The sequence below is a fragment of the Astyanax mexicanus genome, chromosome 21 (assembly GCF_023375975.1).
Source record: "Astyanax mexicanus isolate ESR-SI-001 chromosome 21, AstMex3_surface, whole genome shotgun sequence".
Taxonomy (NCBI): domain Eukaryota; kingdom Metazoa; phylum Chordata; class Actinopteri; order Characiformes; family Acestrorhamphidae; genus Astyanax; species Astyanax mexicanus.
Genome location: NC_064428.1, coordinates 33040745 through 33184923, shown reverse-complemented (window position 1 = coordinate 33184923; position 144179 = coordinate 33040745). Strand labels below are relative to the sequence as shown.

Below are 144179 nucleotides of genomic sequence, written 5' to 3'. Positions count from 1 at the left end.
TGCATAAGGTGTACTTTACCTGTCGTTACGATAGCAAAGACACACTGGTTGACAGCTCACCTTAAGATACAGTAACAGGTCCTAAAAGTTCTTCAGACTGCGCCTAAACTTCACAAAATTAGACCAACAAAAAGTTTAAAGTTATAAACTAATAACAGACTAATTTCTTGAGCCTGACTTACTCGACCCTATGCTCTAGTCCAGGTAGCTGCACCTCTAAAATAGTAATCCGCCAAAGTCAGAGCACATCTGGCTCTTAAAGGGAATGTGAGGCGATTTACCCACTGATTGGTTTATTTCACATAAAGCCCAAAATTAACCACACCCATGATTAATTAAGAGAATTAGTACAAGCCTTTTGCATGTTTCAAGCTGTGCAAGGTGTACTTTTCCCGTCGTTATGATAGCAAAGACACGCTGGTTGCTTTAGCTCGCTTAAAGATCGATATACAGTAATTGGTCCTGAGAGTTCTTTAGATTGCGCCTGAACTTCACAAAAATGGACCAAGAAAAAGTTATAATAAAAGTTACAATTGAAATGATAAATCTAGAACAGATTAGGAAAACTTTCTCCGACCCTCAGAATGGTATTTCGGGTCAGAAGGTCAGCAGAGGACACCACTCAGCTCGCTCATGTCTCGTCCTGTTGAGCAACAAGAAGCGCTCGCGTCCCAGTAAACCCATTACAGCCCATTCCTCGAGATCCCTTTGATGTCACAAGATCTGAAATATGAAAAGAAAAATGTAATTCATCACTCGCTCCCACCCTCCCTCCCTCCCCCCGATCTCTCTGTGTACACTTCTTCTCTTCACCCTGATGTTTATAAATTTAATCTTCTCGACCTACGCCTGCTGATTATTCCTTAATTTCATCTTTGGGGTGGCTGTCAGAATCATAGGCGCCAGGCTAATTAACAGATTTGCAGTGTTACACACATGCTACACACACACACACACACACACACACACACGCTTAGCAGAGAACATTAAGCACAGAGACTGCCACGCTTGTCCTTTTTATGACTGCTGGGGACAAAAATAACAATCTTTGATTGCCTCTTTATCGTCCGCAGAAGAAAGCAGCTATTTCTTCTCTATAAATAAGCTGAATTTCTATTTGCTGCTCTTTTTTCTGTGTACTGAAGCTCTGTGATTATTCTGTGTTATTTAGCTTTAATAATATGACTGGTAAAATAAGATAAGATAAAATGAAATAATCTGTTATTAATCCCACAATCTGGAAAAATATATTTATATAAAAACAAATAATTAAAAAAATAGTTATAGTAATAGTTAATATTAGCACATATTATCAAAATTATGTCTGATTAAAAAAAAACTTTTCTAAAGCCCTATCCATAGGGGATTATTTTCTCATGGGATTCTGGGGTCATTTTCTCTTTTATGGGGGTCCTCAGTGATTTTATTCCTGTCCAGAACGATCATGTATGTGTTTTTCTCAGATCTTCTCTGAAAAAAAATTACAGGCTAAATTATCTACTGTTGTTTGTGCTCCTCCAGTAATTTTAGTCCCGTCCAGATGCACATCTCACAAAAAATCACAGAAAATAGCTGTTTGTCCACTGTCATGCACTGTAATTATTGTACACATTGAGTGCGCGTTTCCATGGAGATCCATGTAAAAACACAACAGCGAGTGGAAATGGAGGAGCTACTGAACGCTGGTCCTCCTTTTTTTTTATTGCAGTCCGGTTGCAGGAGTTTTATCACTGAGTAGAAGTGTGAAATATTTTTCACAGATGCCCCCCTGAGAAATTAATCATGTTCGTATAGGGCTAAAGTTACCAGAGTAATCAAACTTATTTTAGAATTTGTATTTGTGTATGTTAGATTGTGATCTAACTGTATCTAATTTACCAGTTAGTTTTTAAAAAAAATTTTATAGTGTCATGGTTACCAATGTTACAAAAGTAACTTTAAATCTTTTTTATTAGTTTTTACTAAACTAATCTAACTTTCCAAAAGTAACTCAAGTAGCTATGAAACTGCACAATGTTACTAAAGCAATTCAAAGTAAAAAAAAAAAAAAAAGCTAAATAATCAAATTTAATCGAAGTTATGAATTTGCACAACATATTATTGTATTCCCGAGTAGGTGTTACCATATAATATAAGGGCACTAAACCCCTGATTTTTGCTGACTCCACCCTCAGCTCAAATTTAAAAAAGGCTAAAAAATGTATGGTAGGGGTAGTCTGGGTGATGTATGGGTTTAGAGGCAGGGCAGGAAGTAGAGCTGATACTATGAGTAGTTTTTATGCAGATAATGTTGGGCTATTTGTAGATGATATGGTCAAAAATCATATAAATACAACTAACTAAAAAACTATTGTAATAGTTATGTAATTACATAGATACATTGTAATAATTAAAATTTATTATTATTGTATTCCTAATTAGGTTTTAATACTTTATTGCAATATTTAAAATGTGCTGAAGAAATCCAACTTTCTAAAAATACTAAAATTTACTTTCCAAAGTTACTGAAATGATAAAATTTAGCTTAGTTACCAAAGTAATACAGATTTCTAAACGGTTACCTCTGGAATATAATCCCACAATAATATAATCACAACCCATTAAACCAAACTGAACTGCTTGAATTTTTGCACCAGGAGTGATTAGCATAAAGTTATCCAAAAGCAGTGTGTAAGACTGGTGGTGGAGAACATGATGACAAGATGCATGAAAACTGTGATTAAAAACCAGGGTTATTCCACCAAATATTGATTTCTGAACTCTTAAAAACTTTATGTATATAAACTTGTTTTCTTTGCATTATTTGAGGTCTGAAAGCTCTGCATCTTTTTTTTGTTATTTCAGCCAATATATGAATATTAATATATAAAATATATTAAATATTTTTGTGTGGAATTTGGGAGAAATGTTGTCTGTAGTTTATAGAATAAAACAACAATGTTCATTTTACTAAAACATAAACCTATAAATAGCACAATCAGAGAAACTGATTCAGAAACTCTGCTTCTTTTGTTTTTTTGATGCTAGAATAAGGCAGTATTTTTTAACTAGCATATCTAAGCATGATTCATGATTATGAATTATGCAACTAATTGCATTATGTAATTGATTATGTTATTACAAATATATAAATTATGAGTTATGAATGGAGTTCGTTTGGATGTTTTTCTTTTTAAAGATATTTAAGATTAAAGATATTTTCTGCACTTCGTCACAGTACTGAGGGTTCGACTCCAGCAGAACCAGCACAGACTCCGCCCCCTTTCTCAGAGCTTCTCTTTGAAGTGCTGAGACATTTGGAAGCAATGAAGGAGACTCTATTAGTGTCAGTAAGGTAAATGGGTTAAAACTGTGTGGAGATGAGGGGGGGGGGGGTCGTTTGAAGGGGCATTTTTTTTCATAAAGGGAGGCCAGTGGTGGTTGTATAGTAATGGTGGTGGTGATGGTAGTGGGCGGGGGGGGGGGGGGGGTGGGGGGGGGTTGTAGTTGAAGTTTAGTTTTCCCCTTTTTCCTTTCACCCATTGCGAGGCATGTTGTGTGGGTACAGATTTTTGCCCCTCCTCCCCCCCGAAAATGTCCCCCCGCCCCCCCCCGTCCCAATCTGTCCAGGGTCGAACTCACTGTTATCAAAACATCATCCATTACGGAGCTGACAGGCTGGCGGGGGGACCCCGGGGCCCTGCGAAAAGCCACAGGGAATTTCCGTCACTGTGCGAGGGGGAAAAAAACGGGTGGATGAAGGTAAAGAAAAATGAAGGAGAGAATGAAAGAGAGGAGAGGTGATCCATCATGACTGCTGGGTCCACCCCCCCCCCCCTCCCTCTCTTTGAGGTGGTGAGGGGAGATCACTGAAGAGAAAAGACACAGAGAGAGAGAGAGAGAGAGACAGAGAGAGAGAGAGAGAGAGAGAGAGAGAGAGAGAGAGAGAGAGAGAGAGAGAGAGAACTGTCCGAAAAAGCAAAACTCACTACAGTACACACTACAGCCATCTAATCACACTAAACAATTAAATTACTCAAACAATTAATCTAAAAAATACTACAGTATTTCTACTTTCAACTAAAGCATTCCAGTTATCTCCTTACAATTAATTACAAACTCACTAACTTAATTATACACGATAAACTATAATCTATAAAAACATTCAAACTAACAATTTTTTACTCAACTGTCGCTTAATTGATGGTTTCCTAGAGTTAAATAAGCTATTCATTCACAATTTAATATAAATAGTATTTTTTGTAAAATACTTTTTGCTTAGTCACATTCCTTAATAGGAAATTACCAAAGGAATTAATTAAGAAAGTAATTCAGCCGACTGAAATTACTAAGGTTTACAAAAGTTACTAAAGTAATCATTTTACCAAAGTTACTAAAGTAATCAGTTTACCAAAGTTACTAAAGTAATCATTTTACCAAAGTTACTAAAGTAATCAGTTTACCAAAGTTACTAAAGTAATCAGTTTACCAAAGTTACTAAAGTAATTAGTTTACCAAAGTTACTAAAGTAATCAGTTTACCAAAGTTACTAAAGTAATCAGTTTACCAAAGTTACTAAAGTAATTAGTTTACCAAAGTTACTAAAGTAATTAGTTTACCAAAGTTACTAAAGTAATCAGTTTACCAAAGTTACTAAAGTAATTAGTTTACCAAAGTTACTAAAGTAATTAGTTTACCAAAGTTACTAAAGTAATCAGTTTACCAAAGTTACTAAAGTAATTAGTTTACCAAAGTTACTAAAGTAATCAGTTTACCAAAGTTACTAAAGTAATTAGTTTACCAAAGTTACTAAAGTAATCAGTTTACCAAAGTTACTAAAGTAATTAGTTTACCAAAGTTACTAAAGTAATCAGTTTACCAAAGTTACTAAAGTAATTAGTTTACCAAAGTTACTAAAGTAATTAGTTTACCAAAGTTACTAAAGTAATTAGTTTACCAAAGTTACTAAAGTAATTAGTTTACCAAAGTTACTAAAGTAATCAGTTTACCAAAGTTACTAAAGTAATCAGTTTACCAAAGTTACTAAAGTAATCAGTTTACCAAAGTTACTAAAGTAATCAGTTTACCAAAGTTACTAAAGTAATCAGTTTACCAAAGTTACTAAAGTAATCAGTTTACCAAAGTTACTAAAGTAATCAGTTTACCAAAGTTACTAAAGTAATCAGTTTACCAAAGTTACTAAAGTAATCAGTTTACCAAAGTTACTAAAGTAATTAGTTTACCAAAGTTACTAAAGTAATCAGTTTACCAAAGTTACTAAAGTAATTAGTTTACCAAAGTTACTAAAGTAATTAGTTTACTAAAGTTACTAAAGTAATCAGTTTACCAAAGTTACTAAAGTAATTAGTTTACCAAAGTTACTAAAGTAATTAGTTTACCAAAGTTACTAAAGTAATCAGTTTACCAAAGTTACTAAAGTAATCAGTTTACCAAAGTTACTAAAGTAATCAGTTTACCAAAGTTACTAAAGTAATCAGTTTACCAAAGTTACTAAAGTAATTAGTTTACCAAAGTTACTAAAGTAATCAGTTTACCAAAGTTACTAAAGTAATCAGTTTACCAAAGTTACTAAAGTAATCAGTTTACCAAAGTTACTAAAGTAATTAGTTTACCAAAGTTACTAAAGTAATCAGTTTACCAAAGTTACTAAAGTAATTAGTTTACCAAAGTTACTAAAGTAATCAGTTTACCAAAGTTACTAAAGTAATCAGTTTACAAAAGTTACTAAAGTAATCAGTTTACCAAAGTTACTAAAGTAATCAGTTTACCAAAGTTACTAAAGTAATCAGTTTACCAAAGTTACTAAAGTAATCAGTTTACCAAAGTTACTAAAGTAATCAGTTTACCAAAGTTACTAAAGTAATTAGTTTACCAAAGTTACTAAAGTAATCAGTTTACCAAAGTTACTAAAGTAATCAGTTTACCAAAGTTACTAAAGTAATTAGTTTACCAAAGTTACTAAAGTAATTAGTTTACCAAAGTTACTAAAGTAATCAGTTTACCAAAGTTACTAAAGTAATCAGTTTACCAAAGTTACTAAAGTAATCAGTTTACCAAAGTTACTAAAGTAATCAGTTTACCAAAGTTACTAAAGTAATCAGTTTACCAAAGTTACTAAAGTAATCAGTTTACCAAAGTTACTAAAGTAATCAGTTTACCAGCTTCTCTTTGAAGTGCTGAGACATTTGGAAGCAATGAAGGAGACTCTATTAGTGTCAGTAAGGTAAATGGGTTAAAACTGTGTGGAGATGAAGGGGGGGGGGGGGGTCGTTTGAAGGGGCATTTTTTTGTAATCAGTTTACCAAAGTTACTAAAGGTTACTGAAGTTACTAAGGTTTACTAAGGTTACTAAGGTTTATAACAGTTACTAAAGTAATTAGTTCAACAAAGTTACTAAAGTAATTAAGCTGACCAAAATTACTAAGGTTTACAAAAGTTACTAAAGTAATCAATTTACCAAAGTTACTAAAGTAATAATTTATGAAAGTTACTAAAGTAATCAGTTTACCAAAGTTACTAAGAGTTACAGAAGTTACCAAAGTAACCAGTTTACCAAAGTTACTAAAATAATCCAATTCCCCAAAGTTACTAAAGTAATCAAATTATATCATTTTTAAATAATTAAAATAATTAAAATAATTTGTAAATAATTACATTTACAAAAAATCTTAAAGTAATCTAATTTACCAAAATTAACACAGTATCCCAATTTTACCAATGGTACTAAAGTTATCCAAGCTAACATTTAGAGGTAAGAAGGTTTATTTGTTTTTAGACAGGATTTATTTGATTTTATTTATATACAGCTCTGAAAAAGAATGAAGAGATCACTTCAGTTTCTGAACCAGTTTCTCTGATTTTGCTATTTATAGGTTTATATTTGAGTAAAATGAACATTGTTGTTTTATTCTATAAACTACAGACAACATTTATTCCAAATTCCAAATAAAAATATTGTTATATAGAGCTTTTATTTGCAGAAAATGAGAAATGGCTGAAATAAGAAAAAAGATGCAGAGCTTTCAGACCTCAAATAATGCAAAGAAAACAAGTTCATATTCATAAAGTTTTAATAGTTAAAAAATCAATATTTGGTGGAATAACCCTGGTTTTTAATCACAGTTTTCATGCATCTTGGCATCATGTTCTCCTCCACCAGTCTTACACACTGCTTTTGGATAAATTTATGCTAATCACTCCTGGTGCAAAAATTCAAGCAGTTCAGTTTGGTTTGATGGCTTGTGATCATCCATCTTCCTCTTGATTATATTCAATTTGGTAAAATCAAAGAAAATCATCATTTTTAAAACACATTATTAAGTGACTCTAATACGAACTCTACGCTCTCAGAGCTCCTGGAAGCAGTCGAGTGCGTTTTAGGGGCGATTTAAGGGTCGTTCCCTCAGAATTACTGATAATTAGGGCACTAACCGTTTTACAACCCCAGAAAACAGGATAATCACCCACACACACACACACACACACACAGCCCTACCTCTTCAACACCCAGGGAGCAAACTCGACTCGTTCAGCTATAAACCACTAAACCTCACCCACCATTTGCTACAAGAGCAATAGCAGCAGGTGTCGGCCTGTCGAGCTGTTCCCTCAGCTGATCTGGAGTCAGATTTAGTGCTGGAGTCTCCTGATCCAGCTGTGGTTCAGGAGCTGATCCAGGATCAGCTACTGTAGTTTATAATCCCAGGTCTATATTTTATTATTTCCCAGAGCTTACACAGTGAGGCCGGTGGTGGCGGGGGGCGTGGCCCTCGGTTACGGTATCGTAACGCTCGTAATGAGTTTCCCCGGTGTAAAAATAATGAAATTAGCACTGAGGTTTTCTGCCTGTTGTCCTGTTTTCTTTCTCTTTTTTACGACACTATCACTGAGCACTAATTTTAGAGAGGGGCCCATTCACACTATATATAGCAGTAGATACCATAAACACAACCCAATACACTACACTGCACTACACCGCATACCACAGCACTCAGCTCAGTACAAATAATAAGAGATTTAGAAATGTGAAGGTTTTTGTTTACAATCATTGCACTGAAAAACATTATGCACAAAATTTACTTTAAAAAAACTCTTACAACTTTCTGCATTTGTTTTTTTTAAGTAAATTTAATTTCAGATAAATTTAAGTAACTTCAACTCGGTTTCAAGACTTAAATGTTACACAGAGTAAATAAGTGAACTGAACTTCAATCAATCCTTTCTTTTATTAAACTTCACTTCATTTATTTTTACTGAATCAATCCTTTCTTTTAGTAAACTTTACTTCATTTATTTTTACTGAATCAATCCTTTCTTTTATTAAACTTTACTTCATTTATTTTTACTGAATCAATCCTTTCTTTTAGTAAACTTTACTTCATTTATTTTTACTGAATCAATCCTTTCTTTTATTAAACTTTACTTCATTTATTTTTACTGAATCAATCCTTTCTTTTAGTAAACTTTACTTCATTTATTTCAGTTCACTTATTTACTCTATGTAACAAGTCTTGAAACCGAGTTGAAGTTACTTAAATTTATCTGAAATTAAATTTACTTAAAAAAAGCAGAAAATGCAGAAAGTTGCGAAACTTTTTTTAAGTAAATTTTACTCATCATTTTTTTCATTGTGTCATGCTTAATATTTGAGATTGATTAAGCAGTAGATTTTATTTTTTTTTATAAAATGAATAAGGAAAATAAAAGACCCTCAAAAAATATATAATGAACATGCTTTAATACAGATGGTGTAGTTCCACAACTGTTTTGCTGGGTGGTGTTGGTTAGCTTAGCTAGCCGGCTGGACTGTGGTTAGGTTAGCATAGCTTGCTTTAGCTTAGCCTAGCCTGGCTGGTTACCGTTCCGAATGTGCCCAACACTGACTGTGATGTTATGTAAGTTTTATGTAAGTTGATATTCTTAGTTTAACTTTTAATGTTTTAAAGTTAATATTATAAAATGTGCTTTTAATATAAGCAATTACACTATGTTTGCCTTTTAATATGAATTTATAATGTAAATGTAATTTGATAAGTGATTTATTTGTAATAAAATTCTTTTTTGGAGCTTTTTTATTGATCTGTTAATCTTCAGAGGTTGATAGGATGTAAAGGACAGCTGGTATTTAAAGTGATGAACTGCAGTGATTCTCAGGTCGGTCCTCAGGGATTCCAGATGGTCCAGGTTTCAGTTTGAGCTCGGCTCACAACAGACTCTGAGGAAATGTAGAATCTCGAGTTTCACCAGGACTATTTTTAAAACCACTGCTGTAGGAAAAAAAAAAGTGAAATACAGGGTTTTAATATAAAAGAGACGTTTTATTTGATTTAATTTGATTTTATTTTTGTGTTTCAGCACCCGTACCCGTCTGAGGAGCAGAAGAAGCAGCTGGCTCAGGATACTGGCCTGACCATCCTACAGGTCAACAACTGGTGAGTAGCCCCCCGGGTGTGTGTTCAGTATCTGAAGCATGAAGACACGCTGCACTGGAATCTAACTTACTGAACTCTGACTGAAAGAGACGGATCTGTGGAGAATGCAGTTCATACAGTACTTTATTTAGATTTACTCTGACAGATCATACAGTTTATATACATAACTTCATTTTTCTACAATGTGGATCAGAATATTACCTGTTTAGTGTAATTTTACTGGTAAAATTAAAACTAAACTCAACTAAACTTAAGCAAACTAGCTTATTTTTTAAAGAAATTAAAATTAAATTTGACCTAAACAAATACTGGAATACTTAAGAATATGAACATTAATCCTATTAAAAATAAAATAAGAGATCACTTAAAACCTTTGTAATATAATCAAGCAGAAGACAGATGATTACAAGACATCATTATCCAAAAGCAGTGTGTAAGACCTGTGGAGGAGAACATGCCAACACTTAAAACTTTATGAATATGAACTTGTTTTCTTTGCATTATTTGAGGACTGAAAGCTCTGCGTCTTTTTTGTTATTCAACCATTTCTCATTTTATGCAAATAAATGCTCTAAATGACTAAAATACTTTTATTTGAAATTCAAGAGAAATGTTGTCCGAAATGTTTATAGAATAAAACAACAATGTTCATTTTACTCAAATATAAACCTATAAATAACAAAATCAGAAAAACGGATTCAGTGTCATGCTTAATGTTTGAATAAGCATGTACTTTCCATTTTATCACTAATTTAATATTAACTTTTTAAGTAAGTTATGTTTTAAGTTTTACTTTAATGTAACTTAACTTTTGGAATAAACTTTTAGTGTAAAGTTACAAGTTGAACATTTTATGTAGGTTAATATTGTAAGTTTAATTTTTAACGTAGAATAATATAATAAAATTTACTTTTAATATTTCATTATACAAAGTTTTACTTTTAATATGAATTAATAATAGAAATTTATTTGTAAAAGGATTTATTTGTAATAAAATTCATTTTGAAGCATTTTTATTGATGCTTTCATGCTTTCACAGAATGAAAAAGTCAGTTTCCTCTGCTGAGAAAACTGCACCTATAAAATAGCAATCCACCAAAGTAAGAGTGCACCTGGCTCTTAAAGAAAATGTCAGTTGACACACTGATTAGTTGAATTAGTACATGCATTTTTCACGCTTCGAGTTGTGCATGGCATACTTTTCCCGTCGTTACGATAGCAAAGACACACCAACACAGTTCCACTGTACGACTACTTCACGGCAACCCTGAGAAAAATGTCTGTCATACTCAGTGGTGCCCTAAAATGCAAATAGGAATCCAATTGGGTCACAGCCCTGGTATTTGACTCTAGTGCCCTAGAAGGTTGCCAGATCCTTCTAAAACGCTCTCTTGCCCTGAACAGGTGAGGGGGTGCAGGGAGGAGTGCAAACGAGCACTTGTCACGTTAAACAGAATTTCCACAGCGAACAGCTGGACTGGTTTATTTAAACACACACACAACCGTTGTGACCGCTGTGTAACCGTTACGGTGGGGCCAGTGGGACATTTTATGGATTGACCAGACCGAGTGTGTTTATTACAGATTCATTATGAATTTAGATTTTTGCAGTATTGTTAATTTGTAATTATGTATTGAATTTGCACAAATGTGTGTGTATTTAATGCACATTTAATAAATTAGTATTAATGAGTAATTATTAATAACTGTTCATTTAAAAAATCTGCAACTTCAATTACAAAGTATTTCCATAAATATTTGTCAGCACTGGAGAGAAGTCAGATACCTACAGATTAAAACGGAAAAAGACTTTATTACAGGATATAGAACAGTTGTCCAAAACTGTATTTTGTAAGTAACAGCAAGCAGTAAATGCTAAAGAGGTATACACCAATAAACAAATAGAAAAGTAGAAAAATAGATGAAGATACTAAACTGAAAAACAAACAATAAGGGCAAGGCCAAAGTCAGAGACAACAAGAGAAGCTAAATGAAAAAAACAACATGAAAAAACAACAAAAATAAATAACAAGAATTGCATAGTAATTCACTAGTAGGCTAAACCTGAACTGAACAAAAGAGAGCATATATATGGGCAAGGAAACAGGTGAAAACAATCAATAATCAGGTGACTGAGACTGAAATTGATTTTATGTTACTTACATTTTACTATTATTAGGGTCAATTAACTCAAACAATTAAAGCAATGGCTTTTTAAACACTATTCTGATTGCAGATGCTCAAATTATTAGAAAAGTATCAGGTTAAAACAAACAGCTGTTTAAAAAGAAAAAAGCATTTTGTAGCCTAACATATCTCTGCCGATAAGTAGAGACGGCACAATGGGGTTGGGTCAATCAGTTCAGTACCCCCTGTAGTAAGATTTAGGGCTCTATTTTAGTGATCTTTTGACAATCTATAGACAATTTAGGGCCTGTCAATGTGTCTTTGCTATCGTAATGATGAGAAAAGTACACCTTGTCCAGCTCAAAATGGGGGTGTTTTGTGCATAATGTGAAATAAACCAATCAGAGTATCACTTGCTATTCCCTTTAAGAACCAGGTGAGCTCTGACTTTGGCAGATTGCTATTTAAGGGGTGCAGCTACCTTGATGTATCCAAAGCTTACGCTCGGTCATTCTGTTTCCTGACCACCACACCCATTAGCGTAGATATATTAACTTAAGGGATTTATATAAATTAATAATTAATTATTTTGGATCTTAATTTCTTATCATAATACTGGTATAAAACACAAACACTGGTCTGGAGTCTGTCAGTGTGTGTCAGTGTGTGTGACGGTGGGCCTCCAACTGCTATACATACCATTTCTGTGCATTTGTGCTACATGCTTGGTGTATGTGTGTGTGTGTGTGTTGGAGGTGAGAAGGCAGGGCCTGGAGCTCGTAAAGTCAGCCTCATGGTGTGAAGTGAGGGGTCAGCCAGGGGTCGGCTTTTTACCCCCTAAAAGAGGGGCAGGCTTTACGCCGTCGGGGCTTCTGTTCTCGTCTCTGATTGGCCACCGGACAGGCGACTCTGAGGGGGGTTGCTCGGCAACTGAGAAGAATGATTTGTAAAAGTGGCGATCAGTTTTTTATGATCAGAGCCCTATAAACCGTCATAGCAACAGCGTGTGCATTAAAACGTGCATTAGCTGAGTCGTATATTATGTTAAGAGTAATATTATAACTTTTCCGTTGCGTTATTTATGTTGCTTCATCTAACGTTTACAACTTCTAATATGTTTAATATATATTTTTAGTCTCTAAGTCATTTGTAAAGAAAACTAAAGACAAAATAAACTGTGACACTTTGTCATTCTGGACACTCTGGTCACTCAATGGACACACCCTCTGAGTTGCCCTATTATAATATTTTTTATAATATTTTTTATTATAATATTTTATCTATCTATCTCATTTTTGCTTGCTTGGTTTTCTGTATATTATTATACTATATACTAATTTATGAATTAATTAATGAATTAAATGTATAAATAATCAAATATATATGTAGGTATGAAAATACATAAATAAGTAGATTTGAGAGAAAACGTTATGCAAATATAACTCAAATTATATGTTTAATTAATGTCTCAATTAATTGACGGAGTTGCACTGATTTTTAATAGCATGGTCAAAGTTGATATAACTATTGGTGTCCTTTGCACCATTTATTTGCATATTAGGTGTCCCGCCCCACCACTATCTCACCATCTGACCATCAGTGTGTAGTCCTGCCAACAAGGGCTACCTTCTCTTGGGTATTTAGTTAAATAGAGGATTGCGATTTTGCTTGTTAGCCCCTAAATATATATATAACTATAATTTGTATAAACTGTGTTTATTCAAGTAAGGTTAGCTTGTATGCTTCTTTCTATCATGATATATAATCATATATAATCCAGCTCAGAGTTCCTTCTTTCATTGCAACAGTAAAGAAAATGCATTAAAAAACACTTGCTCTTATGGCCTAAAACACTGTGGCCAGACATGCAGTCAACCATTATATAACACGTAACTGGATACCAGAGGAAAGGTAGCAATGGTGGGAAAGACTACACATTAATGGTGAGTTAGTTATCTAGTTGGTTGCACGAACATTATGCAAATAAATGATTAATTCAATAATTTTATGTTAATGTTATTTAAAAAAGATGTGATATTGTGTTACAGTGTAGTTGTGCTGCAAGCTTTATGTTCCTCGTTAGCTTCTCCACTCCATTGTGACCCCCCACCCCACCCAAACCCCACCTTTCTGAGGGGAGATAAAATGGACCCGCCCGCCTGGGGTGAGGCCAGGGTGACATAAATCATGAGGCGAGCAGGGTGCTGGCACCTGGGGGTCAGAGGTCAGGCAGGGGGTGTGGGGGGGTGGTACACTCTGAGAAAGACCAGAGCTGCAGCTCCGCTCAGCGTGTGAGGTCACAGGGTCGCGGGGTCAGGAGGTGAAAGGTGAGGCAGAGCAGAGAGCTGATGCTAAAAGCTGTTTCTGTCCTGCGTCTGAATACTGACATCACTCACCATTACTCTGACCGTACTACTGACCAACCTACTGACTGTCTCTCTGAGCATCCTACTGACCAACTACTGACTGTCTCCCTGAGCATCCTACTGACCAACTACTGACTGTCTCTCTGACCATCCTACTGACTGTCCTACTGACTATCCAACTAACTGTCTCCCTGACCATTCTACTGACCATCCTACTGACTGTCTCCCTGACCATCCTACTGACTGTCTATCTGACAATCCTACTGACTGTCTATCTGACAATCCTACTGACCAACTACTGACTGTCCTACTGACTGTCTCTCTGAGCATCCTACTGACTGTCTCCCTGAGCATCCTACTGAACAACTACTGACTGTCTCTCTGACCATCCTACTGACTGTCCTACTGACTATCCAACTAACTGCCTCCCTGACCATTCTACTGACCATCCTACTGACTGTCTATCTGACAATCCTACTGACTGTCTATCTGACAATCCTACTGACCAACTACTGACTGTCCTACTGACTGTCTCCCTGAGCATCCTACTGACCAACTACTAACTGTCTCTCTGACCATCCTACTGACTGTCCTACTGACTGTCTCCCTGAGCATCCTACTGACCAACTACTGACTGTCTCTCTGACCATCCTACTGACCATTCTACTGACCATCCTACTGATTGTCTCCCTGACCATCCTACTGACTGTCTCTCTGACCATCCTATTGACCATCCTACTGACTGTCTCTCTGACCATCCTACTGACTGTCTCTCTGAGCATCCTACTGACCATCCTACTGAATGTCCTACTGACCATCTTGCTGACCATCATTGACTCTATGAATTGTATACAAAGCTTTAGTCATTTTGGTACAATCGAGAATATTATTTTGTAATTTTCACCATAGTTAATACATTTTTGAGACCTTTTCAGTTTTTCAGTATAACTGGATTAGTTATTAGTATTTTAGAATGTTCACATGTTTTGTTAATGCTTAAAATATGTAAATGTTTCCTCCATTTTAGATTTTTCAGTACAGTCATAATTCTATTTTAACACATTGAAGTGGCATTTTACAAATTCCAACTAGACAATTCTAATATATTTTAACAATTATATTGTAATAAAAATTCTACTTACTAATTAAATTAGTAAATCATTAATAAAAAAAATAAAAATACTAATTAACTAGTAAATTACTTATAATTTATATCTTATTGCTGTGATGGAAAAAAAGACTCCAAAACGTCTTAACTTTCAAAGGGAGGTCAATGTAAAGAGCATTTAATGGCAACATTTAATTCTAAGTGATGTTGGAGCATTTCTATTGATCCATTGTTTAGTAATTTTTGAGAAAATGTAAAGAACAACTAACAGATTCACCTCATATGAAAAAGCGAAAATTACAAAAATTAACATACAAGAATATATAATAGAATTAATATCCTTTTTCTTCCTTCGTTCCCAAATAAATCACAGTATTTGGCTGTATAAAATAAAGGGATTTCTCTCTCTCTCTCTCTCTCTCTGTCTGTCTGCAGGTTTATCAATGCGAGGAGGAGGATAGTGCAGCCGATGATAGATCAGTCTAATCGAGCGGGTGAGTAGATGATGAGCAGAGTGTGTGTGTGTGTGAGTCCTGTGTTTCCTCTGTTTATCTCTCCTGCACTCTCACACACTTACACTGAGTGAGTGTAATACAAACAGGGGGCTTAATTTAACCGCTCTGAGGGTCCCTGCTTTAGAGCCTGGAGAATGAATCACTGAGAGTGATACCTCTCACCCTGCTGTTCTTTACTTCTTCAGCCCTCTCTCTCTCTCTCTCTCTCTCTCTCTCTCTCTCTCTTCCTCTCCCCTCACCCCCCTCTGTTACGGAGCTGTCAGAGAGGGCTGGTCTTTTTTCTGTTCAGCTATAGTGAAGTTTATGGGCTGTGAGGGGGGCGGAGGAGGTGAGGGAGGTGGGGGGTTCATCTGCTCTAGAGGGATAGAGAGAGGAGGGATGGAGGGAGGGAGGGAGGGAGGGATGGAGGGAGGGATGGAGGGGGTGTAGAAGGAAAGAAGTTCAAAGACTTTTCTGAACGTCTGCCCTTCACTAGTTAAGCAGACACACAGACTTACAAACCCCATATTGACTGTACTGTACTGTACTATACTATACTGTACTGAACTGTGCTGTACTATACTATACTATACTATACTGTACTGAACTGTGCTGTACTGTACTATACTATACTATAATGTACTGAACTGTGCTGTACTATACTATACTGAACTGTGCTGTGCTGTACTATACTGTACTATACTATAATATACTATACTGAGCTGTACTATACTGTACTATACCCTACTGTGCTATACCGTCCTGTACTATACTATACCCTACTATACTATACCCTACTGTACTATACCCTACTGTGCTATAACGTCCTGAACTATACTATACCCTACTATACCCTACTGTACTATACTGTCCTGTACTATACTATACCCTACTAAACTATACCCTACTGTGCTATAACGTCCTGAACTATACTATACCCTACTATACTATACCCTGCTATACTATACCCTACTGTACTATACCCTACTGTACTATACCCTACTGTGCTATAACGTCCTGAACTATACTATACCCTACTATACCCTACTGTACTATACTGTCCTGTACTATACTATACCCTACTATACTATACCCTACTGTACTATACCCTACTGTACAATACCCTACTGTGCTATAACGTCCTGAACTATACTATACCCTACTATACTATACCCTACTATACTATACCCTACTGTACTATACCCTACTGTGCTATAACGTCCTGAACTATACTATACCCTACTATACTATACCCTACTGTACTATACCCTACTGTGCTATAACGTCCTGAACTATACCATACCCTACTATACCCTACTATACTATACCCTACTGTACTATACCCTACTGTACTATACCCTACTGTGCTATAATGTCCTGAACTATACTATACCCTACTATACTATACCCTACTGTACTATACTATACCCTACTATACTATACCCTACTGTGCTATAACGTCTTGAACTATACTATACCCTACTATACTATACCCTACTGTACTATACCCTACTATACTATACCCTACTGTGCTATAACGTCCTGAACTATACTATACCCTACTATACTATACCCTACTGTACAATACCCTACTGTGCTATAACGTCCTGAACTATACTATACCCTACTATACTATACCCTACTGTACTATACCCTACTGTGCTATAACATCCTGAACTATACTATACCCTACTATACCCTACTGTACTATACTGTCCTGTACTATACTATACCCTACTGTACTATACCCTACTGTGCTATAACGTCCTGAACTATACTATATCCTACTATACTATACCCTACTATTACTATACCCTACTGTGCTATAACATCCTGAACTATACTATACCCTACTATACCCTACTGTGCTATACCATCCTGTACTATACCATACCCTACTATACTATACCCTACTGTGCTATACCGTCCTGTACTATACCATACCCTACTATACTATACCCTACTGTACTATACCCTACTATACTATACCCTACTGTGCTATAACGTCCTGAACTATACTATACCCTACTATACTATACCCTACTGTACTATACCCTACTGTACAATACCCTACTGTGCTATAACGTCCTGAACTATACTATACCCTACTATACTATACCCTACTGTACTATACCCTACTGTGCTATAACGTCCTGAACTATACTATACCCTACTAAACCCTACTGTACTATACTGTCCTGTACTATACTATACCCTGCTGTACTATACCCTACTGTGCTATAACGTCCTGAACTATACTATATCCTACTATACTATACCCTACTATTACTATACCCTACTGTGCTATAACATCCTGAACTATACTATACCCTACTGTACTATACCCTACTGTGCTATACCATCCTGTACTATACCATACCCTACTATACTATACCCTACTGTACTATACCCTACTGTGCTATAACGTCCTGAACTATACTATACCCTACTATACTATACCCTACTATTACTATACCCTACTGTGCTATAATGTCCTGAACTATACTATACCCTACTATACTATACCCTACTATTACTATACCCTACTGTGCTATAACGTCCTGAACTATACTATACCCTACTATACCCTACTGTGCTATACTGTCCTGTACTATACCATACCCTACTATACTATACCCTACTGTGCTATACCGTCCTGTACTTAACTATACCCTACTATACTATACCCTACTGTACTATACTGTCCTGTACTATACTATACCCTACTATACTATATCCTACTGTACTTTACTGTGATGCACTATACTATACTGCTCTGTACTATCCTTTGTATAGTACTGTATCTGTACTGTATTATATCGTACTGTACTATACCGCACTGTACTGTACAATTCTATACTTACCTCTAGTATACCGTACTGCACTATACTATACTGTACTGTATGTTGAGAAGAAAGATAAAAGTTACCAAAGAAAACAAGTTCATATTCATACGGTTTTAAGAGTTTAAAAATCAATATTTGATGGAATAATCCTGGTTGGTTTTTAATCACAGTTTTAATGCATCTTGGCGTCATATTTGAATAACTTTATGCTTTACACTCCTGGTGCAAAAAATTAAGCAGTTCAGTTTGGTTTGATGGCTTGTGATCATCCATCTTCCTCTTGATTATATTCCAGAGGTTTTTTAATTTGGTAAAATCAAAGACACTCATCATTTTTAAGTGCTCTCCTATGTTTTATATACCCACACATCATGCCCCTTAGCATTGAATACTTTTGGGATGACTTGGAAGTTGAGGAGTTGAGAATACCTCACTAACTCTCTTCTTTTATCACTGAATACAATCAAATCTATCTTACAGAAAGTCGAATGCTCCAAATCTATTTAATAGAACGTCTTCTCTGGACCTACTGCAGGATAAACTTCAACAAAATCTGGATAAACTCTTTTTTTTAATACTCTTGATTTCAGAATAAATCATGAATTAGTCCATATAGTGAATAGTGTTCTCTAATGTGGTTCCTCTTCCTCTGCAGTAGGTCATGGTGGGCTGTATCCTCCTGATGGTCAGACGATGGGAGGATATATGTTGGAAGGATCAGCTCACATGGGCCCCAGACCCCCAGGTGACCTTTTTAAACATTTATAACACATAATTGATCTTTATTATCCATTAAAAGTGTTTATTTGCACTTCACTCAAAATGCAAAATGGTGTATAAAATGTGCTTTTTATATTAATCTCTAATAGACTTATTACATATCTTGTAAGGTCAAAGTGCTTTCATTACATGTTACATTACTTTGGCTTACTGACTACATTTTTAATTTGGCGTCACTTTAAGTTCTGCATTTTTAACTGTCTTAGGATCCAGCGGTCTAAAGTGCTGCCAGTATAATCAGGAGATCACTGGTCGCTCTTTCTCCTCATCACTACTAGGGTGATGTTGATCAGCACAAGGCTGCGTCTGTGAGCTGATGTATCAGAACCGAGTCGCTGCGCTTTCCTCTGAGCGTTAGGGTTGTGATGCTACTCTGCAATGCTGCATCCAGCAACAGTTTAAAAAGTGGCGGAGTCTGACTTCACATGTATCGGAGGAGGCATGTGCTAGTCTTTACCTTCCTGGCGTTGGGGCATCACTAGTGATATTAGTTCATCTTTCTTTCTCTCTCTCTTTCTTTGTTTCAGGATCTCTGGCTGGGATGGGGATGGACCCTCAGTGGCACTACATGTAAACAGTGTGTTAGGTAATGCTACCACACCTGAACTTGAAACGGTGAGTTATATCTTACACCTTTCCCATTGGCTTCTGCAACCATTCATTTGCATACTAGGTGCATCTCCCTCTCCCCTTCACACACTGTCAGTGTGTAGTTATTCCCCCCAGTATGTGTATTCTTAATGTTATGCTTTATTTGAGATCCTTTATTGACTGGCCAGCTTCAGTGTTGGTGGCTATAAGAGCAAGTTACTGTTTTCTGCATGGATGAGTTTGTCTAAACGTGTAAAAACTCATTAAAAGTCATATGTTTTCAACATTTATCTAACAAACTGTGCAAGAATCCATCCCCACAGAAACTTAAATAACTAAGTTAAACTAAATTACTGGAAGAAGTGAATACATAACCCATGTTAAGAAGTTATCAGTGTTTTAAACTCGAATTGCTACATTAAAACTACATGTATTATGTAGTCAAATCAACTTATAGAGAGAAAATTCTAATTTAATCTAATTCAACTGAAACCTTTAAGAAAGCTTTTGAATTTAAGTTAAGTTGTGGCTGCTACTATTGTTTAATGTGTGTAAGGAAAGCATTAATAGGAAAGAAAACAAAAATAGAAAAGAAATTATATTTGAAAGAAAAAGAAAAAAATTAAGAAAAGTGAATAAAAGAAGGTAAAAACAAGAAAAAAATACAAAAAAGAAAGAACTGAAGAACAACATAGAATGACAGAGAGAAAGGTAGAAAATAAAAAAGACAAAGAAAAAAGAGGGAAGTTAAAGAGAGAAAAGGAAGAAGAATAAAACAATATAGAAAAGAAACAAATAGAAAGGATAAAAGGTTCGAGAGAGAGGAGAGAGAGAGGGGAGAAGAAAAGAAAGGAGAGAGAGCTTGTTAGTGTCTCAGCAGGGATCTCTCTCTCTCTCTCTTTCTTTCTTTCTCTCTTTCTTCCTTTATGTGATTGGTCAGTCTCTTGGTCAGGGCTGTTCAAACAATACATCTGTCATATCCCATAACTCCTGGTTGCTCTTACAGCTGACCTCATGACCTCTGACTCCTTCAATCTTCCTCTCTTACTCTGTATTTTCACTCTACTTTTCATGTATAATCATGATTTTATGCTGTAAAATTTAGTCATAAATTAGTGTATTTGCATAAGGGTTATTTACTGATGCTGTAAGTGGTTTTAATGATGTGGCTACTAGGGTAGACCCTGCCTACCTTTGTCAGACACCATTGCAAACAATGTTTTTTTGAGTCTAAAGCCAAATAAGACATAGAGTTGTGAGTCAAAGTAAAGAATACATTCTATTAAATTGAACTTAGAACTTTATGGCAGCTTTGGTCTTAAGTTTTTGAGCTGAAGCTGCTAAAGGAAGAATGAACAGTAAAGAAAACCAAAAAAGAAGGAAAGAAAGAAAGAAAATTAAAAAGAACAAAAGAGTAACAATGACTGATATGAAAGAACAACTGTAAAAATGGGGAAAGAAATAATAAGAAATAATAGGTAAGACATAATATCATTGGAAACAGATAATCCGTGATTTTCACTGATGCTGTCAGTGGTTTTAATGATATGGCTACTATGTAAATTCTACCAACCCATGTTAGATACCATTAGAACATTGTAAAACATGTATTACATAGTTAAATCAACTTACAGAGAGAAGTCTAAAGCCAAATCAGATATAGATATAGTTGAAGCTGCTAATGGACAAAAAGAACAAAAGAAAAACAATGATTGAAAGAAAGAATAATAGAAAGAATGGTGGAAAATAAATAATAATGAGAAAAATTAGATATAAGAGAAAATAAATACCATTGGAACCACTGATATTCATTGATGCTATGAGTGGTTTTAATGATATGGCTACTTTAATGATATGGTAGACCCTACCAACATTTTTCAGTTTTTAAGTTGAAGCTGCTAAAGGAAGAATAAACAGTACAGAAAATAAAAAAGAAAGAAAGGAGTGGTTTTAATGTTATGGCTGTTATTGATGTACAGCACATGACCAGCTGTATTCTTCAACCTGCACATTTTCAGAGCCCAATTAGTTCAAAAGAGTCATGAAACCATAAAATTGACCGATTCCTGTCTTGTTCATTTGCAGAATCGTAGAAGGCCTTTCGTCAACACTAGAAATCTCGGAAACTCCATCGAATAAATGACCTCTCTGTGGCTAATGGAGCGCCGTGGCCTCACCACTGCCCAAACACACAGCCTGCTGTTCTCCAGAACACCACCAGAGCCTTCAGGATCAACATGTGGACTGGGAGATCAAATGGTGCGTCCATATCTGGAGATACCACACATGAACCCTAAGGCCACCATGACTGACCAGGTGGTAGAAGGACCTCCAGCATTGAGCTGTGGAGTGACGGCATCATGAGAGCAATCAAATCCTCACAGCAGCGTCCAGAAATCTAGTGTAAAGCCATCCAAGAACAGCAGAGGAAGTGAAAAGGCTCAAAAACAAACTCACTATTAGTACCCTTGATTTCTGAAGGAACTTGTTGAACTTGGACTTTACTGGTTTCTTTATACTGGTTTATAGATTTAATGAGACAGTGCTGGAGTTCCTGTGGGGTCTGGAGACCAAAACTCTCCTCCAGAATCAGGTGACTCTCCTTCAGCTGCCTTAAAGAGTCCGAAACAATCTTCATTTCACCAGCAACACGAGGACTACCATATCTACTAAAATAGACTGAAGACTGCAATGCAAAGAACAAATAGCCTGTTCAGGCTCCGCCCACAAATGTGTTCTTTTATAGAAACTGTTGGTCAGCTTATGAATGTTGCATTTATTGCATTATTTGTAGTCTTATATTGATAAAAATTGATAAAAAGTTGTTTCACCTCTAGTCAAACGCAGCTTCTCTTAATTTTCAAGGCCGTACCGATGCTAATGCAAGATAACAGGGCTAAATAGTGTTAAAATATGAGGTTTAATTCAGGCTAAACCTACTTAATTCAGGTTTAATTCTGATTAAGAGAGGCTAACGCTAAGAGATAATGCTAATTCTAATTCAGGTAAACCAAAGCCAACAGGTGTACTGTAATTTCGGCTGTCCCTAAAGGCTAATTCTGACTAAGAGAGGCTAACGCTAGCTAATGCTAGGTTTAATTTAGGCTAAGAGGTTCAATTCAGAGATGACTAAGAGATGCTAATGCCGGGATAAATTTTTAGGCTACGCTAGTAATTAGGTTTAATTTAGGCTGTCTCTAGTCAACAGGTTGTTCTTATTATTCAGGCTAAGTCACACTCTGACTAAGACAGGTTAACCCAGGCTAACAGGTGTATTCAGGTGTAAATCCAGCTAATACAGGCTAACACTAGTAAGGAACAAGGGTGTAGCCATGTTTTCCTTCTAGTCTTCTAATTCAGCAATTGGAAAGCTAAGTTAAGTATACACATTTATTTACAGTAAGCTTAGATTTCCAGATTTTCCACTAAGGCTGGGTGCAGCAGCATTAGCATTAGAAGGTAACTGCTAACGGTTCGTCCCACATAGCTTGTTTTAACACGGTAAAACACGCAGAATATAATCCGATAATACACACTTCTGAATGGTGAAAGATCTAGCGCTTAGCACGGTTAGTGGTAATGCTAATACTGCTCCAGCAGTGATAGCCAGGGCTAGCAGCAGACTACAGGCCGATAATACTCACCTCTGAACAGCAAAAGAGCTAGCGCTTAGTGCAGATAGCGGCTAATGCTAGTAGCAACAGTTACTGTGAAAGGACACATTTTTGTGGACAGAGCATGATCATGTTATATAATCCCAGCTGGCCAAGACCCAATCCTGATAGATGTTGTTATTTGGTTGCAAAATTCGACATCAGGACAATGTCTAATGTCATTTAGGTCAATTTGACATAGAAAAAGATACATATATTTATACATATATTTGTGTAATACAGTGTTTAAAACCCAATATTTGATCATATTCATGTTAACATCTACACAATAAGAAATTCTATAGTTGTTAGATGTTGATATGTTGTTGGTTTTGATATGTCATGGGTTTGACACCAGGCTACAACTGAAATTCAACATCTGTAAAATGTTGGGTTTTGAAGTAAATCCAATATTTATTTAAAGCCAAAATTCAACATCTATCTAATGTTGGAGCTTTATGTCCACTCAGTGTTGTATTTTTATGCATATGTCACACTGATTTACAACCAACATTCAGTATTGGTGCAGCGTTTTGTAACGTCTGTCTAATGTTGGAGCTTGATGTCAACCCAACGTTGGTTTTTGACAGGAATGTGTTTTTGATTTCCAAACTAAATTCAACATTTCTACAACATTTGGGTTTGACAGTAATCTACAATTAAAATGCAACATTTGTTGGATGTTGGAGCTTGATGTCAACCCAATGTTGTTTTTTTTGATGGATGCCACTTTGATTTCAAACTAAAATTCAACATCTGCAAAATGTTGGGTTTTGTTGTCAATCCAACATTTATTAACAGCTAAAATTCAATGTCTGTTGAATGTCAACCCAATGTTGTTTTTTGACCGATATTTGACTTTGATTTCCAGTTAACATTTAACATCTGTCTGATGTTTTGACGTAAACCCAAAATGTGTTTATAGATAAAATTCAACATTTGTATAACATTTGGGTTTGACAGCAAGCTATAACTTAAATGCAACATTTTTTGGATGTTGGAACTTGAAGTCAACTCAATGTTTTTTTTTGTTTTTTTTTTACGAATGTCACTTTGATTTCATACTAAAATTTAACATCTGGTGAATGTTGGAGCTTTATGTCAACCCATCTTTGTTTTTTGATGGATGTCACTTTAATTTTAAACTAAAATTCAACATCTGTAAAATGTTAGGTTTTGTTATCAATCAATAACATTTATTTACAGCTGAAATTCAATGTATTTTGAATGTCAACCCAATGTTGTGTTTTGACCGATATGTGACTTTCCAGTTAAAATTTAACATCTTATCTGATGTTTTGACGTCAACCCAAATTTGTTTATATCTAAAATTCAACTTTTGTTTAACAACCAGTTGTTGTTTTGGCTTTAAGAGTCAACTTTCCTGTACAACTAAAATTTAACCTCTGTACAACATTTGGGTTTGACAGCAAGCTATAACTTAAATGCAACATTTTTTGGATGTTGTAACTTGAAGTCAACTCAATGTTTTTTTTTTTTGACGGATGTCACTTTGATTTCAAGCTAAAATTCAACATCTGGTGAATGTTGGAGCTTTATGTCAACCCATTGATGTTTTGTGACAGATGTCAATTTGATTTCAAACTAAAATTTAACATCTGTAAAATGTCAGGTGTTGACGTCAATCCAACATTTATTTAGTGACTTTCCAGTTAATTTCCAGTTAAAATGTAACATCTTATCTGATGTTTTGACTTTAACCCAAAGTTTGTTCAGTTAAAACATTCAACATTTGTTTAACAACCCATTGTTGTTTTGGCTTTTAGAGTCTTTTAGAACTTTCCTAAATACAACTAAATTTCAACATCTCTCAGATGTTGGAGTCCAACGTCTTTCTGACGTCAAACTGACATCAGGCTGTGGGCTGCTGGGAAGAGTGTTATAATGGTACAGTTTGGGTTTAGAGGAAATGTAGGCACTGACTATATGCTTTCAATTTACACACGAATTCTTTAATCATTTTCTAGTGTTTCAGAAAACAAGAGCAAAAAAACATAAAAACAAATGTTTACCTTTATAAAGAAGTAGTATTTACTGATGAGTTTAACGTTACTGTTTGAGTGAATGTTTGAGTTTCTTACGGTTCTTATGAAACAGTAACGGTGCTCAGAAACACACGAAACACGACGACGTTTGTAAATGTTCTGGTTTTTGATTTGATTGATATACCGTGTTCTGTATTTTCTGCATTTACGTGTGTTTCTGTGTGTGTATGTTTGGTATGTGTGTGTGAGTGTCTGAAGTGTGTGTGTGTGTGTGTGTGTGTTGTTTTCATAAAAGTTTTTACCTCAGCAGCTGCTTCAGGACCTGGTTCTTTTTTACAGTCTTTATGGTTCAGAGTCAGAAGAGTCTCCATATTGGAGTTAATCCAGGGCGCCCCCTGGAGGTCACTTCAGTTCATATTCATAAAGTTTTAAGAGTTCAGAAATCAATATTTGGTGGAATAACCCTGTTTTTTAATCAGTTTTCATCATATACATCTCAGCATCATGTTCTCCTCCACCAGTCTTACACACTGCTTTTGGATAACTTTATGCTAATCACTCCTGGTGCAAGAATTCAAGCAGTTGAGTTTGGTTTGATGGTTTGTGATCATCCATCTTCCTCTTGATTATATTCCAGAGGTTTTCAATTTGGTAAAATCAAAGAAACTTGTCATTTTTAAGTGCTCTCTTATTTTTTTCCACAGCTGTAAGATAACTAGGATAGAAAACAGAACATTAGAAACAGAAATGAACGGATGGAAAAAAAGATAAAAAAGACAAAGAAATTACAACCTCCAAGTCAGACAACATTTTAAATAATTGGGACAATGAGGAAAAAGCATATAAAATGTGTTTTTCTACAATTCCGTACATTCCTTTTACTTTTATTTGATTGCAGACAGTATGAAACCAATATTTATTCATGCACATTTCATGTTTGCATCACATTCTAAATTTTAGGCCTAGAAATGCATATAATGCCTATTAACTAATAAGTATGTACTGAATAACTATTTAGTTATTGCACAAATTGCTATGTACTAAATACTTAGTAGGTACTGAATAATTAGTACTTATTAAGTAATAAATAGGTACTGAATTACTAGTTATAAAACAAATTGCTAGGTATTAAATACTTGATATGTACTTAATAATTAGTGCTTATTAAGTAATAAGTATGTACTGAATAACTATTTAGTTATTGAACAAATTGCTATGTACTAAATACGTAGTAGGTACTAAATAATAAGTACTTATTAAGCAATAAGTAGATACTAAATAACTGCTTATTGAATAAATTGGTAGGCACTAAATACTTACTAAGTACTTAATAATTAGTAATTATTAAGTAATAAATAGGTACTGAATTACTAGTTATTAAACAAATTTCTAGGTACTAAATACTTGATATTTACCCTATAATTAGTGCTTATTAAGTAATAAATAGGTACTGAATAACTATTTATTAAATAAATTGGTAGGTACTAAATACTTGGTAGGTACTGAACAAATAGTACAGATTAAGTAGTAAGTAGATACAAAAATAATATTTATTTATTGAACAAATTGGTTAGTACTAAATACTTGATAAATACTAAATAATTAGTACTTATTAAGTAATAAGTAGGTACTGAATAACTATTTATTAAATAAATTGGTAGGTACTGAATAAATAGTACCTATTAGGTAGTAAGTAGATAGTAAAAATTATTTATTTATTGAACAAATTGGTTAGTACTAAATACTTGATAAATACTAAATAATTAGTACTTATTTAGTAATATATAGATACTAAGTAAATAGAACTTATTGAAATTGGTGGTTACTAAATAATTAGTAGGTACTGAATAATTAGTACTTATGTAAATGAATAGTATGTAGATTCTAAGTGTTTAAAAACTAATGAAAAATTGGTAGATTCTAAATAATGAGTTTATACTGACTAATAAGTAAGTAATTCATAATTAATATTTAATGATTTTTTAATAAATGAATAGACTGAATAAACTGTATGTACTGAGTAACTACTTAAAAATGCTTATAAGTGATTGAGTACTGAATAATCAGGTGGTAAAGGTCGTGAATGGGGTTGGGGGGGTTGAAGGGGTTAATAATAATTGCAGCAGATCAGGTTAGATGTGATTAAGCTGTGTGTAGTGGAGCGTTTGTGATGTATAACATGTTCATGATGTAAACTAAGGGCAGTACACCATATAGGAAACTGTGGGTTCGGATATCCTCCTGGATCAGTTACAGTGTGTGTACCGGCCGGTGTGTGTGTGTGTGTGTGTGTGTGTGTGTGTGTGTATAAAGTGTGTACTGTATATAGATTAGCCCCAGTAGACGCCTGTATAAGGGCAGGAAGCTGCCCTCATTTAAACGACTCATTAACATCATTTCAGCGAGAATCAGGAACATGTCAGGACCATCGCTTACGATCAACCATTCAGGAGACCCTCATTCACTCAGAGACTGAACCCGGCCCCTATGGGAGCCCACTGATCTGACATAATGAGAGAAATCAGATTTAAATGGGCTTTATTTCCTCTCACTCAATAAGGGCTGTGTGCTTTCTATTACAAGATAAAAGAGGCAAAAAATAAATAAAATACAAGGATCATATATATTTCTCCCTGAGGTGCATTAGTACGCAGAGGAACCAACACTTTGTCCAGACTCACTACATCACTACACACCTCTAAACTTTATGTAGCTTCAGAGAACAGTAGAGCATAAAGAGACTCATGGAATGGAGAGTTTATATGGCTAAGCAGCTCAAATCCATCCAAACCTCACATCACCAAACACAGCAACGCAGGACAGTGCAGGATATTTTTGGCAATATAGTGCATATTACCTGAATTTAAGCTGCTTAACAGGTAAGTAATGTTAAAAATTACCTGACCTGCAAAAATATGTCTAGCAAGACCAATCCAATCAACTAGCAAGACCAATCTGATAAAAAAATTGACTCGCAAGACCAATCTAATCAACTAGCAAGACCAATCTGATCGACAAATATGATTAGCAAGATCAATCTAATCAATTAGCAAGACCAGTCCAATCAAGTAGCAAGATCAATCTGATAAAAAATGACTAGCAAGACCAATCTAATCAACAAACATGACTAGCAAGACCAATCTAATCAACTAGCAAGCCAATCCAATCAATTAGCAACCCCAATCTGATCATCAAACATGACTAGCAAGACCACTCCAATCAACTAGCAAGACCACTCCAATTAACAAACATGACTAACAAGACCACTCCAATCAACTAGCAAGACCACTCCAATTAACAAACATGACTAACAAGACCAATCCAATCAACGAGCAAGACCAATCTGATAAAAAAGGACTAACAAGACCAATCTAATAAACAAACATGACTAGCAAGACCAATTCAATCAACTAGCAAGACCAATCTGATAAAAAAAAATGACTAGCAAGACCAATCTGATCAACAAACATGACTAGCAAGACCAATTCAATCAACTAGCAAGACCAATCTGATAAAAAAAATGACTAGCAAGACCAATCTGATCAACAAACATGACTAGCAAGACCAATTTAATCAAAAAACATGACTAGCAAGACCAGAGTGTAAAGAGCTTCATGGAATGGGATTTCCATGGCCGAGCAGCTGCATCCAAGCCTTACATCACCAAGTGCACTGCAGGTCAGCACAGGATACTTTCAGCTATATGGTGCACTACTGTATATTTCCTGAATTTAAGATGCTTTCACCTGGAGATATCACTTTCTGCTACGAGAGACGGTTAGCTACCACTTTCCTGATGACATCATCAGGAGCTGAGCTAACTGAACGGTGGCCATTCAGTAAATCACTGACCTCAATAACCCGCTGGTTCAGAGAGGGGCCATCCATCACGTCAAATACTAGAGCTGTGTGTGTGTGTGTGTGTGTGTGTATCTTAGCGGGGCACACCCGGCGTAGACAGACACATAAAGAACCGTTAACCGCTGAGCTAGCCTAGCCATGGTAGCGAAGAGCGAGACAAGTTTACCGTGGCCATTAAACTGCTGAGGAGATTTACTGGCCGTGGATCAATGCTAACTCATGAATCTGGCCTTGTTCACAATGAGCTAACACCACGGCGAGGAACAGCGGGAGCGGCGCTGATATACTACTACACTGAGACTGGCCTTCCCTCTCAATGCGGAGAAGCTAACAGCCTGGGCTCTGTTTCTCCAGCCTATAATATGTGTCCAAATGTTTATGGACACCCCTTTTAACGAATTCATTCTGTTACTTTAAGTTGCACCCATTGCTAAGACAGTTTGAATAAATCTGAATAAATAAAGGGGGTTATAACCCCCAGTATTGAGCGGTGGAGGGACTGTGAACGTTTTAACAATGTTTAGCCTTGTTTTACAAAAGGTTCCAGGAAGGTTAGCCTGTAACGTTACAAGTTAATCGACAAACATGACTACCAAAACCAAGCTAGTCCACCACATGACTAGCCAAACCAAGTTTATCCACCAGCATGACTACCAAAACCAATCTAATCCACCAGCATGACTACCAAAACCAATCTAATCCACCAGCATGACTACTAAAACCAATCTAATCCACCAGCATGACTAGCCAAACCAAACTAATTGACAAATATGAGTAGCAAAACCAAGTAAATCGACATATGTGACCAGCAAAACCAAGCTAATCCACCAGTATGACTACCAAAACCAATCTTATCGAACAGGATGACTAGAAAACCAATCTAATTGACAAAAATGACTACCAAAACCAAGTAAATTGACAAATATGACCAGCAAAACCAAGCTAATCCACCTGGATGACTAGAAAACCAAGCTTATCAAAAAACATGACTTGCAAAACTAAGCTAATCCACCTGGATGACTAACAAAACCAAGCTTATCAAAAAACATGACTTGCAAAACTAAGCTAATCCACCTGGATGACTAACAATACCAAGCTAATCAACCAGAATGACTAGCAAAACCAAGCTAATCAACAAATATGATGAGCAAAACCAAGCTAATCCACCTGGATGACTAGCAAAACCAAGCTAATCCACCTGGATGACTAGCAAAACCAAGCTAATCAACAAATATGACTAGCAAAACAAATTTAATCGACAAACATAACTAGCAAAGCCAATCTAATAGACAAACATGATTAGCAAAACCAAGTTAATCAACAAGGATAACTGACAAGGCCAAATTAATCGACAAACATAACTAGCAAAACTAAGCTAATCCACCAGAATGACTAGTAAAACCGAGTTTATCAACAAACATGACTAGAAAAAACAATTTAATTAGAATATAGTGAATACAAATCATAATATTGGTGCTTTCCTGAACTTTATTTTAAAATCAATCAATTTTCCTGAATACAAATATAACATTTCAAAATCCAAAACTTTTATTTTGTCATTGGTTTTCTACATGCAGAATTTGGGGTTGGGGTTTGTATCATTTACACTTGTGGCCTGTTGCAAGATATTCTGTCAAACTGTAGCCTGAAGCTAGTTAGCATTTTGAACAGTACAAACAAATGGACCCCTGCTACATGCTAAGCTAATATTGCTTCCCTAAATCTAAATATCTTGTTTGAACTCCTACAATCTTCATACACAAAACATTACAAACACAACACCATACGTCTGTGAGAGTGAATCCAGCTCTGTAGAATTTACAGGACTATAATGTGAAGCCACAAGTACACGGGCCTGTGGTGGAGTTAGCTTACACACATGACAGCACCCACTTATCTTATGATGTATGAGCTGGCATTAGTGAGGCACCGGGGATATTGGAGAACACAGAAAGATGAAAGTGCTGGAATGTGAAGATTAATGGCCTTTAATTAATAATTATTAAGCATAACATTGTCTTAGTAATACAATGAATATCATACTAAAGTAAAATAATATAGAAATAGTATTTGCACATATGATTTCATACCTGTCAAGTTTTAGATTTAAAAATAAGGGACATTTTCCTCTGTCCACTCCCACCAGCCCACCAGCCCAACGAAGGTTCAGTATCCCTTACATTTTAAGACAGGTTTAAAAAAATCTAAAATAACCACATGTGAAACACTTACAGACTACAATTAGATTATCAGAATCTGAAATGTTGTGGACATTCCTACATATGTCATTCTTTTAATACAGCCAAATTAAAACCCCTTTTCTAGATATTTAAAAAAAGGTTAAGATTTCATGTCTTTTTTGGCATAATGCACTCTTTTATATGATATATATTTTTTTTATTTAATGGATTTAAAATTGAACAAAAGGTGCACAAATACTGCAAAATGACAGTTGGTGACCTAAAAAATAGTATCATGAGCTTTTACTAAAAGGACAAGGACCAGATCTATTCCATCAGTAAAAATTAGTCCTAATGGGCCTACTAAATTAATAATTTTTAATTAATACTTCTTTCTTTTGATCACCCCTGATCAGTTCAGTTCATTTCGGTCCTCTACACATTTCTAGTTAAACTGAGTCACAAACTTTATTTTTTTTATTTTAAGAGGTTTAATCTGTGTGTTTTATTTTGGAGACGAGTATTTTTAAGCAGCTATCAGAAAAATCTCATCATAGTTTCCATTAACCTACCGTTACCTTTCTTACAGAAAAATCGCTGTATATCCAGATAGGTTTTAACATCAGCTGCTCCGACGAGCTGCCTGAACTCACAGCGGCTTACCTACACTGACCCTCCTTTGCAAGCTGATTGGCTGTTTCTCCTGAAAGGCGGGACTTTCTCCTTGAACCGGCTCCACGATTGGTAAAGAGACACAGAGCGGTCAGTGCCCTGTCTCCTGAATAATATATGTTTTTTTATTTTAATATAATACGGGACATTTACCATACCTGTCAAGTCTCCCGTTTTGGCCGGGAAACTACCGTATTTTACTCCTCTTTCCTGCCGGCCTCCCGTATTAGTATTTTCCCGTAAATTTCCCGTATTCTATTAAGATAAAAAAATATATATTATTGAGGAGACAGGGCATTGACCGCTCTGTGTCTCTTAACCAATCGTGGAGCCGATTCAAGGAGAAAGTCCCGCCTTTCAGGAGAAACAGCCAATCAGCTTGCAAAGGAGAGTCCCCCCCCCCCCCAACCCCCCCCCCCCCGTCGCTGTGAGTTCAGGCAGCTAGTCGGAGCAGCTGATGTTAAAACAGATCTGGATATTCAGCGATTTTTCTAAAAGAAAGGTAACGGTAGGCTAATCATGTAAACTGTGATGATATTTTTCTGATAGCTGCTTAAAAATACTCGTCTCCAAAATAAAACACACAGATTAAACCTTTTAAAATAAAAAAATACAGCTTGTGACTCAGTTTAAGCAGAAATGTGGAAAGGACCGAAATTAACTGAACTAATCAGGGGTGGAGTGATCAAAATGAAGAAGTATTAATTAAAATTTATTGTGTAGGCCCCTTAGGACTAATTTTTACTGATGAAACATATCTGGTCCATGTCCTTTTAGTAAAAGCTCATGATACTATTTTAGGTCACCAACAGTAATTTTGCAGAATTTGTGCACCCTTTGTTCAATTTTAAATCCATTAAATAAATAAAAAATATATCATATAAAAGAGTGCATTTATTACAAAAAAGACATGAAATCTTAATTTTTTAAAAAATATATAGAAAAGGGTTTTTAATTTGGCTGTATTAAAAGAATGACATATGTAGGAATGTCCAAAACATTTCAGATTCTGATAATCTAATTGTAGTGTGTAAGTGGTTCACTTGTGGTTATTTTAGATTTTTTGTAAACCTGTCTTAAAATGTAAGGGATACTGAACCTTCGTTGGGCTGGTGGGACGGCTTTAAGCGTACAGAGGAAAATATCCCTTATTTTTAAATCTAAAACTTGACAGGTATGCATTTACGGGAAAATAATAATACGGGAGGACGGCGGGAAAAAGGAGTAAAATACGGTAGTTTCCCGGCCAAAACGGGAGACTTGACAGGTATGTGATTTTAACTGCACACAAACAATGAACATTGTTGTTTTATTTTCTATAAACTACAGACAACATTTCTCCCAAATTCTCCCAATAATAATATTCTCATTTAGAGCATTTATTTGCAAAAAAATGATAAATGGCTGAAATAAAAAAAAAGATGCAGAGCTTTCAGACCTCAAATAATGCAAAGAAAACAAGTTCATATTCATAACGTTTTAAGAGTTCCGAAATCAATATTTGGTGGAATAACCCTGTTTATTATAACTGGTTTCATGCATCCTGGCATGTTCCCCTCCACCAGTCTTACACACTGCTTTTGGATAACTTTATGCCACTCCTGGTGCAAAACTTCAAGCAGTTCAGCTTGGTTTGATGGTTTTCAATGTGGTAGAAACTTATCATTTTTAAGTCTTTGGGTCTATTATTTTTTGTATATATTTTATACATGGCCACAACTAAACAAGGCGTGGGAATGAGATCCTAAGGCATGACCACGACTTATTTAGGAATAATAAAGCTTGCTTTTCTGTAAATTAATGCCCAACCCAACAATAATCTTTTGTTAGAAAATAGAGAGTGAATTGGTTTCTTTTTATTTTCATCTTGGAATGAATTATGGTGATATTTTGGAGTCTCTTGCAGTGAGACATGGTGTAATTCTAGGTAAAAGACACTTAATTCTCAGACCAAAATATCTAGTACCCATGCTTAAATTATCTTGTTCCCTCACCTTAATAATTTGTGGCCACGTCCATATGTTTTCTTCATAGTGTGGATGAGTTTAGTATTAATCTACATTGCAGAACATTTTAAAATAACAATAAGAAAAAAAACACTGAATTAATGGTGTGTACAAACTTTGAATCGAACTTCGAATTCCTCTCTGCGCATTTCGAGCGCAGAGTGTGTGTCCTCTAACGCAGACACGCGTTGGTTGATGGGAACGGGGCGCTGCTTGGCGGTTAGATTGAATTCGTAAACAGAACGGCAGCGCTGTGAATTTAGAGCTGAAAATACCCGATAAACCGCAAAAACCCGCAAATTAACCGCGTAGAAAATGAGTAGCGGGCTGTAGCACTTTTTGTAGGTATGCGGGGCGGCTGTGGGGATCGGTAAACAGGATGAACGGCAGAAAGAAAGCGGGGGATGTGAGTTTGAGTCCCGAGCATAGAGATTTCAGCAGAGCCGCCCAGAGCAAACCTAAAATAAACAGACTGAGGAGAAGCCCGAGACCCAGCCAGCCTCAGCCGCGCTCCCAGGAGCTCCTAAACACTGTACCTGTACCAGGTAAACCTGAGGATTATAATACATTAACCGCCCCTGGATCAGTTAGATCTGGATGATGCTGGAACATTACATAACTAGCTAGTGTTAACCTGTATCGGGTGCATCCCAAAAAACTACAATATCATAAATCAGATGTATTACATACAGAGTGATCTATTTAAGTGAAAATTAGAATATTATTTAAGACCATTGGTGGTTTTAGCAGTGTGGGCAGTGTGCCAAGTCCTGCTGGAAAATGAAATCCGCATCTCCATTAAAGTTGTCAGCACAGGGAAGCATAAAGTGCTGTAAGATTTTGTGGGAAAACTAAACTGCACTGACTTTAGACTTGATAATAAAACACAGTGGATCAACACCAGCAGATGACATGTCTCTCCAAACCATCACTGATCATCAGTAAATTTTACATTTCATTTGTAAATCAAGGGAGCAGAGTCTGGAGGAAGAGTGGAGAGACACACAGTCCAAACTGCTTGAGGTCTAGTATGAAGTTTCCACCAATCAGTGATGGTTTGGAGAGACATGTCATCTGCTGGTGTTGATCCACTGTGTTTTATTATCAAGTCTAAAGTGAGTGCAGTTTTGTTTTCCCACAAAATCTTACAGCACTTCATGCTTCTTCCCTCTGCTGCTGACAACTTTTATGGAGATGTGGATTTCATTTTCCAGCAGGACTTGGCACACTGCCCACACTGCCAAAAGTACCAATTGGTCTTATATAATATTCTAATTTTCTGAGACACTGACTTTTGGGTTTTCATTGGCTGTAAGCCATAATCATCATCAACCAAAGAAATAGACGCTTAAAATAGATCACTCTTTAACTTTTCAATGATATTATTTTTTTGGAGGTGCACTAGTGTATATATATATATATATATATATATATATATATATATATATAGTTCTAAATATATACTGTATACACTTACTATACACACATACAAAAACATATATAAATATAGGTTTGGGTGTGTAGTTATATCTACAAATATGCTCAGAAACGCATTTTGTATGTCACATACAAAAATGTATCGTGATTTATTTTATTTTTATTTTTTCTCTCCCCAGTTCACTTCACTATATAATTGGTACACACAAACTATCCTAATTTCTTGATGAATAGACCAATACAAATTCTCCTAATTGCCAGGAATAAACGCTTTTTACAAATGAGAGATCCTGGTTTGGAGGAAATCCCTTTCTGTAGCAGTGTTGTATTAATTCTGTGTATAAATAAATGCCTCTGTTTGTGTTTGTTTCTTATCAGATTTTAAAACCCCCACCCGTCTGCCGAAGGGCCGATTCAGGAGCGTGAAAACTGAGGAGTCTCCAAACAATGATGCAGAATTTCAGCATGACATCATCTGGGATCCGAACTCTCCAGCCACGCCCAGTAGAAACGGTTTGTGGAGTTCATTATAAAATATATATATTTTTTTATATTAGAGTAGGGCTGCAACTAATGATTATTTTAATAGTCGACTAATCTGATGATTATTTTTTCGATTAGTTGATTATTTCTGCCATGTTCTCCATCTCTAAAAACAATAAAAACAGCTGAACATGAAATTTAAATGTCTGAAATGTTGTTTAAATGTGGAAATGACTGATATTTAGTAAGTAAGTAAGTAATCTGTTGTGTTTGGGCACTTTTGAAGACACAACCTGTGTGAATGAGCCATTTACCCATCTCCCATTGCGCTTCTGTCCACAGAACGTTGTGTAATGCGGTACTGTTACAAATTAATGATTAGTCGATAATAAAATTTGTAGTCGACGAATTCAAATAATCGACATTGTGGATTATATCGACTAATTGTTGCAGCGCTAAAATAGTGGCCAAATTGTTTAAGATCACACTTTTAGTAGTTTATTTCTTGTTTTGTTTTTGTTCTTTGTTTTTTCTTATTACTTGTATATTCTTTTAATTATAATGTCTTGTAACCTACTTTTAAAATTGGTCTGTTCTATGCCTTAGTCCTTATAGTTCTTAGCCCATATAACTTTCTTTTAAATTTGTTTTGCATTAAGGCCTAAATCTGTCTATAAAGCACTTTGAATTGTCTCTGTGAATAAAAGGTGCTATACAAATAAACTTGCCTTGCCTTAATTGGTGCTGATGGTCATGTCATGACATGTTATCTTTTTTTTTCTTCTCTTCAGGACGTGGGAGGAGGAAAGCTGCAAATATTAAATTGGCGGACATTTCAGAAATCGTCAACCGGATAGCCCCCAAGGTAGTTAGCAAAACTTCTGTCAAATACAATAATAATAATATATTTATTTGTTTTTATTGTATGAATTTTATATTGTTAATCTGTGTATTTTAGAGCAGGAGACCTGAAGAGGCTGAAGCGTCTTTGCTGCAGTGGATTGGAGACAGCGCCATTCCTTGTACGCCAGAAATTCGAGAACCCAAACCCAAGCCCAAATCAACCAGGTTAGTTTCTTATAGCAGCATTAAGTGGTGCATATTTGCCTATTTGACACATCCATTTTTATATTGATGGGGTAGAGAGTAGCTGATCTATTGTGCAGAAACAGATGAGCTACAAAACTTATGTAATTTCTCTTTCTCACTACATTGTCAAGTAGGGGTAAATACAAAGTATGGCTGCATTAAATAATGGGCATTTAAATGTAAGACTGGCAGAGTTAAAATTATGTTTATATTAGTGGTGTAAATCATTTAATATTTATTTTTATTAATCAGAATAATATTTTGTGATTTATTCATAAGTTCATTTATAATTATTGATTCATTTTCATTTTATTTTGGTATTTCCCTGTACGTTGGAGAGGGAGACAGTAATAATAGGGTGTTGTGGTTTAGGCCGGGCAAATTAGGGCGAGTCTTTTATTTATTTATTTATTTATTTTTTGTACTGTTCTACTATCTCAGGGTAGTTTTAATGCTTTTTAACAAAGCAAATATTGTAATGTTCTGAGTTACTGAGTTTAACTGAGAGCTTTAATGGAGGAAATAGGCACTAGTTTAGCTCCATATTCCACACTTAGCAACCTGGAAAGAAAAAAACGAGTCATTAGTTAATAGTTAAGAATGAATACTCCAAGCTCAGTAAACATTGATGGCTCTAATATTAATATTGTATGATATTATAATGATACATGATACAGATGTAATCATTGGTATGTCATGGAAGATGAGAATATTGCAATTTTCCTCTTGAATCAAGCAGCCAAAAAATAAATAAAATAATTAATTTGATGTTTCACAAGATATTGCACATTTGAATACATTTTAATTACATTGCTGAAATGATAAGCTGAAAACTATTGTCTCCCTTTTTTCACTATTCTATGTTAAATCACACAGAAATCCCTCTATAATTCTCTTGTTCGCTGCATCATCTGTCAGAAGCCTCCAAATGTGTCTCAAATTGTGCATTTTGTGCCCAAACAGGCCGAACGTGGTGGACGACCTGCTGAAGCTGGCGCAGCAGTTCGACTTTAACATGATCCGGCAGGACGAGGCCAAACAGCAGAGCTCTGAGCAAGCGATGGACGAGGACCAGGATCTGTTTTACGATGAGGGACACCCACCAAGTCCACCACAGAACGAACCTGAGGCTGAGAGAGCGTTGCAGGGGGCAGAGCAGGAGGAGATACCAGGTGAAGAAGGTGAAGAAGATCCTATGGATGATGATGATGCTCTTGTGCGGGCTATGGATGATGACCTGGACTTGCTGTTCGATGGCTCTACACAGAAGATCAGTGGACGTTTGAGTCAGGGTTTGAGCGGTTGGACGCAGGACGTGGCTAAAAGCACTCAAAGTGCGGCTGTGAATGGAAACGGCAGGGTTGGGATGGGTGATGCCATTGTTGGAGGTCCTACTAATGCAACATTTTCCAGCAGTAACAGCAGGCGACACTCTGGGCTTTCTACTGCTGGAGTTGCTGATGCTCCCAAGCCAGATATTTCGAGTTTGGGCAATGCCAATGATTTTCAGGACGATGACTGGAGCAACGATGATCTTCTCGAAGATTCTTTGGTGTTCGAGATGACCCAAAATCCACAACTTTTCTCCGCACCTCAACACAGCTCCACGCAAAAACTGGGGTGGACGACAAACAAGACTGAAGTCGTCGTTTCCACCAATCGCGCCAAGGACACTGGTAGTACCAACAGTGAAACACTGGTTTCCCATCAGAAACCAATCTCTGAAGTTACAAATGGTGCATCGCAAGGACCAAACCAGAAGATCAAAGGCAGACAGACCTTTCAGATGGACTCGAATCCAGTTGGTCACCATTGGGACCATCAAGCTCAAGGAACTTTGCCTAGTAACAGGAACGTACCTTCAAAGAACAATCAACAAAGGCAGCAGCAGCAGCAAGTTCTTGGCTCCAGTAAAGCTCCATCATTGGTTCCACTTCTAAACAATGTGAATTCAGATCAGTGGCCCAAACCACAAGTACCTGACAAAGTGCAGAAACCATCAGTAAGTTCATCAATGGTTTCAAACACTAGCTTGAGGACTTATAGCTACACCAAGGTGACTGAGGTCACTTCTAAAGTCGTTGAGCCGAATCAAAACCAACCAACCGCAGATGATCATGGCTTGAGCGACATCGCCGTCGAAGACCTGGATTCCATATTTGCGTCAGACGACATCTGGGACGATGGCGCGGACGATGACGACCTGTTTTGCGAGGCGTGCGAAGACGTGGACGAATTCACATCCACATCCAAACCAGTTCCAACAGATCCAACATCTGTTGCAAAGCCACCAGCGACAAAGAACAGTAGCATTCAGAGTAGGACATTTGGTTTTGGTTCGTCCTTGGACAAGGTTCAAAACACTACTGCTAATATGTCGCCGAAGCTGGATAACGTGTTTGTACAGCCAGGTCCACTTAATAAGTGGGTTAACAGCAGTAGCAATAGCATTAGCATTAGCAACAGCAGTAGAAATGCTGCTATTTTTAGCACACAAGCCCCACTTCCTACGCAGAACAGCCAGAACTCATCTGGTTCTTCCAGTAAAGGACAGTATAAGTTCACCCACATTAAAAGCAGCACTTCAGGATCTGGGAGAGGCGTCAGTAATGGTGGACCACAGCAGCAGGCTGAAGCGAGAGCTCCTCCAGCTTCTTCCAATCAGCTGGCAGAAAGGATTACAGATAACCACCGGTTTAAGAAGCCGAACAGCACCTTCAGCAGCAGTACACCGGCTGTCCCTAAAGGTAATTCATTGTAAAAAATGTATGGTAAAAATTCGCTTGGTCTATACAAAATTAATTTAAGCTTCTCAAAGATTTTCTGGCACTTAGACTGGCTGCACTCATTTGTCCCAGGATATGAAGTAGTTTGGTGTGTGTTCACTGTGTACATCTACCTCACTCTGCTTTAGACTACCTTACTCTGCCTCATTTTGACTTACTGTACCTCGCTTTGCCTTGATCTACCGTCCTCTGTCTCGATCTTAATTCCTCTGCCTCGATCTTCATTCCTCTGCCTTGCTCTAACTCACTCTGCCTCCCTTTGTCTCACTCTACCTCCCTTTGCTTTGCTCTACCTCACTCTACCTCGCTTTGTCACTCTACCTCCTTCTTAACCTTGCCTAAATATGCCTTCCTCTACCTCACTCTACATCTTTTTGCCTCGCTCTGTCTTTCTGTACCTCCCTCTGTCTCACTTTACCCCTCTTGGCCTCGCTCTGTCTCACTCTACCTCCCTTTTCCTTGCTCTACCTCACTTTGCCTAAATATTCCTTCCTCTACCTCCCTTTTCCTTGCTCTACCTCACTTTGCCTAAATATTCCTTCCTCTACCTCCCTTTTCCTTGCTCTACCTAAATATGCCTCCCTCTACCTCCTTTTGCTTCGCTCTGTCTCATTCTACCTCCCTTTGCCTTACTGTATATCACTCTCCCTCACTCTCTCACTCTACCTCCTTCTATCTTGCTGTCACTCTACCTCATTTGGTTATTTACACTATTGCAGTTATTTTCTAACTGCACTCAACCTTTTTTTTTTTTTGCCTCACTTTCCTCACTGTCACTCTTTCACATTTTGCCATAATCTACATCACTTTGTCTTGCTCTGCCTCGCTCTGCCTCCAGTCTTGCCATGTCAAGTGAGGGTGATGCAGTTTGATAATGCTGTTATTTACACTATTGCTCTTATTTTCTATGTGTTTAATGTAAAAACTTAAAACTTCGCATTAACAATTCAAATATGATTTATCTTAAAGACCTAGTCCATCCTGAAATCACTAATAGTGCTGAATGCTATCAAATCCTCACAGCAATGTTGTTCTTTGGACAGTAGAAAGTAGAGACTTCAACAAAAGCAGGATAAACTCTTTTTAATACCTTTGATTTCAGAGGAAAAAATGGACGAGCGGGAGTCTCAGTACTTTTGTCCACATATTGTATTTATGTACAGGTTCTTCTTCTTCTTCAAAAAAAAAATAATATCATTGGAAAGTTGCTTTATTTAAGTAATTCAGTTAAAATGGGAAACTCGTATATTATATAGATGTATTATACACACAACAGATGACATGTCTCTCCAAATCATCACTGATTGGAAACTTGGAAAGTGGAAACTTCACACTAGACCTCAAGCAGTTTGGATTGTGTCTCTCCACTCTTCCTCCAGACTCTGCTCCCTTGTTTATTAAAAAATGAAATGTAAAATTTACTGATGATCAGTGATGTTTTGGAGAGTCATGTCTGTCATCTGCTGGTGTTGATCCACTGTGTTTTATTATCAAGTCTAAAGTCAGTGCAGTTTTGATTTCCCACTAAATCTTACAGCACTTCATGTTTCCTTCTGCTGCTGACAACTTTTATAGAGATGTGGATTTCATTTTCCAGCAGGACTTGGCACACTGCCCACACTGCCAAAAGTACCAATTGGTTTTATATAATATTCTAATTTTCTGAGATACTGATTTTTGGGTTTTCATTGGCTGTAAGCCATAATAATCATCAACAATAAAATAAATAAAAGCTCATAATAGATCACACATCTATATAATATTATCATTTATATTCACATTTTGAACTGAATTACTGAAATAAATAACTTTCTTCAGTGAAATTCAAATTTTTTGAGTTAACAAATATGAATGAAGGCCTGTAACTTGTTTCATGTATTTTATAGGTCCAGATGTCAGCATGTCTGTGGTGAGTAAGTGCAGTGATGCTGAGATCGAGAGGAAGAGGCAGCAGGCCATGGAGAGGCGGCGGCTTCGCATCACGGCCAGTCAGAACCTCCGAGCTCCCGTATGACATCACATCACATCACCTGGGAAACGCACAACAAACTGGTGATTTACGGCTCGTGAAGCGTGGAGCTGACCTGAAGCTTGAGTTCTGCTGAATACAGAGATTAAAAGGTTACATCTGGACCTGAGCAGCTGCTTATCACCAACATCTGACAAGTCTTCACCTGAATCCTCAGCCTCACACTGAGGAGAATCAAGCAATATCTGAACATCTGTCCGTGCTGGAGCCTCGCTCTGTAGTTCTGCGTTATGGTTTCTTTTTTTTAATGTTTATGTGAAATTCTCTGAATTTTGCTTGTTTTTTTCTGTTTTTATTTAATTTTGTTAAATAATTGTCGTCCAGAATTCAGTTTTTGTTCGTCTACATGTATTTTCTTGTCTGTAAATATGCTGAAATAATAAATCAATGTTTTCATTGCACTCATAAAGGCAATTCGCAAATGTTATATATTTAGGTTTAAAATTCTGCAGTTTTAATCCTGTCTTTAATTTTTTAAATAATAAAATATTTCCTGTTTTTTTTTTTTTTTTTTCTTTTCTTTATAAGAGCTACGTTCTAATAGCTTTTTGTGAAATAGTTAATCCTCTTTTAAAAGCTTGGGTTGGTAAAATTAGGGTTGTTTCTTTTTAAATCAGCTGTATTAAAAAGAGTTCAAACCTTTTGGAGTAACTGTCTCTAACTGTCTCTACTATCTAGAGAAGCCTTTCTACTAGAATTCAGAGCATTGCTGTGAGGATTTGATTGCATTCAGCAACAAGACTACCTGGCCACAGGTGTATAATAATAAAAGCAGCAGCTCGGCATGCTGGGATTGCTCAGTGAACTCCAGCACTGTGGTACCGTGATAGCACCTGTGCAACAAGTCCAGTCCTGAAGTTTCCTCACTAATCACAACTAAATATTCCACAGCCAACTGTCAGTGATATTATAACACAGTAGAAGTAGACCTGTCACAATAATTACAATATTTATTTAAAGTTAAATAAATAACACATTTAATGACCATTTAATTCATGTCGAAATCCATACACATACTTTTTTTTGCAACTTTATTTAGTAGTGAGTAGTGAAATTTCACGCTTGGACTTGTTGCACAGGTGCTGCATCCTATCACAGTTCTGGAGTTCACCTGTAGAATCACATGGAAGTGTTTAGAAGAACCTGAGATCATTTATTTGAATGGATTTGCTACAGTATTCCTTTAAAATCAGTAGTACTTGGACAGACATCAAGTCTGCTGCTCTAGACAGCGTGAGGTGGATCCGGGTGAAGGTGTACTGCGGTCGGTGTGTGTGTGTGTGTGTTCTCAGCAATGCGCTAACACCTGTGTGACGTCGCAGACTGCGGCACACCTGAAAGCTGAGTCCTGTTATCAGGCCGCCAGCATGTAACCGTAGCCAGTGCACAACACTGGAGAAAAAATAAGATACAAAACCCCCCCACCAGACTCCTCCTCACCAGACTCCCTCTGCCTGCATGGCCTGGCCGCTGTGTTCGGTGGCGTACGGCCCTGTGGGTGATGTTTGTTCGGGGTGATGCTGAACTGAAGTGTGGTGTTATTTGGTGTTATTAATGTTTAATGTGCTACAAGTACAAGTGGAGTTGATGGTGGCTTTATCTGAGGTGATACTGAGGTCAGACTCGCAGGGATGTTCCATGTTTTATCATTTCATTCATTAATATACATCAATTCCTGCATTTCAGACCATGTAATACATTCAAACCAGTTGGGATGGTAAAGTAGCATTTATCAATTTATAATTTTTCCATTTCTTTTAATCTTAAAGAGGCACTAAACCCCCTGATTTTGGCTGACCCCACCCTCAGCTCCAAGTTCAAATAGGTGACAAAAGGGCGCCAAGTGGTCCAGTGGTCTAAAGCTGCCACTATGTGCGGGAGGTCGCATCAAGCTGCCGGCGCTCAGAGGGAGCAAAATTGTCCCTGCTCCCTCCGGGTAGGTAGATGGCGCTCTCTCTCTCCCCACACCACTCCTAGGGTGATGTTCACAGCACAGGGCATCTGTGAGCTGATGTATAGGAACCGAGTCGCTTCATCAGCAGCAGTTAGAAAAGAAGCGGTGGCTGGCTTCACATGTATCGGAGGAAGCATGTGTTAGTCTTCACCCTCCTGGTGTGTTGGTGCATCACTAGTGATAGGGGGAGTCCTAATGAGTGGGTTGAGTAATTGGCGTGTAAATTGGGGAGAAAATGAGAAAAATTAGAAAAAAAAATAGGTGACAAAAAAAGGGAGGTGTACTTTGGACCTTAGTCACAGTTATTTGCCTTACAACCACAAATTTAAATGTATTTTACTGAGATTTTATGTGACAGACCAACAGAAAGTAGCACATAATTTTGAAACAAAAATGTTTTTTTCAAGTTTTAATCAAAAGTTAGATCAAATAAAAACTCTACTAAGTATTGATACAGGGGGCTGAATACTCAATACTTTTGCACATCACAATTTTCACATTTTTATTGGATTAAAACTGGGAAAACTGTGCAGCATCTTCATTCCACTTCTCAATTGTGTTGTGCTATTTTGTGTACATGTGCTACTTTTTGTAAGAAATAAAAGGAAGATCAAAGTATATATAATCTTGTACGTGCACGCGAAGGGGATTGGGATTCTGACAGAGAGCGAGAATTCAGCACAACACCTGGCAAAGCAACTCGCCGAACTCTCAACATAACTAACATTCTACAAACCGATAAATATATAAATGTAAAAGTATAGCTGACGATAACAGAAGTAAAGTTCTTTAGTCCAATCACTAAAACCAAATAAAGTATATATATATATATATATATATATATATATATACACACACACTTGTGATGGAGCTTCTGATCATGGTGAACATAAGGCTTATGTTGTATACACTAATGTTTTCAGGGGTATTAATCCCTATGTGGATGGGATTAGTTTCTCTCAGGAGTTTCTGGGGTAATTTTCTCTTTTATTGGGATCCTCTGTAATTTTATTCTCGTCAGGAACAACCATGTACGTGTTTTTTGCAGACATCCTCTGAGATAAAAAATTACAGGCTGATTATTATCTACTATATTATCTACTGTTTTTCGCTAATTTTAGTCCCGTCCGGATCCACATCTCTGAGTTTCGTCTCCTCACGTTTAATAAAATAGCTATTTGTCCACTGCTGCGCACCGTAATTACACTTTGGGTGCGCGATTCCATGGAGATCCATGTTAAAAACACAACAGGGAGTGGAAATGGAGGAGCTACTGAACTCCGCAATGTCACGTGACCGAGAAATTATAAAAACTCAGAGTTTTTTTTTTTTTTTTAAACAATTGCAGTCCGGATACAAGAGTTTTATAACCGAGTAGAAGTGATATATATTTTTCACAGACGTCCCCTGAGGAACGAATCCTGTACGGATAGAGTTTTGATTAGTGAATATAGTAACTCTGTATTGTAGAGCTTGTTGGTGATAAAGGTGTAGAGTAAAGCAATCTCTTGTTTATGTGGTTTAATCAGCTGGCTGAATATAAAGAGTCCTTCACAACTTTTAGAACAATCTTTTTTGGCATAACGACGAGAATTGCAGTCCGTCTTAATTTCAGCCTAAGCACTATAAAAGGCCAATTTTATGTCAAAAAGGTTAAAATCAGTAAAAATGGACATTTGAAGGTGTTTGAATGACAGTGATGATATTCAGTATCGGGTTCTGAAGCGTTTCTGCACGCTCTCCTCTCAACACTCCAGTTTCCCAGCATAAGCAGAAACCTGAGGCCGGTCTGAGCGGATCTGAGCAGAATCTGAAAGAGGCTGAAAATAGCCGTGTTGTGTCCTGAGTCTCCGCTTCCCCGCCGATGATAAAACGCTGTTATCAGAGGAATAAAGTCACCTGAGAAAAGGCCTGAACTCAGAGTGAACCCTCTCCGAGATCCTCTCACTTTCATCAATGATCTCCGCAGATACCGACACTGAATCCCCACACAGAGAGAACCATGACGGCCTGCTGGAGGACGTGAGTGGACGCGGGTGGAGAGGCAGCGGAGTGTGAGGCCTGGTTTTTACCTCACTGTGGGGACCAGACGTCTCTACTGTCCAGAGAAAAAAATAGAAAATATATTTAAATATGTATATATACAGCTCTGGAAAAAAATAAATAACCACTTAATGATAATTTTCCTTGATTTGACCAAATTGAAAACCTCTGGAATATAATCAAGAGGAAGATGGATGATCACAAGCCATCAAACCAAACTGAACTGCTTGAATTTTTGCACCAGGAGTGAGTAGCATAAAGTTATCCAAAAGCAGTGTGTAAGACTGGTGGAGGAGAACATGATGCCAAGATGCATGAAAACTGATTAAAAACCAGGGTTATTCCACCAAATATTGATTCCTGAACTCTTAAAACTTTATGAATATAAACTTGAATATGAATATGCACTACATGACACATGACAATATTTTTATTTGGGATTTCTGAGAAATGTTGTCTGTAGTCTATGAATTAAAACAACTATATAATGATTAAAATCCTTCAGATATATAATTTTTTTGCATTGTTGTGTGACTCTAAATCCCGTCTATGCTTTAAAAATGTTTTTTCATAATAAACCCATAATATTTGAGTTAAAATACACATTTTAGTTGTGTCCCTGAGTTTCACTCAGTCCTCTTACCGTAACACATTAACCCATCTGAAATGTCTGGAACATTCTACAACAGGAAAACACATCTACAACAGGAAGTGACATCAGCTGGATCTTCTGAAGATCAAAATTAAGTCCCCGCATTAGTTTTTCTGTGTGTTTGATCTTATTGTAATGATCAATCTCAGCACTCTGTCCGGTTACCTAAGTTCATTCTTACATCTTATTTGTTTATTTTTAAAATACAAATTTTGGGAAAATCACTATAATGTGCTCAGTGTCCTCATGCAATAGCCACCATTTTACTCTTAACATACAAGAGTGAGTGCCAGTAACAGGAGTAAGTGCCAGTAACAGGAGTAAGTGCCAGTAACAGGAGTGAGTGCCAGTAACAGGAGTGAGTGCCAGTAACAGGAGTGAGTGCCAGTAACAGGAGTAAGTGCCATTAACAGGATTGAGTGGCAGTAACAGGAGTGAGTGCCAGTAACAGGAGTGAGTGCCAGTAACAGGAGTAAGTGCCATTAACAGGATTGAGTACCAGTAACAGGAATGAGTGCCAGTAACAGGACTGAGTGCAAGTAACAGGAGTGAGTGCAAGTGAGTGCAGTAACAGAAGTGAGTACCATTAACAGGAGTGAGTGCCAGCAACCGGAGTGAGTACCATTAACAGGAGTGAGTGCCAGTAACCGGAGTGAGGGCCAGTAACATGAATGAGTATTGTCTGCTGGTTTATTGATTTATTAATGTGAATATTAGTTAGTGTAAACCTCTTTTTTCAATTATGTTTGGTTCATCATTTATCCGTTTGTTTAATAAATTGTATGATAGTAAATTTGATCAATTTCAGAATTGGGTCTTAACGAAAAGATAAAAATAGCTTTGCATATTTGAGAAAAATATATGTTTTAGTCATAAATCTTATTAATTTCAATGATTTCTTTAAAATAAAGACTTTCTTGAGAGAAAATACTCTTCTATACTTCTATACTTTTTAAATTTCACGAGTTTTGTTAGTTTGGTAAAACCTCAATCTTAAAATTAAGCTTAAAAACCTTCTAAACAATTAAGGAATGCTGCCTGAGATTAACCAGTACATGTTTTAAATAGTTAAACATGTGTTTTTAGATTCCTTTTGGAAGGTTACAAAAAGCAAACGGCTCCCAGTAGTACAGTAGATGTACAGTAGATGTACAGTAGGCACTTAGTGAAACACCCCACTAGGGCAGGAATACAGAGTGTGGAGTGTGTTAGTGTGTGTGTGTAGAGGATAGCTGTAATTGATAGAGGTAATTTGTCTGTTGTCCCTATAACCCGATGATGACTGATAGGACAGGTATCACGTCTCGGAGAACTGATCCACATGATCAGCTCCACGCTGTCCGTGTCTCCGTGTTCAGAGCTGGGATATGACTGAGCCGTAAAAACTGACCCCGGATAGATCTGAACCCGATAAAACACCGCAGACAACCTAATGTTTTGCCAGCTAACCCAGAGAACATCAAAACACTGAGCTGGAAAATGTTATCCTGTGATACTGAACCCACTACACACACCTCACACTGATAAACCAGCGGCTACAGCCGCTCCACCAAACCGCCGACTTCACATGGAGTTTAAAGCTACGTTCACATTACAATTCACATTGCTCAAATCCGATTTTTTTTGCTTAGATTGGATTGACAGTTTACATTCACAAATGTACGTGATCTGTATCTGTGTGTAAAACAACAAAAAAAAAAACTTATTTGAGAGAATACGTTCACATTCATGTCGCATGTCAGTGGATCGGATACATATCTGATTTAGGACCACATATGGAAGTGGCTCAGATCTGAGTTGAAAAAAAATCGGATTTGGCACGTTCACACAGCCATGAAAAAATCAGATCTGAGCCACATTGAACAAAAAAAATCAGATTGGTAATGTGAACGTAGCCTAAGCTTTAGTTAGTTTAGCTTATCCCAGAGTCAAAGGTTGGAAAATGCATAGAAAATGCTTATAAATATAAAAACGCTGTGTTTCTTAGGTTGGTTTTGTTCATTAATAAAAACTGCTTAGAACACTGAAAAAATAGCATTTGTTACCTGTTACACTCTCTAACTCTAAACTTTTAGGTATTAAGCTGCCATTTAGCTAATTTTCATGTTTTTTTTAAAGACGAAAGACTCGTAGTTTTATAAAGGGAAATGGATGAGTTAGCAGCTCATATGTGGAGCATCTTTTGCTGGAGTGGAGAAACAGTAAACAGCTGCTCTGAAGTTCATGCTCAGGTCCAGGAGGTGAAAAAAGGCCAGGCGGTTTGCTTTTGCTGTTTTTTTTGCAGCTACAGCTACACAGCTGCACCAAGAGACTGAGTGTGGGTACGAGAGAGAAGCACGTAGCGCTAATGCTAATGCTAATGGATAAAAGCAAAAAAATGCATGAATCCCGATTCCAATTTGACCGTTCACATTCATGTCACATGTCCATGGATTGGATACATTTCTGATTTAGGACCACATATGGATGTGGCTCAGATCTGAGTTGAAAAAATCGGATTTGTCACGTTCATACAGCCATGAAAAAATCGGATCTGAGCCACATTGAGCGAAAAAATCAGATTGGTAATGTGAACATAGCCTAAGTTTTAGCTTGTCCCAGAGTCAAAGATTGGAAAATGCACGCAAAATGCTTATAAAAATAAAAATGCTGTGTTTCTTCGTTTTGTTCATTAAAAAAAAACTACTTAGAACACTAAAAAAATAGCATTTGTTACCTGTTACACTCTCTAACCCTAAACTTGAAATATAATAGTTTTTCTGTGTATTTGACTGAGGAGTTCAATCTCAACACTCTGTCCTGTTACCTCAATTAATTCTTAGATCTAATTTGTTTAATTTTAAAATACAACTTGTGGGAAAATCACTAGAATGTGCTCAGTGTCCTTGAGCCGCCATTTACCTAATATTCATGTTTTTTTGAGAGACGAGAGACTCGTAGCTTTATAAAGGGTTATAAATGGATGAGTTAGCAGCTCATATGTGGAGCATCTTTAGCTGGAGTGGAGAAACAGTAAACAGCTGCTCTGAAGTTCATGCTCAGGTCCAGGAGGTGAAAAAAGGCCAGGCGGTTTGCTTTTGCTGTTTTTTTTTACAGCTATAGCTGCACAGCTGAACCAAGAGATGCAGTGTGGGTACAAGAGAGAAGCACGTAGCCCTAATGCTAATGCATGAATTCTGATTCAGATTTGACCGTTCACATTCATGTCACATGTCCATGGATCGGATACATATCCGATTTAGGACCACATATGAAAGTCTGATCTGATTTGAAAAAGGATTTGGCACGTTCACACATCTGATAAAAAAAAATAAAATCAGATTTGAGTCACTGTGAGTAATGTGAACTTAGCCTATAAGCTTTAGCTCAGGTTCTAGCTTATTCCAGATTTAAAGGTTGGAACAGTATTGAAAAAATGCTTATAAAATAAAAATGCAGTGTTTCCTATGTTTAGTTCAACTTTTATTTAATTGCAGACAGTAAAAACTCAAGACCGTGTGAAAGAAACAGTCGGCACAATATTTTATGTATTGTGGTCAGATGAATTAGTATTCCAGATCTTTTTCCTTACAGTATATGAATGTTTTTCCCAAATGCCATCCATGCATCCAACTCAGTATTCACTATATATGCAATAATAGCCCATTTATCTTAAATAGATAGATTAAATAGGTCAGTTTATGTCTATATGTCGTACTGTTTGGCTTAATGCTGCTGGTTTATGCTATTCACAGTTAGTCTAAATAAAAATTAAAAATGTCTAAAGCACTACAGTAAGATTTCATTCAGAAAGATTAATTTTTAGCTTTGTGTGAAGGCCTAACTCGTCAGGGTCAACGCATTCTTCATCATTTATTAAGGCTGTATTCTGGTTATTGGAGTAGAATCTGTTGTGATGAAGCCGATAAGGAACTGAACTGCAGATTAAGCTTCACTACAGGAGAAACCGGCTCTAGAAAAGTTGAAAAAAAAATCAGCAAATTGATCCAAAGCTCCTGCAGCGGGAAACTAATAAGTTGTTTAATTGTCAGTGACGGTTCCAAAGAGCCCACAGTCTGCAGGAGTACAATTAGGAGAAGTCCGGAAACGCTGACTAATGATGTGAGTAATCGAAGAGGCCTCAGTACAGCAGGTTTAAAGCAATGGGGATTCTCAGGCGTCTTGGTGAAGGTCTCTATAGAAGCTCAGTGTAACAGTTTTTCCAGAACTGTATCACGTACCACTTTAATGGATCCTGATTTTAGGATTTAATATAACTTACATTCAGCTTCTATAAATAAAACAGTCATTTTATATTCTCAGCAAAAGGAAAATTCATCAGTTTTTTCCAGCACTTTAAATGAAGTTACAGGCCAAACTGATTGGGAGTAAAAACCAATTCTTTAAAGGTCTCCTTCCATCGTTTTTTCATTCATTTTAAACAGTCTACTTGTAGTCTCTAGTATGAATTAATGCAACAAAGAAAAAGCGCTCAGGTGTTTCTGTATAGCCCTGCTTTACTTCACTGAATTAGAGGTCTCTGAAGAAAGACAGGTTTTTGCTCTTGCTCATGAATATTTATACATGCAAATATAGTGCCTCTAATTGGCTAAGAGCTCTGCAGCAGAGAACGCCTACCTTTGACCGGTGTTCTGTCGAGTTAAGATGCTTTGTCAAACCATGCTTTCCTAGTGTATATTAAAGGTCTATGTAAAGCGCAGAATCAACCGGAGATCCGATTTAAACCTACAGTTACTAACACAAGATAGCTAATGCTAACTAGCTCTGTAAACAGAAGCTGTAAACAGAGCTGTTAGCTCCTCCTTAGCTATAGCTGCTGTAGCCCAGCTTCAGTGCTGCCTGTGGGCGGTCCTGAGCCGAGGTGGGCGAGGCTATGAACTCACGGGTTGACGACACCCTAACTCCTCTCTGATCAACTCGTATTTCTGAGGATTTTATTTTACTAGCTACTATAGACTGAGGAATGAGACCTATAAATATTAATATAGCAGCAAAAGTCATTTCTATGTAAAGATGTAGTGGAGTAAAGGCATTTTGTGCAGATAATGAAACCCCGCTCATTCTGGTCTTTGTGTAACATTTCCACACTGCACTGCACACGCAAGGGGGTAGAGTGCAGGGTTAAATATTTAGGTAAAAATGTGCAAATATTCCTCCACCAAAAAACTCCCCTCTTTCATGCACCAAGTAGTCAAGTACTGAATAAGCCATATTCTGATTGGGTGCCCTGTGTATGCCTCAAAGCAAACTCTAAAAGCATTTTTCCCCATTGAATCACATTTATGCTTTACAGAAATGCCCCAAAATCCTACCCCCACCATGCTGCACAGTTCAACTCCCCTCATACTGAGGCTTAGAGAAAACTGTGGGTTGTGTACTGCTGCCACCTAGTGGTGGATTTGCGTTACAGCATCATCTACAACTCACTGCTCTGCTCACTAATACTACTAGTACTAGTGCATCTCAAAAAATATATTATCATATATATATGTATTAAACACAGAGTGATCTATTTTAAGCATTTATTTCTTTTATTGTTGATGATTATAGTTTACAGGCAATAAAACCCCAAAAATCAGTGTCTCGGAAAATTTGAATATTATATAAGACCAATTGGTACTTTTGGTATCAGTGTGGGCAGTGCACCAAGTCCTGCTGGAAAATGAAATCCACATCTCCAAAAAAGTTGTCAGCAGAGGGAAGCATGAAGTGCTGTAAGATTATGGTCCCTTAAACAACACCAGCAGATGACAGACATGTCTCTCCAAACCATCACTGATTGGTGGAAACTTCACACTAGACCTCGAGCAGTTTGGACTGTGTGTCTCTCCACTCTTCCTCCAGACTCTGATCCCTTGATTTACAAATGAAATGTAAAATTTACTGATGATCAGTGATGGTTTGTAGAGACATGTCATCTGCTGGTGTTGATCCACTGTGTTTTATTATCAAGTCTAAAGTCAGTGCAGTTTTGTTTTCCCACTAAATCTTACAGCACTTCCTGCTGAACCTCTGCTACTGACAACTTTTATGGAGATGTGGATTTCATTTTCCAGCAGGACTTGGCACACTGCCCACACTGATACCAAAAGTGGTCTTATGTAATATTTACATTTTCTGAGACACCGATTTTTGTTTTTTCATTGACTGTAAGCCATAATCATTGCTGCAAATCAAAGTTTTCACTTTTGTGAACACACACATTTTTGGACAATAAAGGAACCCCACATCTTTTACAAGTTTCAAATGTTTTATTTCTCATTGTTATGAGTGACATTTCAATGGATCCCACAGCATAATGACGCAGCATGCAGAAATGAAGAATAGGCCTAAACAAAAACAGAAATCCTAAGACTGAAATGTTTTTTTTTTTTTTTTTTTTAATTTCGAAACCTCCCTTTTTTACCCCCCCCAGAAAAACCGCCACCATCTCACCGATATCACAGAGATATAAACAAACCGTCCAAACCCCTAACTTAAGTTATACAAAGCACTGAAAATCCAAAGCGAGGAGCACTATCCCAACTACATGTTAATAAAGTCTGTACAAAACAATTCGACCAATTTATGAACGAAACAAAAGAAAAAAAAACGAAACAAAAAGAAAAAAAAAAACAAAAAAAAACAAGAACAGAAAAAGTGACCCCCCTGTTTTAACAGCATGCTGCCTCTAGGGGGGGCCGAAGGTGAAGCCTTGCTTAATGTGACACTGATTCAGATTATTATATTCATCTCATTATAATAAAGAATTATGGATACATGTAGTGGAGTACGTAATTTTTTTTTTTCAATATCATTTCCATATTTAAAACATTTACCAAAAGTTTGGCAACATCCATATATTTATATGTAACTGTCATTCATAGCCTATAATATATCAATTGTACGATTCATATGTAAACAAGAGGATCGTTTTTCCCAAAAAAGTAGGACCTACATGCACAACCGAAAGAAACGAAATGATCATATTAAGAAGAACAGAGGAAGAAAAAGAAAGAGAAAAAAAAAAGAAAATAAAAAACAGACACCCTCCCGTTTTCATGCAAAGCACATCACAAGACCTCCGAGGGTCTTACTCGTAAAAGACATTTATAAGAGCCATCGGTCGTGCAGCAGAAAAAGAGAGAGAGAGAGATAAAGAGAATGAGAGAACAGTCTTATAGAGAAAAAATGAGATTGAGAGAGAGAGAGTAAGAGTGAGAGTAAGAGAATGAGTGGAGGTGCCATTCTGCACACACTGAGCTCTTTGCGACGAGGGCGCGAGACCGAGAAAGCGCCTAATTTTCATTAAAAAATACAAAAGAACAATTCAATTATGCAAAAACCTCAATTTCTAGATGTGCTGAATCAGATTGGCTAGCAGAACCTTGCCGCCTAATAGTAGACTTGAGCTTCTTATTATATTATGGGTTGAGAATCTTGCTGCTAAGCGGCAAGAAACCTTTGCTATGGAAGCAACTGTTGGTTTATGTCACTGTTCATGCTTAGAAACTGCTCATTAGAAATCCCTGACCTCACGCTGACCTACAAACACTGTCCTGAAACAGAGGAATAACAATAGATTAGATACTACTAGCCAATCCCAGCACAGGAGGTGGGGCTTATTTTTAATATGGGTTGAGAATACTGCTGCTATGCGGCAAGAAACCTTTTCAAAGCAGCTGTTTTTAAGCCAAAAAGCAGCAGACAAAACATTTAAAATATAAGTAATTTTACTAAGTTAAACTTTATTTATTTTACGCTGAAATACAACAGAAAAAAAATTATTTTGCAAAAATGTTGATTTAAAAAATTTCCCCTCAACCTTAAAGCTAGATGTGCTGGCTGGGATTGGCTAGCAGAACCTTGCTTCTTTCACTATGCTTGCCTAATAGTACAGCAATGGAACTATTTTAACTTGCGAAGCGCTAATAGAGTTTATAGATACCAAACAGATCGCATTTCCTCGTCTTCTTTAACGCAAAATCTTTTGATAAACAGCGATAATGGAACTGTGGTATAATCGCAAAAATACACTCAAGATTCGTGCTATAAATAACGGCCTCTTGCCTATAACCACAGCACAGCAGTGCCAATATTACACAGTATAGCGCTCCCTCTCGTGTACTATTGCTTAATTATATTACAGGTTGAGAATCTTGCTGCTAAGCGGCAAGAAACCTTTGCAATGCTCATTTAGCAATCCCTGAAACAGAAGGATAACAATTGATTAGGTACTACTAGCCAATCCCAGCACAGGAGGTGGGGCTTATTTCTAACATGGGTTGAGAATACTGCTGCTACGTGGCAAGAAACCTTTTTAAAGCAGCCGTTTCAAAGCGAAAAAGCTTAGAGCAGCAGACGTAACGTTAAAAGTTTAAGTTAAACTTTATTTATAAATGTATTTTTTGCTGAGCTTTTGTTTATGCCACTGTTCACGTTGCTGTTTTATTTTTTTGACGTCTTTCATTGGTCAGAAATCCCTGACCTCCCTGACCACTTCAAATTAGCTCATTAAGCTCAAAAACGAGAACAAGAGATCGGATGCGATACGAGGGAAATTGACATGTGTTGTGTTGGCCTATCCTACCACTGCTGTTCAACGCCATGATGATATTTAGCAACTTAGCCACTTAGCCTATAAATAAAAGCTAACCTCTGAAGTTTTCCAGGAGTTTCTAATATACAAATATGAATGAAATCATATCATATAACATCTTTACAACGCTGCCTGCAGTCAAAAAGTTGGAAAATAAAGGAAAAAGCAACAAAAAAACTAAATCAAACCAAGAACCATGTGTGTCTACGGTGTATCTGTGTGAACGTAGCTTCATGTGTGCTTACGTGATCCTCCATGTACGTACTTTTCTTTAAGAATGAGTGGAAAAACAGTATCGTTATTCTTAATCATTATTATTTTTTAAGATTATAATAAATGTTGCAAAAGTTGATAAATGCAAAATCTACACACACTAGAAGAACAAAAACAAAACCAAAAAATAAAATAAAATAAATTCTGATAGGGATGCAGATGGCACTATTCCATCCAGTAGCAAAGTTACGCGTGATTCGCTATCTGACGGCTGGTGAGAAAATGAAAATTCTTGCAGAAAAAAAAACAAAAAAAGCAACAAAAAACATCATGATGTCATAAAAGTAAACCATAAAGTTTGTGTATGTGCACAACTTCAAATGTTTTTGCACTTAAATCTACTCCACTGGATATCAGAAAGCAAGGACTGCATTTTTAACACCCTGACAGTATAAACAGAGCACACACACACACACTCACACACACACTCTCACACTTTCACACACACACACACACCCTGTATTACAAAACACAATCAACCCATTTCATCATGTGATATCTGAAGCAGAATCTGCGTAATCTGCCTGCATTAGAAACCTGTTTGAACCAGTGAGCGAACGACTCGTGTAGTATTTTTAACATTAAACTGCTATAACCCTGTGTTCACAGTAGGAGGCGATCAGGAGCGACCAGGCATTTCCTATTATACCGTATTTTTCACACTATAAGGTGCACTTATAATCCTTTAATTTTCGCAAAAAACATCAGTGCACCTTATAATCCAACGTTCCTTCTGTATGAATTTTACTAGTCAGGTATTAAGGAGCAGTAAAGCCCAACACAGGAGCTGGAGTAGCATTAGCATTAGCCGCTAACCTCTATTTCCCCGTCCAGAGGTAAGTAGATCAGACTGTAGCCTGTTACTAACCCTGGCTAGCACTTCTGGAGCAGCATTAGCATTACCTGCTAACCGAACTAAGCTCTTTAGTCGTTTAGAGGCGAGTATATCAGACTGTAGTCTGCTCCTAACCCCGGCTAGCACTGCTGGAGCAGCATTAGCATTACCTGCTAACCACGCTAAGCGTTCATAGCTGAGTATATCAGAGTGTAGTCTGTGTGTTTACTGTGTTAAAACAAGCTATACAGGACGAACAGCTATCTAATATCCCCCTGGCTTATAGGAACACTCAGGGTTCCTCAGTGTAATGCTGTTGGGCGGTATTAGCTAGCGGTTAGCCGCTAATGCTAATGCTCCAGCCTTAGTGATGGAAAATTTTAAATTTGGGAATCTAAGCTTACTGTAAATAAACGGAAGCACTTTATCCAGCGCTTGTTTGACTTTAAAAGTCTTTTTTATAATTAGTTTATTTTACTTAGATTAGCTTTACTTTACTTAGAATTAGAAGTTTCTCATAGTCTCTTAAAACGTGCCTCCTAATCTAAAAATATGGTACCCCATGTTAAACCTATGTTTCTCTCTTAATCTCTTTCCTATCAACTCCTCATATTAATAGAATTGCCCCCAACACTACAAAAGTCTGGACAAGTGCATGCCTCCTCCGATACATGTGATATCTGACTCCGCCCCCTTTTTTTCCAGCTGCCACCAATCAAGGTAGCAACACTATGCAGCATCACAGTGCATTTAGAGGAAAGCGCCAGATCCCCAGATCTGATACATCAGAGCCAACTGTGCTCTCTCTCTCTTTCTCGGACTCCGGCTGTTGATGCAAAAGGTTCCAATCAAATTCCATTCCTATCCTTAACAGTGTAGCTCTGAAGGAGGGAAATTGAAATACGATAGTAACAGAAAGTTCTATACTGTAGCTCGTCATGTTAGCCAGCATGCTAACTGCTAACTAGCCACACCCACAAGAGAAAAACCTGTGTCGATGTGAGTCGCTGCCAGTGTGAACGCAGGGTTACTGCGGGAGTGACTCTCATTTATATATATTTTAATATTTTAAGTTATATATATATTTATCTTATAAATCAAATATATGTATGTATATATGTATATATATATTTACGTTTGCTTGATTGGCACTTGATGCTCTACCCACATGTCACCATGAAATCAAGTACGTCATGTTGCGCCTCCACCACTGCTTAGATAGACATTTCCCTGTACACACACCGAACCGAACATCCTCACCTTTAAAAAAAGACGAGACCAAAATAAATATAAAAAAACTAAAGAGAAAAAGAAACAATAACTAACTAACACACACACACTCATACGCACACACTTAAACATACACACAGGTATACACACTCTCTCTTTCCCCTCCTCCACCAAACTGAAATGCTTGCTCAGTGTCAAAAACAAACAAACAAACAAACAAAACAAAAAAAAGCCATTTTTTATATGTTCATCTGTCCTTTCAAACGCCGGAACATCGCCAGTAGAAGATGCTCAATAACACTTAGAATGATTGGCGTCTTTTGTGTTTTTTTTTTTTTTTTTTTTTTCGGGAGGAGGAGGGAGGCGGGTGGTGTTGGTGGGACAGGTGGAGTGATCACACGAAACTAAACGAAACAAAACAAAACACAACAAAAAAAAAAAAACTAAATAAAAGAAAATACTTCTGTTCAAAGAGAAAGAAAGAGAGAGAGAAAAGGAGTGAAAGAAAGAGAGAAATGGAGGGAAGGAGATAAATAAGGGCAGAGCGTTAGCCGGACACTGTGAGCTGATTCTCAGACGTGTGGAAGAAAAAGCAAGGAGAGAGAAAAGAAAGCTGGAGAGGAAAAGAGGGAGAAAGAGAGAGAGCAGAGAGAAAGTAGGGAAGATAGATAAAGAGAGAGAGAAAAAGAAAGAAAGAGAGAGAGGCGTTTGGTGAAGGGGCCATCTGTCCGTTCACACGTCCACGACCATCTTTTTGTGAATGTCTAAACCGCCGACCACCTGGAACAAAAACACACAACAGACAATATTAGTTTAAAAGATAGAGATAAAAAGATTAATCATCTAGATATTGGTATTGCCCAATTTGCAGGCCAAATACAGCACTGGGAAAAAATAAGAGATATGAAATGATAATGATGAGTTTCTTTGATTTTACCAAATTGAAAACCTCTAGAATATAATCAAGAGGAAGATGGATAATCACAAGCCACCAGGAGTGAGTAGCATGAAGTTATCCAAAAGCAGTGTGTAAGACTGGTGGAGGAGAATATGCCAATGAAATATCCCATGAAAACTGTGATTAAAAACCAGGGTTATTCCACCAAGTATTGATTTCTGAACTCTTAAAACTTTATGAATATGAACTTGTTTTCTTTGCATTATTTGAGGTCTGAAAGCTCTGCATCTTTTTTTGTTATTTCAGCCATTTCTCATTTTCTGCAAATAAATGCTTTAAATTACTATTTTTATTTGGAATTTGGGAGAAATTTTGTCTGTAGTTTAAGGTATAAAACAGCCACGTTCATTTTACTCAAACATAAACCTATAAATAGCAAAATCAGAGAAACTGATTCAGAAACTGAAGTGCTCTCTTATTTTTTTTAGAGCTGTATGATGGATTTGGTTGGAAAAAAAAAATCACTCGGCTGTGGCTAAGATAGAAACAAAACACTTAATATTTTACAATATGAATTTTGTATATTATATGTGGATTATAGCATGTTATATTGTGCAGTTCATCCGGCCAATTAAAGGTCTGACTGCACGTTAAACACAACCACCTCCAGGGCTGGAACCCAGAGCTTCCTCACTCACCGCACAGAACTCCTCAAACGATATCCTGCCGTCTCCGTCCTTGTCGGCGTTGATGATGGTTTTGTCGACGATCTGCTGCAGCTGCGTGTCCTTCAGGTTGTTGCCCACCATCATCTTCAGCACCTGGAAGAGCTCGCCGTTCGATATGTAGCCGTCCTTATCCATGTCGTAAATCCGGAAGGCGACTGTAAACACAGAGCAGGAGAGAGTGTGAAGGAATGATGGCATTAGGCATCATAAACTGGTCATGTTTATCTGCTGTAGAAAGTATCATCGTATTTGCAGTACGTCTCGACAAAGTGTTGAGTTCAAAAACAGTTAGAACATTTTATGGACGTATGTACAGTACCAGTACAAAGTTTGGATACAACTTCTTATTTAATGTATTTATCATGTTTTTTTCCTACATAGTAAATGAATAATAAAATGATCCAGACTATGAAGGAAGCTGTTAACTTTTTCTGAAGCTCTGATGAACTTATCTTGTACAATAGAGGGGACTCTTGCTCTTCCTTTCCTGGGGCGCTCCTGATAAGCGCCAGTTTCATCATAACATTTTTGGTGACTGCAATTGAGGATACTTTTAAACTTCTTGAAACTCTTTTTGTCAGACTGATCTTCACTTTTTCTTAGTCACTTTTTTATCTTTAATTAGTTCAGAAGTTCTTCTGATAATCTGGATTAGAACATTAATCTAATAGAGCTATTCACTGTATACCTGTAACTCTACCTCTTTCACTACTTTACTAATACCACTTTTTAGAATTTGAACTCACAGCGCAATTTCTGCTCCTTGTCGCCTTTGACACTGAACTGAGAGACGCCTTCAATGAACTCTGAGAGTGTGAGAGAGAGAGAGAGAGATAAATCAGGTAAGATTCACATCTTATCAGCAATATATGACTGTATAAATCTCTTAACATTCGCAAGAAGTACAATACACTAATCATCAAAACCTCATTGCACCCAGAAGGAATCATCTAACAGGGATAAATCTGGTGGGTAGTTGTTAGGGCTGCACGATATTAGAAAAAAATTACATTGTAAATGTTCTTTTTTCGATTATATACAGGTGTTGGACAATGAAACTGTAACACCTGGTTTTAGAGCACAATAATTTATTGTGGTGATGGACAGTTCTGGTGGAAACAGGAGAGTTGAGGTGCACATTGAATTCTGCCGTGATTTGATCAGCCGTGGTTTTATGTTTTTTGGATACAATCCGGGTTAGCACCCGAACATCCCTTTCAGACAGCTTCCTCTTACAGTATACACAGTTAATCCTGTTGGATGTGGTTGGTCCTTCTTGGTGGTATGCTGACGTTACCCTGGATACCGTGGATCTTGATGCATCACAAAGACTTGCTGTCTTGGTCACAGATGCTCCAGCAAGACGTGCACCAACAATTTGTCCTCTTTTGAACTCTGGTATGTCACCCATAATGCTGTGTGCATTGTAATATTTAGAGCAGAACTGTGCTCTTACCCTGCTAATTGAACCTTCACACTCTGCTCTTACTGGTGCAATGTGCAATAAATGAAGTTTGGCCACCAGGCTGCTCCAATTTAGCCATGAAACCTCCCACACTAAAATGACAGGTGTTTCAGTTTCATTGTCCAACCCCTGTACATATGCTATTAACACTCATAACATCCCTACTGCAAAATCTACAGGTGCTGGTCAACGAATTAGAATAATTTGAAATAGTGCAATCATGAAATTCTTTGAATGCATTTTTTGTGCAGAAAGCAAATCAGGTGTTCACCGCACCTGTCCTACTCGTTAGACTAATCACAGAACTCGTTACCTGGAAAAAAATTGCTCAGCTGAGCTTTCCAAAAGGCCCATTTAGGCCATTTAACTGTGACACTGTTGTTTTATTGAATTAGAATAATGGAGAAACCGTTCCATTGAATTAGAATAATTTTTATTATAATTACAATCATCACTTTCTCAGTATTTTGTGGCTGCCCCCTTGGCTTGTATGACTGCCTGAAGTCTCCGCGGCATCGATTTGACCAGCTTGTCGCAAGTTTCCGCACTCACAGCTTCCCAGGCAGTGGCGATGTTCTGCTTCAGTTGGTCCAGCGTAGTAGGCTTTCTGTCGCGAATTTTCCGCTTGACGATGGCCCAAAGGTTTTCAATGACATTGAGGTCAGGCGAGTTGGCCGGCCATGCCAAAACTTCAAGCTGTTTTTTAGTGAACCAATCTTTGGTCGACTTTGCCGCATGAGCCGGTGCAAGATCCTGTTGAAATATGAAGTCTTCTTCGCCGAACTGTTCCTCAACAGTCGGAATCAGGAACGTTTCCAGAACATCTTGATATACGGCAGCATTGACAGTCTTCTTGAGGAAGCAGAGTTTCCCTACACTTCGAGCGGACATGCATCCCCAGACCATAACGCTCTGGGGAAACTTGACGGATCTTTTCACGCACTCGTGGTTGTAGGTTTCGCCACCACACCGCCAGACACGAGGACCTTGGTCACCGAAGGAGATGCAGAAGCGTGATTCGTCACTGAAGACCACTTTCTGCCAGTCTTCAGCAGTCCACTTGTATGTTCTTTGGCCCACTTCAGCCGTTTCTCCATTTGTTTCTTGTTCAGCATCGGTTTTACTGCTGGAACGCGAGATTTGAAGCCGAGTTCGAGCAGACGACGGTAAGTGGTTGATCTGGAGACGTCAGCGCCGGTCTGCTTGTTCCACAAGTCGGTGAGCTCGGAAGTGGACTTGAACCGGTTGCTGACTGCGATCTTTCTCAGCTGCTTGTTGTCGCGAGCAGACGTTTTTCGGACGCCGGAACAGTTGGTGCGCTTGCTGCAGTTTTTCTTGAGAGCTTTGCAGACGGAAGACTGGCTGATGCCGAGCTGCTCTGCAATTTTAGTTTGGGTCAAGCCTTGTTGGCGAAGGGCTTGAATTTGAGCCACTATTCCGGTTGAGAGGTCGCGCTGCTTACCCATGATTGATTTTACAACTTAGAAATTCTACTCAACCCTGACTTTATACTGCACAGTGAACACTCTTCACAGAAAACAAAAATTCGAGCATTTATTCTAATTCAATGAAACGGTTTCTCCATTATTCTAATTCAATAAAACAACAGTGTCACAGTTAAATGGCCTAAATGGGCCTTTTGGAAAGCTCAGCTGAGCAAATTTTTCCAGGTAACGAGTTCTGTGATTAGTCTAACGAGTAGGACAGGTGCGGTGAACACCTGATTTGCTTTCTGCACAAAAAATGCATTCAAAGAATTTCATGATTGCACTATTTCAAATTATTCTAATTCGTTAACCAGCACCTGTACAGCAGGAACTGTGTAAGAATATTGGAGCTGTTGGAACTGATGGACTCCAATAGGAACCTCTACAACTCCACAACTGCTGAGACTGAGTCTGGCATGCTGTAGTTTATTCATTTATTATTTCTCATAATCTTTTTCTTTCTTTCAAACAACACTTTCTTCTGGATGCAACTATTTTTGCACATAATTTTTTGGTGATAAGTGTAAAAGGAGTTTAAGAACCAGTTACAGTCCCACCTTTGAAGTCCACTTCTCCGTTGCCATCTGTATCGAATATGTCGATGACTCGCTGGACCAGAGGGTTCTGCTGAAGCTCAGGCAACGACATGAACTCCTCCACGCTGAGAGAACCCGAGTTATCTAGGTCGAGTTTCTTAAACCTCTTCCCTAGTCTCTTAATCTCATCAGCATCGACTGAAATAGAGACACAGAGAGACAGAGAGAGAGAGAGAGAGAGAGAGGCAGAGAGAGGGGGGGTACAGTGAGAATTGGTTGCCTATAGAGACTAAAACAAACAAAACGGAAACACAAACAAAAAAAGCACAATCACGCACAACAAAAGCAAAGGTTAGAATGATCTCAAATAGCAACACTTAGCAACAAAAGCATGTTGGTGCGGCAGAAATTGTGAAGAGATATTTTTGTAGCTATCAGAGTAAAAAAACCCTATACTATACATTCTATAAACTAGCCTGTTTATTATAAAGTAAACATATTTCTTTCTTTCTTTATATCTGTATGTCTGTCTGTCTATCTATCTATTTTTATTAATTATTTATTATAGGAGTCCAAGGAAATGTGATTTTTCTGTAAATTTTCCTCCTTGAGAGTGATTGACACTCGCTGCGAGTCAGATTGTTATTCAAATATAAGAAATAAGCGCATGTACACTCTGGGGGAAAAAAAAAAGAGATCACTCTAAAATTTTAAGTTTCGTTGATTTTACCCAATTACAAACCTCTGGAATATAATCAAGAGGAACAGTCATCAAACCAAGCTGAACTGCTTAAAGTTATTCAAAAGCAGTGTGTAAGACTGGTGGAGGTAAACATGATGCCAAGATGCATGAAAAAAACTGATTAAAAACCAGGGTTATTCCACCAAATATTGATTGTTCTGTACTTGTTTTACTATTTACAGTAAAGAGTTGAGCTTATTTTAGTTTTAGTTGTTGAAGTTTGTGGTTTATATGCATGCACCAAATATTCAGTAATATTCAGTTTTGTGGTAGATTACTTAATTCATTACATTCATATTATTATTTACATTACATTTACATTACTATTTAATGCTACAGAGTGTTTCCTCTGACATATTTTCTTTCAAATAAATGTATTTATCATTAATTTTGTGTAACAGTATGCTCGATAACACACACTATCAACACCGCCTTTTTTGCAGCAACAACTACTTCTATTATTGTATAATATGTCTTAGCTAAGAAAAATACAATATATTTTTAAGCAGTTTAGAAAAGCCTGTATTGTTTAATCACAATAGCAACATCACATTCATATCAATGGTCTCCCCATCCCTGTAAAAATGGCAACTTTACAACAGAGGAGAGACTTTAAATAGATCAAAATCTAAAACTGTTTAAAAAGATTAAACTTGTTTCAACTTTAAGCCACTCCTGGTGCAAATAATAATAAAGAAATGGTCTAACGCTCAGGAATTACTTAAAGTTATCCAAAAGCAGTGTGTAAGACTGGCGGAGGAGAACTTTAAATAGATCAAAATCTAAACCAGCGTAAAAAGATTCAACTTGTTTCAACTTTAAGCCACTCCTGGTGCAAAAATTTATAAAGAATGGCCTAACGCTCCAGAATTACTTAAAGTTATCTAAAAACAGTGTGTAAGACTGGTGGAGGAGAACATGCCAAGATGTATTTATATCAGTGGTCTCCTCATACTTTAAAAAAAAAGGAAACTTTACAACAGAGGAAAAAACTTTTTAATTTTAAATAGATAAAAATCTAAAACAATGCAAAAAGATTCAACATAATTCTGGAGCATCGGACAATGCTTAAAATGACTTATGAAAAATATATACAATTAAAAAAAATGGCAGATTCATAATATGTCAAAGTGTGATGATGACAGTTATTATAGCTGATGAGGTACTGCGAATATAGTTTACAGTGAATTGTCACATGAAGCCAGAAATTAATTAAATTAATTTTAAGTATTCATAAATGTTGACACTTTACTTACAAATGCATATATTTGAATAGCCTAAATGTACGTCTTACTTTTTTTTGTTGTTTTTTTTTTTTTTTTAAGAAAAAGTCTCCTGTCTGGCCAGACTGATTTAAGTTTATGGAAGTCAGCTTCCTCATCCATCACCCACCACAGATCAGCTGATCATCATCCAGGTTATTCACCTGCCTCGGACTAGCCGTTCCCTCTCCACTACTGATCACATCCAAATTTATATGAACTGTTTTCTTTACTGGTGTTGCTATACACATTGGAATTTTAGACCTGTGTGAATGCATAATGACTTAACATTCATTTAAAAGCTCATTTATGAGTCTTGGTTCTCCAAGTTTTTCTTCCTCCTCCTGTAGCTCACTGGAGGTTCTGTATTATATGTTTATTGTTTTGTCTAATCCTTTGTTCTGTAAAGCTGCTTTGTGACAGCTTTACAACATCAGTTGTAAAAAGTACTATTTAAATATTTTTTTGATTTGACTATTTGCAAGAAAGGGAGGAAAATATCCACCCCTTAATTTAAAACAGTGTATTGCACGTGGGCCGCAAGGAATTGGAAGAAATGAACATTTTTAAAGCCTGTCTTTTTAAGGCCTCTTTGTTTTGCCAATAAAAGGGGCGAGGGGGTGGCTGGCAAAGGCCCCGGATGTTTCAAATGTTGCAGGAACAATGTAAAAAGTACAAAGTACAACAGGGCGATTCCACGCTAACAGATAAACTAAAGACTTCACTGAAAACTAATTACAGATCTCAGCTTAAGGTTGAGCATGACCTGAGAGTTGCAGTATCAAGCATGCAACCCCATTTTTAGAAGATGAGTCGTGCAAAACAGGCTCATTGCAGTCACTGATGGACACGGTCATTTGTTTACCTGCCTTACCTAAATTTTTAAAGTGAAAAGTGAGAAACTAAACAATTATTTAATCAGTAGGCCAATTTTCTGCATTTTTGAATATTGATGTTAATGTTGTATCTGGTGTTATAATGTTACCTACTGGTTTAGAAACAGAAATTAATGTTACTTAATGTTGATTATAACATTTTAAAATTGAGTTTTAGTTTTATTACTATTTTGTTGGGGCGTGGTGGAATTTCCCCTTCTTCTGAGGTGGGGAATGATAGAAAATTTTTGAGAATCACTAACCTAGATAGAGCCCAGGATTTACACTATATATTTTAGTGTGGTAGCTAAACCTATTATCAAGCCTCTTTTATTCTGTAAAATCTATATAAATATTAAGCATGTAGTTAAATAATTTACTAGCTTTTAAAATGGCCAATTTACCTAAAACATCTAATTCTAATACTATTTAGGTGAAAGTGAAGAGAGATTCTTGTTGCAAAATTGGGAAAAATTAAGATTTCTTTTTTAAGAATGTAAAATGCCTATTTAGTCACTGTCAATCAAAAACCTTCAAAGAATTCTCTCACATTTTCTTTAAATAGGGTTAAAATATCAGGATAAATGAACTAAAATATTTAACAAAATTTGGAACCAATGCTACAATACATGCTTTAGTGTTTTTTTTTTTAGTAATGGTACAATCACGTAAACCTGGATGCAAATAGTACAAGCTGCTGGAAATAGTGCAAATAGCTTGTGCCAAAAATAAATCTGCTTTTTTAAGTGTTTCTGATGAAAACCACTGTAATTTTCTGCCATTTGAAAACAATTTAATACAATTTTAAACATGCACAATCATCTTTTACCACAAAAAAGTCTCGTGCCTCTTTCCCTGCTACCACAGACCACTACAACTACCTACACAAACACACACAGCACAGCACAGCTTATTTATATCTACCATCATCAAATCCTCTTTCCAAACAGCTGATCAGCTCTCAGCTTCCACACACACACACACACATACACTCATACCCGCTACCACCACACCGTGCCGCGCCCTGCCAGCCAACCTGAGGGAGGGTCTCACCTGATTTCTTATACACCAGCCTGATAGCCCCTGCCATCTCTCCACACAGCCAGCGTTTAACTAAACTACAGGAGGAACTCGGGGGAACAACACTGCTGCTGCTGCTTTACCCCGCCCTCAACACCACAGGGGTTGCTAAGCTCTGTACACTCACTCACACACACACCTGTAGCAGCATATGGACAGATAGTCATTATGTAATTGAGCTACCAGAAGGGAGAGGTCATAGCACAGAACGACCACTAGATGTCCTCATGTACTCTACTGTGAAACTGCGGAATAGAAGCCCATAGGACTGGCCATTTTATCAGAAACACCCACCCTATAGTAACATCATCTGCGGCTAAACATTTACTAGCATACTTTATTAATAGAGAGAGGCCACCACAGTGCCTTATATATGTCAATATGCCAAATATTGGCTAAATGTGTGCCAAATATTGGCCACATTAGGGGTGGGCGAACATATTATTCCAAGGTATAACTTTTGCAAAAACAATAAAAGAAAAAAATATATACTAGTTCAACAAAATAATAATAAATATGAATGTATTATTTATAGGGATGTCCCAGTTACATTTTTTTGCTCTCAAATTTGAATCCTTTAACTACATTTGAGTCCCGATCTGATACTTTGGCACTGCCACAATTTTCCATTTAAATATGCATATTTTTAGACTACTTTAAAATGAGACATGATGCAAGCATCATGTGTGTACCAGGTGCAGTGCAGGGGGTGGTAATGATAGTGACTACCAGGGACGGCTGATATGGCAGTACAGTAAGATCACGATATTTCAGAGTATTTTTGCGGTAATGATAGTCTTGCCATAATGACAAAACATTGAAGATTTTTTTAAGAATACACTACTTCAACAAAATGCATATTATGGGTGAAACAATTGCTTGAGAAAATCGAGTTACTTTTCTGTGCCTACTTTTGTTGTCAAAGTTATTCCACAGGTCCTGATGTATTTTGGAGAACATCCACTGTCCAAGAAGGAGAATCCACTGGTTTGGCGGTAAAAGAATGCAGCACGTTCAGAAGGTAAGATGCACAACACAAAGCCAATGTTTATGCCTTTTTTACTGATTATTACTCTATATTTAATAAATACAAGAAATCTGAAAAAAAAGTTGAAAGTAATTTAATTAAATTTATTTTTTACTTGTAGTCTTTATTTCTTTATTATACAACAGTTAGTTCCGACCTCATAATCTGATTGGTTGAGAAGTGTTCTAGCCGTGATGATATATGTGATAACATCACGGCCTGCTCACACTAAACCTGTACCACTCTGCCAACACGTTGCCGAGTAACGGCGTATACACACCTTCCAGTTTTAAATCATCACCTCCAGCGGCACCAGCAGCAGCGTTAGCTTAGCACAGAGCTGGCTCGTCTTTTGTGGAAAAAAGGAAAGGAAAATCACTCGGCTAATTCCGTCTGACAGCCAGAACAATAACCAGCCAGGCTAGGCTAAGCTAAGTTAATGCTGAGTTAATGCTGAGCTAATGCTGAGCTACCCAGCAAAACAAGCAGAAATGCTCAGAAAACACACAGCTTTCACCTGAAGATGACTCCACGGAGCAGGAGAGGAGAGTATTAGCGTTATTTCACTCTCCTAACGTTACAATCTTCTCTTATTCCCAATTTTGATTTCAAGCTAACGTTTGTGGTGTTAGTCTGTACCATACACCGTTTTGTAGTAAAGTTTCAGAAAATCAGATTCAGACTGTAAAAAGGCAATGCTCCAACATGTCATAATACTAATAATGCACTCCATATACTGATATGGCACACACCTAATAACCGGTTGCAGCATCTCGTTAGATTTGTCCATGTGAACAGACATCAGCTTTCATGTAACATAGCAGTGTAAAATGGTCATATAAAATTAAAATACAAATTTAACAATTACATCAACATAAATACACTCAAGGGCGGGGCACTGTATGTTAATCAGTACTTTAAACTAAACAATGTAAATCACAATACTGATATTCTCTCCATATCGAGTATATTTGGGGGCGTGTCCTCCTTCACAAATTCAGGGGTTATGGAGCTATTAAAACACTCCAACACATCCCCCCGAGGCCTGGCCTCAACCATTATAACCCAGATCTGTCTCAGAGGACCTCCCTCCCTCTCTCTCTCTATTTCTCTCTCTCACCTACTCACACTGATTTCCAAAAGTCCCACTCCAAAAGTGTGACACATTCCACACCTACCTCACACATGACTCTGCCGCCGCCTGTTTCACATCAACATTACTGGAGTTGTGCACTATTGTACGAGCTAAGCTCAATCTATAGTTTTCACACATGATCACCACTCAGTACTCAGTACTAGTATATTAGTAATGTCAATTGTTTGACCGGAGCAGATAAACCTAGATGAACCTATCAGAACCTAAACTCCACAGCAACAACTGTGGAGCAGAGAGGTACATTCCTGATTAGAATAGCACTGCTTAGGTTAATGCATGATTAGAATAGCACTACTAAGGTACATTTATGACAAAAATAGCACTGTTGAGGTAAAGTTGTGACGTGGACTGCATTGCTACCATAAATTCATAATTAGAATAACTCGGCTAAGGTTTACTCCTCATTAGAATACCACTGCTAAAGTAATTTTATGACTATAGCACTAATGAGGTATATTCATGACTGTTACAGCACTCCCAAGGTAAATTTATGATTAGAATAGCACTGCTGGGGTAAACGCATGATTAGAAAAGCACTGCTAAGCTTAATTCATGACAAATAGCACTGAGAAGATAAATGCATGACTATGACAGTACATCTTGGGTGAATTCATGATTATAATAGCAATGCTTAGGTAAACGTATGATTAGAATAACACTGATTTAGTAGATTAATTAATACATAAGAATGGCTTATGTGAATGCATTACACTCAAACATTTCTAAACTTAGTTTTGTCATTTAAGAAATGTTTTTAATGGAAGGGAAAGTTGCCAAATAAAGAAGAATGATTTTGTAAAAAAAAATAATAATAAATAAAAAAATTATATATATCATATTGATCCTGAGTCAGAACAGTCTTGTGACTCCTGACCACATGCTAAGGATGGAGCAGCCATATATTAGACTGAAAATAGATAGATATAGATTATTGATCATTAGTCATGTTTTTAGGTGTTGTAGATACAGGTAAAAAACAGTAAGACACTGTATTCAGTCTAATTTCTATAAAGTCAGCCCTATTTTCAGCTTTTATGTACAGCTCACGGATTAGCTGCAGGCGCACCATGTAGCCGAGCTGGTGGAACTCTCATTATCTATTAATAGGACAGGGATTGAAGATAGCACTAAAACTGATACAATCAAACCAGGAAGCTGGCAAACACCACAGGACACCCTTCTGGACCCATTCCAGCTAACCAGCCTTCAAAAATCAGAAAGCACAGATCCAGTCTCTCCCTGCAGGCTGAGATGGCAGCGTGTCTGTACGGATGAGTACGGGTACCAGGCCAACATCAGCAAACAGTGCTGGACTGAATATTGATCCAAACCAGTGCTGTAACAGATCCATCCTGAATCAGCTACACAAACTCACACTGTGTGATGTGATGTTAGCTATGTAAGTTTCAGATTTAAAAAAAAAGCTCGTTTTAAAACTTAGAAGATAATCATACGCATATATTATCGATTTAAAGATCAATTCACCAATAGATCAATCTATTTATCCTTGGAGAAATCAGCAGATCGATTTATTCATTGAACCTCAACCAACCCAACATTCAATCAGAGCGTTTATCCATTAATTGATCGATCAATCGACTGATCCACTGAAAGTTCAATTCAACCATCCATCAATAGATCCCTCTATAAACCAAGAGATTGATCCATCCATTCATGTACTGTGACATTGAGAGAGCAATCCATCAATTGATTATTAGATCCAACCATCCAATCATGAGACTAATAGATCAATCCCTGAATACATCCATAGATCCACCCATTGAAAGTTAAATCCATTCATAATCCCATCAACCCATTCATCCATCACAAGATTGAGAAGAAAATTGAGAAAAAAAAAGTCAGCCCACCTAATCATAAACCCATCCATCCATTCATCCCCCATCAATCCATCCATTTTGAGATTGATCCATTGAGAGATTAATCAATCCATCCCTTTATTGACCAATCCATCCATCCATCACAAGACTGATCTATTAAGAGATCAATAGATCCATCCATGAAGAGATTGATCAATATTTTCTTAGATCCATCCATTGAGAGTCAGATCTATGATATATGACCACTGAGAAATCCCATCCATCTATTCAACCATTGGGTGATCCATTAATCCATCCCACCACAGATAGACTGATCCATTGATAGATTAGTGTATCTATCCATCCATCTTCCATCTATCAATAGATCCACCATACACCCAACTATCTGATCCATCGATAGATCAATTTATCTATTCATCCATAGATTAATCTTCCATCTATCAATAGATCTGTCCATAGCCATCAACTGAGAGATCAAACCATCCATCAAACTATAAGAAAATCCATCCATGGCGACATTGATCAATCAACTGATCAATGTATCTATCCATCTATAGATTCTTCTTCCATCTATCGATGGATCCATCCACAGTCATCCATTAAGAGATCAAACCATGCATCCAACTATCAGAAGATCCATCCATCCATTTTGCCACAGAGACACTGATGCATTAATAGGTCAATGTATCTATCCATTCATAATTTTATCTTTAATCTATTGACATATCCATCCACAGCCATCAATTGAGAGATCAATCCATCCAACCATCCATACAACCAACTATGCATCCAACTAACCAACTATCCATCCCACCATCCATCCATCCATATAACCATCCATCCATATAACCATCCATCCATATAACCATTCATACAACAACCAACTATGCATCCAACTAACCAACTACCCATCCCACCATCCATCCATCCATATAACCATCCATACAACAACCAACTATGCATCCAACTAACCAACTACCCATCCCACCATCCATCCATCCATCCATCCATCATCTGGAATCTACTAGGAATCAGCCTGGAAAACAGGAATATCCCCTGGAAAGTACTTCACTCCATTATAGGGTACCACACACATATTCATGCACCTAATGTGTTTTAGGAGGTGGGAGGAATCCAGAGCACCCGGAAGAAACCCACACAGACAAACCGTGAACATGGAGTATCATTTTTCACAAAATCAAATTGTGTCCTAAAAAAATATATATTCAAATCAGAACCTGTTACATCAGAGAGCAGGCGAGGGCGAGCATGGCAGACAGTAGTCACAGGAGCAAGGCCTGCACTGTTGTTCTCTCTCTCTCTGATACACACACTCATGTCTGTGAAGCCCACCCCCTCTGGGGAAACCCCCCTAGCAACAAGGAAACCCATTCTCCTCTGAGGGGAGTAAAACAGTGTGTAGGTGTTCACAGAGCCCTGTGCGCTCCTGACAGAGACACGATATTCTTCACACAGCTTTCATAACAGCTCTCCACTCCATTTTCCTCTCCTCTTTCCTCCTGAAACACACACACACACACACCTACCTCCATCCCCACATGCATTAAAACCCCACATACCACAACACTGATCAACTGCTACAGAAACACACTACCAAAAGAGAAATTAACTTATCAGTTTTGTGTTTCGGCTTGATTGACCAACAACAGATTCCAACTGAGGGTAGGGCAGGGGTTGGACAATGAAACTGAAACACCTGTCATCATTTTAGTGTGGGAGGTTTCATGGCTAAATTGGAGCAGCCTGGTGTTCAATCTTCATTAATTGCACATTGTACCAGTAAGAGCAGAGTGTGAAGGTTCAATTAGCAGGGTAAGAGCACAGTTCTGCTCAAAATATTGCAATGCACACAACATTATGGGTGACATACCAGAGTTCAAAAGAGGACAAATTGTTGGTGCACGTCTTGCTGGCACATCTGTGACCAAGACAGCAAGTCTTTGTGATGTATCAAGAGCCACGGTATCCAGGGTAACAGGGTAATGTCAGCATACCACCAAGAAGGACCAACCACATCCAACAGGATTAACTGTGGACGCTGTAATAGGAAGCTGTCTGAAAGGGATGTTCGGGTGCTAACCCGGATTGTATCCAAAAAACATAAAACCACGGCTGATCAAATCACAGCAGAATTCAATGTGCACCTCAACTCTCCTGTTTCCACCAGAACTGTCCGTCACCACAATCAATTATTGTTCTCTAAAACCAGGTGTTTCAGTTTCATTGTCCAACCGCTGTATCTTGTAATTGGGAATCTTTCAGTCATATTGGCTTTCACACTACACGATTAAAAAAAATGACACATGGACAAGTATCACTCCAAAGTTACATTCTTACATGAAAACACTTACAAGAACCAATGCATTGCCTTGCTTAAAATACCTCTGCTTTTTGCCCAAAATGAATGTAAGAAATGAGCAATACAAGTAGTCTTAAGCCCTATCCGGACGGGATAAGTTTCTCAGGGGGACGTCTGTGAAAAATATTTCACACTTCTAATCAGTGATGAAACTGCTGCATTCAGACTGCAATTGAAAAAACAGGAGGACCAGTGCGTTTTTCTTGGTCACGTGACATCACGTTCAGTAGCTCCTCCATTTCCAATTGCTGTTCTGTTTTTAACATGGATCTCCATGGAAACGTATGCCCAAAGTGTAATTACAGTGCATGGCAGTGGACAAATAGCTATTTTATTAAACATGAGGTGACAAAAGTCGATGTGAGATGTGGATCCAGACGGGACTAAAATTACCGGAGGACCCGGAGTAGATAATTCAGACTGTAATTTTCTCAAAAGACTCCCCCATAAAAGAGAATATTACCCCAAGACCCCCTAAGACACTAATCCCGTTCAGATAAGGCTAAAGTTGAATCATAGAGAGAAAAAAAACTTATAAGACAGAATAATATATGCTCTAAAGAGGGCTATCCAGTTAGTGGTGTTAAGTCTTTATTCTGCCTTCCTCAAAAGGGCACACTAGTTTTACACATTCTACAAAAAAGTGAGTTTCAGTCAGATACGATAAAGCCAGACTGGAGACAACTAGCTTTAAATGTGTTTTTGTTTTGTAGGTGTTGAACAAGGAACTGCAGCTCAGGATCATTGAAATTTCTGGCCATTTGGTCCAAAAACCGGCAAATACTGAAACACATCCTCATTACTAAGTATTTTACGGTCAACTGTCAGTGCTATCATAACAAAGTTGCAGAGACTGGGAATGAGGTTCACAATTTTTTGCAGTCAATCGCTACAGACCTCCAGACATTATGTAGGTTCAGATTAGCTAAAGAACAGTAGAGCATAGAGAGCTTCATGGAATGGGTTTGCTAAGTCGTACATCACCAAACAGGATGCACAAGATTGGATACTTTTGGCAATATAGCGTATTTACCCTTTGAGATCCTTAGCAAAATCCTTCATTATAGGCTGTAAAAATGAGAGGGCAGACGTGGCCTGAAGGATAATGCAGTGGCTGTGTAACCGGAAGGCTGCCGGTTTGATCCCCTGAACAGTCAGGAGAAGACTCCTAAAGCAAGGCATTCAAAACCCAATCCCTAAATGCCCCACAAATAATTATTGAGGGGTTTCTTCATCTTCAATGCAGCATAAAAGGCGATGTTAAAATGGCTACAAAAGGAAGCCTTAAAAAGAGTCTAACGTAAATAATTAAGAGTTTGTTTGCTCTGGTCTAAATCATGTAATGAGTTGGGAAACTTAAACTTGGAGTGTTTTCCCTTTGGTTTGGTTTGCTTTCATAGAGGGAAAAATCCAAGTGCTCCTAAATCAGTATCAGTACACCTGAGAGTTGGGTCAGTTCGAGGTCAGATCACCTCCTCTTAAAGATCTCATCATGGCCCGAAACCTGAGTGTGATTACTGTATTCACTTCAGCCCAATCGAACAAGTGTCCAACATAAACAGGCATGTGCCAACCAGCCATTTCTTTCAATCGACATACACCCCACCAAGCTCAGTGCACTCCTGCACTTGTTTACATGGAGTGCAAATTCAGTTCATCAGGATGACTGTGCTCAAGCACTGAAAAAAATCAGAGCAGAAGCCCAGCTGCCGTTCTCTTCTGGGAACCGTATGGATGTAGCCTCATACTTCTGCAGCCGTAACCGCTAATCACAGGGGCTTGTGGTTGCTAAGCGTCCAGCTGACCAACAGGTGGCTCAGTTTCACACCAGCCTGCCAGCTCGTAATCACGCCGTTAAACAATCTGCAGTTGATTACTCCGGCCTGCTGAGGAAAACACACATCATCATCAGCACAGGAGCTAATTGCTAATTTAAGCTATTATTAACTAATCACCGTTAGCACTGAGTGCCCACGATACACACCTAAAAGCCTTCCAGCACTCCAGCTCTACTCCTATTACCCAACACACACTCTATCTGTACACCCACACAGAGAGAGATAGAGAGAGAGAGAGAGAGAGAGAGAGAGAAAGAGAGAGAGACAGAGAGAGATAAAGAGAAAGTGAGAGAGAGGCAGACAGAGAGAGAGGGAGTAAGAGAGAAAGAGGCAGACAAAGAGAAAGAAAGAGACCGTGAGAGTGAGAGAGAGAAGCAGACAGAGAGAGAGACATATAGACAGAGATAAATGAGAGATGGAAAGAGCGGAGAGAGATTGCAAAAAAGAGAGAGAAAGAGACAAAGAAAGAGAGTAAAACAAAAAAGACAAAGAAAAAGAAAGACAAAGAAAGGGAGAGAGAGCGGAGACATGGAGGCAAGGATTAAGATGGACAGACAAAGAATAAAAAATAGAATGATAGATATACAAGAAAGACAGAGAGAAAGAGAGACGGAAAAAAATAAGAGGGAACGAGACAGAGAATGAGAAAAAGACAGACAGAAAAAAAGATGGAAAGAAAGAGAGAATAAGGCACAGAAAGAATAATAAGATAGGATGATTGTGAGAGAGAGAGAGAGAGAGAGAGAGAGAGAGACAAATGGAGGGGGAAAGAGAGTGTATGTACTAGAGGCCGACCGATCGATCGGCCAGCCGATTTAATCGGCCGATTTTTGTTATTTTTTTATCAATCGGCATCGGCCGATTTTCTTATTTGGCCGCGCCGATTTTAATCCGGCACATCTGCGGGCAGCTACTTGGAACTCAGCGCAAGGTTTCAAGAGTGAGCAAGACTTTCAACGGGTAAGGCATCCATTTTTACAATCCAGTGTCCCAAAGTCTATATTTTCTCTCATGATTAGTAATCTGTGATGTTGCTTCATTTACTGAAAAAGAATAGAATTTCAACTGCATCGGTGTTGTAGCATTTCTCTCCAAACGAAACTATGCTTAGCGTTGATGGCAGGAGTGCATTTGGAATGCGCCCTGACTATGCAAGGCAAGCCCTATCTATAAGCTCTAGTATAAAATAACCAGTGTTGGGAATAACGGCGTTACTTTTTCAGTAAGGAGTAATCTAACTAATTACTCTGACTTTTTTTTTTTTTTAACTTCGCTTTGCCCTGGTTAACCCCTCCTTCGGTGAACTTGAGCTTCTGGCCGCTGTGCCTGTGGTTTGGCGTGGTGAAGTGAGGCACAATTGTGACGATTTGCTGCTCTAATTATTTCAGTGATTGCTGTGGACCGCCGAAGTTCCGATTTAAGGACGTTAAATCCTTTTTAGCTGCTCCGGTTTTTGTGGTGCTGCTGCTTTCTCTTTTAGAGCTTAGATACTCTGCCAGACCCCGACCTGACCCGAGGACCGACACGAAATCGGGCTCCTATTTTTATTTTATATAAAGCTCTGGTGTGATAATCACAATGTTGCTAAGTAACCAATTATTATTGTTCACTAAAGCGAACGAAATAGCGAAAACTGAAAGTGAAAAAAACATTTGTGTTAACTGAATCTAATAAAAACGGAAATTAAAAGGAAAAAACATATCTCGAACTGTATTTTGTGTTTATAAAACTAACTAAAATGAACTGAAATTACTGATAGAATATCCTCATTTTCGTGTTTAATTTATTTATAAGCGCTGTTGTACAGTGGGCGGTGTTGTGCCGACCGCGCGGCACCTCTTGGTCCTTTAGTTCTTGTGTAAAGCGCTCGCGCTAGCCGCAAAATACGACAGAAAACACTGAGAAACTGCAGAATTATGTATGGGATTACAATATGAGCGCCAGGCAGATGAAAGAGAAACAGGAGATACAGTATGTGAGAACATTTACCTGTGAGTAGCCCATACCAAAACACGCAAATCTCTCTCTCTCTCTTTCTCTCTCTCTCTCTCTCTCTCTCTCTCTCTCTCTCTCTCTCTCTCTCTCTCTCTCTCTCTCTCTCACGTTTATTAGATTGATCTCTCTGATGAGATGTGTAAAAACTAATAGAAACTAGCAAGCCCACTCTAAAAACAAATTAAAACTTACTGAACAGAAAAAAATAAAACAAAATAAAATTAAACTATAATAAAAATGAAAAATGTTATAATCACGTAGCTCTGGGCGCACGTGAAACGCCTCCGCATTTGACTTGCAGCATTGTGTGTAGCTGTTCTTAAAAATCATTTTAATTAAATAATAGTTCTGTGCTTTTATGTTAGTGTTAATTAACATAATTCTGATTATATTTCGCTTGGCTTGGTTTGTTTAATTTCATCCCCAGACGCGTTTTTCCGTTTTTTCCGGTTTTTTTCAGTATTACAAGTTTTAGTAATTTTCTTTGGTTGTGTGGAAAATTTCGTTTTTATTTTTTTAATTCGTTAGATTATATTTTTGTCAACATTTTGGGTTTATTTTCGTTTGTTATTTTTCTAATAATAATAGTAAATACAAAATTTAAATTCGACGGGCGAATAATAAAAAGTAACGCGATAGTTACTTTTGCTGGTAACGAGTTACTTTTATAGTGGAGTAACTCCATTAGTAACTCAGTTACTTTTTTTGAGAAGTAAGGAGTAACTATAACTAATTACTTTTTCAAAGTAACGTGCCCAACACTGAAAATAACTGACGTCTCTTCTTCAGAAACGAAAATCTAAGTAAATAAAATCAAATTAACACTTGATATTTTCAGTATTTAAATTATTTTTAGACGAAATGAAAAAGGGCAGGACCAAAACTGTTTAAGGATATTCGCAGCATCAGCTGCGCTGAAATAATAATTACTGGTTAGTCAGGATTATTAGAGGACTGTACTTCTCCTTATATATAAATAAGCTTTATTGTAAACGAATTAATAAAACAAATAGTTTCTAAAATAATGGAGTTAAAATAAAACATCTCTTTTTCCTTCACTATACAAACAGACATTAAATCATGCCGCCTCCTGCTGTTCTGCTGTAAAACTCACCCGTTTAAAGCGGTTTGCGCTGTTAGATATTAAATGAAACAATGAGCAGAATTTTCTGTTTTGTCGGGTTCTACTTTAGAACCCCCTCCAGACTTTTCTGATAAAAGCTCATTTTATCCTGAACCTATAAAGTCCGCGCTCTTCAGCTTTCTCAACTCATTTTCCGCTCACGCACCGAACCACCAGTACAGCTGATGAGACGCGTTTCTCTGGCTAAGGAGCTCATTTGAAGAAGAAGAAAAAAAAAACAGATAAAGCTATATTTAAATTACAGCACCTGTCTGTTTTTGCATTATTTATAATTTTATTCTTAATTTAAACGTCACCCATTTTTGTAAAATAATAGCTGCAGCCCTAATGTGAACATTTTATAACATTGTCCTCCCATGTCCATTCGTTTTCAACTGCATGGAGTTGAAGAAGAAATGAGCTTTGCCGTTTTGGAGTAACTATCTAAAGTTGTCACATTATGGAAGTCTTCTTGCACTCTGTTAAACATATTAAAATGAATAATTAATAGACTAACAGACTGCAACAAGTCATACATTTGTTAATTAGTAGGCCCCTACAGTAAATTTTATATAATAGCCAACATAATATTTCTACTATAAACATGAATATATAGTGTATATAGAACATATGTTATATAATGAATAAAAAAAATGTTATGGATAATACAATCTAAATAAAATTAATATTTAAATATTAATTAAAAATTAATATTAAAATTAATTAAAAATTAATATATACGATAGCATATCGGCCCTAAAAATCGGCAGGTCACATCGGCCATCGGCTGACTCTGACCACTAATGATCGGTATCGGCATCGGCCTTAGAAAAACCCATATCGGTCGGTCTCTAGTATGTACATATTGGGGGATGGCGAGAGAGAGAGAGAGAGAGAGAGAGAGAGAGAGAGAGAGGGAGAGAGAGATTGTGGAAGGAACAACCAATGCTTATGTTGCCATGGAGATATTTCTAGATCAGACCAGGGCATTGTGGTTAATGTAGTTCTTAATGATGGACAAACATACCCTATCTATCCACCTTATTCTGCATAATCACAGAGAGGAGGCCATGTTTGTTTACTTTGTTTCAGCTCTCCCTGTGCAGCAGCCTATCAGTGATGACTTACAGAAACTCACAGAATAAATAATATAAAATACTCCGTTAGTTATAGGGTGTGATATTAATTAAAAGATTAGGAGAATTTAGCTTAAACCACAGTATTTTCAGGAGTTACTATTAAATTCTACAGGAGGGGATCTACGTCTATAGTTGTCTATAACCACATTTAATGCTGGGCATGAGCTCTTTTCTGTGAATACAATCAAATCCTCATACAAATGCTCCAACGTAGAAACAGTTACTCCAATAAAAGCAGGATAGCACAACCCTGATGACCCCTGGTCTGAGTATATTAGTCCTGAGCTGCTGCAAAACTCAGTAGTGTTTACACACACCAGCATGACCACACACACACACACACACACTAAAAATACATGAGGCTGTCCCTCATGGGTGACCTTTACCAGACAGGAGGCATTTATAGCCTCCGCCCAGCTGTCACTCAGCCTGGTCACTGCACCCGCTCTGGTTACCGCCTGCATCTGCATTACCACAATGACCCACGGTCAGTTCCACTACACTGACCTCCATTACCACACTGACCCACTGTCAGTTCACTCACACTCACCTACAACTACTACACTGTCCCCCCCACAACCCCCCCCCCCCCTCCCAACCACTCAATACCACTACAGATTTGTTTGCTAATTTGTAACAGCAATATATTGGCTATTTTATGGCATCAACAATTTTCTTGACTTGATCGTTACATATTTAAATCAGTTTCTTCATATGAAGGACTTCCAGAAAATTAAGTATTTTAGCTGGTGGAATCTTTTCAAACAGTTCTTTAATATTTGTAACCCTATAAAAGTTATTTCTGGTGGTTAAAAGTCAGGACAGTCTACTAAGATGTGTTTAATAGGTTGAGGGGCATCACAGAAGGGGCAAGCTGGAGTCTGTTCGCTAACCAGCAGGAGGTGGCGGTGGGGAAGAGCAGCATGTCATGTTCTCGTCAAGATTAAACCTGTCTCGTGGGGGGAAAAAATAGTTTAGTGTGGACTTTTTAAGCAGTATCTGGCAACACAGCAGGAGTGCAACTACTTTCTGGAGTGCAAACGTAGTATCAGCGCCCCCGGGGGGGAGGGGGTGGAGGAGACACGTTCTGTAATTACTAGCCCTCCGCACTCAGCAAAACCAGCAAGCTGATTGGCTGTTTCTCCTGAGAGAAAATTTAATTGGGGCTTTCATTTGGCGCCCCCTTTAGCACAGGCTGCATACCCTCTTTTTAAGTTGTATATCTGGCTGCATTTTGGCTTTTTACTGTAAGTAAATCCTACACATGACTGTTTCATAGACAGCTGTACTAATCCCTTAGCTCTGTACTGTATTAAAAAAATTGTTCTGTCTCTGTTTGCACTTACAATACAAACCCTAGGCTTAATATGACTGCTTGCGATTTGCACTTATTGTTTGCACTATATAAAACCTAGATTTTTTTTTTGTTTTTATTCTTTATTCTATTTTTTATAGAATCAATGTGTGAGAGAAACCAGTCTGTTAAGTTTGCGTTACATGATTTTGTCAAACTAATTTTCAAGCCATTTTTCATTTTTGACATTTTCTTTAACATTTTCTTTTTAAATCTCGTCTCGTCTCGTTCTTGTGAATCCAGTATCGTGTCTCGTCTCGGTATATTAGTGTCTCGTCCCACCCCTATCATTTAATATTAATGAGGGGGGATATTTCATATAGTTTATTTTGGTGACTGCTAGACTATTCATCTTCTACAGCGAACTAAAACTAGATGGTAGGTATCTGTAATCGAAACATAGTTCAAAGTGAGTTCCTGTTTTCTTGCTTACCATTCCAGATGAATGGATCAACAAATTAAATCTTTTTATATATATATATATATATATATATATATATATATATATATATATATATATATATATATATATATATATATATATATTTTTTTTTTTTTTTTTTTCCCATTTTCTTCCCAATTTACACGGCCAATTACCCAACCCACTCATTAGGACTCCCCCTATCACTAGTAATGCCCCAACACACCAGGAGGGTGAAGACTAACACATGCTTCCTCTGATACATGTGAAGTCAGCCACCGCTTCTTTTCGAGCTGCTGCTGATGCAGCATTACCGAGCAGCATCACAGCACGCTTGGAGGAAAGCGCAGCGGCCCGTTTCGATACATCAGCTCACAGACGCCCTGTGCTGCAGACATCACCCTAGGAGTGATGTGAGGAGAGAGCGCCATCTACCCACCCGGAGGGAGCAGGGCCAATTTTGCTCCCTCTGAGCGCCGGCAGGTTGATGGCAAAGCTGCATGAGCAGGGGTTCGAACATGCGACCTCCCGTTCATAGTGGCAGCGCTTTAGACCGCTGCACCACTCGGCGCCCTCAAATTAAATCTTTTTACACCGACTGCATTTTAAACTTAAAGAAACAGTCTGGGAAGTTGGGGATTTAGAGACCTCTCTGATGACAATGCATCACTGCACTGAGAATGCAGATAAGTACATTTGTAACGTGTTTTATATCAGCTTGTTAGCTCTCTTCAGTTCTAATTCTGCATTTAAAGAGCAGATAAAGATGAGAAGATGAATTTGCTGTTCTGATTAAGGGTGGGACAATATAATCAAGAGGAAAATGGATGATCACAATCCATCAAACCAAGCTGAAATGCTTGAATTTTTGCACCAGGAGTGAGTAGCATAACGTTATCCAAAAGCAGTGTGTAAGACTGGTGGAGGATATATATTTTTTTAAACCTATGACTCGCCCACCAATTAGATTTAATAAAGTTACTGCTTTATTACTTAACATGGTGGTGCTAATCAAATGAATAGGCTAATGCTATAGGCAATGCACTGCAATGAATTCATTCTTGTGCAATATCGTCCTACTAAATACAACTGCTTTCTATTTTAATGAGCTAAAACTTAAATGGTAAGTAAAAATGGTATTGTGACAAGTTACTTTGCAGATTACCACAGCAACACAATTCAATAAAAGGAGAGTTGTCCAGATACTTACAGTGCGAGCACATCTCCAAGGGATAACTTGCTTCATTTCCCTGAAAAGGGGGCAGAAAAACATAGCGGGTTATTAAAAAGAGTACATTGTAATTACTTTCAAAACAAACCAGGTGAATAATCGCCCTAACGACCGATAAAGAGGATTAGCGATCTTCATTTATTCACTGAGCAGAAACAGTACATATTTCATCTCTGAACGAACACTTCTTTGTTCAGTGGCTTCACAGGAAGTGCCCTCAGACAACCACGGTCTGTTAAATGGGACACAGCCAGTGGAATGGTCTGGAGACAGCAAGCGAACCTGCTGGCATGGCTATTGTGGCTTAGCTAGCAGGCTAATCAGATTTGGCGAGCACATTCTGAGGTGACGAGGGCTTTGTTGGGCCACGGGAAACAGGATGTGACATCACAGCTGACAGGTCGGCATGGCTGCCCAAGTGTGACAGAGAGAGAGCGAGCCAGAAATAAATAAAAATACTGTAGACTGTTCTGTTCTGGTCCCTGAGGAGCAACCTGGGGTTAAGTGCCTTGCTTAAAGTTACAGTTGCAGCAGCAGTAATGAGCTAGCCTAGCATGTAGCATTCACAGTCTGCAGACTGCAGTAAACCTGTAAACAGCAGGGATGGGTGACTGGGTCAGAATCATGTCAGCAGCAGTAGATACCTGCTTTTAACTTGTGGATCTGGATCAAAAGGGAACATTTAATATCTGATATATAAATTACATGTATATTATTTTGGTGGACCATGCATCCAGGCCACGTTTCCGATTTGTCTCCACTTAAAAATTATGAGTTTCTTTGATTTTACCTAACTGAAAACCTCTGGAATATAATTAAAAGGAAGATGGATGATCACAAGCCAGGGTTATTCCACCAAATATTGATTTCTGAACTCTTAAAACTCTTTATGAATATGAACTTGTTTTCGTTGCATTATTTGAGGTCTGAAAGCTCTGCATCTTTTTTGTTATTTCAGCCATTTTTCATTTTCTGCAAATAAATGCTCTTAATGACAATATTTGTATTTGGAATTTGGAAGAAATGTTGTCCGTAGTTTATAGAATTATAGAAACTAAAGTGGTTTCTAATTTTTTTCAGGGAACTACAGAAACTGATCAAGTTTGAACGCTAGGTGTCAGAAACGGGCCAAAGTCTAAAAGCGGCAAGACTGAAGTTTTAGCGCAGAAAAACGGGCCAAAGAGTCTAAAAGTGGAGAGAGAGCGCAGTTCTAAAAGTTGCCATAATTAAGGAGTTTAATACTAAGAGACATCATAAAATGAAACATCAATTTGATAAATCTTAGTTTACACAACACTGTCAAATAAAGATAAATATAGTAAGTCAAGTAAAATGGTGTGTAAATGAAAGTTATCAGGAAAATGTATTATTTAAAGTGGTATATTTCATTATTTGTTTTATTACAGAGTCTGTGGCCCGTGACTTCAAATATATTTCTCCTTCTGGCCCCCAACAAAAAAAGTTTGGACACCCCTGCTCTAGAGGCAGCCTGCGAGTGAGTGCTCTATGAATGGAGCTTAAAGTTTAAGCTTTCTTTAATTTTAGAAAGTAGAATAATATATATTTTACTAAAAAAAGCAAAGAAAGCATGCCTGTATATTTCAGTCTATCTACAGAAAACACAGTTTTACACAGTAAAGAGACTAGCATTATTGCTACTGTAAGCTGATTGGTTGTCAATATGACCCTGGAGATACAGGAAAAAGCATGTTTAAAGGTTTTATAACTGGAGTTCAAAACTATAAAAAATGATGCTTGCAGTCCTTAAACATTTGATAGAGCTCTGTGTTGAGGACAGAAGTACATATTTCAGTATAAACTGATCAGACATTTATAAACTCAGATTTTACTCAGTTGAACCTATTCATTTTGGACTCACTTTAAGTGCGTATTCTCCTTTATAGAGATTCTCTCTTTGGCATTACACAAAGAGACCAATACATTATTTTACTGCACATTTAATAAAAACCTAGACTTTAATTTACAGTTCTTTAACTTAATCAATTATGAAATATATATAGGATTAAGAAAGCACATTTTGATGGAAGCTGTCAGACTGTAAGCATATCCCTAAATCCCAAGAGGCTTCAGAGTGTGTGTGTGTGTAAGAGAGAGAGAGAGACCACAGACGTGCATATTTCATTATGCATGAGAAAAGCACAACACTGCATTCCACCAGAGAGCGAGAGAGAGAGGAAATTAGGCCAACCCACCACCGCCTTACTGCATCTCTCACATCTCTCCGGGACAATGCAGAGAAATGAGGAGAGAAAGATAAATGGAGAGAGGAAGAGACAAGACAGGAGATAAGAGGAAGTCAGGGAGAGAGGGCTGAACAGAATGAGGAGATGCGGAAGGTCTAGAGACATGAGGAGAGCAACGTTACAGTGTCAAAAGACACAGAAGTTAGTCCTGATTCTGTTTTATTCAAGAAAACTATAGTTTAGTCTACACAGATCGGCCAAAATATTAAAACCATCTGCCTAGCATTGTGTAGGTCACCTTTGTATTGCACTCTGAAGGTGTCCTGTGGTACTTTCCAGATACCACCAAGACTATAGGGCCGGGAATCACAGGGCTATTCTCTAAAATACTTCACATCATCTGTGTTAATGAAGAGGATAAAATACTCCTAAATACCAAGAGTTATGAATGTGTTTGTGTCAGTTTCACAGAATTTAACATTCAATAGTTTTAACCGTATGTTTATTGAATTCAATAGATTAATGCCACAATGTGGAGTAATAAAGCAGTAAGTTCAGTAAGTTAAATTGGGAGGTGAGTTTTAAAGAGTTCAGAGTGCCGGTGTTTCAATACTATCCATATTTGATGCCACCTAGCGATAATGTCGTGCAAATAAAAACTATATGATATATAACAATACTCAAATACAGCTCTGAAAAAAATTTTAGAGACCACTTAGAAATGATGAGTTTCTTTGATTTTACCAACTGAAAACCTCTGGAATATAATTAAGAGGAAGATGGATGATCACAAGCCATCAAACCAAACTGAACTGCTTGAATTTCTGCACCAGGAGTGTAAAGCATAAAGTTATCCAAAAGCAGTGTGTAAGACTGGTGGAGGAGAACATGATGCCAAGATGCATGAAAACCAGAGTTATTCCACCAAATATTGATTTCTGAACTTTTAAATCTGTATGAATATAAACTAGTTTTCTTTACATTATTTAAAACAACAATGTTCATTTTTTTATCAAACATATATCTGAAGTGGTCTCTTAATTTTTTCCAGAGCTGTACAAGAATAACATTAGCTGCAGGTCTTTTAAGTCCAATTGTGTCGTCCTTACTTGAAGCACATTTAGTAGATACTGACTACTGCTTACTGAGAACATCACCCAAGAATTCTGAAGAGGTTCTGACTTAGTTTCAGTTTCTATTGGGAACGTGTCTCAGATTCTTATACTTGTCCATTTTCTTGTGTCAACAAATCAACAAAATAACCAGGGGCCAGTTGTTCAGAGGTAATCTGATCGGATTTTGGTTATCGGATTGGATCAAATCTGGAAAACGGGTTGTTCAAAAGGGAAAGAAGCATTCTGAAATCGGATCAGATCACGTAATCCAATCCTAGTTTGTAAATGGATCAAACCTTCAGTTTCTGTTGTTCAAAACTTTTCAGTAGGATTTGGATAACTTTGATCCAAAAAAACAGGATTACCCTGATCCCAACAAGGGGTAGGATTTCAAGGGGGATTTCAGGAAGTAAATGTGGTAAAACTTTAAAATCAAAGTTTTAAAGTAAAAAAAAATACATTTGTACAATTTAGTGTATATACATTTACTTCTATTTTGCACTTGACCTGTTTAACCGTTACAGTAATAAAGTAGACATTGGCTACCAATTAAGCCTTTTACTATAGTAACGTAAAAATAAAAACAATCTTGACCCCATTAAATAAACCCCCCAAAAGATTTTAATAACAAACAAAAATAATATATTCATTTTGTCATCTACGTCACTGTCATTCATCACTGTATATTAATGTCAAAGAAACATTCATCAGATATGAAGCTGTCAAAAATAATTTCTAACAATTGAAAAGAACACCAGAGTTTGTTCTGGTTCTTCAACAGGCTCAGGTGCATCATGAACATCACAGAGAGGGACATTGGTAGCAACATTGGGCAGGACAATACATGCAAGTGTTATGTTGCATGCTCCCTGTGGTTCGACTCGCAAATAGTTAAGGCATGCAAAGCGTCTCTGCAGAACACTCGATTGCTCGTATTGTTTTGCAATAAGCAGTATCTTGTTACTGCAAGAAAAGGAGTCATCAACCCCTGTTGGTTCTTCTATCTGTTTTTTTACATAGCTGTTAATCCGGCTTAGGTAATCCTGAAAACTGTGTTTCTGGATCAGGTTGATCCAATCCAATATTGCTTTGAAAAACTGGCTTAAAAGTAAGACAGATCACCTGATCCTGGATAGCAAAAAATGTGATTACCAAATCTGGATAATTTTGATCCGGATTACATTTTTTGAACAACTGGCCCCAGGTTATTTATGTCATCTTCAGTGGTTTTATTGTTATGGCTAACCAGTGTATAGCCCTCATAACACCAGCTTTGAGTGAAGCTCAAATGTGGCAAAACACAAGCAGGAAGAAGCAATCAAGAGTCTGTGCTAGCCTAAAAGCTAACCCTAGCCCAAAAGCATTGATCACCCGTTTTCTCCATTGTCTGTTCCCACTGGAGTACCGAAATTGAAGCTAAACATCAGGAAAAGGCTGGCTTACTTCTTTTTAACTAGACTAGGGGAAGAGAATAAAACAATAATATAATATAATACTTCCACTGTAAAAGAGCAATTAATACAACAAATTTGGCAAAACAACAGGGTGGTAAACAGGGTTGTTAAATGATATATGGATGCTTTTGGCCTCAACCAATGTCAAAAATGTACTATATATTAGGGCTGGACCCGAATATTCGGGTATTCGGATATTCGTTCGTTGAGTAGGTATTCGGTTTTTAATTTTGGTATTCGGATATTCGTTTTTTTTCTCCTTTCCAGAGTTCCACCTCACTCTAACCACTTCTGTTCTCGCGGGTCCCGTCAGAATATCTTGCGCGCGGGACAGAACTGAACTGTTATTGGCTGGAGCGGGAGTTTAATCCAGACGATGCGGGAGCAAATTAATAAATAGTTAAGAAAACTGTAATAATTGTAAAAAAAAAAAAAAACCTAAAGAAAACTCTCAACGCGCAGGATGGACCGACACACACACGCACACACCGATGGTGCAGCGCTGCTGTTTTAATAAATATATAAGTAAATTTGAAGCATTAAATGTAGTTTATTTAATTTATATTAGGAACGTGGGGCGGGAGCGGCAGAAATGTGTATGTGGCGGGCGGGCGCGGGATTAAAAGAAGCAATTTTTTTGCGGAGCGGTAACGAGACAGAAACGCGGGAGCGTGGAAGAGTGGGTTTAAAAATCAGTCTCGCGCAGACCTCTATTATACATGATAAAAAAAAAATGCAGGCTCTTCGAAACTGATTTATATAATAAAATGTAAGGGGTAATGTGGCAACAGTAGGGGCTAAATCGGTTACAAAAGCCTGGCCTACAAAAATGATGTCTGAACGAATTTCCTCTTATCTAATATAATTTAAAATGGTTTAAAAATATAAAATAATTTCTAAGCAAACGAAATATTTAATATTGAGCTTATAGCCCAAGTGCAAAAATACAAAATCAGTAATACGGCTATGCCCTGCACAATCCTTAAACCGAAATAGACCAAGTACAATAACGTCATTAACAATGACTTTCCTCTACTCTAATATAATTTAACATGGTTTAAAAATATAAAATAATTTCTAAACAAACGAAATATTTAATATTGAGCTTATAGCCCAAGTGCAAAAATACAAAATCAGTAATATGCCCTGCACAATCCTTTAACCGAAATAGACCAAGTACAGTTTACAATGACTGTCCTCTAATATAATTAACAATGTTTAAGAATATAAAATACTTCCTGAACAAACGTTTTTTTTGTTTGTTTGTTTTTTTAAGCAAATAGCCTAAGTCTGAAAACACAAACAGCAATTTACTGGGCTGGCTTGCGCAGCGGAGAAACCGTGCAGCAGCAGCCTCCTAGCCTGCTTACGCAGCGGATAAGCCGCGGTGTAGGGCAGCAGAAATTCCGGGATGAAAACACAAAGAAATCTGGGCTAAAAACACAGAAAAAATATGGGGTGAAAACACAAAAATCCGGGATAAAAACACCAAAAATCCGGGGTGAATATGTCTCGTCGGTCAGAGAAAATTGAACATTTTTCAGTGGATTAAAGGGGCCGTGATTTCCTTTTTTTTTTTTTTTTTTACCTCTTTTTTTAAAAACGAATATTCGAATATTCGCTTCGAATCAGTGCCGAATATCCGGAGCTCAAAAAACGCTATTCGGGCCAGCCCTACTATATATACACATCAAAGAACTTCAAAGCACATTTAAAGAGCAGATATAGATTCAACCAGTTCATTCAAAGCCCCTCTCTCTCTCTGTCTCTCATTTTGGCTGGTGACCTTTTACAGACACACTGCAGGTAAACTAGATTTATTAACATAATCCTTCAATGAAAACATTACGCTGTCTGTAGACCACCTCCTCTTTTTCCTCTTCCATCATAATCCATTCTCTTCATTGATTTTCACATTTATATGAGTAGAATAGTACTGCTGAAGTAAATTCATGATTAGAACTGCTCTACTAAGGTAAACTCATGATTACAATAGCTCTACTGAGGAAAATTCATGAGCAGAATAACTCTACAGAGGAGAATTCATGAGTAGAATAGCTCTGCTGGGCTAAATTCATGATGAGAACAGAACAACTGAAGTAAATTCATGATTAGTGTAGAAACATTGAGGTAAATGTAGGATCAGAACAGAACAACTACAGAACATTCGTGATTAGAATAGCTCTGCTGGGGTAAATTCATGATTAGAATAGAAATACTGAAGTAGATTCACAATTAGAATAGTGCTACTGAAGTAAATTCATGATTGGAATACCTCTACTAAGGGAAACTCATGATTATAATAGCTGTACTGAGGTAAATTTATGATTAGACTAAAACTACTGAGGTAGATTCGCAATTACAATAGTGCTACTGAGGAAAATTCATGATTGCAATAGCTCTACTAAGAAAAAAATCATGATTAGAATAGCTCTACTGAGGAAGATTCATGATTAGAATAGAACTACTAAGACAGATTCATTATAAGAATAGTGCTGCTTAAGTAAATTCATGATTAGCTCTACTGAAGAAAACTCATGATTAGAATTTGTCTACTGAGGAAAAATTAATAACAACAATAGCTCTACTAAGCTAATTTCTGGATAAGAATAGAAATACTGAAGTAAATTCATGATTAGAACAGCTCTAAGAATTTCTTGGCAAAAACTGCTAAGGTATATTTAAGATGGGAACAACTGAGTTAAATTTAAGACTAAAATTGAATTGCTGAGGTAAAACTAGTATTGAACCGGACACAGGCTGTTCTGAGATCAGAAATGTTATTCAAATACACCTGACAGATAGAGGCCAGAGGCTGTAAATCAGTCCTAGCGAATGCTGCGGAAACACAACAGTCTCCATACATTGGAGACCAGGCTTTTCTTCCCTGCCAGTTCAACTAGATGCTTATCAGACCCTGAGGGGATGTTCTCGCTCGCTCTGTCGGACTGAGATACAGCCAGAGCTTCCCTTCCTTCATCCATATTCTCAACTCCTCATTACAACACCAAACAATACACATCGCTCATCGGCAGCAGGGCTCCGATTCGTTAAGTGGTCCTGGTGCTGACTCACTGGGGGGGAAATAAAGCAGACTATTATTGATCTGTATTAAAATCAGTGATCTTCACACTGTTCTAAATGCAAATAATTTCCATGATAAGCATGTGTGATTACCATACACTCCATACAAAATGAAGGTGCTACAAAAGGTTCTTTGAGAGACGCCATGAAAGAAAGAAGAAACACTTTGGGCTCCTTAACAACTATATTTAGAACAAAGATTTAAAATATTTAAAAGGTACTTTAGCAGCATCTAAAACATTATTAATCCTACACAACCTATAGGTCCAAATGTTTGTGGACATTCCTTTTAATGACAGAAAAATTAGGCTATTTTAAAGGGGACATATTATGTAAAACTCACTTTTTTGCATGCTTTTGTATTTCCATTTGGGTCTCTACTGCCCCTATAAACACTCAGTTTAAGTGCAAAGTGCAAAAAAAAAAAAAATGAGTTTAAGCATGAACTAGCTTGTTTCTGTTTTGCTATTTAGCACAAGCTAACTCTAACATGTGGTAAATGCTGTAGTAAACACGGCATAGCCAGCAACAGCTAATTTGCATAAAAGTGACAGAGCCCTTAAACGGCTCATTCTAAAACTGAATGAAACTGGCAAGAATAGAGCTGGTGAGATCTCTTTATGTGAGATATTTTGTGTAAAGAACATCTACTTCTGTAAAAATAGGTATAATACAGGGGTTGGACAATGAAACTGAAACACCTGTCATTTTAGTGTGGGAGGTTTCATGGTTAAATTGGAGCAGCCTGTTCAATCTTCATTAATTGCACATTGCACCAGTAAGAGCAGAGTGTGAAGGTTCAATTAGCAGGGTAAGAGCACAGTTCTGCTCTAAATATTGCAATGCACACAACATTATGGGTGACAAAAGAGGACAAATTGTTGGTGCACGTCTTCCTGGCGCATCTATGATCAAGACAGCAAGTCTTTGTGATGTATCAAGAGCCACGGTATCCAGAGTAATGTCAGCATACCACCAAGAAGGACCAACCACATCCAACAGGATTAACTGTGGACGCTGTAAGGGAAGCTGTCTGAATAGGATGTTTGGATGCTAACCTGGATTGTATCCAAAAAACATAAAACCACAGCTGCCCAAATCACGCAGAATTCAATGTGCACCTCAACTCTCCTGTTTCCACCAGAACTGTCCGTCACCACAATCAATTATTGTGGTCTAAAACCAGGTGTTTTAGTTTCATTGTCTAACCCCTGTATGTACCCTTGCGCAAGTTGCACCCATTGCTGACACAGATGTGCAAATGCACAAACTGCTTGTCTAGTCTCTCTAGACAATTAGAAGTAGGAACTACACAACTAGAAAATTAGAAGTAGGGCTGGACAATAATTCCATTTTTAGGTCAACAACAATGATATTGAAATTCAGAAAATTATTTTAAATATCACCAAAAAAACACCATGGGCCACACTGGCCCGAATCTGATATGTCTTGTAATGTCTTGTAATAAATTCTATGTAATTTGTAGGCAAATAAAACTCAGAGTCAAAGTAATAAAAAGATCTTGCAAAATTTCTAGTTTGCTGATTTCAAGCTGAGCACAAAGGGCAGAACACCACATGCTTTTATAGCCAGGCAATTCAATGCACTCAAATGAAATGAATGCACATATTGTGATATAAATTCTGGCCATATTTTCCAGCCCTAACTAGAGGGGCAGCATTAGGCCGTGGAGCTGTCCTGACCTTCATAACTTCATTGCTTGGGTCGCTAAGTGCAATCATATCCTCACAGCCATGTTTCTCCAAAATCTAGTAGAAAGACACTTCAACTGTTTTATTAATAATCTTGATTTCCAATACAAAACAATGAATAAAGCAGGTGTCCCAAAACTAGGGCTGCAACGATCAGTCGATACAATCGACAATGTCGATTATTTAAATTTGTTGACTACAAATTTCATTGTCGACTGTTCGTTCATTTGTAACAAAACCAAATTACACAAACTCACACAGGTTACACTCAGCTTAGTTTGTGTCTCCAAAAGTCCCCTAACACAACAGATTACATATTTACTCACTAAATAACAGTACTCTCTACATTTAAAAAACATCCAGACATTTAAATGCCTTTTAAATTTCATGTTCAGCTGTTTCTATCGTTTTAAGAGATGGAGAACATGGCAGAAATAATTACTGAATAATTGACTAATTGAAAAAATAATCATCAGATTAGTCAACTACCAAAATAATCATTAGTTACAGCTCTACCCACAACTTATGTCCATATAGGGCATCATCTAAAACTTTGATACCCTGATATTGAAATTTACCAGCACTGTCCAGCACTACTGTTAACCACTACAGAAACAGCAATTCTCAGATCAGGTCATAGCTGAGGATAGAATTTAACCAGCTCCGCTTTGCACAATCCAGCAAGCGCTATCCTACAACATTGAAAGCGACAAGGTCAAGTACGAGGCTAGCTCAACAAGCGCACCGCTTGTTTATGGACGGACAAGTTTGCTTTATTCTTGATAAGAAAAGGTAAGGAATAAAAGAAGGCTGGGGAGGTCAGGCGTGTGTTCTGTGATGAGATATTGTTCAGTGAAGCAATAGAAGAGCTAGGTGTCACAGGTGTATTCTGGGCCCTCTTGATGTCTATCTCTGTGTGTGTGTGTGTGTGTGTGTGTGTGTACAGTGTAGGTGGAGATTATGCAGAAGAGCAGAGGCATGTGACCGTCACTGTCAACACTATTCTTGCTATAATTGTATTCAGGGTTACCCTTGCAGTACTGTGTCCACTGCTAACCCAAATAAAGAAACAGGCCAAGTTAGGCCGCTGGGAAGGCCACTAAACAACACAGAACTCTGTAGTCTCAATAAAAATGGCACAGTTACTAAAGCTGTGTCGTACTGATCTGTGTCAATGCCCACACATTAGTACGGATACAGTTTGATTTTACAATTGTTGTGTTGCTAACAACATCTTGTGTTAATTAAACTAGAGTTGCTGTTAAATAGATAGAAAGAGATAGATAGATAGATAGATAGATAGATAGATAGATAGATAGATAGATAGATAGATAGATAGACATATCACGTAAGATAGATAGATAGATAGATAGATAGATAGATAGATAGATAGATAGATAGATAGATAGATAGATAGATAGCATATCCACTTATCAGGACTCCCCCTATCACTAGTGATGCCCCAACACACCAGGAGGGTGAAGACTAGCACAAACCTCCTCTAATACATGTGAAGTCAGACTCCGCCTCTTTTTGAACTGCTGCTGATTGCCGAGTATCACAGTGCTAACGCTCGGAGGAAACGCAGCGGCTCGGTTCTGATACATCAGCCCACAGACGCAGGCTTGTGCTGATCCACATCACCCTGTGGAGTGATGAGGGGAAAGAGCACTATCTACTGTACCCACCAAGACCAATTGTGCTCTCTCAGGTCTCTAGTAGCTGATAGCAAGCTGCATGAACAGGATTCGAACCAGCAATCTCCCAATCATAGTGGCAGCACCTTAGCCGGCTGGATATCCATATTCTTTCAGTTAGCAAGTTATTATGTTAGCACAATGGAGCATGATAGTGAAGTTAGTAAATTTATTTTTTAAAGAGCTTTTATACTAGCTACCAGCCTGACTCCATGTCCATGAAGGGATACACAGGGTCAGCAACAATACCGGTCCTAATGGAACGGTACTAATGGACCCAACTGACCCAAGACTGGACATGTTGAGTATTCTGCAAAGCTTTCCTGTTCTCCAAAACTATAGTAGTGTACCACTGAGTGGTTATCTGAGTTACTGTAGCCTTTCTGTCAGCTCCAATCAGTCTGAACATCCTGTCATAAAAACAAGGCGTTTCCGTGTTCAGAACTGTCTCTTACTGAATGTGTTTCCACTATTATACCACTCAAGTGTCTTTAGACATTGTCGAGTGTTAAAAAGCCCAGGGGAGGAGCAGTTTTAGAAGTACTTCCTCATTATGAAGGTTGAAGTGAACATTTCCTGAAGTTGCTGGCCTGTATCTCCACAAATAAATGAATACAGTGCGCTACTGCCATTCGAAAATACCCAATAATGTATTCAGTACAGAGTGCAGTTAATACAATACATGCTTCACCAAAATGTAAGGCTACATTGGGTGAAAGCTCATTTATGTACAATGTTACAGAAGCAGAATTGCACAGTTAGCAACACAGCTGACTCTCAATAAACCTTGCTGGTCTCGGCTGCTGTTTCGGTTAGCACTGCGGCTCTAAACCCGCCGATGATGGATATTAGCATCTCAGCTATGTCAGGCTATTATAACATGCCTGGATCAGCCGCCGTGTCAGCTAGCATCAGGGTTCATACACTTTTTAAACAATACATTTCCATGATTTTTCTTGACTTTTCCATGCCTTCAAGGCAAATTTTCACGATCATACAATTTTCTAAAACAGTAACGACCTGGACAAAAAAAAAAACAACTAAAACTACAATCGAAATTGATTACAGCAGGCCTAAAATGAATGACACAATTTTTTAATAATACAATTTGTGTCAGATCCTAAGAGCTCCATTGTGTTAAATTACTGAATTAACTCTGAGCTAACATATTTCTTAGCTCAAAATAGATTTTCTCCATCGATAAACTGAAACACAAAGATTTGAAGAACAAATGTTCATTACTTTTCCAAAACTTATCCAGACCTGGAAATTGCTATTTTCAAATTCCATTTCTTTTCTAGTTTTTTCATGACCGTATGAACCCTGTAGCATCACAGCTTCAATGCAGCCGAGACCAGCTTTTAGCATCGCAACTACCCTGCACCAATCTCACGGGTCCTGGCTGCCGTGCCTGTTAGCATAGCTGCTACTATGTTGTGAACCTCCAAGCTTTTTAAACAAAGTATTGTTTTTAATATCAATTGGTAGACAAATATTTGGAATATTTGGTCAGCGCAGCAATGCAGTCTGTTAACAGTAGGCAACTGCTGCTAAGCAACAAAGTGCAAAAACTCAAATCTCAAATCTCTAGAGCAAACTGTTTTCTTTTTTTAAATAACTTTGCATGTTAACATAGAATTTTGCTAATGCAGATCAGTCAGGTGTCAGTCAGTCAGTCAAGTTTATATATGTGAGTTTTTCCAAAGAATTAAAATAATTAAAAAGGTGCGAATGCCTTATGTACTAATAAAAAGGGGTTCAAACACAGTCTTTAAAACCTAAACAATTAATTCTGTAGCAGAGGTCCCACCCACTGCAGTTATTATAAGCATGTGATGTGTCCACGTTACGAAGCGAGGGAATACTACAGCCTCCTAACATTAGCACAGCCCGACTGCCTTGTGCTATTTTGACTTTAAGGTTACACAGACAGCAAATTAAGTTAAAGTGGATTGAGGGTTTAGGATTACCTCATCAGGGTATAAAGTCTCAACAGGGAGCGAGGGAACACGTTTAAGAACTGGGCAACAGAAGGAGGACACATCCTAACATCCTTCTACAGGAGAAAAACAACACTCAGGGCCCAGAGCTGCTATCAGCTTCCAGCGGGAGTCAGAAATCTACTTCATTAGACTCTAAAACATCCAAAGATACAGTTATAACCTCATTATGCTCACGGATTCCTCTTCCATCATGATGCAAGACACTTTAAACTGCCGTCTGACAGCCTGTAGCTCATTTCTACAGTAAAAAAAAAGAATGAGGTGTCCCTGTTCTTTAGAATCTGAATCAAGAGGTTTTTAAGGAAGGCAGAAAAACATTATAGCATTTAGCTTAGCATAGGCACTAGATATGGTCACTATTTAAATAAAGGATATATAAACTGCAAAGCAGCCACACTCTGAACATACAAATACACTATATGTCCAAATGTTTGTGGACAAACCTCCTAATGAATGCATTTCACTACTTCAAGATGCACCCGTTGCTGACACAGATGTGCAAATGAACGCTAGGGGTGGGCGATATTGCTCTAAAATAATATCACGATATTTCAGGGTATTTTTGCGATAACGATATACTTGGCGATATAGGAAAACTAAAATAATTCATTCATTTCAGGAATATAGTATAAGAGTATAACAGAATAATCATAATGTGGCAAAATAAATAAAACTGCAAAATAAAACAATTCTACAATAAATACACTTAAAGCTTCACAGTAAATAATAAACTATTACTAGTCAGAACAGCCCTATTATCACGATATGGATTTTTAATAATGATATTTCTGTCACGATATACTGTATACGATATAATATTGCCCACCCCTAATGAACACACACACACACACACATACATACATACATACTGCTCTAAACTCTGTAGAGAAGTATCACCAAGTATCACACGTTACAAATTCTTAACCCTCCTTTTATGTTACAGGTCAAATTGACACGTTTTGAGGTTTAAAGATCTAGGAAAAATAGTTTAAAGTATTTTTTCAGTATGAAACTTCTTCTGCTTGTCTTAATTAGTGTAATCAACATATAACTAAAACAATGTTATGTTTCAATATTATGTAGAACTAATGTTTTTTTTTATATTGGTCCTTCAAAAGTAACAAAGTAGTGAAACTGAAACTTAAAAAAAAGTATGAACCTTTATTTTTCTTTAATTGTGAATAATCATAAGTAAACCATTACATGTTACAGGTAAGAAACACCATTGCAATAATGGTTTTGGATGCACCCGGCATTTCTGTTCCTGAAAAATGAAGCTTAATAGAAGTGTTAGTCAGATAAAAAATAAATAAATAAATAAATAAAAATTGCCTGTTGGCACCATGTCTGTCATCTACAGGCTACAGAGACATCTTCAAATCTTTATAATGTAAATATAAGACGTACATATATTTACTCCAACAAAAGCGGAATGAGCCGGTGTCCCATGACTTTTGTCCATATGTCCAGTATATATTCCAAGGTGTTGAACTGTTACTGTTACTGTTAAGATGATGTAAATAAGCCACAGCAACTATTCTGTACTGTGCTTTGTTTAAAAAAGAAAAACAGTCCTGGCTGAAACACTCTTTATAACTTCAGTGTGAAAGGGCGGGGTTAAATTGTGAGAAATAGGTGTTGGGTTTTAAATCATGATCAGAACAACAATTTACAACAGGCTGTTTTTCAAGCTTAGTTCACAAACTTTATATACAAAAGTAGTATTAGTACACCTGCTCATTCTCTGTTTGTTTTGCAATTGCTAATGAGTATCAATCAGGGTATTAAAAAGAGTTTATACTGCTTTTGTTGGAGTAACTGTCTCACTGTCCAGAGAAGGTTTTGTGCTATATTTTGAAGGAGCACTGCTGTGAGGATCTGACAGCATTCAGCAACAAGCATAGAGCTGCATCATTTCACACAACTCTAAGCTCAATGCAGCTCAATGGACAAAAAAAAAACATCTTTATATATTTTAACTGAATAAATACAATATATAAGGTAATAACAAAAACAACTACATCTATATTGATATAAAATTTATAGTCTCATCCTATATATTGTATGAAAAATTTTGATATTACTTATTTTTTTTTTCACAGCTGTAGGGCAAATTTTAAAGTGACCACTTCAGTTTCTGAATCAGTTTCTCTGATTTTGCTATTTGAGTAAAATGAACATTATTGTTTTATTCTAAAAACTACGGACAACATTTCTCCCAAATTCCAAAAAATATATTGTCGTTTAGAGCATTTATTTACAGAAAAAGAGAAATGACTGAAATAACAACAACAAAAAAGATGCAGAGCTTTCAGACCTCAAACAATGCAAAGAAAACAAATTTTAAGAGTTCAGAAATCAATATTTGGTGGAATAACCCTGTTTTTTAATCAGTTTTTATGCATCTTGGAATCATGTTCTCCTCCACCAGTCTTACACACTGCTTTTGGATAACTTTATGCAACTTCTGGTGCAAAAGTTCAAGCAAGTCAGCTTGATCATCCATCTTCCTCTTGATTATATATTTTTTAATTAGGTTAAATCAAAGAAACTCATCATTTTTAAGTGACCTCTTATTTTTTTCCAGATCTGTATATCCCCCACCTGGCATTAGGTATAGTTTATTTTTCCTGCTCCAGATGGTCCTATCCTATTAACAATTTTTCTATACATGGAATAGACTAAAGCTAAACGCATTTATTTCAGGGGGTGTCCACAAATATTTGGACATATCCTGTACAGAGACTCTAAAAGGCTGATGGAAGGCAAATGGAAATGACTATGCGCCAACCAATAAACTAATCAATATTGATCAGTTTGATTGCCTACTGGGACTTCCGGGGCCTGACCCTCCGAGAGGGGGAGGTGATCAGATCAACCTGGATATACGGTCTCCATGGAGACTATTCTTAGACCACCAGAAGAAGAAAAAGAAAATGGGCTATAAAGCCGGAGGGTTTACAAAGAATCCTGCATGGCCTATTTCAGCCGTGCAGCCGGGCCGGACGGGGCTTTTCCGGAATGTTCAGATCCAAAACGTTTCGGTCAGTGGGCTGCGCACGGAGGCCACTCCATCCATCACATCAGATGCTGCAATTTCAAGGCCTCTGGAACACCAGAATGAAGTGCACCATAAATAGACATAGCGTGTGCAGATAAATGGCACATTAAAGCTATGCTGGGCTGCTCATCTGCTGCTCGTCCTTCTGCAGAACTACAGAAAGATGTAGAAGCCCAAATAAACAAATAAAATCGTCATTTGCTTTTAAACTAATATTTATCTCCATATTACAACCGTATATACACAGTACACATACACAGTATATAGACAAACATATTGAAACACCTGCTTATTTGTTGTTTCTTCTGAAACCAAGAGTATTTAAGTAAAATGTTTATCCTGCTTTTGTTGGAGAAGCTGGCTCTACTGTTCCAGGGAAGGTTTGAACAAAAATGTACTACATTTTGCAGCTTCTTTGCTGTGAGAATCTGATTGCATTCAGTGTCACAAGCATTACTGAGATCAGGACGTTGGATAAGCGCACTAATTCCATAGAAAACTGCTTCACTGCTGTTTCACTGCTCCACAGCTTAAGCCCACATGTGGTATTAAGCTTGGCTGAATAGGTTCACGTTTATCTGCACAAGATAAAAGATAAGTCCTATTCTATTGGTAATACTTCTCTGCAGGAACTACACAAGCATTAGAAGGAGTGATTGTTATCCACAGACATTTGGACATACAGTGCAGCTTCAAATTGTATTTACATGCAAATATATGAGAGTGACTCTACACTATATTACACTAACAAATATGACTTTTCTTTTATTACTTTTAAACCAATGTTGCCATTGCAATTAAGAGATTTCTCCTATGTGATCTAATGTAGATCATTCTAGCAAATGTCCAGATTACCACTGCTTGTCCTATGTAACTACAAACATCATCTACAAGCATAGAGAATCACTGTCTTTTAATGCAACAAGATATTGAACCAAACCTATAATGAATAATGTAACTATGAATACAATGTTCTATAGACTGTATATATGACAGCAAATCTGAAAGGACGCCCTAAGTTCCACAGCCAATCATAGTGAGAAACGCAAGAATTTCGGCTCTTGCTCATGAATATTTATACATGCAACCAAATCGCCTCTGATTGGCTTCACTTCACACTGGCCTAGTCTTAAGAGTCTCTGTAAAACGCCAAATCCACCGGAGATCCTATGTAAACACACAGAGGTGGGTAGTCCAGGTCTAAAAAAGTAAAAATCCACACTGGGGTCTAAACATACACCTACCTCATTCATCTCAATTGTACTTCGCTGGTGGTGTTACATAGACAAAATCTAACCATTTGTTCATTAGCTCTGAATTACTGGACAAAGCATATAACACTGATGTGTTATTTGCACAATTAACACATGAACAAACTGCCATGCTGTTCCTAGCCCTGTTTGCTTCTGTCTGAAGAGACGTGTCGACCTAAGCGAGCCAAGGTGGGCGAGGCCATGAATACTAATTCACGAGTTGGCACAGTGCTTTTCCTGACCGATTCGTTTTTAATTAACATCTTATTTTAGTAGCTACTGCAGACAATATTGAGGTTGAGGAAGAGCTAGTGATTTCTTTGCTTGGGAAATTTAATGCCTCTATCACTTGCATTGTAAGCCTGTTGGAAGCATCGACTAAAAGCGCTGTATTTGGGAATGCTGGGGGAGAATAGAGATGAGCTGTTCGACAAAAGTTTATGTTCGTTATCATGTTTCACTACAATTTAAGTACATTTCACACCAGATTTCTCCTTTAAGGACACTGCAAAAATACAAATCTTACTAGTGCACGATTAATCTGTGCATTCTGACAGCTGTCAGTTTGTATGGTCTAGCTTAAGCATAAAGTATAATCAATTTAAATGGCAATATAAAACAGAGTGTTAAGTTAGTTATTTAATTTATTTCAAACTGATACACTCATAAACTAACCTACAGTTAACAAGCTAAACTGTTAGCCACCCTACACATTTACTTTTAGTAGCTAGCTGTGAAACAGGGAGCACAAACGCAGTTTAAACAGTTTAGACACAATTTATGCTGTTTTTGAGGGCGTTTGTGCAATAAACGCCCACATTATGTGGACGTTTTCTGGTTCAAATAACTAGCCAGCTAATGCTAACTAACCAACCTAACTAGCTAACTGACAGCCAGCCCTGCACTGACCAACAGCTAGCAGCTATTTAACGTTACCTACTGAGACTCTATCGACATTTCTAGCCATTTCCAGCGTTTTAAACTACATTAACTACAAACACTCAGCGTGTTAACGTTAAAACACGACATATCTGTTAATAAATTCTAATATTACTCGTTATAAACACGATTAAACGCGTTTAAACCCCGTTAACAGCGCAGTTAACCCAGGCCACGGCTTCTCTTCTCTTCTGTTTTTATCCAGCGCTAACTATTAACTATTACGTTCCGTTAAACGTGCGAGATCACGACACGGCGCTAAACACCTTCATATATCGATAAACTAAAGATATTTCGCTAAATCAGGCCGAATGAAGCTCAGAGCAAGCGATAAACTCTGTTTTAACGCTGCGAGTTAGCATCGATGCTAACGCTTGGGCTGAAATGCCGTTGACTCGAATGGTAGCTAGCTAAGCTAAGCTAGCTGTTAGCTAGTTAGCTAACTAGCAGGTTAGCAAGCCTAGCTAACCCAAACCCAGCCAGTGAAGCGCTACAGGCGGCGGAGTCTCACCATTCTGCCGCCGCGGTGCGAGTCTCTCTCCGGGGGAAGAGGAAGGTGGAGATGGAGGGTGGCCGGGTTTTAAACGGGTGAACAGCCGCCGGGTGAGGCTCCGTGTCTCGCGGGCTCGGTTCTCCGGGCTCTGTGTCGGCGGATGACGGATGGACTGCGGTAGAGGCTCGGGAGATCCGCAGCGAGGGGTGAGCGCGCAGAGTGGGCAGAGCAGGAGGAGAGAGAGGCAGGGGGAGGGGCGCGAGTACAGTACATCCGGGTATTTCTTTCTCTCTCTCTCTCTCTCTCTCTCTCTCTCTCTCTTTCTCTGAATGTATAATATATATGAATATATGTAATATATACAGCTCCTGAAAAAATAAGAGACTACCTAAAAATGAGGAGTTTCTTTGATTTTACCAAGCCATCAAACCAAGCTGAACCGCTTGAATTTTTGCACCAGGAGTAAAGGCATAAAGTTATCATCCAAAAGCAGTGTGTAAGACTGGTGGAGGAGAACATGATGCCAAGATGCATGAAAACTGTGATTAAAAACCTGGATTGATCCACCAAATATTGATTTCGGAACTCTTAAAACTTTATGAATATGAACTTGTTTTATTTGTATTATTTGAGGTCTGAAAGCTTCTTTCTTGCATCTTTTTTGATATTTCAGCCATTTCTCATTTTCTGCAAATAAATGCTCTAAATGCTCAAATTTTTTATTTGAAATTTTAAAGAAAAGTTGAACGTAGTATATAGAATAAAACAAAAATGTTAATTTTGCTCAACATACACATATAAATAGCTAAATTTGAGAAACTGATTCAGAAACTTAAGTGGTCTCTTATTTTTTTTTTGTTTTTCCATGTATATATATGTGTGTAGGTGTATGTGTGTGTGTGTTTGAGGAGGTTCCTCACAACAATTAAATAATAAAAAAAACATATAAAGGAAAAGTTACATATTTTATAGAAATCTGCTATGCTATTACAATGTTATAACTGTGTTATTACAGTTGTGTTAAAACCATGTCATCACCATGTTGTTACTGTTGTGTTTTTACCATGCTATTGTTATTGCCAAATCATTATTAGGTTAGTACTATTTTGTTATTACTATGCCATTACCACATTAGTACTATTGTGTAATTATCATATTACCATGCTATTACTATTTTGTTATGCCCATCTTATTATTGTGTCTTACTATGTTATTTTAATTGAATAAGCATTGTATTATTTCAATTCATTGTTTTCTCAAATTAACAAAATACTTCTTTAATTGAAATTGTTAATCATTCAATTTAGCAACCTGCTCTTTCAAATAAATATTTTTCTCTTAAATTGAGGGAATCTAAGGATATTTTACTATAAAATAACTTGAAACCAATAAACAAGCAAAATAAAATAAATAAACAATTAACAAAGTCACTAAAAATGAATAAATCTAATGCATTAATTACAGCAGATGTTCATTGTCATTGTGACAGTGTGTGTTGCATTAGTAAATGTACAGCAGTGTAGGGAGAGCTGGGCTCCACTGATACCTGTACAGTGAACTGGTTCTGAGTGTGTTTTTTTTTCTAGAAACCTACCAGATCAGACTCGTTCACACTGGTGGTGAGAGGATCCAGCTGTCTGAAGAGTTTAAAGGCAGCGTTTTAGACCCCTGGGTTGGTCGGGTGATGGGGGCTCAGACGGCTGCATTTCTCTGGGCCTCTGTTGGCCTACAGGTCTCCCTGTTGCTAAGCAACAGTAGCACCTAACTGTTAGCAAGAAGTGCTAGCGAGCTAGCGTTTAATGGCAAATCAGTTTAGCATAAAACTCCATCAGAGATACAGTACAGACGTATTTTAGCGTTTACTCCAGCATTTAAAACTCAGACTTAATGCTTATATACAATGAACAGGTGAGTTAATTGGTATGCCTAATTGATATATCTGATAAATGATCTACAATGTCATCAATATCTACAATAGTCATAATAGTTACAATAGTGAATAGCTCTATTTGAGTAATGTTCTAATCCATGTTATGAGAAGCAAGAACTTCTTAACTAAGTAAAGAAAAATATATGTTAGGAAATGAGGGTCAGTCAATCCGAAACATTTCACGAACTTTGAAGACGATCAAAAACGATATGATGGAACTGGCTCTCATCAGGACAAAGAAGGAGCAGGAGTTCCCTCTGTGGCACAGGATAAGTTAATCAGAGTTACCATACATATATGTATGTGTGTGTGTGTGTTTGTTTAGATGTTCCGCATACTCAACAAAAATTAGACACTTTGCAATTTTCATTTTGATCTTTTTATCTTAAAAAAAAAACAAGAATTCAACAGTTTGGCTCAGATTCACACAGAAATGGTTTAAATAATAAAAAAGACACAATCAGATTATCCTTGAGAAATGTACACAGTTACCACACAAGCAAATATATAATAAAAGCAACAGCATAAATTCAAGCAATGCAGTTGTGAGAGATGCTGTAATTAATCTGAATTGAAGGCCCACTCCTACTGTTTTTTATGTTTATTAATATTTTCATTGTTTTAGATCATCATTAATATATATACAGTACAGTGTATTTTTTGTTATTGTAAGCAGCACCCACCTTTGTACATGTGGAAAGTTAGTAAGACTGTATGTAGTTGTAGCAATAATTATGGAATTATGGAACATGATTTTTTTCATTTATTATAACTTGATGACAATGATATTAAATCAGGCATATTCATCACCAATTTAGTTAAAAAACATATATGGAATAGAGCAGGCCTTCGATTCGTTCGTGGCGTGAAGAGGTAGGCAACTTAAAAAGCACTGAAGAAGCGATAAACGACTATAAAAACAAAATATAATCAAGAAACAATTCATACCATACTGTATACTCTTCCACACCATAAATAAACACACCATTCACAATTAAACAAACAAACGAATAAATAAATAAATATTTATCAGCGCCAGTCCCGGAACATCACAACGTCCACCGATTGGTCGTTCTTTTTCACATTAACTTGATGACGATAATAATCGTATGTATGTATATAAGTATATATACAGGTATATATATATGCAGACAGCACCCTGTAGGAGCGAGTGGTTTTGAGCACTGCCCTGTTCGTAGTACAGCTAAAATACTGGAGTAACTGCATGCCCACAGTAAGGCCCACAGTGAGGAGACAGACGCTGACTGGAAGTTGCATTAGATTAGTAACCATAACAGGGCAGATAATGTACTGTATGTACATGTGGGCGACTGGGAGCGTAGTTCATTAATACAAAAATGCATTGTAACCTTCACTTTTTCTGCACCAGCACTGCAGTGGTTGGTCTAACTGACCTGTGCATACTTTCATTTCATTTCAACTGTGCTTATTATTCTACAGGTCTTCCACTCATAATTAGGTTATCAACTTATCATCAATATATAGATATATAGACATAGTCCTTTAATATTGAGGTCTAGTTTTAGAGTTCTAGAGTTATTGAGTTTACCAAAGAGCTTTAATGAAGGAAATGAACGCTAGTCTAGCTCCATATTCCACACTCAACAACTTGGAAAGAGGAAATGCCGTCAGCTCTGTGTGTTTGTGTTTGAGGGGTAATCTACTTTCTAAACTTGAAAGTAAGTGATGTTGTATTACATCACTAAACTAGCCTCTTTGACCTGTGTCATGTGTTGCGTTTAAAAACAAAGATAAATATGAAGTCTCCAGATGTTGATGTTGACATCAATAGTTTCTATTCCAATTCCCTAAATATTTGTAATAATTAAAAGTTCACTAAGTAATTTGCAATCGCAAATGTTATCAGTGGTATAAAATGGTACTAAAACAACTATAATTATTGTTTATTGCAATTATTTCTGGTATAATAAACAAAAAAAACTGTCCTCTTCATGCTTTTATCTACACATATATTGCTATGTTGCTAGGTTGGCCAAGAGGCCAATTTGTTCTATCCATTGTCCTATCCACACTTTGTTCTTTCTTAGCAACTGTTGCTAGGTTGGACAGGCTATTGTGAAATTTTACGTATTCATGTATTTCATGAATCGCTCACAACTGTAATTTGCGTTTTTGTCCAACCTAGCAACATTTTATTGCATACAACACTTTTGTGGGCAAAAGCAAGAACAGGTTAACTAGGGCCATTGCTTGTCCAACCTAGCAACAGTTGCTATGAAAGAACCTATTAAGGTGTTGGAGAAAATAAATAGTCAGTTAGGTCTACCACTTGTCTAACCTAGCAACAGTTGCTATGGATGAATACATAAAAGCACACATGGCACTGTTAGAACCATTAATAATCAATTAATAATAGCCTGTCTAACCTAGCAACTGTTGCTATGACAGAGTGCATGTGATTTATAGTGCAACAAAACAAATATAACACAACAAAAACATCCTTTAACCCACTTAAAACACTTAAAATATCTATTTTTGAATCTGCATTTTAATCCTCCACTCATAAGTACTATATGCATAGAGCTTAATAAGAGTTTAAGGAGTTAAATTTGGTCCTTGATTGACTGAACAATCAACAATCAACATGCAAAACCAACAACACAGAAGACAGAAGAACTGGTGATGCTGATCTGGTGGTAAAAAAAAAAAAAAAACAAGATCCCAATGGTTGAAGGATTTCTCATCTCTTGGTCTTAAAGGAATACGCCAATCAGAAATGCTAACATGCTAACAGGAATGTAAACGATAGCTGTTAGCCATGTTAGCATCTTTAGCTTGAATATTCCTTTAAAAACCTGAATCCGTCCCTCTGTCCAGTACATAAACTGCCCAGTGATGGTTACTGTCCCCGCAGGTATAGATAGTGCTGCTGTGCTGTGCTTCAGCCAGTTTTTGCTATGTCTCTCTCTCTCTCTCTCTCTCTCTTACTGGAAGATCTCCTTGTTGATCCACATCAGGCTGCGCGTCTCGTTGGGCTTCACCTCGTAGTCGATGCAGCTGAACTTGTTGCCGAACTGGCAGTGCTCACGCTTGTAGTAGTTGTAGTATTTCACCTGCCAGACTGTTTCAAACACTCCCGCATCCTTAAACTGACAAAAAACGAGAATACATCACGTTATTAATAAGACATAAGGGGTTTTTAAATAAAATTTTCTACCTTAATCATGGACACACTAGGGCTGCGTCCAGAAACCCCAAAAGTGTCTCCTTTTTCCTACAGATCCTCCTCCTCTCCTCCGTGACCCGGAAACTGATTTCGGGACGCCATCTTGCCGCCTGTCCGAATACCGTAGGAGACGAAAGAAGCCGCTTAAAACCCTCCTGTAGTAGCCTTCCAACAGAGGGTACATCAGTGCATCCTACTCCGGAAGACTTTTAGGGATTATCGAATGACATCACTGCATCCACGCCCACAGAGCATGTGGGAATGGAGAAGGCAACTAACAAATATAGCCTACCTCATAAAAGTTCCTTAACTAATTAAACAGCCAGTAAAGGAGTAATATAATGTTTAGTTTAGGTAAGCTGTATGTTCAGTAAAACTATATTAATGACCCTATATGTAACATGTTGTTGTACATGTACACATCACTTCAACATGTATGCAAAATAAAATATTTATTATTATATTTATTATTTATTTATATTTGTTTTTTGTTTTATTACATTCAATGACATCATATTTCACTGTTAAAATGATTTAATATTCACATATGCAACCTTCATCAATAGCAAATCAGGCTGTTCTTTGAAGCTTAATATGCTTGTCAAAGTTATGATGTCTAGAATCTGGAATTGTGTTTATTGATTTCTCGTTTTTATTTTTGTATGTGGAGCTCTATCCAGAAGCTGTGATTGGTTGCGCAGTATCCGGCATGTGCTGAAAGTGAGCGTTGTGATTGGCTCAGTTCATCGGTAGTCAACATCCTATCCAAAAGGGATCAGCTGTCCCATTTCCCCAATTACAGCTCCTTCCCTCCATTCCTCCTCCTCCTCTCCTCTTCTCGATTCCTCCACCTTCTTCCGGGGTAGGAGAGGAGGAGTAGGAAAGGAGGAGTAGGAGAGGAGGAGTAGGAGAGGAGGAGTAGCAAATGTTTCTGGACGCAGCCTAGGACTGAGTCAGCAATGCTTGGTATTAGGGCACTACATCTTCACAAACTTGCTGTTTTCTAGCTGAAAGATACGATCTGAACAGGACTAGGATTGTAAAATTAGTTTGTTCACCTTTCTCTGTGTTACTGTGGCTTTCTGGCTCTCCATATTACGGTTATTAATGTAGTTGCGTTGTCATCTTTTTGTTTGCTTTGTAAATGTTGTTGTGATGTGCCTTTCTGGGCCACCGTACCATATTGCTGGATATCACAGTCCACCACAGCAAAATGAATGTAGCAGAAATAGTGAGTGCTGAGCTCTCGCTGATATTTTGCAGTTAGACAGTTGGGCCACCCCAGAGCTGTGAAATGTAATTACGTAAAAAAGGTAGTTCTGAATTAATTTATATTTTTATTCTTACTTGGATGTTGAACTATTTTCTAATCTCTAGAGTGGTGCAACTGTCTAACTGCCTGCTTGTCAAGAGACAGAAGGTTTGAATCCCACTGAAACGCCATAAACCAACCTAAATAAGTAATAAGCAACAGAATTAACCCTCCTGCTATCTACAAATTTATGAACACCCTTTATTTTCTGGGTCAATATGATCCTAGCAATTTAAACTTCCAGAAAATTATTGTAATTACTGATCATTAAACATGTTAGCAAAGTTTACTCACCAGTTGCTTCATGTTTATTTGAAAAATTATCAGCATTTCTGGCATTGACATAGGTGTTTTATTAGTATTGTATAAGTATTATGAGTAATGTTTTGTTAAGTCAGGGCCTAAAGTAAAGGGAGATTTAGAAAAATATTATGAACTGAATGTCGTAGTGATCTCAACATTATCACCACACAAATATGTGTAAAATATTGATATTTCTTATGTTTTATGGCTATAAAACAGCCTTGATAAAACCGACAGTAAAGTTAAAACATTTTAAACATTTGAAACATTTTTACTCTTCATTAAATTAAGAAAAGACAACAAATATGAATCACAAAACTAATTTCAAACCATTTTTTCAGAGACTTTAAAAAGGGAATGGGGTCAAATTGACCCCAAAGATAATACGAGGGTTAAATAAGTTCTAATGCTTCTGATCTCTTTAGGCTTCAAAACAAATTGGTGTTTTTTTTACCATTTATTAAATGTCTGAATATTCAAAATGATACACATTTGAGACATAATCCAGCAGAAACAGTAGCTCACCTGTATAGACACCTGCACTGGCTGACGGTCTCCGCTTTTGGTGTGCGGTACTCCCTCAGTATCGTAAAACCCGTGATATACAATCGTTTCATCATCTTTGGACTGCTGCTCCAGAGGAAAGCTGCCCGAGCCGATCCCCATAGTGCTAAAAAATATATAATGCAAATATATAAATTCAGTCAATTAAGACTTTTTTCAAATATGTTACTATGTATGTTACTATAGTATAATACAAAATATATATATGTACAGATCTAGGCCTATGTAATGACCCTATATTTAGTATGTAGTAGTAGGTGTACATAATAATAATAATACTTTATTTTTATATAGAAGACTATGTCTATTGAATGAGCCACCACTTCTAAATACACTATAAAACACCACATATTGAGCTCTATGTTAATAGCCAGGGTTATTTCATTCATATTAATAGTAAATCTATTGTAATATGGTGAATATATATGGGTATACACATATATACAGAAGACTATGTCTATTGAATGAGCCACCGCTTCTAAATTACACTATAAAACACTACATATTGAGCTCTATGTTGATAGCCAGGGTTAATTAATTCATTTTAATAGTAAATCTATTGTAATATGGTGAATATATAGGGGTATACACATATATACAGAAGACTATGTCTATTGAATAAACCACCGCTTCTAAATACACTATAAAACACTACATATTGAGCTCTATGTTGATAGTCAGGGTTAATTAATTCATTTTAATAGTAAATCTATTGTAATATGGTGAATATATATGGGTATACACATATATACAGAAGACTATGTCTATTGAATGAGCCACCGCTTCTGAATACACTAGAAAACACTACATATTGAGCTCTATGTTAATAGCCAGGGTTATTTCATTCATATTAATAGTAAAACTATTGTAAATTTGTGAATAAATATGGTTATACACATATATACAGAAAGGTATGTCTATATAATGAGCCACCACTTCTGAATACACTAGAAAACACTACCTATTGAGCTCTGTGTTGAAAGCCAGGGTTATTTCATTTATAAAAATAGTAGCATAACTGCTTTAATATTATGTGCACATATATGGGTATACACATACACCATATACAGCATATAAAGGCCTAGATCTACTGTATGTAGACCTAGGCCTAGGTATATCTAATAACCCACAGCTTCTGAATACACAGTAAAACAGCATATATTGAGCTCTGTGTTCATAATATATAATATATGGGTATAAATATAGTAGACAGGTCTTAGTCCTCTGTGTGTCCCCCTCCCCACAGCAGCATCAGCACCACACCACCACTCCCTGCTACTGCCAGGCCCTGCAGGACCCCGACATCTTTCATTCAGCTCACCATCAGCGTGTGTATGAGTGTGAATGAGAGTGAATGAGTGTGTGTGCGGCTGTTCTTACGTGGCCTCGGCGCTGCCCGGTTTCACCACCACCTCGATCTTGTATTTGGACCCAGTCAGCAGTTTTATGGTCCTGGTCTGTCCGAACCGAGACCCGTCCGCCTTGAAGAACACCGGCCCATCGTTTGGCTCCATCTTCAGGGACACCGAGATGTTAATGACGGGTGGAACCTCCGCCATGGCTATTAAATAACAGATATTAATAATAATAGATAAAGAAATTAAATAAATAAATAATCCTGCTCTGGGTTCCCTAGAATTAAAGGGATGGCAGAAGGTCCCAGGGAGCGACGCTGGATGATGGAGGAGGGGTTTTATTCCCTTCTCCACCTGTTTTCATGCAAGCCCCGCCCCCCGCGAGTCCCGCGGTGTGATTGGCTGAGCAGGACAGGTTTAAAATGGCTAGAGAAGCATTAGCAAAGAGTCTCTAATAAAGAGTTTACTGTTTATAAAACAGAGAACCACCGCCAACCGCTAGAGGGAGCCCGCGAGGGAGACCGTAATGAATGGGAGTGAATGGAGCTAAAATGCTAAAAACTCTAATTAAAAATAGTAACTCACTACTTATCTAGGATGTTATTTCAGTTTTGGAAGGTATAATTAAGTATTTAAGTAAATAAGCAAAGAAAACATACCTACATATTTTAGTTTTTCTTAAATAATCGTGTCTTTTGCAGTAAAGATGCTAGCGTTACTGCTAATCTACTGATTGGTAGGTAGGTAGGTAGGTAGGTTGGTGGGTGGGTGGGTGGATGGATGATGGATGGATGGATGGATGGATGGATAGATAGATAGATAGATAGATAGATAGATAGATAGATAGATAGATAATATACAAAGAAAGATCAAAGAGAAAAAAGGTGCATGCGAGAAATAGAGAAAAAAAATTTAATGAACCACTGATGAAAATAAAAAAGATAAAGAGAGAAAGAAACATAGAATGATAGAAAATAAAGAGATTATTTAAAAGAAATAAATGGATAGAATAAAGCCAAATATAAAGTAAGAAACACAAAGACAGATACCAAAGAGAAAAAGATGCATGCATGAGAAAGAGAGAAAGAAAGATGGTATGAACCACAGATGAAAATAAAGAGATTATTTAAGAAAATCATCAATGGATAGAGCTGATGCTGAAGATGTGTCTTCAGTAAAAAAAAAAAACGTTTGATATTGTTCTGTGTTGAGAAAATAAGTACATTTGCCAATAAAGAAAAGTATTAAATATTTATAAACTCTGATTTTGCTCAATTGCTCCATAGGAACCAATTCATTTTGGACTCACTCAGGAGCGTCCTCTATGGTCAATCTCACTCAGAAGACATTCTAAAGTGGGTATTCTCCTCTCTATTATAGAGTCTCTGGTAAAACAACCACTTGTGAAACAATATTTTCTGGGTTTGTTTGGCCACTTGAGGGCGCTCCAGATTGAGGCCAAAATGAATGAGTTCCTATGGAGCAATTGAGCAAAATCTCAATAATTTTCATACTAAAAAACGTATGACGTAGTAATTTTCTCAACTCACAACAATATAAGTGTTTTAGTCAAAATCAATTAGGGCCTAATGGGATCCAGAAGGTTTTGCCCACGGGTTCCACGTTGGTTCCACATATGGACAGGGCCGCCGCTCTGCATACGCAGACAACGCAGCCAGCGTTAGGCCTCAACCATTTTGCAGTTGCAGGGAGCCAAATTGACTGAGAATGAAATGTGTTGAAATTATGACATTATTAAATTTAAAACCCAATGTGAATTATTTATGATAGGCTCATCTTTTTTGTCTTTAAACATTGCATGGGGCACCTACTCCACTACTTAAAAGCGGCACGTTATTATTTTTGTGCATAATATAATGCCCCCACCCCTATTGCCTGAAATGGCACGGCTCGGTTTGCTCTGTTGGTTGTTGCCAGATGTCACATTGTCCAGTCAAATAAATAATCAAAAAATGCATGGAGGGGCTAAATCTTGCGCATATTTAACCATTTTTAAAGTGTATGTGGCCATTCTATACAAAAACTCGTCCAGTGCAATATTTGTGTAAGTTAAAAACTTAAAATAAAATAAACAAATAGGATGAAAAATCGTAACTTATCTGGCAACCTTAGTCCTGACTAAAGTAGCAACTACCTGACCAGTTATGCTTAGGGCCTCCAAAACCTTAGCAGCGGCCCTGCATATGGATGTTATTGACAGGTAACATCAGGGTCAGTGATAGGATTAGAAAGGGGTTAAAAAGGGTCTCCATCTGGGTTGTAAACTGCACAAAGGCTGTGCCAGTTTATTTAGTGGGGGGTGGTGTGATGCAGATCAAGCAGGATCAATCAGAGCAGAAAAATCCATATTACTGGGCTTCACTTGGGGTTACAGAGCCTCTAATTTGAAATTAAGTAAAAAAAATAAGAATATATGTTTACGACTTATTAAAGTGTGGGAATGAGATCCTAATGCGTGTCTACGACTTAATAAAGCATGGAAATGAGATCCTAATGCATGGCCACAACTTATTAATTTCCTAAAGCTCGGGAACGAGGTCCAAATGCATGTCCATGACCCAATAAAGCATGGGAACGATATTCTAATGTGTGGCCACAACTTATTAACCCTCCTATTATCTTTGGGGTCAATTTGACTCTATTTAATTTTGACCATCTTTAAAAAAACTTTTGACAAAATTATAGGTATTCATAGTTATATTATATATTCATATATATATATATATATATATATATATATATATATATATATATATATATATATATATATATTATATAACATCAGTCTTACCCTTCCCTACTCATCCCAGATTATCCTAGATGTTCTTCAGTTATATTTCAATGTCCAGTACAATTTTGTATGCACTTGTTTTTTCTGTGGTGTTTTCTGTGGTCAATGTTCAATTCTATAAACTTCAGAACACACTGCTTTTGGATAACTTTATGCTCTTTCGACTCCTGGTGCAAAAATTTAAGCAGTTCAGTTTGGTTTGATGGTTTGTGATCACCCATCTTCCTCTTGAGGTAAAATCAATGAAACTCATCATTTTTAAGTGCTCTCTTATTTTTTTTCCAGAGCTTTATATTTTATATATGTATTTTGTAGAAGTCTATAGCCTGTAATTATACCATATATTTACTTACTAGATACCCAACAGAAAACAACCAATCCCAGCCTAGGAAGCGCCCCACTATTAACCAATCCCCGCCCAGGAGTCGCTCTACTACTGACCAATAGCAGTCCAGGAGGCGGGGCCTGTCTGAATACGGGTGTGAATAATAAATAAGCTGCAGGGTGATGTGACGCGTTCAGCAGTCGACGCGAGAAGCTGAAAGCTGCGGCTAAACAGAGAAGCTAAGCGGCTAATTCAGCGTTTCAGAGCCTGTAGTCCCCCTGTACTGTTCAGTTCAGTTACTGTCCTTCTCTTACACACATTATTTATCTGTAGCATTATTATTTATCAGAAAACACTGTGATAAAGCTGCAGGAGAAACACAGAAGCTAATATAGCTGTCTGTCATTAATAAACCAGTGTAATCGGAAAAAAAAACTAAAAAATAAAACATATAACGTATTTTTATGACAGAAACGAGACAAGAACTACATGAAAAATTACATAAATGTGTAATTAAACCTTTCTACACACTTAAAATGGCACTAAACCTCCTTACTTTAGCTGACTCTACCCTCAGCTCAAATTTAGAAAAGGCTTAAAATGGGAGGGGTAGTTTGGGAGGAGCCACTGGGTGATGTATGGGTTTAGAATTTTGCAAATTCTTATTTACGAGGTTGGAGGTCGTTAGTCAAGTGGAAAAAAATAGGAAAAAAAAAATTGTACTTTTGATCTATTATCATAAAATACAGAAGGTTTATTTTGCGCTACTCCAAGACAATGAAGCGAATAAGACACACATAAGGTGAGTGATGTTTTTTTTTCCATTAGAGCTGTGAATCATACTAGACTTTTACATTTTTAAGGCCTATTGCTAGTAAATTTATTAGTAAATTAATAACAACTTGCAAGTGTTGAAGTACTGTAGCAACAACAGAAGTGTAAGCAGTTTCTAATATGAATTGTCTGTTTATCAATTTATTGACGTCTTGTTACTGACATGCCCCAAATTGTGAAATGATAAAAATGTTTGTGGTGGGGTTCATTTACTCGTAAATACCTGAAGTGAGTTTTTAGCCATTTAGCTGACCTGAAGGCAGCAAAGAAAAGTGTTTTTTAAAAGTTAGGAAATATTTAGATCAATTGTAAGCAGGACTGGTGTGTTTTATTACTTTAAAGGATTACATTTTAGCTTTTAATGAAAAAATATTTTTATTATATATTTTATTATATATTTATTTATATATTTATATATATATATCTCAACCGGAAAGGACATCCACCTGAAGGATGGCATCAACTGCGATGCGGATTTGACCTACCACAGAATGCCAATCCATATATGGTCTTACAGTTATACACAAATACAAAGACACAAAGACAATTAATAGTATATCCAATTTTCTGGGTAGTTTAGGGTATCAAATCGAGCTGATGTCCATGTTTTTGGACTGTGTGAGAAACCCAGAGTCTTCATAGAAAAACCACATCAACACAGGGAGAAAACAGGTGAAATTTATTACACTTTTCAAATCATTAATTCAGTTATTAAAAAACAAACAGAAATGTCAACCATTGACCATTGTAATAAATTCAATTTTTGTCCAGAAATCTGAACATAGACTTTATGACCGGTAAGAGCAGTGGATTCCCCCTTTAGAATTTCATGGTATCTATGCTTAAAAAGAACATATAAGAGAAAATATATTTGGCTATATGACTAGGCTTAATCTATGTCCAGGAATCTGAATATTAAGCATTTTATTATCTTATAACAGCATTGTTACTAGACATTGTTACTATACTCTACATCACATAACACAACACAATATCTCTTCAACATTAACACTGAACATGTGTCCATCATCTACTTACACTCATAAATCAGAACCTGTTTCTATATAAACTATAGCTCTCCACTATCACACAGGATAAACACAGGGAGAGCACAGGTGAACTTTATTACACTTTTTACAATTATGAAAAAACAAACAGAAATGTCAAACATTGACAAATGGAGGTATTATTTGTAATAAATTAGATTTTTTAAACATAACAGCAGCATCAGTACTGGTTAGAACAGTGGAACACCCCCACCCCCTACACACACCCTAGAGTTCAATGGCAGCTTGCTTGAAAAGAAAATATGAGAGAAATATATATATATATATATATATATATATATATATATATATATATATATATATATATATATATATATATATATATATATATATATATATGGCTACATGACTAGGCCTAACACCTGTCATATATCTGAACATATATCTTGGCCAATCTCAGACAATACTGATCACATATAAAACACACATATACAAAATATGAGGCAAAAATTAATTTTTGATATACATGATTACATTTATATACATAAACTTTACTGTTCTTTATCCCAGTGTTCAGACAGCAGGCTCAGATGACAGCATCTATAAAAAACTGACTGTTAGCTGTGATGGCATTTAGAAATCACAAATGGTGTAGTTTTATGTAATGCATGCTGGCTTCAATAAGTCATAGTCCTATATATAGTGCAATGTATATTTACAGTAGGTTTGTAAAACCTGGTGTGTGAGTGTGTAAAGCCACCACATCATTTTAAGGTTCTTGGAATAGTCCCTTACATAAAGTTAGGGCCCATCCACATTATACATCCCCTGGCAAAAAGTATGGAATCACCAGTCTTGGATGAGCACTCCTTCAGACATTTCATTCTGTAAAACAAACTCTGATAAAAAAAATGATACAAAAATAAGGTCATTCCAAAGTGCAACTTGTTGGCTTTCAGGAACACTCAAAGAAATGAAGAAAAAACATTGTGGAAGTCAGTGAATGTTACTTTTATTGACCAACAACAGGGAAAAAAATATGGAATCACTCAATTCTGAGGAAAAAAGTATGGAATCACTCAAATTGAAGGTAGAAAATAAGGACACACCCAGTCAATTTCCTTTCCCTAAATGGACACCTGCCTCAGATTAGATCTGCTCGTTAGTCTGCAGTTAAAAACACCTGCAGTCATGACACCTTGGAGGGCTGCTGGACGAATTAGAGTGGCAAGAACCATGGCTCCAACAAGAGAAATGTCTCTTGAAACAAAAGAGAGGATTGTGAAACTTCTTGAGGAAGGTAACTCTTCACGCATGGTTGCTAAAGATGTGGGCTGTTCACAGTCAGCTGTATCCAAGATATGGACCAAATACAAACAGCATGGAATGGTTGTTAAAGCCAAGCGTACTGGTAGACCGAGAAAGACATCAAAGCGTCAAGACAAGCAACTTAAGGCCATTTGTCTTGAAAACCGAAAAAGTACACCTAAACAGATGATGCATAAATGGGAAGAAGCTGGAGCCAATGTATGTGACCGAACCGTAAGAAATCGCCTAAAGGAAATGGGATTTCAATAAAGGGAAGCTAAAAGAAAACCATCATTGACACCTAAACATAAAAGAACAAGACTGCAGTGGGCTAAGGAGAGGCAATCATGGACTGTGGATGACTGGATGAAAGTTATCTTCAGTGATGAGTCAAGAATCTGCATTGGACAAGGTGATGATGCTGGAACTTTTGTTTGGTGCCGTTCCAGTGAGATTTATGAAGAGGCCTGCCTGAAGAAAACAACCAAATTTCCACAGTCCTTGATGATATGGGGCTGCATGTCAGGCAAAGGCACTGGGGAGATGACTGTGGTTAATTCTTCTATCAATGCACAAGTTTACATTGACATTTTGGACAGTTTTCTCATCCCTTCAATTGAACAGATGTTTGGAGATAATGAAATAATTTTCCAAGATGACAATGCATCGTGCCATAGGGCAAAAACAGTGAAGGCATTCCTTGGAGAAAGACACATTCAGTTGATGTCATGGCCTGCAAATAGTCCAGATCTCAACCCAATTGAAAACCTGTGGTGGAATTTGAAAAAAATGGTCCATAAGAAGGCTCCGACCTGCAAAGCTGATCTGGCAACTGCTATCAAAGAGAGTTGGCACCAAATTGATGCAGAATACTGTTTGTCACTCATCAAGTCCATGCCTCAGAGACTGAAAGCCGTTATAAAAGCCAAAGGTGGTGCAACTAAATACTAGTGATGTATTTTGAATCATCTTTTGTTTATCTGTTTTTCATGATTCCATACTTTTTTTCCTCAGAATTGAGTGATTCCATATTTTGTTCCCTGTGGTTGGTCAATAAAAGTAACATTCACTGACTTCCACAATGTTTTTTCTTCATTTCTTTGAGTGTTCCTGAAAGCCAACAAGTTGCACTTTGGAATGACCTTATTATTGTATCATGTTCTTGATCAGAGTTTGTTTTACAGAATGAAATGTCTGAAGGAATGCTCATCCAAGACTGGTGATTCCATACTTTTTGCCAGGGGTCCTATTTAAGTGATGTCTTGATTGAGAACAGGTGTGGCAATACTCAGGCCTGGGTGTGGCTAGAGAAACTGAACTCAGGTATGATAAACCACAGTTAAGTTATGTTTTAACTGAGGGGTAAAACACTTTTTCACACAGGGTCATGTAGGTATTTTTTTCTTCCCTAATAATAAAAACTTTTATTTAAAAACTGCATTTTGTGTTTACTTGTGTTGTCTTTGACTAATATTTACATTTGTTTGATGTTTAGTCAGAAACATGCTAAAAAAAAATCATAAAAGGGGGCAAACACTTTTTCACACCACTGTATTTTACTTACAAAAAGTTATTTGTGGTTAATTTGTGTTGTACATAAGTTGAGGTGCTTACCCCGAGTTTTGCGGCGGCACCACCATACTCCAAATCCAACTGCAGCAGCCAATAGAATACATACGCAAACAGAACCCCAGACAGCAACACCACCGGCTTTCTCTCCCGCTGTAAAAGAAAATATATCTAAATACACACGCTTTACACAAGTTTTACTGCTTTAAAAAAAAACATATAGTATAAAAACTCATTTTGATCTGATTGATTGAGAGATGTGTGTGGCTCTGTTCACTGTTTAGTACTGATAGATGATGTGCTGATCAAGTTTTAATTTTCATTTCATTTTTTTTTTTCAACAGTTCAATAGTTGGCAGAAATATACAGTATTTGACGTACCCCAGACTGTGGTGATGTTGTTGGGTATGCTGATGTGAAGAACTACACAGCTGTAGTTCTGTTTTCCTACATCCTCCTCTGGAACTATCACACTCTTTCTGGTCTGGTAGGTTCCATCACCATTGGGTAAGATCTCAGTGACTCCTTCATCCACAGGCTGAAGATCTGAACCGAGCCAGAACACCTGAACCTCCCGGGGGTAAAACCCCGTCACATGACACGTGACTGTAACAGAACCGGTGTTCTTCTTCTCAATGATCCGAACTTCTGGAGCTGGAACAACAACAAGAGACAAAATTGTGCGTTCTTTGTAGCCTTGCTATCTGTGTCTTTCAGGTTCTCTTATTGTATATAAACATGTGTTGCTCAGTCTTGCACTGTTTTTTACTGATGTTCTGTTCTCTGGTTTCCCTGGTTGATTTTTATAACTCCTCATTTTTCCCAAAATACTGAATTAGCCACTTCATTAATTAGTGAGATGTTTTAAAGTATGCAGTCAAGAAGTAAGAATTAAAGAACATATCTGACCTTTTCTGGTTTTGACTCTTGGAGCATCCTTTAATATCTTCAGTCGTTCCAAACATGGTGTTTTGTAGAGTGCTACTATGTCTTCTATATTGGCTAAATCTTTATCCCTCAGACTCTTGTACAGGACAGCCTGAGGAACTGCAGCTACAAATGTCTTAGTATGAAAGTCGAAACTTATGAAGTCTTTGCCGTTGAATGCGTGGGCCAGCAACGTCCTGTACGTCCCATTCGGATACAGAGAGCAGCATCCAAATCCCTGATATATGTTACGATCAGTCAATGAACCTAAATCAGATAAAAATAAATATTCTGTAATTTCCAAATACTGTCAAACAGTGTTTAAACATTCAATTTGTGTTCAGAAATTAGTACAAAGTTTGTGAACTCTATTATTTACTTTATTTCTTCCTAAAATCTAACTGTAAAAAAAAAAAACTAAAATCAACACCAGCAGATGACATGTCTCTCCAAACCATCACTGATCATCAGTAAATTTTACATTTCATTTGTAAATCAAGGGATCAGAGTCTGGAGGAAGAGTGTAGAGACACCCAGTCCAAACTGCTCGAGGTCTAGTGTGAAGTTTCCACCAATCAGTGATGGTTTGGAGAGACATGTCATCTGCTGGTGTTGATCCACTGTGTTTTATTATCAAGTCTAAAGTCAGTGCAGTTTTGTTTTCCCGCAAAATCTTACAGCACTTCATGCTTCCCTCTGCTACTGACAACTTTTATGGAGTACCAATTGGTCTTATATAATATTCTAATTTTCACTTAAAATAGATCACTCTGTGTGTAATATATCTATATAATCATACGAGTTTCACATTTTTAATTAAACTACTGAAATAAAATAACTTTTCAATGATATTCTAATTTTTGGGATGCAGTAGTATATCTGTGAGTGGCATGTGACCCTTTTCTTTCAGTATGTGCAGCAATAACTGCAGCTAAACATTTTCAGCAACTGTTGAACAAATCGGATTGGAGGAATTTTTACCCATGTTATGTTGGTGGATTGTTTGTGGTTTCTGGTTTTCTGCTTCAGCTTCACCCACAACATTTTTATCTGAATAACCATTCTTTATTAAGGTTGATTTTGGAGAGCAGCAGCAATATAGAATATTTTAAATTGTAATAAAATAATGTTTTTTCTGAAAGTTTCTGCAGAAGGCAGAATGACTACACATCTAAGGATCCCACTTACAAACGGTTGCTAGGCTGCAGCTAATTCCATAGTGTTGCAAGGTGGTGGCTATGGTGCTGTTAAGTGGTTGCTAAGTTTCTGCTATGTGTCTACTATGGTTTCCCAGGTGGTTGGTATGATGTCTGGTGGGGATTTCAGTAAACCACATTACCTGTCTGGTTGAACTGTTCAGTAGCCAACTGTAAACCGAGGGTAGAAACATCTCTGTTGTATTCTGTCCAGTGATAAAAGATTTTCCAGTACTCTTTCCCTGCAGTGGTGTTGAGCCAATCAGGACAGGGCATTTTGGAGTCTAAACTGCTGTCATGATGGTAGAGAGTGACATCATTCATTACTCTCCTTTCTGAAAATTGAGGCAGTCCGAATCCTTCAGAGACCATCCAGTAAACACAGCTGTCATACCGAAGATCTGTAAATATACAGTAAACAATAAATGCAGAGGAAACATAAATTTGACTTCATGAAATAAAAAGATTGAGAAACTGGACGCACCTAAAGGAATGGACTCTGATCAGAGGTGTGCAGACATAGACATCTAAAGCACCACCAACTCTGCCCTTTATCAACCAAAGTGCCCTTTTGAAACTTAGTTTTTTTTTTAATATATATTATTATTATTAAGATTTTACTGAGGCCGGTTTGAAATGATCTTTTGAAAACCTGAGCCAATAAAAAACGAGTGAAAACAGAATGCCCTGAAATCAGCTCGCACACACCCGACCTCTCTCTTCCTCTGTCACGTGACCGCGCGCGCTGCAGCAGCAGTTCAGGGGTGGGTTTCCCGAAAGCTTTGTAATGCTAAGAACTTCGTTAACTCGTACTTAAGATTGATCGTTAATTAAAGAGTGTTTCCCAAACCCGTGCGTAACTAAAGTGTATTGTGGACTATATCTGGTTTGTATTAAGAGTAGCAATCACTTCAGGGATCGGGTAAGGATATCAATTATAATGTTCAGGTGAGGTGAGATGAAAGAACACTGAGTTCATATCCAGCTCCAGAATGCAACTCGACTTTAACTATGCATGAACATCATCCTGGCTGTGTACATGTGTGTGGTTTTCTATAAAGAGAAATAAAAGAAAAGCTTGAAATAGTAGAGAATACACTTAATAAACAGCTTACACAATGCTAAAACCTAGCAATTCAAAGGTATGAAATGTACAACATAAATACATAGAAACTAAACATCAATGCTACCAGTATTTTACTCAACAAAGTATACATAACTTATAAGAAGGCATTTTAGTAAGAAAATATTAGCTACAGACTATATATTATGTCATGTACAGGCCTACAGGCCTCGATTAGCTAATGCTAATTGGCTAGTAGCTCAATCTTCCAAAATAACTCAAATAAGCATTAAACTTGAGAAAGAATCATTGACAATCTTACTTGACAATCTTAATGATAACATAGCTTTAGATCTTAGATTAAACAAGGAAAACAGTCAAAAACAATCTTACTCACTTTCAATGGACGCACACAGTAAGAGGCCCACGGTGAGACTGATTAAATGAAAGGCTGTGTCATGCTAAAACCTCTCTGAACCACATTGTGTAGGATTGTACACTAGTGCAACAGGGTCCACATAGTGGCGGAAATAAGAACTACATGCAAAACACTAAACACTAAACTACAAACCTACAGAACAAGAGGGATGCAACCTGGTCAAATAACAGTCTTTTGTACATAAAGTACTACGTAAACTCGCTTGCAGATTAACGAGTGCCCTCACCCAGTCGTTATTCTTAACAAGCTTCTATTATTCTAACTAACTGTTTCAGTGCTGTGAAGCTTCTGATACGGGTCTCCAAGCTTCCACCTACTGTTCAGTTTAATTTTCTACCGTGACAGCTCCACTCTGATGGTCATGTTGTCACTGAAGCTTATTCACACAAATAAACCTTTTTTTTTTTTAAATGTCAGCTACTTTTTAACATAAATAAAAGAGCTGTCAAATCAAACGGTCTCCACCTGCCATCTCCGGTGTGGTACTCTTACAGTAAATACTGCTTGGTTCCAGTAATGCAAAAACAAGGAAGTAAAAGGACTTACAGACTAAGATAAAAAAAATGCGATAATAAATTTTAACTAATTGAGATTCTGAAGGTAAAGAAAATTGAAACTGATCTACAAAAGCTTCCAAAGAAGATTACTCACCATCAGCCTTCACTTGCTGTAAAAGGAGAAGTAAGATGCAAGGATACTTCATGTTGCAGGAGGACTTGTGAAATGAAATGGTCCGTGCTCTGAGTAAAGAGAAAGTAAAAACTGTTTTATTGGTGCGTCACACCCTAAAGCCAGGGCTGGACTGGGACAAAAAATCGGCCCTGGCATTTTTGGTTTAGACCGGCCCCTCATAATTAGCGGTGCACAACAGGCTTGCAATTCATGTATGTGGGGTTACATAGAGGCATAATGTACCATCAACATATTAAATATAAGAAGTTTAGTGTAGTGCTGGATGGTATACCTTTGTGCAATTTTGAACCATAGAAACATGCTGGGTGTTCAAACACTGTCACTCTAACTTGCTGTTCCCAGCTGGGTGAAAGTAGGGAATTGTGGCTGATTTTAAAACTGTAATGGTTCTACTGGCTTAACTTATTAATTAATATGTTTAATTTTGTAAAGGAAACCGTGTTAAAGTTGCTGGTGTATCTTGTTTTAAGGTCTGTTGTTTACTTTCTTTAGCTGTTTTTCTTTTGTGGGGCAAACTAAACATAATACTTATCAGAGCCTTAATTTAAAGCCTTAGTGTTTGATATTATATGTACTCCAAACAGTAGAGTAAGTTACAGCCTATATAAAAGCCCAGTCATGCAAAAATATATAAATAAATAATAATAAAAATACTGTGATATACTGTAAAACCGCCAGAATCTTGAAAAATACGTGACATGCATTTTTGGTCATACCGCTCAGCACTAGTTTAGTGTCTATTATTAACTCCATCATTTTTGTCTGCTCTGTGCAGTTCAATTGATGTTTTATCCTTTTTATTGAAATAATCTTTGAAATTTCTCTGATATAACAGCTCAATTCTAATTCTTCAGGTTAAAGGTACTTCCTCCTTTAAACAGCTATAACATGTATTTGTATCAGGCTACAAACAGGGCTGCTTTATGAATTAATGCAACGCAACTGTCTTAAAAGCATTTGACACTGTCTTACTCTTATTCAGGGTGGGCATTTATTTTGCTTATGTTACTTTTATACTTTTTTTACACTTACTTTAGTCATGCTTAAATTGCAAATCTTATTTATAATTTATCAGTTTTAAAATCTGTTATTTCACTTGTTTAAGTGATTTTTAAAACATGTTAAACCACAGCATAGAGGATACAAATTCAAACTACTATGCAGCCTTTCAACACAGCTTTAACCTAAATATCTAAAATGCTATAATGTAGCCTAAAATGGACGCTTGCTGCTCATCCCACACTTCTCAGTCTTGACCGTTTGCTATTTTATCAGAATAAGGGGGCATGACTACCAGATTTTGGGAAGTATGCAAATACAGATTAATATTGCTACTAATTAATCGCCATTCCTCGTCATTCTCATGTAATAGAGCTAACGTTACCTTCATCACCTCGAAGTTCCTGCGTTTTCCTAACTTTACTAATGTTACCTGTTTACGTGCTACACTTCCCGCTCTGTCTGTCCCTCGGTTTCTGTCACAAGCCTGCTCTCCCTGTCTGCTGCTGCTGAGGACGCGGAGGCAACAGCAGCGAACATATCAGTGATTTTTACACATTTTGTAGCAGTTCTCCGGTCCCGCTCTCTGCCGCTCCTGTCTCCTTGCTGCCTCTCCTCTAACATACGTGCTCAAAACTGAACGTAGTGGGAGTTCAGTGGACCACGCGAAGAGAGGGTGGGGCTGCTTTTGTCCTATATCCTGATTGGTTCAGTCCACTGTCTATATTGAAGATGGGCCAATGGGCCGCCCCCTCTATATTGTGGGCCGGTCTCTTAGAAAAAAAGGGGGAAAAAACAAATATAAACAGCATCGGCCCCTGAGGACTGTCGGCCCACCGGGAAAATGCCCGGTACGCCAGATTACCAGTCCTATGGAGTGAATTTTGTGCCAAAAGTTTTACGTAAAAAAATAAAATCCACAATCAAAATTTTAAGAATCAAAAGTAAAACATGTATGTTGCAAATTCAAAAGAGAAAAAATATATATCAAATATATATATTTAAATATACTTGGTTATTTTATTATTCTTTGCACTTATTTGAAAATTATTTTAGTTTGGATTTTGCCAGTCTTTGCTTTCATTTTTGGATTTTTTTGGATTTTCTGTGGATTTTTGTGGATTTTGCTGCTAAAGACTTTTGCTTCTGGAATCTCTCCTTTGCTTCTGCTTCATTTTTTTGGTTCTGATTTTTGGCACACTTTTCACGGGTGGGCGGGGCTTAGAAGAAGGCGTTCCCCTTTAATCTCTATTGGTCACCTACCCTGAACCCTCGTCTGAGACAGACCACGCCCACCCCGCCAGCTTCAAGCGCTCTTCCAAACATGGCAGAGCGAACGGGGTTCAGCTCACAGCAGCACCAGCAGGTACTTTTCCAATTAAATTTCATACAGACGTTATGTTTAATGTTATATTTCTTTTTTAAGTAAGTGTTTAACTCTATTAAGATGCTCATGTTAGCGGGGTGTGCTAAATATCCATGCTTAAATTATACTAGTTAGTTAGTGAACACTAACCTACCTAGTCAGTGAGTTAGCTAGTTTACCTAGGTCATCTGGTCAGTGAGTTAGTGGGTTAGCTAAGCTAGTTAGGTTACCTAGTCAGTGAGTTAGCTAGTTAACCTTAACCAGCACTTACTTGGCTTTACCCTGGGGCATAATAACTAGCTTAGCTAACCCACTAGCTCACTGACTAGGTAACCTAACTAGCTTAGCTAACCCACTAACTCACTGACCAGATGACCTAGGTTAAGTAGCTAGCTAACTCGCTGACCAGATAACCTAGGTTAACTAGCTAACTCACTGACTAGGTAACCTAACTAGCTTAGCTAACCCACTAACTCACTGACCAGATGACCTAGGTAAACTAGCTAACTCACTGACTAGGTAGGTTAGTGTTCACTAACTAACTAGTATAATTTAAGCATGGATATTTAGCACACCCCTCTAACATGAGCATCTTAATAGAGTTAAACACTTACTTAAAAAAGAAATATAACATTAAACATAACGTCTGTATGAAATTTAATTGGAAAAGTACCTGCTGGTGCTGCTGTGAGCTGAACCCCGTTCGCTCTGCCATGTTTGGAAGAGCGCTTGAAGCTGGCGGGGTGGGCGTGGTCTGTCTCAGACGAGGGTTCAGGGTAGGTGACCAATAGAGATTAAAGGGGAACGCCTTCTTCTAAGCCCCGCCCACCCGTGAAAAGTGTGCCAAAAATCAGAACCAAAAAAATGAAGCAGAAGCAAAGGAGAGATTCCAGAAGCAAAAGTCTTTAGCAGCAAAATCCACAAAAATCCACAGAAAATCCAAAAAAATCCAAAAATGAAAGCAAAGACTGGCAAAATCCAAACTAAAATAATTTTCAAATAAGTGCAAAGAATAATAAAATAACCAAGTATATTTAAATATATATATTTGATATATATTTTTTCTCTTTTGAATTTGCAACATACATGTTTTACTTTTGATTCTTAAAATTTTGATTGTGGATTTTATTTTTTTACGTAAAACTTTTGGCACAAAATTCACTCCATACAGTCCAGCCCTGCCTAAAGCTAGGGCATGCTGCTGCACGTTCAAATGTATATTACCAATAATTAACTTTTCTAGCTCTCATTATTACTATTACAGAGTCATACAGGGGTGCCACTACATAACCCCACACAACGCCCCTAAAAAATATTTCTAGCTGCAGAATATCAGTTGTGTAATATAAAAAACAGCGTTGGCAACCCCTGCTCTATAGTGTACTAGTTTTATGATTCACCACCTACTTACTTACTTGTTATGATCCGTTATATTGTAAATACAGCACCTGTCCTGCAGGTGCGCCACGACGGAAAAAAAAAACATACGGTTACCTGGGCGCGTTCTCTATGGGGCGCGTTCTCAAGCGCCCGTGTTTGGGAGGAAGTGACAGGAGGGGGGTGAATGGGGAAGGAGTGGATGGGCACCTCATTAGTGCTGTGCTTCTGTTTTTTGATGTGTAATATCAGGGGCGTTGCCTGGGTATGTAAAAATCCGGGGCTCAGCCCAGTTAATTATATTAGTTTATTAGCTGATCAGTTGGATCCGGTGGAAAACATACCATTTTAGGGCAGAGACCAGGGTTAATAAACTCATTTAAACTAAGTATAGTACTAAATTCTGGCTATCCACAACATCCAGCTTCTAGCTAATCCTAACTTAATAAAAACTATTTGAAAAGAAAAAATAAAAACTTTTTAAGCAGCTATTAGAACCATCTCATCAGAGTTTACATGGTTAGTTCAGTTAACTTTTTTTTAGAACAATCGCCATATATCCAGATATGCAATAACTTAAAAACCCTCAAAAATCCTTCCCACAGCGGACAGCAGCCTGTCTCCTCACTCGTAATACAGCTGAGCTGAGCAAAACGATTCGGGGCTAACTCACAAGCAAAGCCTTTCCACGGGCAAGAACGACCTACAAGGATGAGCACCTCTTCACCTTGGGATAGCATGACTCAACTGAGGTGCAGGGTAAAAAGCGTATTCCGCCTCGGAATCCTTCCTGGAATAAACAACAGACGTAAATAAACCTAACCAAACCTTTGTCGAGGAAACACCGATCTTCTTCTTCTTTTAGATTTATGGCGGCTGGCAGACCATCTACAGGTGCATTACCGCCACCTACTGAGCTGGAGTGTGAAGCCAGAAATTGGTTTAATGATCTGTAATATTCTGGATGCTGAGAATTTTTATCTGTCAAAAAACATTGTATCAAATAAATCAAACTGTTGGCATTACTACTGTGTTCTTGTATTGTATATGTGTATTTGTTGTCCCAATCCATATGTATTCCAACTTGACCAATAATAATTCTGAAACACTAAAATAAAATACAAATAGTAGTGCATTTTTGAAAAAAGGTGTGTGTGTGTGTGTGTGTGTGTGTGTCTAACTTAACAGGGCAAAACGGTCATTTCTAAACAGACTGAATTTACATTCAAAACAAGTGGTGTAAAATAATTACAAGAAAATTGTGGCTTGAGATATCTGTACAATTTAAACAAATCACAAAATAAAACCCTGCTTTGAAATTTACACAAGATCCACACTTTGTAACAAATATAATATTTCATGTTTCCATTATAATTAAATACTTATATCAAATAATCTCAACGCACTATACACGACCGTTATGGACAGGGAAAACGTCCTAGATTATTACGATATATGCTTTTGTCTTGGTGAGATGGCTTTACGTGTCACTTTGGAAGCCAGAAAAGAGGCCTGACGTTGACCTTTATTACACTGGTAATGACTTTATGGCCATCGAATTGGTCTTCCCAGGTGGATAAACAGCACTGTATATACGTGTTTCGGTAGAGGAGACATGGTAATGTGTAAGAAAGGACAGATGTTTCTGGGAAATTGTTTTACGCGAGGTTTCCATGCCAATTTTTCATTTGCCATCATGTGCTGCACATCACTTTCAGGTCCACCAAAATGCTACACTCAAATCATCTCAACGCACTATACACGACCTTTATGGACAGGGAAAACGTCGTAGATTATTACGATATATGCTTTTGTCCTGTTGAGATGGCTTTACGTGTCACTTTGGAAGCCAGAAAAGAGGCCTGACGTTGACCAGTATTAAACTGGTAATGACTTTATGGCCATCGAATTGGTCTTCCCAGGTGGATAAACAGCACTGTACGTGTTTCGGTAGAGGAGACATGGTAATGTGTAAGAAAGGACAGATGTTTCTGGGAAATTGTTTTTCACGACGTTTCCATACCAATTTTTTATTTGCCATCATGTGCTGCACGTCACTTTCAGGTCCACCAAAATGTTACACTCAAAACATCTCAACGCACTATACACGACCTTTATGGACAGGAAAAACGTCGTAGATTATTACGATATATGCTTTTGTCTTGGTGAGATGGCTTTACGTGTCACTTTCGAAGCCAGAAAAGAGGCCTGACGTTGACCTGTATTACACTGGTAATGACTTTATGGCCATCGAATTGGTCTTCCCAGGTGGATAAACAGCACTGTACATACGTGTTTCGGTAGAGAAGACATGGTAATGTGTAAAAAAGGACTGATCGTTCCTGGGAAATTGTTTTACGCGAGGTTTCCCTACTCATTTTTCATTTGCCATTATTCTGACTCAATAACTTGACTGTAAGTGTGAGGCTATGAAACTGTCCCTGAAGTTTGAGTTCACACCAGTACTCACATCAAGAAATCTGCCAGACAGTGTTCAACTCAACTGAAGAAGCGTAGGTAAGATTCTAGATGCTTTAATCCACAAAAATCTTGTAAATACTTCGTACAGCAGGTGAAAAAAGATGATGATATGCAGAGAGCTGAACAGACTCAAAATGGAGAATCAATTAAACTGAAGAAGAAGGGAGGTGCTAATAAGAAGAGGGGAGGAGCTACTAAGAAGGGGTACAGGGAGATAGAAAGGACAAACTACCAAAGGCAACACAGTATCACAGATGCATATCAGAAAATAAAACAGTGTAACATGACACTCCCCATCTGAAATCTTTAGATTTCACAACAATCATCAAATATTAAATTGCAATGTTCTACAACTTGGAAAACAAGAAAATAAACATGCACAATAAACAACAATGTTAACAACTAAGTCAAAACTTGACTGAAAGTCTAGAGGTTATAGTCCACAACTTGAACTGGTAAACTATAGTTAAGTTACAATCAACCCATCTTTGTATTGGGGAAGCGGTGACATGCCATCTCGTTCTCCAATCCACCAATGACATGGTTGTAGTTTACGAAGGTAAGCTCCCCACCATGAGCTGTGAAGGGTGTCCATGTCTTACGTCATGTGGCTTCTTCTCTTGGAAGAAGAAGCACCAGCTCGTTGATTGGACGGAAGAAAACTCGCGTTGAGCCTCCTTTGGTCACTTTGACCTGCACTTTCCGAATCTTCCCATCATCACTAGGGACAACTGAAGTGATGAGACCCATAGGCCATTCATTCCGATGGGCTTCTTTATCCTTTAGAAAGACGAGGTCCCCAACCTGGAGATTAGGTTTTGGAGTCTGCCATTTGTGACGACTCTGAAGCATGTGGAGGTATTCTGTCTTCCAGCGGTGCCAGAACACATTGGACAGATGTTGAACCTGTTTCCATTGGCGTCTGTATATGGTACTGTGGTCAAAGGTACCTGGAGGGGTAGCAGCAGTTCCGGTTTTTTGGGTAAGGAGAGTTGCTGGGGTTAGGATGACTGGAGAATCAGGGTCGGAAGATACTGGGACAATTGGCCTTGCATTAATTATAGCAGACACTTCAGTAAGGAAGGTGACCAATGTCTCATGGGTGAGCATTGGTGACTTGTGGTCCATCAACATAGAGTCCAGGATTCTGCGTGCAATCCCAATCATGCGTTCCCAGGAACCTCCCATGTGGGATGAATGGGGAGGGTTAAACACCCAAGTGCATCCATTGTTGGACAAGAACTTGTCAAGTTGCAGTTCCCTGCAGGCTCCGATGAAGTTGGTGCCGCAGTCGGACCTCAATTGCTTGGCAGGTCCACGAATGGAGAAGAATCGTCGGAGGGCGTTGATAAAGCATGATGAATCCATAGATTCAATAACTTCAATGTGTACTGCCCTGATGCTGAGACAGGTGAACAGCACAGCCCAACGTTTGCTGTTTGCAGCTCCACCACGGGTTTTACGAGTAACAACTGACCACGGGCCAAAGACATCCACCCCAACATAAGTAAAAGGTGGATCAGTACTTAGACGGTCTGAAGGAAGGTTTGCCATTTGCTGCTGTTGGTGTCTTCCTCTTAACTTGTGACACTTGACACATTTATGGAGCACAGAGGATATGCATCTCTTCATTCCAATGATCCATAAACCAGCTGACCTGATAGCACCTTCAGTAAACTGTCTGCCTTGGTGCTGTACTTTCTCGTGATGATGTCGGATCAGCAGAGTAGCAATATGATGTCTACCTGGAATGATGACAGGGTTCTGCTCCTTGTTGCACAAGTCAGATTTCTGTATGCGGCCACCCACTCTCAGTAATTTGTCCTGACCGATTACTGGGTTTAGATTGTAAAGTGCACTGTTCTTGGACAGATTGGTGTCCTTTGAGATGCTGTCTATCTCCTGTAGATACACCTCTTCTTGGATGCAACGGATGATAAGTCGCTCAGCATGTTCAATATCCGCAGCTGTAGGGTGTTCCTTACACATATGCCAGCCTTGACACGCTGTAGATTTGTCCTTTGCAAAGCACTGCGCAATGTGGAAAAGTCGGGCAACAGCTCGTACAACAGAAGACCAAGAGGAAAAACGCTCAAAGCTATCTGACTTCAGCTTTGCCTTTGAGGTTGCAGAGGTGTAGAGTGTGGAAGTCTTCTGTCTGATTTCCTTGTCAGACTCGGGATCCACTAGATCATAGACAGCATCAGTAGAAGTCAAGGTGGGATCTTCATACAGGAACGCTGGAGGTGACAACCACATGTGGTCTAGAAGGTGTGCCGTTGGTGCAGGCCTTGTGCCACAGTCTGCTGGGTTATGTTCACTAGAGATGTAATTCCACTGATTAGGAGTAGAGAAGCTTCGTATACGTTCTACACGGTTGCTGACGTACACATAGAATTGTTTTGTCTGGTTATAAATATAACCAAGCACAACTCTGCTATCAGTGTAGAATGTAAATGAATCAATGGCAATGTCCATTTCATCCCTTAGTACTTCTGCAATTTCGACTGCTAGCACAGCTGCACAAAGTTCAAGCCTAGGAACGGAGTGTGCAGGTTTTGGGGTTAGTTTGGCCTTACCCAGAATGAATCCACAGTGTTGCTTATTGTTGGCTCCCAATATCTTCAGGTAGGCCACTGCAGCTATAGCTTCCACTGAAGCATCAGAGAAGATGTGTATTTCTTTCCTGACAGCAGCTGAAAGGGAGCTGGGGATGTAACAACGTGGAACCTGGAGTTGCTCTAATACTTCCAGAGACCTTCTCCATTTTTCCCACCTTTGTTCCTTCTCAGCAGGCAGTGGGGTGTCCCAATCCATGTTCTCAGTAGTAAGCTGTCGTAGCAGTAGCTTGCCTTGAATGGTAATGGGGGCGATGAAACCAAGAGGATCATAAATGCTGTTGACAACAGATAAAACTCCTCGCTTGGTAAAGGGTTTGTCACAGCCTGACACTTGAAATGTAAATGTGTCTTCTTTGATGTTCCACAGCAATCCTAGGCTGCATTGCATAGGAGGAACATCAGAACTGAGATCAAGATTCTTCAAGTTCACAGCATGATCATCAGATGGAAAGGCTTACATTACCTCCTGACTATTGGAGATGATCTTGTGAAGTCTGAGGTTTGCTACAGACAACATTTCTTTTGTTCTGGTTAGGAGATCAATCACCTCTTCACTTGTAGGTAATGACTTAAGCGCATCATCTACGTAGAAATGCCTCTCAACAAATTGACAAGCATCAGACCCATACTCCATCTCTCCTTCATGAGCTGTCCTTCTCAGCCCATAGATCGCTACAGCGGGAGACGGGCTATTGCCAAAGACATGCACCTTCATCCGGTAATCTATGACCTGGTTGTTGACATCGTTGTCCTTGTGCCATAGAAACCTGAGATAGTTTCTGTCGTCTTCCCTAACGATGAAGCAATGGAACATTTGCTCGATGTCGGCCATCACTGCAACAGGTTCTTGTCTGAAGCGAATTAGAACTCCTATGAGGCTGTTGTTTAGGTTAGGACCAGTGAGGAACAGGTTGTTGAGAGATACTCCTTCGTACTGAGCGCTAGAATCGAACACAACCCTGATTTGGTCAGGTTTGCGAGGGTGATACACGCCAAATGATGGAAGGTACCAGCACTCTTCTCCTTCCTTTAGTGGTGGTGCAGGTTCTGCATGATCCCTTGCAAATATCTTCTGCATGAAACCTACGAAGTGCTTCTCCATCTCCGGTTTCCTCTTCAGAGTACGTGTTAGAGAGGAAAATCTACCAGTTGCTTGCTTCAGATTGTTTGGTAGTTTTGTTCTCGGTGAGCGGAAGGGTAAAGGCGCTACCCAGCTGTTGGAATCATCTTGAATGAATTCCTTGTCCATGAGTTTGAGAAACTCTTTATCTTCTCTTGCAGGTGCCAGCTTGTTGTCATCACTGGTTGTATTAAACACTGTTAATCCAAGAGTGTCATCACTGGGCAGGAAAGTGTTTGCGTTATCTTGGTGGTTAGGCAGCCACTTACTGTTGCTTAGCTTCTCTTTCACTCTGTAGTGATGTGGACATGGCTGAAAATAAGTGCTGCGACCATTTGGCAAGATGTGTGTCTTAAATGATGAAACTTTGGTAGGCCTTTTCATCCTGTCTATACAGACGTTGCCTATGATAACCCATCCCAAATCAAGGCACTGCGCAAATGGTGCATCATGCGGTCCATTAATTTGCTGGCGTATCTTGTGTACTCTGAGAATGTCTCTACCCAGCAGAAGAAGAATCTTTGCGTTTTTGTCAAGGGCTGGTATTTCATTGGCTATAGCCCTTAGATGAGGGTGATGGAAGGCTGCTTCTGGTGTGGGTATCTCGTCTCTGTTGGATGGTATCTGGTTGCACTCAACAAGTGTGGACAAAGGTATCTCCAGATTGCCCTTGAGAGAAGCAACTATGAGTCCACTAGCTCTTCTTCCAGAAACCTCTGATATGCCACTACATGTGCCCAAGGTATATGGATAGGCATCCCCCTTTAGGTTAAACAGATCAAAGAGTTCTGACCTTGCAAGCGATCGGTTGCTCTGGTCGTCCAAGATGGTGTATACCTTCACAGTCTTTTCTGGCTGACCCTTGGGGTATACATTGACTAGGCAAATTCTTGCACAGGACTTGTCACACAGGTCTTCTCCGCAGACTTCTGTACATGAAGAAGATACTGCAGTAGTATTTGTGGTTTGATCTGTGTTCTCCCCGCCTTGCCTTGTTGGGGAAGAGGAACCCTTAGGTGGCATAGCACTAGGTTGGGATGGATGAAGAGCTTGTATGTGGTCCTCACTGTCACACTCTATGCACTTAGTAGTGATTTTACAGTCTTTAGCGACATGTTCTGTAGAAGCGCAACATTTGAAACACACCCCAAATCTCTTCAGAAGTTCCTTGCGTTCTTGGAGTGGTTTCTTCCTGAAGCCGATGCACTTCTTGAGAGGATGTGGCTTCTTGTGAATAGGACACATGCGATTAGGGTTTTCAATCTTTTCACCTTGGTTGTTCTTGCAGCTGCTTTCTCCTGGAACTGACATAGGTGGAGGATGAATGCCAGTCTTTTTTACTGACACTGGACCTCTGCGGTCTCTGTAGTTAGACTGTGGGCTGTCATACTTAGTAGAGAGCAAACCAGGACTGCTGTGTTCACCATAGGAGAAGCTTGGGTCATTCTTGGATTCTGAAATGTTCCTGATAAACTCACAGAAGTAAGAAAATGGAGGAAAAGAGACTTGATTCTCTCTTTTGTATTTTGATCCAACTGTAGTCCACTTTTCCTGAATATTGTATGGCAGCTTGGAAACTATTGGGTTAATCCCCCGAGAAGTGTCCAGGTAACTGAGGCCAGGTAGGTGAGTGTCGGATTTTGCCAGCTGGAGCTCCAAGAGCAGATCACTGAGTTCTTGGAATTTCTGATTGTCTTTAGCTGATATTTTCGGAAAACCTTGCAACCATTTGAACAGAGCATTCTCTATAGCTTCAGGACTGCCATATGTTTTCTCCAGTCTATCCCAAGCAGCTGTGAGGCCTGCTGCTGGATTGTTGATGTGGACAGATCTAAGTCTTTTTACCCATTCTGAAGACTGTGGGCCAAGCCACCGGATCAGCAAGTCTAGTTCTTCAGTTGCAGTAATGCCGAGGTCACTAGTTGTGGATCTGAAGGCACATTTCCAGCCTCTGTAGTTCTCAGGTTGGTCATCATATCTTGTTAGTAGGGCTGTGACGATAATTTTATTACCGCAATACCGCGGTTATGGGACGTCACCGCGGTGATGAGCTCATTACCGTCATTACCGCATTTTTTATGGCTGTCAAATCTGATTGACTGCGTTTTGAGCGGTAGTAAAATGCTCCATATAAGCACAACTGTGGTGAATTCAGTATTAATATGTCAAGTGTAAGTCCTACACTATAGGGCTGTGCAATATATCAAATATATTTTGATCGCGATAGATATTGGTGTCAAACGATCTCAAAATTCATAATATCGAATATAAATTTTTTTGTCATTTATCTGTGCTGCCGCTGCACTGGCGCGGCAGCGAATGGGTTAAGCAAAACGCGGTGCGTGGTACTCATTGAGGCCAGAACAGCTCTGGAGTCTCCTGCTCACTTCGTCTCCATTGAGGCTGCTGAAGAGAGTGAAGATTAGCAGCACTAATATTGGCTCGGAAATGGAAGCTACAGGGCAGGCTCAGTAAGTTGAGAAAAAAGGAAGAAAAAGACTCAGAACAGAAGAGAATCATCTGCAAGATTTGCCGGAAAGTGGTGTCTGCACCTCTCGCCAACACATCAAACTAATTCACCCACCTCAAGGTAAACCATAGAGCCATGTAAGGTGTTCCGTGGTCACATTTTGAGAAAGTAAAATATATTAATTCATTGTCTGGCTGCTGGCTGTTCTGCGTGAGCACCGCGGAGAACGCGCGGCATTGCGCCTCAGTCTTGGTAAAAATAGTAAGGTTGGTTGAAGTGTAGTTCAAACAGCAAAGCAATGATATAAAACTATAACCACCATCTTTACTGAAATGTTGTTATCTGACCAAGTCTGAGGTAAAATGCGCTGCGCCTAGTCTCTTTCACAGCACGCGGAACTGAGTTCAGAACCGCTACAAATATAACCATATAAAACTCAGTTCAGATAAATACACTTCAGATGAGTAAGGACACGTAAAGTGAAACAAAAATTGTCAAACATAAAGGACAGGTTTCTATTATTTTAAAATGGAACTAATGTCTTTTTTTGGTCGGTTGTCTCTTGCGAGCCGATTTCTTAACGTCACGACATTTTAATCAACATATTATATGACGCGGGTCCCGTCAGGATATCTTGCGGCACAGACAGAACTGAATTGTTATTGGCGGGAACAGGAGTTTAATCAATCCAGAGTTTGTGGGAGCACATTAATAAATGGTTAAGAAAATTGTAATAATCACGCAGTGATTCTCATGCACGCAACAAAAAAACCCTAAGCACAAAAAAGGAGCGGAGAATGGACCGACACGCGCACACACACACCGATTTTTTTTTTTTGTAATGTGGTAAGAAACGTGACCGCACTATTCAGCGCGGTTTTAATATTTTTTTTTTTTAAGCACTAAATGTAATTTATTAAATTTATTTAGGACCGCGGGGCAGGTGCGGCAAAACTGTGTATGTGGCGGGCTGATGCGGGATTAAAAGAAGGATTTTTTTTGCGGAACGGTAACGGGACAAAAAAGAAATGATGTCTGAATTAATTTCCTCCAATCGAATATAATTTAACATGGTTTAAGAATATAAAATAATTTATAAACAAACGAAATATTTAATATTGAGCTAATAGCCCAAGTGCAAAAATACAAAATCTGTAATACTCTGCACTGCACAATTCAAACGAAATAGCCGTAACGCAGCTGCGCTCCTGCCCTGCGATGCAGCCGAAGCCTGGTGTGAGGCAGCAGAAATTCTGGGGTGAAAACTACATAACTACACAACATAAGGAGACATAATGCACTCCAAATATTCAGAAGGGAAGTGAAATAAATGATACTGTACAGATATAATCTGTATCTAGTAGATATTTAATGAGAAATAAGAAGAGTGTGAATAATAAAAAAAAAACAGACGCCTATCACAGACTTCTTGAGCCTTGAGCCCGAACGGCCCGAGGAAAGGGGTGAGAAATATATTTTTTTCGGGGCCGGGGGTCAGTGGAAAATTTTGCTGTGGATTAATTCGTCTTTTTTTTTTAAACGAATATTAGAATATTCGCTACCAATTACTGCCGAATATCCTGAGCTCAAAACCGCTATTCGGGCCAGCCCTAAAATAGATCTATGGATGGAGAAGGGGGAGGCGGACAAGCTCCTCCTTCAAAAAGTCTGCTCGGAAAAAGACAGGTTAGCTGTACAATGACGAATTATACAGGCAGCATATGTTCACTTGTTATGCTGTATTTATGGTTTATGTAGAGGTTGTATGTAGGCTGTATGGTTCGAAGAATAAAGATTTGTTACCAATAAATTTGTTTTTTTTTTTTTTTTGGGGGGGGGGGGTGGTTTGGGGTCTCGCGGTTAACCGCAATATCGCGGTGATGCGTTAGTTTTTTACCGCGGTTATAAAAAATCAATACCGCCCCAGCCCTACTTGTTAGTCCAGTCTTAGTAAGCTCACGACGAATCATGAATCTTGCAAACTCTGACATGTCTGTTCTCTCTGATTTTATAATGGGAATAGCTTGCTGAGTAGTGCTGATCACGTTGTTTGTGGGGTTCTGGCTAACAGACATTGGTTGAAAAGGGGCTGCACAGGCATTCAACCTAGGAGCAGACTTAAAGTCCATAGTTCTAGCCATATCTGGGCTTGGAGCTGTGTGGTTGGAAGTCTGAAGGTTTGTTAGCATGGTTGCTTGCACGTGGGTATCTGTGTGTTGAACTTGCTGAGGTGCAGGGCCTTGAGGAACAATGCTGGATGAGACATCTTGATGATGGGCAGGCAGGGCATTGTACTGACCTTGGATGCAGGGTGCTGCTGAAGAATCTGTGCCCTGATGCTCTAGAGAAATGTCCTTGCTGTTAGGAAAATGAGTAGCAGTCCGAGATTCACAGTTTTGGCTTAGGACGTAGTCTCTGGTGCGCTTGAGTGGATCCTCTGTATCCATTTCACTCAAACTGAGGGCGTCTCTTTCACTCCCACTAATAGCTTGTTCCAATACCTTTAACCTTGCCATGGCCGAAGCATGCTCACATTGCTTCTCTAGAGCTTCAACCTCTGCTTTCTGTTGTGCAGCACGTGCTGCTTCAGCTGCGGCTGCAGCTGCTGCATTTGCTTCCATTTCCACTTTCTTTTGTGCAAAGGCCGCCTGTATCTTGGTAACTTCTGCTTCTGCACGCACTTTTATAAGTTGCTCACTAAGTGTAGAAGATTTAGAGGATCGTGACTTAGATGTGCGTTTTGAACGTCTGGTAGACTCTGACATATGAGATGAAGTTTCCTGAAGTTGTGCAATTTTTGCCTCTGTCTTTGACTTAGTTTCATGTACTAAACGCTCTCGTTCTGAATTTAGATGTTGGAAGCTTTGCAATTCCTCTAAAGAGTCCTCTGTGTTAAGTCTTTTCAGAGTATCTTCATACTGTTCACTTTTAGTTTGATAATGTCCATACAAAGCAAAAAGCTGATCCAGAGCTCCCTCTAGTGGTGACACACTGTGTGCAAGCAGACCAATGGCAGACATATGACTCTGCAATTTTTGCCATGTTTTTAGGAGTTCAGAGGAAAGTTCATGCTTTAAACTTTCAAGATTCTCTCTAACCTTCCAAGTAGGCTTAGCAGAGCGTTTGTCCTTCTCACAGGGCTGCAGACTGGTATCCATGCTAGCTTGTGCTTCGGAGTACCCTTCAGCCATGATGCAACAACAGACAGGATAGGTGAATATGCTGAAGTGAGGTGGCTGGCTTGCTAGAAGCTTCTATGGTGAGAGAGTCTGAGCTGTAGCTTCTAATAAACACACAGTAGATTCCCTCATACACTGCAGTTAATCTCTGAAGCTGCTGAACTGTCTTTACAGCTGTATCTTGCAGTCTTTATGCATCTTTTTTCACTATTCTGACTCAATAACTTGACTGTAAGTGTGAGGCTATGAAAATGTCCCTGAAGTTTGAGTTCACACCAGTACTCACATCAAGAAATCTGCCAGACAGTGTTCAACTCAACTGAAGAAGCGTAGGTAAGATTCTAGATGCTTTAATCCACAAAAATCTTGTAAATACTTCATACAGCAGGTGAAAAAAGATGATGATATGCAGAGAGCTGAACAGACTCAAAATGGAGAATCAATTAAACTGAAGAAGAAGGGAGGTGCTAATAAGAAGAGGGGAGGAGCTACTAAGAAGGGGTACAGGGAGATAGAAAGGACAAACTACCAAAGGCAACACAGTATCACAGATGCATATCAGAAAATAAAACAGTGTAACATGACAGCCATCATGTGCTGCACGTCACTTTCAGGTCCACCAAAATGCTACACTCAAATCATCTCAACGCACTATACACGACCTTTATGGACAGGGAAAACGTCGTAGATTATTACGATATATGCTTTTGTCCTGTTGAGATGGCTTTACGTGCACTTTGGAAGCCAGAAAAGAGGCCTGACGTTGACCAGTATTAAACTGGTAATGACTTTATGGCCATCGAATTGGTCTTCCCAGGTGGATAAACAGCACTGTATGAGACATGGTAATGTGTAAGAAAGGACAGATGTTTCTGGGAAATTGTTTTTAACGAGGTTTCCATACCCATTTTTCATTTGCCATCATGTGCTGCACATCACTTTCAGGTCCACCAAAGTGTTACACTCAAATCATCTCAACGCACTATACACGACCTTTATGGACAGGAAAAACGTCGTAGATTATTATATGCTTTTGTCTTGTTGAGATGGTTGTACGTGTCACTTTGGAAGCCAGAAAAGAGGCTTGACGTTGACCTGTATTACACTGGTAATGACCTTATGGCCACCGATTCGGCAGGTGATAAACAGCACTGTACATACGTGTTTCGGTATAGGAGACATGGCAATGTGTAAAAAAGGACAGATGTTCCCTGGGAAATTATTTTTCACAAAGGTTTCCATACCCATTTTTCATTTGCCATCATGTGCTGCATGTCACTTTCACGTCCACCAAAGTGCTACACTAATCTCAACGCACATGACTATGGAGCCCGGGAGGGGCCGTGGATAAAACATAATTAAATCGAGTTAATGATATGGCAGTTCGTGCTCACGTTTTAATTAATTCGAGTGAACGATTTGCCATTCGTGCTCACGATTTCTTTTTTGTGTACACGAATTCTTTAATTCGAGCGAACGATTTCTGTAATTCGAGCGAAGGATTTGTGTAATTCCAGCGAAAGTTTTTTATGCGCACTAAGACAAGAGGCTCGTAGGAAAAGGAGCATTTTCCTCTCTAGGGCTGTTACAGGGCTGCTGTGATTATACAGTTATATAAACTCTGCTTTTTATTAAAGCTCTAGTGTTACAGGTAGAAAATACAGTGTGCAGATTTTGTGTAGGTGGCGTCTCCACAGCGCGCGGGGTAAAGGCGAGCGTGGCGTCTCCACAGCGCGTCGCAGGGGAGAGCCAAACCGGGGCGTCCCACTGCGCTCGGGGAACTAATTTTTATGTCTAATCTAAATTACACTTGTATGGGAATTATATGTAAATTCAAAAATGTGCTACATAATATACATCACAACAAATCAAAACCATAATCCAGATTTATGAGCTCAGAAACATACATTAACAGTATAATCACAGGCACTGTACATAATGATGGAAACACAAAATAGCATTTTATGTATAACATACGATGTTTCTATATCTAATAAAATAGCCTAAAGATCTGCATATTGTCAAATCACAGTGTTCTGCCCAGAAACATGTCCCAAGCCTCAAAAAGACATATAAAAAAAATATTATAAATTTGTTCAAGTTATATTTTCTGAATTACGTGTTTGTTTGTTTTGCTACAAAGATTAATATCTATATAAAATTTAAGTATCAAGTAATAATGCTAACCAGATTTAAGAAGGGGTGCGTTTTCTTGGAGGCTATCAGAATGATAAGAAATGAATAAACACAATTCCACAACTTTAATTTGATATGGTTTTAATAGCACACAGTCATACTGCATCAGAAAAAGGTTTGTTTCCTTTATTAATTGCTGGAATTGACTGTATATGTATATTGTTGGTCAATAAGCTCCGCGAAAGACTGCGCGCTATAACCACACGGCAGGCGTGTGGCGGCAGGGGAACCGACGCCACGCTCGGCTCTTCCCCGCGCGTATACTTTTACATTTTTAAGGCCTATTGCTAGTAAATTTATTAGTAAATTAATAACAACTTGCAAGTGTTGAAGTACTGTAGCAACAACAGAAGTGTAAGCAGTTTCTAATATGAATTGTCTGTTTATCAATTTATTGACGTCTTGTTACTGACACGCCCCAAATTGTGAAATGATAAAAATGTTTGTGGTGGCGTTCATTTACTCGTAAATACCTGAAGTGAGTTTTTAGCCATTTAGCTGACCTGAAGGCAGCAAAGAAAAGTGTTTTTAAAAGTTAGGAAATATTTAGATCAATTGTAAGCAGGACTGGTATGTTTTATTACTTTAAAGGATTACATTTTAGCTTTTAATGAAAAAATATGATTTAGGGTTTAGTTGCACTTTAAGGATGTTTTACTATTAGCACTATCCACACACATGCCAGTGGGAAGCAGCAGCCAATCACACACTGCATACTCTCAACCGGAAACGACATCCACCTGAAGGATGGCATCAACTGCGATGCGGATTTGACCTACCACAGAATGCCAATCCATATATGGTCATACAGTTATACACAAATACAAAGACACAAAGACAATTGATAGTATATCCAATTTTCTGGGTAGTTTAGGGTATCAAATCGAGCTGATGTCCATGTTTTTGGACTGTGTGAGAAAACCTTCATAGAAAAACCACATCAACACAGGGAGAACACAGGTGAAATTTATTACACTTTTCAATTCATTCATTCAGTTATTAAAAAACAAACGGAAATGTCAACCATTGACCATTGTAATAAATTCGAACATAGACTTTATGGCAGGTAAGAGCAGTGGATCCCTAGAATTTCATGGTATCTATGCTTAAAAATAAAATATGAGAGAAAATATATTTGGCCATATGACTAGGCCTACCTCCGATCCAGGAATCTAAATATTAAGCATTTTATAATCTTATTACAGCATTGTTACTAGACTTTGTTACTATACTCTACATCACATAACACAACACAATATCTCTTCAACATTAACACTGAACATGTGTCCATGACCTACTTACACATCACCTACTTATAAACTATAGCTCTCCACTATCACACAAACACAAGGAGAGCACAGGTGAACTTCATTACACATTTTTAATTATTAAAAACCAAACGGACATGTCAAACATTGACAAATTGAGGTATTATTTGTAATAAATTAGATTTTTTTTGTACAGTGATTTAAACATAACAGCAGTTTCAGGACTGGTAAGAACAGTGGAACACCCCCACCCCCCACACACACCCTAGAGTTCAATGGCAGCTATGCTTGAAAATAAAATATGAGAGAAATATATATATATATATATATATATATATATATATATATATATATGGCTACATGACTAGGCCTAACACCTGTCCATGAGACTGAACATATATCTTGGCCAATCTCAGACAATACTGAAAAAAATAAGCATTTTATATACTCTACATCACATGTACAACACATATATACAAAATATATGGCGATTTTTTTATATACATTAATATACGTGATATCACATATTGTATTAATAAAATAAACTTTACTGTTCTTTATCCCAGTGTTCAGACAGCAGGCTCAGATGACAGCATCTATAAAAAAAAAACACAAATGACTGTTAGCTGTGATGCCATTTAGAAATCACAAATGGTGTATTTTCATGTACTGCATGCTGAGGTTAATAAATCATAGTCCTATATATAGTGCAATGTATATTTACAGTAGGTTTGTAAACCTGGTGTGTAAGTATGTAAAGCCACCACATCATTTTAAGGTTCTTGGAATAGTTACTTACAAAAGGTTAGGGCCCATTCACATTATACAAATGTTTGTTGAGCCATTAAAAGGTTTGTACAGTAGTTGAGATCCTTACCTCGAGTTTGGCAGCGCCACCATACTCCAAATCCAGTTCCACAGGCTAACAAAGAAATACAGACCAGAGGAATCCAGAGTGCAAAACCACCACATTTCTGTCCAACTGTAGAAGAAAAACATGCCTATTTATACTGTGTTGTACACAAGTTTCACAGTTGTTTCATACACCCCGCCAACAGTCTATTTTCATTCCTTCCGTCTGCATAGATTAAATAGCAACAGTGCTTGTGAATATAGCTACACTGATGGGTATGGTAGTCTGGAAGTGAGGTGTGTTCAGGTAAATTTTTGGTGTATCACTATCTTGGCAATGGAAAACACAGGTGCAGTACTAACTGAATACAACCTAGACAGACGTCAACAGTCACATGGACACGCAGCAGTGCACAAACCCATAGCCATAGCTTATACCTCTTGGCAGCTATGCTAAACTTTACACCAACAATAAACAGAATACAGCAATAAACAACATTACTGTTCCCGTAAATTACCTGCTTGCACACATTCACAGCGTTCAGAAGTTCAGAAGCATTGCGCCCTTAAAATGTCAATCTGACAAAGTCAGAGCACACCTGGCTCTTAAAGGGAATGTGAGGCAAGGAAAACACTGATTTATTTTGGTTTATTTTACGTTACACGCCAAACACACCAATGACTAATTAAAATAATTAATACACGCCTTTTGAGCATTTTGAGACGCACAAGGTGTACTTTTCCCACCGTTTCGACAGCAAAGACACACTGATTGGTGTGTATGGTGTATGGTGTACTCGCCAATAGATCAGTAAAATTGTGCTTTTGGTATTTAGTATTAATATTTAATGTACAGTATTTAAATTGGTTCTGATACATCAGCTCACAGACGCAGACTTGTGCTGATCTACATCACCCTAGGAGTGATGAGGGGAAAGAGCACCATCTACTGTTCCCACCCAGAGAGAGCAAGACCAATTGTGCTCTCTCAGGGCTCTGGCAACTGATGGCAATCTCCCGATCATAGTGGTTCAATGTAAAAAATGATCATAGACGGTTGCAATAAAGAATATAAAATTATAACACGTGTAATATTTAAGGTACCCCACACTGTGGTGATGTTGTTGGGTATGCTGATGTGAAGAACTACACAGCTGTAGTTCTGTTTTCCTACATCCTCCTCTGGAACTATCACACTCTTTCTGGTCTGGTAGGTTCCATCACCATTGGGTAAGATCTCAGTGACTCCTTCATCCACAGACTGAAGATCTGAACCGAGCCAGATCACCTGAACCTCCCGGGGGTAAAACCCCGTCACATGACACGTTACTGTAACAGAACCGGCCCTCTTCTTCTGCTGAAAAATCCGAACTTCTGGAACTGGAAAATAGTTGAAAAATATGTATATATACATATGTATTTATATTATTTAATGAATTAAGAAAAACTGATAAGTAATCACACAGATATTGTGCAGATACTGTATATGCTATGTAATGAATGTGACATAAAACATTTTCTAGAATAAAATATTTTTTACATTTTAAAAAAGCAGAAAAATATTTTAAACTATTCCGATAAAAAAAAAAAACATGAAATATACATATACATTAGGGCTGGGCAATATATTGTAAAAATATTGATATAATTGAAGGAGAGTCCAGTACAGTCCCAGTTGTGCAAATTATGTCATAAAAACAACATGGTGACTTTATTTCACCATAACAAGTAATGTATTATATAGTAAATTAAAACGTCTGGAAAATATTTTTCTATTTCAATTTTTTATTTTAATAATTGTATAGATATTTTAATATTATATTGTCTCTGTCCAATGAAAATCATGTGTCTATAAAACAGCAACTTTGCAGGAGAGAGATAAAACCTTCTTAACCTTTAATGGAAGTCAGTATAAAGAGAGTTTAGATAAGAAGATTTTGGAGTATTTCTATTGGCCCATTCATCAAGAAATGCTGATACAGTGTAACTGACAGTTTGTCTGTTTAATCTATGTAATAAACTAAAAATCGAAATTGAGATAGTTGAACAGCGACTAAATACACCATGTTGCGTTTTTGATACTGAAACTAAAATATTTTTCTTAAGGTTTTCATCACGTTGTATTGTGTATATATATCTTCTCCTTTAATGTGTTTTCTTTATTTAACTTGTAGATTTATATTGTAGATTTTCACTGAAGGCATCAAAACTATGAAAGAACCCAATCCAGATGGTTTGGGGTGAGCTGGAGCTTCACAGAGTGAAGAAGGCAAAGGGGCAACAGGTGGTAATAAACACCTCTGGG

At 37.7% G+C, this 144179-nt stretch overlaps 6 protein-coding genes across 8 annotated transcripts in view; 2 read left to right on the top strand and 4 right to left on the bottom strand.

Moving 5' to 3' along the window:
• The window catches only part of meis1a (Meis homeobox 1 a), a 49422-nt gene extending 23714 nt beyond the window's left edge, over positions 1-25708 (top strand). The window contains exons 9-14 of one of the 3 annotated variants that reach the window (XR_007427943.1): positions 9355-9431; positions 15468-15526; positions 19028-19117; positions 19680-19767; positions 21829-23789; positions 25030-25708. Coding sequence is in view for 2 of the 3 variants with exons in the window: in XM_022674570.2 (XP_022530291.2) it covers positions 9355-9431; positions 15468-15526; positions 19028-19117; positions 19680-19726 (273 nt within the window). In the remaining variant the exon portion in view is untranslated. Of the gene's footprint in view, positions 1-9354; positions 9432-15467; positions 15527-18852; positions 19004-19027; positions 19118-19679; positions 19768-21828 lie in introns of those variants that run through there. The other 2 variants (XM_022674570.2, XM_022674572.2) reach the window with 2 other exon arrangements.
• An 8597-nt stretch (positions 25709-34305) lies between these two features.
• Positions 34306-42346, top strand: etaa1a (ETAA1 activator of ATR kinase a). Its single transcript, XM_049469461.1, has 6 exons — positions 34306-34666; positions 35937-36071; positions 36833-36906; positions 37000-37109; positions 38094-39877; positions 41803-42346. Exons 1-6 carry the CDS (start codon positions 34501-34503, stop codon positions 41928-41930), a joined length of 2397 nt encoding a protein of 798 aa, XP_049325418.1. The 5' UTR covers positions 34306-34500; the 3' UTR covers positions 41931-42346.
• A 15755-nt stretch (positions 42347-58101) lies between these two features.
• Positions 58102-101347, bottom strand: ppp3r1b (protein phosphatase 3 (formerly 2B), regulatory s1ubunit B, alpha isoform, b). The gene is made up of 6 exons (XM_022674578.2): positions 101119-101347; positions 82065-82104; positions 62646-62822; positions 59883-59942; positions 59107-59291; positions 58102-58290 (listed from the first exon to the last, which is right to left on the bottom strand). Exons 1-6 carry the CDS (start codon positions 101119-101121, stop codon positions 58243-58245), a joined length of 513 nt encoding a protein of 170 aa, XP_022530299.1. The 5' UTR covers positions 101122-101347; the 3' UTR covers positions 58102-58242.
• Positions 101348-103393: 2046 nt separating this feature from the next.
• On the bottom strand, positions 103394-110126 carry cnrip1a (cannabinoid receptor interacting protein 1a). The gene is made up of 3 exons (XM_022674580.2): positions 109798-110126; positions 108379-108523; positions 103394-106161 (listed from the first exon to the last, which is right to left on the bottom strand). The coding sequence occupies exons 1-3, from the start codon at positions 109974-109976 to the stop codon at positions 105997-105999; spliced, it is 489 nt and encodes a 162-aa protein (XP_022530301.1). The 5' UTR covers positions 109977-110126; the 3' UTR covers positions 103394-105996.
• Positions 110127-115247: 5121 nt separating this feature from the next.
• LOC111197124 (class I histocompatibility antigen, F10 alpha chain-like) lies at positions 115248-122440 on the bottom strand. The gene is made up of 6 exons (XM_049469472.1): positions 121904-122440; positions 119894-120151; positions 118537-118821; positions 118009-118281; positions 117673-117780; positions 115248-115350 (listed from the first exon to the last, which is right to left on the bottom strand). The coding sequence occupies exons 1-6, from the start codon at positions 121953-121955 to the stop codon at positions 115337-115339; spliced, it is 990 nt and encodes a 329-aa protein (XP_049325429.1). The 5' UTR covers positions 121956-122440; the 3' UTR covers positions 115248-115336.
• Positions 122441-141519: 19079 nt separating this feature from the next.
• Positions 141520-144179, bottom strand: part of LOC111197123 (major histocompatibility complex class I-related gene protein-like) — a 17459-nt gene continuing 14799 nt past the window's right edge. The window contains exons 5-7 of the mRNA XM_049469485.1: positions 142979-143254; positions 141900-142004; positions 141520-141618 (exon numbers count right to left, since the gene is read on the bottom strand). Coding sequence (XP_049325442.1) covers positions 141605-141618; positions 141900-142004; positions 142979-143254 — 395 coding nt within the window. The 3' untranslated portion in view covers positions 141520-141604. The remainder of the gene's footprint in view (positions 141619-141899; positions 142005-142978; positions 143255-144179) is intronic.

What these genes read in the sequence shown, in the direction of transcription:
- ppp3r1b (XM_022674578.2), bottom strand. An exon ending in CTTGGAGATGTGCTCGCACT is followed by an intron (nt 62,823 to 82,064) that starts GTAAGTATCTGG and finishes TCTCTATTTCAG; the next exon opens with TCGATGCTGATGAGATTAAG. An exon ending in CAAGGAGCAGAAATTGCGCT is followed by an intron (nt 59,292 to 59,882) that starts GTGAGTTCAAAT and finishes CTGTGTTTACAG; the next exon opens with TCGCCTTCCGGATTTACGAC.
- etaa1a (XM_049469461.1), top strand. Translation starts at nt 34,501, where the DNA reads ATGAACGGCAGAAAGAAAGCGGGGGATGTGAGTTTGAGTCCCGAGCAT. An exon ending in AGCCACGCCCAGTAGAAACG is followed by an intron (nt 36,072 to 36,832) that starts GTTTGTGGAGTT and finishes TCTTCTCTTCAG; the next exon opens with GACGTGGGAGGAGGAAAGCT. An exon ending in TCAACCGGATAGCCCCCAAG is followed by an intron (nt 36,907 to 36,999) that starts GTAGTTAGCAAA and finishes TGTGTATTTTAG; the next exon opens with AGCAGGAGACCTGAAGAGGC.
- cnrip1a (XM_022674580.2), bottom strand. Translation starts at nt 109,976, where the DNA reads ATGGCGGAGGTTCCACCCGTCATTAACATCTCGGTGTCCCTGAAGATG. An exon ending in CCGGGCAGCGCCGAGGCCAC is followed by an intron (nt 108,524 to 109,797) that starts GTAAGAACAGCC and finishes TATATTTTTTAG; the next exon opens with CACTATGGGGATCGGCTCGG. An exon ending in CAGTGCAGGTGTCTATACAG is followed by an intron (nt 106,162 to 108,378) that starts GTGAGCTACTGT and finishes GTTTTTTGTCAG; the next exon opens with TTTAAGGATGCGGGAGTGTT.
- LOC111197124 (XM_049469472.1), bottom strand. Translation starts at nt 121,955, where the DNA reads ATGAAGTATCCTTGCATCTTACTTCTCCTTTTACAGCAAGTGAAGGCT. An exon ending in ACAGCAAGTGAAGGCTGATG is followed by an intron (nt 120,152 to 121,903) that starts GTGAGTAATCTT and finishes GTATATTTACAG; the next exon opens with ATCTTCGGTATGACAGCTGT. An exon ending in CAACATCACCACAGTCTGGG is followed by an intron (nt 117,781 to 118,008) that starts GTACGTCAAATA and finishes TTTCTTTTACAG; the next exon opens with CGGGAGAGAAAGCCGGTGGT.